At 39.1% G+C, this 138,631-nt stretch overlaps 1 protein-coding gene and 1 long non-coding RNA gene across 4 annotated transcripts; one reads left to right on the top strand and one right to left on the bottom strand.

Annotated features, from left to right (window-relative positions):
• Nucleotides 1-31,959: 31,959 nt before the first annotated feature.
• Nucleotides 31,960-121,656, bottom strand: LOC119717734 (uncharacterized). 3 transcript variants are annotated; one of them, XR_011811350.1, is made up of 5 exons: nt 121,383-121,656; nt 87,631-87,699; nt 86,842-87,090; nt 35,720-35,823; nt 31,960-34,726 (listed from the first exon to the last, which is right to left on the bottom strand). It is a non-coding gene; the product is annotated as an uncharacterized lncRNA (long non-coding RNA). The 3 variants fall into 3 exon arrangements; XR_005267864.2 differs by lacking the exons at nt 31,960-34,726; nt 35,720-35,823 and adding an exon at nt 59,310-63,384 and having other exon boundaries at nt 121,383-121,650; XR_005267863.2 differs by lacking the exons at nt 31,960-34,726; nt 35,720-35,823 and having other exon boundaries at nt 86,221-87,090; nt 121,383-121,653.
• A 3-nt stretch (nt 121,657-121,659) lies between these two features.
• SLITRK3 (SLIT and NTRK like family member 3) lies at nt 121,660-127,233 on the top strand. Its single transcript, XM_038183767.2, has 2 exons — nt 121,660-122,506; nt 122,615-127,233. Exon 2 carries the CDS (start codon nt 124,174-124,176, stop codon nt 126,967-126,969), a length of 2,796 nt encoding a protein of 931 aa, XP_038039695.1. The 5' UTR covers nt 121,660-122,506; nt 122,615-124,173; the 3' UTR covers nt 126,970-127,233.
• The last annotated feature ends 11,398 nt before the right edge of the window (nt 127,234-138,631 follow it).

Raw genomic sequence — 138,631 nt, 5'->3', positions numbered from 1 at the left:
AATGTTGGCATTAAATCAGTTGTCATTAGGTTTATAAACTAACAGCATGCTGATTAAATTACAGACATTTCACACCTATTTTGGAGATAGTTATAAGAGGGCCAAAGTCAGAAATTTCCCAGCAAAATTCTGTTTAATTTAAACCATTGACTTTTGCATTTTAAATGTTTTGTCTAAAATAATTTGGGTTAAATAAGCTTTCAGTAAAGTTAAGTGTTATTTAAATGAAATTCCATTTGTGTCCCTCCTGGAGTATCAAAAACCAAAGGAGTTGGGGTGCGCAGGATGCCTGGCCTGGGGGCTCTACAGAGCTGGTCCAGCCAAGGTTGAGGCTTCCTAGCTCAAAACAGTGGCTCACAGTCACCCGATGTTGTCTCTAGCAGAAGCAAGCCCCCTGCAAGTTTTCCAGGCTTCCTGACAAACATTTTACACTTTTAACTTGGACTTTTGGGACGGACATTCAGGTCTTGCTGTCCTAAGCCCTGGCTGTCACTAGAGGTTTATCATACTGATAAAGCCAAATTCCCTCTAACTGGAAGCCTGGCTTTTTGGCCCTCTATGGTCACTAGATGATCAGCTATTTATAGAGTAAAGATTACTGCTCTATAAATATATGGATATATGCACAGAATTTAGCTCTGCGTGTTGTGCAGACACAACTCAGATGTGTCTGCAAGGAACAGAGGCAAATCTCTAACAGCTCATAGTTGCAAATGTGTCTTTGCAACATAAGTCCATCTTTCATTTTAAGTAGAGTGCTGGAGAAAAAATTATCTCAGGTTCTGACAGAACTGTCAGAAAAATGTATATTTATTTCCTGATGTACAAGCTTAATATGACCTCTGGCCTCTCTAATGTTCCTATCAGAATGGATCATCAGGAAGCGATTCAGCCCATTGTCATATGCAGATATCACATAGATAATCTGAACATAACATTAACAGTGGGGATATATACGTATTTGTCTCTGTCAACATCATAATGCTGTCTTCTTCCCAGGCATGACTACATTTCATGCATTTCTACTGGCTCAGCACCAGTTCTGCAACATCAGCGGCAGCTATTTAGAGGGGCATAACAAACGTCACCATGCTTCAGTTACACCTGCAGTGTGTCCAGCTAGTAAAGAGCAGCCACTGCCAAATGCCAGCCTGTCCACTCAGGGTTCCTGCCCTTCTTTCTCCTGCAGTAGAAAAAACACAAGCATTTTTGCCCCAGAATGATCAATAACTGAGTGGCTTCACAACGGCCACAGTAATCCTAAGCATCCCAGTATCTCTGTCCTGATAACTTCGGCCAAAAAAAGTCTTCCACTGAATTGCAAAATGGGTTTAGGAATTTGACAGTGATTCAGAATATGGGGTGAGGAACGAGACCACTGCTTTGGCTCAGGCTTGGGGGGTTGCTGTGGAAAGTGTTTGTGCCAGCTGACTACTTTCTCACTATATTTTCTCTTCCAATCAGTGGAACCATGGGCATTTGCCAAAAACTCAGACTGCTCTTGGCTAGCCAGCAAGTCTAAACCAAGCACCTGTGTAACAGATATGTGCAGCTGTATATGTTTACCACAGCTGATCCATCTGTAGTACGCACCACATGCCAGTTGATTTACTCTGGGTGGACTGAGAGCAAGACTCCATTAGAAAAAAGTTCCTGGCTGAAGGACAAATATTTCTCATGGCTTTGTTTTTATTTCTCCCCAACTGCCTGAGGTTCTAGGTGGGTTTTCTATTGCTAGTTAATTACTGCTGTGTGAAAGTAAAGAAACTTCTTTAAAAAAAAAAAAAAAAAAAAATCTCTACCAAAATGGAAAATTTTAGGCTATTTCAATACCGTGTCTTAGGGATCTACAAGAGTTATTTGGAAATGGTGTGTGAACATGGTTAATGTTTAACTGCCTTGATTCTATTTTGTGAGCTGAGAAGACCATTCCTTTAAAATTGTGTTACAGATTTCAGATAATATGCATCCACAAATACATAACATACAACATAGGTCCAGCAGAAATTGCCTCTTAGCAGTATATTTCCAACCTTTGTAAGCAACATGGACTTGGAGATAAAGGCTTGTATGTTATGGTTTTTGATGGTTTTTATATTTTCAACATGTACCTTTTTAGCCTTTACTGAAGAATAAAGTGATCACAGGACTTTCTGCTATAAATTAGCACCTCAGCCAAATTAGTCATTCACAGTTAAAAGTTCAAAAGCTTTTATTCTGATTTCAATTGTTTTAGAACCAAATTTTATGAACAAACATAATTAGCCATTTTTAAATGCTTCATAAGACAAGATAATTCCTTCCTGACCCCTGCTGAAATCTTGAAGTATGAATACTGATTATCTTGTTTTAGCACGTAAACCTTCCAGCATTTCGTTGATAAACTAGATTAGTTGCACTCATAAAAACTTTAACTCATAGACTTAATGACTACAAAGCAGTGATGTGAATCTACAATTAGCACAGGTGTGAATTTGAGAGGCTTTTAATTGGATTGCAGGTGAGATTAAATAAGGCTTTTAGGCATGCTGCAAGCATGGGTTGGGGGGTGGGTTAGTTGTGTAATGCTTTCAGTGGGGTTGGGGGGGGGGAGAGGATTAGGAGGAAAAAGGAGGCTTAATTCTAGCATGAAGTCTGTTACATGAAAGTCAGTGATGAGATGGTTCCTTCCTGATAGCATCACAGTGGTATGAGAATGCTTACATTGGCTTTGGGGTTCTGTCTTTTGGCATTTACTGAATCAAGCCATTATATATATAGCCTTGTTTTTAAAAATACTGTCATTCTGATCAAGGATCTCGAGGTAGCCTGGAAATTACTGTTGTTTGAAAAGTATCTAGTCCCTCAAAGTTTATATACAGGCTTGGAGAATATCAGCTTCTGATCTTTTCAATTCTGCTCCATTTTAATATATGCCATGGTTGCAGGAGCTAATGTTTTAGCTACTATTATTAGAACAATGTACAAATGGTGTAGGTGGTTCTTGCAGTTTGGGAGTGCTGTGGTTAATTTCTTTAATTTATTAAGTATTTATAAGTCTTCAGTTATACTGAGTAGTGGTAAAAGTGTGTAGGCAGAAAGCAGTTATCTCCACACCTCTCAATCTTCCAAATTAAATTCACTCTTGCAGCATGTCTAATCACTTCAGGGTACCTCATCATCCTCTCTATTACAAGCTATGCAGCACCACTCCTTGCAAAATAGATACATTCCAATGGAGTTTTCAGACTGATATTATTTTATTATCTCATATGGGAGACAATTAGGGTATTAACCCAGAGAAAGAAGCAAGAGATGTGACCATTTATCAAGGACTGTTTAGAAAGTAATTCAGATGGACTTTATTGAGGACAGTGGGAACCAGCTGGAATTACACATCCAAAGTGATACTTCTGAAATATTAAACTTTTCCCACTCGCTAATTACAGATCTATAAATTTTATAGGTACTGCTAGCTGAAGTTCTATTAGCCGTTAAATAACATGCTAAATATGTGTTTTACATAAGGAAAAAATGAAATATGTTTTTTTTTTTTTTTAATTAGTAGACAGAATTACAGGAAATAAAAAAAACATTGCTTAGTTATCTTTCAGCATATTTTTTATCTGGGCATTAATCCCATTTCACATTTCATTTTCAGTGCTACAGTAATTTGGGTAGTTCGTTTTTTTTTTTTTTTTTTTCCCATTTCTGATGTCTGAAAGAGCTTGATCTTGTAGCTCTCACTGCAGTTATAATTTTGATTTCAAGACTGATTATTAGAAACCAAAACTTCAACTATATGCTTATATATACCTGGCTACCTTGGCACAGTGGTATTTTTATATTGCATTTCTCTTTGGGAATGACCTCAGTACTCACGGTATTAGACTGTTGGGTGACTTTCAGTTAATTGAAGTTTTGTCATTGCCTTCAGCAGAAGTACAAGACCTCTTTTGACCGACACCTTCAATCTTCTTTATCGCTTACTAATCTGGGAGATATTTACTATATAAGAGAAAAATTCCATACCTCAAAGTCTACATTTTTCACGGAGTTCTCTTAGTGATGAGCTAAATGGGAGAATGAAGCTGTGGACAAACTATGCTTATTTGCTCTTCTTTGCAGAGGAAGATTCATTTGATGCTAGCTGAAAAGTCCAATAATTAATTCCCTTTATATTTTACGTATTTATATTCTTTATCTCACCTGAGCATCCTCTGCTCCCCACCAGCCTACTGTAATTGTAACGCAAACCTGATCTGCTGCAGCAGTTCGTATCTTTATCCACACAGAGATACAGTGTAGGGATTATTAAAAATATTAAGATCAGTAAATCCAAGAACACCTTTCTGGAGAGGGGCACTGACAACCAGCTACTGCAGGAACTCACAAGCTGTGACAATCCCCTGTGAGTCCAAAACAGCGAAAAGTGATCGTGGTTTAAAAACTCAGCCTACAATGTGTTCTTCTTACTTCAAGAAACTCTTTGGGGTTTGAGCAATGTAATTTGATAATGCTTCAGAGCAAAGAGAGCAATAAAGGAAGGCTCTTTGTACTTTCTTCCCTGGGCACAAAAGCACTGGATTAACAGGGTTTTAGTTACCTCAAAGAGTGGTAAGATAGCAATGTGCCAGCTGTAGCAGGATATGAGGACCATAGACCAGTGGACTGATGGAAACAAGACTCAACTCCCCATTCAGGCAGAATGGTCTTTTGGCAAGACACTACTTCAGGGGACACTTGGAAGCCCCTGGATCCTTGTGAGCTTTTCACTCATTCAGTCTTGCCCTCATTACCAGTGACTCCAGTGTGCTGTAGTATGGAAATGGTCTACTGTTGGCCACCTTTTGAATCCTTTGAATAACACGGAATAAAACTTGCTCAAAGCAATGGAGAGGTTTTGGCCAGGATGTCACCAACTCCAGAATAAGCTGTATAATTTATTATGTTGATATAATAACAAGTCTTTTACAAAATCCTTGAAAACCACACTATATTTTATCTTTATATTCAAAGGAAGCTGCTTTGAGCATGTAGCCATTCACTGAAGCCTGAATTACTTTTCGTTCCCTTTTGTTTTACAGTTAGAAACTCCTAAAAACTAGAGTACTATGGCTGTATCATGATTTCATGGCATTTGATGTTCATAACTCATTTATAAAAACAGATTAGTCCATTAAAGACCTTGTTAATAGTGGTTCTAGCAAAGCATACCTTGTCTAAAACATTATAATTATTGGTCAATAATTCCTCTTTATCTGTCTGTGTTACTACTACTTTATTTCAACTCTTGGCTTCTTACCCTTTGATCTGTTAATTATCTTTTTACCCTCTGATCCTCTTTGTGATTCCTTGGCAATTTGATCCATTAATTACAGTACCCATGTTCCCTGATTTCTGTAGAATGTGCATTTCATCTGACCTTCTTCACCTGTCTTCATATAAACACTTACCATCTTTCTGTAGGGTAGATCTTCTGTAAGTATGTATTGATGGGAAATGCTATAGTTAAAAGTATCTTTACACTTTTCTTGAAATCTCTTGGACTTTGTGAAAATGTCTTAATATTTTGGTTTTGACAACTTTTGATGGAAATGGGCACTCGACTCTGGTAAATTCACTGGCACTCCGTCTTCAACAAAGACTTAGGATTTATTTTATTTTTTTCAAATATTAATAATAAAATAATAATTGTTGGTTGTATTTCAGTCCTGGAGACTATCAAAAAGTAGATTCTGCTATTTTTTGAGTATGTGATAAAAAATATATTGTCTGATATAAGGCTTTTTGAATTTTATATGAACACGCAACTTGTGAATTACTGAATTGTCTGCATTGCCAGTTTCTTAGTCCCTTCTAAGACAAATGTAGACTCAGTAAAACTTAAAGATGTTTTAGAGTGGTAGAATTTTAGCAAGTTAAATTCAAGCTCTTAACTTCTGTAGTACAGAAATGATATAACTAGGGGATGGGGAGGTTTCTGAGCCTGGGAAGTGACCATTTGTCAACTGGAATGTCACTTTTGCATTCAAAACCTATATTTCTTTTGTTTGCTGTGATCAGGTTATCTTATAAGAGTTAAAAAACAGCCAAATTTTCACAGGCATTGTCTGATGCTGCACCAAAGTCAGGGCAATGTAGCCGTGTTACAGGCAGTACTGCAGCATCTGCCTGTGGGGGGAAGCAGGACTATGTGAATAAGGGTTTTAGATTCAGTATGCTCCATTTTAAGATACAAAACTGTGCTGCTGGTCCAAATGGATGCCCTTTGAGATGGCTTCTCACCGGGGAGGTTGGGTGATTGGGTGGAGTTTGAATCTGGGAGCAATGAGGAGAAGGCTCATGTTGGGGCCTTCTTCCTGTTCCTGTCTCACCCAGCTCCACTCTTCCCATGGGGACACATGATGGGTCACTCCAGAAGCTCACTCACATATGCCTCATTCAGTGCCACGCTTTTCCTGTGAAGTTTCCTCCCCCGCTCCCCCCCCCCCCCCCCCCCAAATTATCCATTTTGTAACGCTTCCAAATAAAAGTCTGCTTCACAGAGAAAAGCAACCAAATGTAAGCAGTCTCTTTTCAAAAATCACACAAAAGAAAGACACATTTGGTTAAAACTCCCTGTGTCTCACTGTGCCCATCTGTGTTGTGGGAGTTCATCCGTTAATATTTACCTAGCTTCTTAACCTCAGACAGAGCAGATTTAGTTCAGTACTGTGGGTCTGAGAAATCTTAATCAATAAAATACAGCAAAACACAAGCTTTACAATTCTAAGTTTTATTCAGTTTTTATGCAACACTTAGCTGCAAATGCTTACTTAGTCCTTCTGCCAAAGCTACCAGCCATTTAAATGAATGATCCTGTGGTGTGTCCACTCAAATTAACTCAACATCTTATTCCAGAGAAACCTCTGCAGAGCTGCCAAGTAGCCATCATTTATGCAACACTTTTTTTTTCTCTTTGACCTCATTTCTGCTTTAAAAATGATGGATTTAATGCGTCTTGTCTTGTATAAATAATCTGTGCAATTGTTAATATGGAGGATTCATTTTAGCTTCTTCAGTGAAGAGGGAAAAAAAAATCTCATTTTCTGTGCATCCAAATCTTTTTGATCACATTACTCTTATGAACTGTAGATATTGCAGAGGAAAAATAAATGTTACAGAGTAGAGATATCTCCCTCTAAAATCCTAAGAAAAACCCCAAGAAATAATATTCTTCTCTTACAGTTGTGAGAGTAAACACACAAAAGTGTGTTTATTGAGTACAGTTCTAACTAATCCTACTGACTTATTCTTCCTTTTTCCTTTAAATTTACCTGATAGAATATAGGTTGCCATTTTTTCACATTAGTTCTCAAATAGTTCACAGTTCCTTGCATCACAAGGCATTTAACAGCTTTTCAGTAATGTGATTGTTCAATTGTCTGAATATTCCTTGACATGGAAAAGTGAAGTACAAGAGAAGCCTGAAATATCTTGAAATACAGTAGGCCATTTCACTGTAACTGAAGCAAGTAATGGAGAATTTGTTAAATAAAATGTAAAGAAATGAATTGTGGTTTGCAATAAATAAGTGTACTGCTTCAAGGGTATTTCTATTTGAATTATGGGATTTCTCATTCATTGTTTGGGAATCAGGGCTTATCTGCTTGACTTCACTTTATAGTCCCCTAGTCAGGTATCTTAGCTGCTTCTGAGACACACTATAATTCAATACTATATAGAGAAGCTCAGTTCTTTGATTGTAGATCTCAGATTTGCCAAACATAACCAGGAAGGTGGTCAGAACTGCTGACAATGCTGTTTTTCTTTACTACCACCTGTATTGAATAGGAAAACTTTTTGCTGCCTCCTTTGGTGAAACTCAGTCTCTTCAAGTATTCCAAACAGAGCAACAACATCACCAACAACCAGGTTAGTTACTGGATTTGTGTCTAACCTGAAAGTAAAATAGCAAAAAAGTTATCAATGACTCAGTTATTTTACCACTTTCCTTTCTCAATTTTCATCTTTATGTTGCCTGTGCTGTTTGTTTGGTGTTTTGGAACCTTAAGAAACCCACAGGATTTCTCTGTGTTATTTTGCTTTACCGTTAAAAAAAAAAAAAAAAAAAAGACGGGATAATTTTGCATAATGGTAGTCAGCCAGCGTGTTTCCAAACACAGAATTCATCTGCAGTCCATTTCCTAACAAATACCATTTTGCCTTTCATACCACTCCCAGTTGTTTATAACCATTAAAGTTTCAGGCAATCAGAGCTTACTCCAGCTCTCATATTCACCCTGTTAACTCTGAACAGCAATTAAAAAAACAAGATTTCAAGAAAACTTTATAATTTTATTTACAAACATCTTTGGATTTCATCTCACCTTTCAATTTCATTCTCTAAGATTATTTGCTGAAAATAGGTTCAATATTTTGCACTAGAAAGTTTATCTAAAAGTGATTGAAGTCAATGAAAGTTTTTCAGCTGATGTTTGTAGGGTTTAAACGGAACCCTCATTCAGCAGCTGGAGCAGCCCCTCATCTTTCATCAGTACTCAATGTGCAGGTTATGCCTTGATACACATGCACAAATAATAATAATAATAATAAAATATGTATTTATAACTAAGATTAATGTACAAGTAATACCATGTCAAGCATGCCCCCAAATTGCAAGGCTTTGTTGACTGTAACATTCACTGCAGGAAGATTCAGAAAAGCCCGATGCCAGGTCCAGTTTTGTAGCATGCAAAATTGGATTTCTGATCATCACTGGGCACAGACATTTGATATTGTTTATCACTGAACTGGTTAGATATCTTTCCTTGTTTTTCTTCCTATGTTTAAGCAAGAAGTTTTGCTTGAAATAAAGAAGGTCTTTAACTTTTGTACAGTAGTATTTTTCTCATTACAGCTTTCTTATTCATGAATTTAAGATCCAGTGATCTTGCTGCCTCTGCCCTGAGATCAGCTAATATATTTTTTTTTTTGCTGAAGGCAGCTAAAGAGGAAGCAGTCTTTGAATGTGCCCATTAGTTCAGTGCCTCAACATGAAGCACACCAGAACTGAACCATGACTATGCCAAGTGCCTTTGAGGTCACACTAGAGAGAGTGTCTAGCTAAGAACAATTAAAACATTGGCATAAGTCACATCAGATGGGGTTCCCCATATCCAGTGAGGGGCACAAACTGTGTAGCACCCCAAATATCATAAGGTTTTGATCAGTTTTTATAATCTCTTTGCTTTCTAGTCTAGCCTTTGGTCTCATTATTCTATTTCTACAGTAAGATGTAAACATATAATTTCTGTCAACTGAAAAATAAACCTATAACTTGGGAAATACTCAGAAATGTTTACAGATGCTTGGTAACCCCATGAAGACTCTCGTGTCCCTCTGAATTTAATGCAAGTTGACACTGAATTCAATGAAGTGTGAATTTTCCTCTCAATTCCACTAGCACTTTTCCTGGATTTAGTATGTCTGTAATTTCACACTGTCTGTAAATAGCATTATAATACAGCCACCAACTCAGCCACAGCACTTCAGCTGAGAAGGTAGAGACCAAAGTCTTTTGTCTTTATCTGCTTCCAGTTCACATTTGCAATGGATAGTGTGGATCGAATGTTCCTGAAACTTTTATTTTACTACTAATTGGTTTAATTTATTTTGATTTAATTTATTTCTTATAATCAGAAATGGTGAATCAACCCCTTCCCCCCACCCCCAAGGGAAATACTAATAATATGAGGGCCTTATAAACAGGAGAGATCTCAGCAGCTTCAGCCTGCTCCTGCAGGGATAAGGCACAGCCTCACCAAGGGGTGATATGCTTCATCTTATTTAATGAACAGAGACAAAGACACTGTGGAGTCCAGTGCATTAGCTGACAATCCTATGAAGATCGCCACCTTTGCAACAGTTTCCACATCACCACTTATGCTAAGATTGTAAATTGTAGTTGTGTAACAGTAGATTTAAGAATATGATTTTTTTTCTTCTTTCTTTTACTTTTTGTTAAGTAAATAACCATCAGCAGGATTACAGCAATCCAGGATCATACACGGGATGGACATTTTTGGACTTTAAGGCCCCCTTGTTCCTTCATAACCAACCTTGCAGATCAGGAAGGATAAGGTTTTAGCTTGTTATCCTTCTAATCCTATTGCAGTGCTGGCTGCCCTTGACAGTTTTCAGGCAAGCAGGTGCCTGGAAGGAAATGGAATCAGATATCTAATTACTGGTTCTGCTGTGCTCTGAGGAGTGATGAAAAGAGTTATGCTGGGGTAGTTGCAAGTGGGAAATGGAAGGCAATAGCAGAAATGCCATTGCACTGGGTCATGTACAAGAGTGAATCTGCTCTGGTAAAAGCGTCTCCTCCCCAGCCTAGCACAGCGACAGACTGGTCCCTTGGACAGCAAATGAGACAAGAGTTCAGAAGAACATAAAGGTGCTGTGCTGGCAGGGAGCAAAATTTCAGCAGTGCTTCAGAGTCTGAAGACAAGGGAGCTCATGTGGAACTTAATGTCTCCTGGCCTCTGTCAGGAAAACTTGATGACCCTCACTAAACTGTTTTTCTGTTTCTTAGATTCAACAAGCAACAAAGTCATATTAAAATCAGCTGACTTATGTTGGTGCTTAAAGCTACCCACAAATATAAGTGCTTTGCTGAAATAGGATGGGTTTAAGCTGAAGCACTTTGGTGCGTAAAGTTCTGAGTCAATATTAACTGGGCTGTGTAATTTCCCATCATTTAATACCAGGCACCTCCTTGTGCCTTTAGTCCAGAATAGTCTTTTACATATCATTGGGAAGACTGTGCTCATTCTATGCCTCACTACATATTATTACAAAATTATAATGCCACTCTATAACTTTGCTGCAGGGAGAGATTCAAACTAACACAAGAAAGCTGGCCTCCCATACCGATGAACAAATATTTTAAAGTATGTATCTGAATATCCATCCGGTACCATGATGCAGCAGCCCTCAGAGGATTTCTGTTGTTTATCTTAAGAGAGCTGGAGTTTTAATGTTTAACTGTTACCACCCAGTTCCAAAGGCTGCTCAGAATTTTAGAAACAGTGGCAGCTTTTATCTTACATGGCAATTGTCGTTACTGCCTGATCATGTTGTTTACACATTTCATATCTCATATTATATAAGTTTATGGACTGTAGAGCAATCTATGGGAAATATTTTGCATGTTTGTTTTTTGATAACAAAATTTGCAAAAACTTCAGACCCACTTCTCATCAAAAAGCATTACAACATAAAATTAAAGAGTCAGCGCTTTTTAAAAGCCCAGACTGCTCTGCACTCTTCAAAGCATGAGAACTTCTTCAAAAGTACAATAAACAGTCAGACTTTCCCTCTGAGCCTGATAAAACCTACTGACGTCTGCAGGGAGCTATGCTACTGTAGGAATATTGTACCTACTCCATCACTGCTAGTGTTACATATACAGTCCTAGAGCCAGCTTGAAAATGTTCAAGCAAGATAATACCAGTCTGTTTGACAATAACCACTTCTCTCATGTAAAATATCTACGTAGAGTGCACTACGTGCTCATAACAGATATATGCGCAGCAGTTTCTTTTCCTACTCTGAAACAGTCTGTGTGTCTTATTATCTGAGTGACTACCAAATATGTGGAAGGAAGGTGAGAAGAAAAAACAAGGAAAGTTGTAAAAACATTACATGCAGTCTCTGAAGAGACAGAAATAATTCTGTAAAGATTATTCTACCTTGCTTCATGCAGTCCCAAACTCTATATTTCAGTGCCAAAAACTATTTTTGAAAAGCAAACTGGCATAATTACAGTACAGGGGAATCTATATGAAATGGCAAAATGGCACTATAAAGAGAGACACTGGGAATAACACCAGCAAAGGCATAATAATAATAATAATGGTATTTTTATATTTATACAAAGAAGAATTTGTTTGTAACAAATGGAGAAAGAAAAACTCTGCTAATTAAATTCACCACAGAACTCTTCTGCTGCCCCGTGCTGTAGATTAGGAGTTTAGCTGGGACATTCACAACGTGTTCCATATTATTTGCTGTGTAACAGCTCTCTGGGTATTCAGAATTTATGCAAGACTTTAGATTTTGCTTAGAACTTCGCTAAAAAGCTCTGCATTATTTTAAAGGGAGAACACTATGGTAATATAAGGGTTTGCCTTTGCAGCGATTGTTTGAAGGACACTCTCCAGAACAAGTGAAGATAAGCAAGCAGGCTCATAAAAACACCAAAAAATCCTTGGAATTTGTAGAGCTCTTATTCTCATTCCAATAATAAGCAATAGGAAACAAAGAGGAGAAGAAGAAGACGCATTTTTCTGAGAAAAGAGTGTTGGTAATGTGTGAACTGAGAAAACAGCTCTTCTGTTTGTGTGGACTCAGAGCCAAGGTCAGGCTGGCCTCTCAGTTACCCTCCAATCCCAGTAACTCAAGAAGCTGCAGGTTTTCTTAAAGTCCTTTCAAGCAGAGATCAGCTATCTCCACAGCTCCTTTCTGGAGTGGCTTCTGCCCCCTCCACGTGCTGTGAAAGCCAGCTGCAGCATTCCTGCTTCGACACAGCCCTGTCAGGGACAACCCCGGCTGCCCTTCCTCCAGCCCTTTGGTCTTACACTGAGAACAGGAACAGCACGTCTCAACATGCACAAGGACACCTGGGGACCCTCAAGTCCCTGCTTGAGCTATCACATCATCCCCATGGGCACTACCCCTGCTTCAGTCTGATACAGCAGGAGCGGAAGAAATAAAAATAAGATTTAGTATTCCTAAGGTGCCATATGCACAGTGTGAATACCATATGAGTGTTAAAATCAGAGAGAAGAGGAAGTTGTGCAGGTCCTTTATTTAAGAAGTGGTAAGTGGACCTTTCTGTGACTCTGCCTGTCCTCCCAGCCAAGGCAGTGCTGTGGCATGGCCTGCCCTGATGGGCCTTGGCCCTCCCACTGCGGGGAAAGTCCCGGTACTGGGAGACCCGGCCTTGCCAACAGAAATGTGCTATCACTACCCCAGGAAAGGCCTGGTAGTGATTATTTTCTCTCTCTCTTTTTTATTTATTTTTATTTTTATTTTTATTTTTATTTTTATTTTTAATTTTTATTTTTATTTTTATTATTTTTTATTTATTTTTTTAATGTAGCTAAAGCAGGCAAGAAACAAACAAGCAAACAAACAAAACAAAAAATAAAACCAACTTTCTCAAAGATGAATATGGAAACAAAATTTTGCTAGCCACTAATATGTAGCATTATGTGCAGATCAGGTATATCGTTGTCAGAATTGTTAAGTTAATCATTTGTTCTGTGGTCTGTGGTCACGGTCAGCCCTGCTGTGGGCAGGAATGTTCATCTCTGCTGCCAGTTCTGACAGGGCCTCAGCCTCTCCTTGGCCTTCTGCTGTCTGCAAGGTTGTAGTAAAGGGGTAAATATTGACCGAGCTGAAAACAGAGGAAAACAGAAGCAAGGAGAACTTTGACTGTCAGAACATGCATTGAATTGAACTTATCACAAAATTTTCCAGACGGGCAGAATATTCATCATTCACAAATTGTCTGTATGCAGCCTGGGCCCAGTTCCCTTGATATTTATGTATTCCCATTTCTCTACATCTTGATAGATTCATTTCTGCCTACCTTTCATGCATTTCAATTTCCATAACATTTTTACATTATATATAAGCTATTCATAGTCTGCAGCAGGATAGCTATATCAAGAAAAGAACAAGATTATCCTTGTTACTCCTCAAAACCAACAGAAATAACATTTCTGTCTCTCTTTTTTTTTTTTTTTTTTTTTTTTTTTTCTTTATCGTGGACTGACAATGTAAGATAAAAACAGAAACACAGCAAGTATATTCATTTTTCTCTCTCTTAAAGCTAGATAGAGTTCTTATGAAAAGTCCTCAATGCCTTCTAGCTGGTGGAGCAGTTTTGTCTAAAATATATTGGAGACACTTGTTACCATTAAAGGGAAAAAGAAAAAGCAAAGGCAGCAATAAAAATGCTGACAATAACATAGTGCCTTAGTCCACTGAGATTTGGCTATAATCAATATGTGGAGCCCTCTCTAAAAACACTTTAGGTTTTGGCAGCTTTAAAAATGTTACTTCCTATAGGTTTAGATTGTCTAAGGTTTAGGCAAGTTGGAAAACTCAAAAAAAATTTTTTTTTTTTGAAAAATTACTGAAAGAACAATGAATATTTAAATCTTAGAAATTAACAGAATACCTCCAGCTGGGCATGAACAGACAATATTCTAGATCTGCAATAGCACAGAAAATCAATAGGATGGAATCCATGGTTATTCCTGCTGCAAATGTAGTATCAGTTGCTCTATCTTAAGGCAAGAAGCAAAGTTTATTGCAAACACTATCACCTTCCTTTTTCACAGCTGTATGAACAAGGGGTGTCTCCACTGAAACCTAGAAAATTATTTCACTCAGTTAGTGAAAAATCAACTCCTATTTTTACAGAAATGATATTTCTGTAATTAAAAAAGTGTTAAACTTCAGTAGGTCTGTTGAAGCACAACATTGCAACATGTTTGTTTTATTTCCTGTTTGGTACAAAGGGTCAGAGAGCATCATCATAGATGTCTAATGTCCTCGATTAAGTACAACTAACTAGTAAGCGAATCTAAACAATACTGTTTTGAATTACTTACTATAATTTAATCGTTGTTTATAAAAGTAATTTGAAACATTTAGACTAATTTATCCATTGTGGTACAAACATTTCTCTTCATCCTTTTGAGCCTCAATATAATCTTCACTTTTGGAGTACTGGAAACTTTTCTTTGCTATATTTCCCCATAGGGAATCTATGAAGATCTGCATGGGATCTTTCTTCCTCTTAAGAACACTTAATATGTATTTCTAGGATCTCCCCCTGCACCCTTACAGAGCTCCCTTATAGATATGATGAGAATGATTTTGCAGGTGAGTTGCAAAACTGTTCAAGGAGCACTTGAACAGAAAATAATTTAAAATACTACAAGCTGTTGACATCTGAATGAAAAGCTTTATACCTTTAAACCCGATTGGGAAAGGGGAAAGGAAAAACATTCCTTTTGAGTCATTGTGTGTGTGTGTGTGTGTGTTTTGTCTTGTTTGTTAGGTTGGTTTGTTTTTTAATCTTTAGTAAAATTATGTTTAATCAAGAGGAAGAAGAGATGACATATGATTTCCTCTTCTTTTGTGAAGTACCCAGAGCTAAGTTTCTTCCTACTGAATGCACTAGCTGTCTATGAAAATACTATGTATTTTCATACTTCTCTTTATAATTTTTTATAAAATTTATCTAAATTAGACTTGTTTTAAACAATGCTTGAGAATGGTGTGCTAAACCTCCTGAACAGGATTTTGGGTGAGCTCAGGATTTGCCCAAGCAGAGTTTATTGCAGGAATTGCAGGCTGAAAGTGTCTTGTCTTCATGTTCATTAGTGCAAAATACCATGTATATTCGAATGATGATGATGATAAAACTTTGATGACAAATGCAGGATAGGAAACTTAGGTGAAAGTAGCTTTAAATTACAAAAAGAGGAATGTAGGAAGAAAGACATGGTTATTTGATCCTATAAAATATGACGTTCTTTTTCATACTTATATGGAACAGCAAAAGTTTTTAATATTCAGCAATTCACTGGATGGTTGTCAAACATTCCAACATGACCAATCCAAAATCCCTAAATGAAACATCTATGTATAGTTCTTTAGTGCACGGGTAGTCACAAAGATACAAAATATGATGGGAAAACAGGAACCATTAGCCATCAGAACAATTTATTTCATGTTAATGCTTCAGTTGCATGACAGGATACTGATATATTTGCTTCAGATAATGTTGTTTTACATTTATATTAAATATTTGTTTACATCAGATTAATGTAAGTAATATAGACAGTGAAGACAATGAAGGCAACAGATCGGTACTTTCCATATTTTTTAATGCAGCTGTTTTTTACCCCGCCACCCCACATTTTTTTAGACTTTAAGGATGGAAGGTTTTCGCAAAAACATGGGGTTTTTGGGAAAACAAAGTTCCCTTTAAACTTTTTTTTTCCCACTACTTCCCATATGACATTGATCTTCTTTTGGTTGTAATGTTATTTAGTTGTAACATAACTTATTCCGGCAGTAATACCAGGTCACTTGTCTCAAGGGCCATATACTTCCTAAGATGCTGCATACAATAAATACTAAATAAATAAATAGCCTAGGTATAGGTTATACCAAGCACAGAAAAGCTGTCATATGTATACCCTACAGTTGCCTCTAGCTGGCAGAAGTCTATGAAAATAGGTCCTTTTAATGTCTTGATATCTATTTCCAAAGTCAACCTGGCAACACTGGAAAAGAATACAAAAGTTGAAAGATTAAAACTAATATGTTAAAAAATACTACTAATAAATAATTGAACTTCCATTTCAAACACATGAGTTCTGTGAAAGAATTTGTCTTCATGGCTCAATCCCAGCACATTTAGGAGAAATTCTGGATTGCAACCTCCTTTCTAGACCACCTCTCCTGAACGGCTTTGGAGATTTACAATTAAAGTGAGCATTTAAAGTGCCTGCAGCTCATTTGGGAAAGAGAATGAGAGGGGGAAGTGAAAAAGTATTACTCAGTTGGGGATTGTGTGTTCATGCATAGATAAATTCTTTTAACAAAAAATTAATTGGCGTAGAGTTACACTAAACAAAATGAATAATAACAGGGTTTATGAGGCCAACAAACACCAAGTGGCAACTACTGTTTATTGATATTTCCTAAAAACTCCTAAAATCACGTGTTTTATTGCAAGATAAAATGCAGAAGATGCCATAATTGCTACTTTTAAAAGAGATATGGGAAGCACTTTGCCGCCAATTTGTCAGAAATGTGAGCTATATAACTATATAGCTACAGTTACCATGGTTGCCATCTTTACAGTGGATGCTCTCACGCTGGCAAGCAGAAGAGGGACAAGCTGCTAAATGGTAAAAAATTCCCTCCACATCAGGGAACATAATGAGAGGCTGCTGGCTCCAAGCAGCTGTAATGGAGCAGGCACATCTTAACCTACACAGGTGCACCTGGTGGGGAAGGGGTGAAGGGTCAGTGATGGAGGATCCATGATGTCCATGGATGTTTGAGTAGCTGCAGTGTGGGTGTTGTGTGTAGACCGATTGATGAGTTGTGCGTCTCATGCAAATCCTTTGGAAAGGTTTTTTGAACTTGACTCTACTGTTTCTGCAGTCTGGATGATCTCTAGAAAAGTCTCTTTTGTGCTTTCACATATAAACTCAGTGAGTTTTCAAGTCTTGTTGCATTCTAATCGTTTTTTTTATTATTATTTGTTTTGTTTTGTTTTGTTTTTTCCTTTCATCACTTGTGAATTTGCTAAGTAAAAAAATAAGCTTATTCAACTGTACCCAAGACACTGCAAAATGTAATTGTTGTCCACTTGACATCAGAGAGACTGTTCAGTGAAAGACAGCAAATAAATAAATAAATAATGGTTTTATAAAATCCACTGAGATTAATAAGATTGATTGACTTTGTCATATACTTAGTTATACCAAAATATTTGTAAGCTTTGCAGAAGATATACTAAAACCAATTGTTATTCTAATACATTCCCGGAGGTAGGCTGTTTTCCAAAATAGAAGTACAATTAATCATTATCAGCATAAAGAAGCTACTGATATTGTACATTAAAAATATGTTAATGTTAATAAATAAACACTCTAATGTTGATCTGTTGAATGAAATGTGGTGAATAAATTGTGCCTTACCTAAGGAGCAAATTTACCAACTCATGCATACAGCACACTATTTCGGATAAAACTAACATTCTTAGTGAATAGAAAATGTTTTCCTGAGATGATATTTTCACCATCATCCTTTATCTTCTTTCAAAAAAACAAGTGAAAGGCTCTGTGTACAAGGAAGAACCAAAGATTCAGCTTTGGAAGAAATATTACTGGATGATTAGCAATGAGAAATAGCGTAACAGTATCGTGTGTCTTTACTGTACAAAAATATATTTCTCATAATAACTTTAATAAATTTACACAGGACTGTTTATAGGGATAATCCTGAGTAAAATGGTTATTTGGGATTGTTCACCTTTATCTCTGTCTTTCCCTAGCAGCTATATCATTCTGCCTGATTAATTTGAGCATGTATATACTTCTAGTCCCTGCACAATCACTCTTCTTATCTACAAAACAGGTTTCCTGAACACCGATAATTTCAGAATTGTTTCTTCACACATTTGTCTCCGTAAAACATTAGTCAGACACCAATAGCATCTATGCTAAAAAATGAGTGCTGAAGATCAAGCAGTACCAAAACAAGCTTATTTGAATACAACACTTAGCAGAACATTTGCCATTCATTTAATGGTGCTTTCAAGGGTCTTGGTTCCATGATGGCACCATGACTCATTACTACATTTGTGGTGTAATGATATTAAATGACGTTGAAATGTTCATTTAGCATGAGCCCTTAAACAAATCCACAAATTCAAGACAAGTCACAGATGGAGCTAAAAAGATAGAGGGGAGAAACCTCAGATGAAATAAAACAGATGCTGATTTTTACACTTAGCTAGTTCTAAGAGATTATTTTTTGATTTCTGAGCAGTTTCTGTAATCCTTATATTTAAAATGACTCCGTACCCTTTTCCTTCCCAGTCACTCTTGTGATTTCTTTTTAAATAGACATAGATAAACTGCATGTTCTAAAAACTCAAAGCAATGGTGAAAAAAAGCTAAGGGTGGGTTTTGTTTTAGCAGTTTATCCTTGTGTAATAAGGTTGAGAAACAGGATTTATCAGATAAGCTCTTGTCGGCTCCTATTTGATTGCTGGGTTGCATGTGACATGGAAAGATTGGACAGTTTTTTAGTAATCAGGTTTGTCACAATTTTGTGGAAGGATTTGCAGTCTCTGGCTGTGATGCTGATGAGTGCTATAGATGCCAAAGGGTTCTGGCTTTGCATCCATTATACACAGAGACAATGTTTGGTTTTGAAATAATTTCTGTGCTTTGTGCATAATCTCATGACATGGAGAAGATTGGAGGTTCAAAAGCCTCTATTTTCTTTTATTACTTTTATTTAAGGCCAGAAATTTTGTATGACCAGAAAAATTCTTAAGCCACAGTAGGGTCCATGGATAAAAGCACCATGAAAAAAAATAAAATCAATATTTTCCAAAGTTTTGTAACATACTTAAAACATAAGAAAAAATTAAGTAGGTGATGGGCAAGATCAGTAATATTACGCAAATGCATCAGTTTAAATCTCAGTAGTTGGGCAGCAGTGGTTTCTGCTGCAAAATACAATAATACGTCATTCGGTGACATTTTGAAAAGTGCTGGATGGAAAACAGTCTCTGTGCTTTTGCCAGATTTTATTTTATGTAGGCCTATTTCTGATTTTGCTGACTATATATTAAGCAGTGTTGACAGATAAATACTGATGTTTTATTTTCGTGGAGATTATAGAGTGGCATGCTCTAAGGTCTGGTGAAGTAGATTACTTAAACCACTATTACTTCTACTGGATTTTTATTATTATTTGGATTTTCCAGAATCATCATCTTGCTTCGGCTGTCCTTTCCCTTCTGTCAACCCTGGCAAAAAAAACAGATAGCCAGGTGACTTGCCTGTATAAAATAACTTTTTCACTTCCTAGGCTGTTATTTCATTCCAACGTTTTGCTTAAGAAGAACAAAGCAGTTTGGGCCACAGACACCTGTCTGTGACCACTGCACAGCAGCACAACAGAGATTGTTTCTTGATGCCTTTTCAAGAGCTGGATAAAACTCTTACCCTTCTTATCAGCTTGACTCCTACTCTTTATAGATAAAGTGAAATAATTAGTTGCTACAAACTAATGTTGTTTGCCCTTTTAGAGGAAGGCCAGTTATGATTTTTTTTTTTCCACAGATATTTTTTGAAAAACTGCATAATGAGGTGGGCATAGACCCCCTTTGAGAAACTTAGTTCTGCAAGTGGCTTTCTTACTGCCTTTTGCCTTGTTGGTCCTTTTGGATTCCACCTGAGAAGTGAAAGTATCGTGCCCAAACACTACGATAAAACTTTTCCTTGTGTTCTCCATGGTGGAAATGTTAGTATTCTGATTAAATCCTCCAGATGAAATGGCTTTGAACTAAATGGATAAACATTTGAAATGTTCTTATCTGGTTAAGGAAGCTTTGACATAAATTTCAATAAGGAAAAGATAAAGCTCTAAGGCCATGTGTGTGTCTCTGTTTTCATCACAAAAACAATTTCCCCTCCAAGTCCCTGGTAACCATGATTATGTCGTGGCCTTCTCAGCTGGGAACAGGCCCATGAGCTCCTAGGTGGCTGTGGAGTATTTGGTTAATTTAATGGCACTTTTTCTGAGTTCAGTTAAATTGATGGGGTGTGACCACGTTGTCCCTTCCATCAAAAGCTCGGTATTCAAGGACTATGATGAAGGACTTACCTCCAAACCAGAGAGTTGTATAGAGCCAAAAAAAAAAAAAAAAAAAAAAGGGTAAATGCAATAGCAGATGGTTTATATCAGCTTGACAGCATCGTTTTTGGCCAGCACCCAACACTACAAACTTCTGAGTTGGAAGTTGGAGCTGCTGTTGTTTGAAGTTAGGAGCAGAGGCTCGGGAGACTGTAGCTGATCCACACGTACGTGGCAGGGACATCTGACAGCAGGTGAGAGCCATGGTCCAGGCAGGTCAGTGTCAAAAGAAGGTGAAGAATGACTTAAGAGCAGAGTCTATATTCAACTAGGGAGGCAGGAATGGTATTTGAAATGAAAATACGAATGGACTGATCATGAAGGAGCGCCTAGAGAAGTTTCATTTACACTGACCTTTTGAGGAAAGGCTAGTTAGAGACCAGCTGCAATCATAGTCATACCAAAATCCAAAATTGTTTTAACTTACTGACCAAGCACATGCTTGTCCCAGGGTGGACAGGTTTTGAGCAGTCAAGGTCCTTGCGTTAGATACAGCTAACAACATCCTCTGAAAAGAAAGGGATCTCTGGCAGATTTGATCTTTTTAAACTCTTAGTTCATGGAGAGGAGGAATATATTTCAGTTAAGTTCTCTCACCAGAAATGGCTAGATAATAAAACCAACACAAAGGAAAATCAAGTTCAAGTGAAATATATACAAAAAGGGAAAGAGCAGTCTCAGATTTATGAGCAAAGATTTTCATTGGAAAATAAGACTTTGTCTTCAGGTGCGAGAGTCTTTTTCTGATCTGCCTCACACATATCTAATCACCAACATTGTACCAAAAACATTGTCATCACTGAAGCTTCATTGAAGTTGGAGCTGTTTGTATTTCACCTACATTAATTTTGTCAGTCTTATGGAATAATTAAGTAAGAAGCTACATGGGAATTTAAAGGTATTCCATCTTGAATTGCAGATATTGGTGTTTTGCTCCCAGAGGAAAATGTCATCTTTCCTACGAGATTTTGAGGAGTGTTCTACAGAAAACAACCAAATAAAACTCTCTCTCTCTTTTTTTTTTTATTACTTTACTACTTTTTTTTTTTTTTTTTTTTCTTTACTAGTCTCTCGTGAACAGCATTCTGAACTAGCACTGATTATCCCTGGCTTTTATTTCTGGTTCTGCCACTGAGCAGGTTCTGCCACCCCTTTGCCCACTTCCTGTTCTATTCTTTACTTTTTTTTGTTGTTGACTGCCAGCTCTCCAGGTCACCCTTGCAATTTATTTGCACAATTCCCAGTTTAACAGCACCATAATCTCAAATGAAGTTATAAGCTGTGACTGTCATGATAGCGAAGAATTGAAAATGAATTGAGCTTTCCTAAGTGATATTTCTTGGGTGAAGCAGAAGTAGCCAAATTTGTCTGCCACTGCTCCACAAAGGACACCCTAAAAATTAGACACAAGACAGTATAGGTAACATTTACAGTTCCAGAGCACAAATGTAATGTTATTGTTTTCAAATACTCATGGAAATCAAGAACGAATTAGAACATACTGCTTGAAGTAGGAATGAGCCAGGTATTGTTGCCATTACCAGAGTTTATTTTCCAGCACTATGAACTTGGATCAGTAAATGACAGTTTGTTAAGGCTATTAGAATATGTACTACACTGCTGGATTCATGAATGCATTGTGTTACTATTAATTCCATCTCTGTGAATGCTCCTTTTCTTGTTTGATTTGTTTCTTTTTTTTTTTTTTTTTTCTTAGACTTGGCCAGCAATTAATTTTTTAATCAAGATTCAGATACAGTGTCACTACTGGTTCAGGTCTAATAATGAGCACTGCATGACTACCAAGAAAAACGGCTGTTTGCTTGCCTTTTTGTTCTTCTCCATTCATATTTGCCAGGTTAATATTGTGTATGCAAATTTTCATTTGGACTGTATTAGTGTACAATCCTAAAGTTAAAACGCCAGAATGTTTTGAATTCCAGTAATCCTCAACTGTACTCAATACAATAGGCTTTCTAGTTATACATTAAGTAATTATCTCTGTGCAGCACTCTAGGTGAATTTCAACACAAGCACTCTAATAATGTAATTAAAAATGTATAAAGGAATTAAAAATGAATTAAAAGGAGATCATACAAAAACTTTCAAATTTGGACTAGATTTACGCCCCTCAGTTTTAAAGGACCTGCAGTCGGAAGATTAAGAATGTTTGGGATGCCACTAAGACTTCATGCAAAATAATGTAAGCTTCAAATCAAGCAAAAAATAGTAAAAATTCTTCAAATCTCCTGGGGTCTCATGCCCTGAAAGGCCACTTTTACTTTGCAAATAGAGATACCATGCAAACAAATTTTGCTGACCACAATGATTGACACTATTTAACAGGCAGTTGAAGGTGGTAAGAAATTTGAATATTTTGTACCTGAGCTGGATTCCTAGTGTAGGAGGGGATTCAGATGTTGATTTGCCCCAATGCAGGATAGTTTTGTGCGCAGGCAGGCAGCCAGGTTGACATAGCACCCAGCAAAGCTGGTCCTGCCCATGCTTCCCATCACTTCCAGCTCTGCAGATATTCCCCCACACCCCCACCTAAACAAGCTGGAGCCCTGACACACTCCAAGCATGCAGAAAAGCATGATGTTATGTTTCATCCTGCGTTTTACACAATCTTCTGCTCCTGTTCTGCTCTCCTCCAGGCAATTCTCAGCCACACATGGAGCAGGGACAGCCCTGGGGCACCCCACATCCTGCAGACAGCTCTGGGGAGCACAGGCATCACAGGCTCTCTTGTCCTCCTGCATATCCTTCCCAGCAGGCATGGATGGAAGCAGAGACATGGCTTTGACCTGGAAGCACATTTAGTGCCAGCAGAGACCATGAGGAGAGGGATTGCTGCTTTCCTTGGCACTGATTGCCAGTGAAGCCTATGGAAAATAAATAAATGAGGATAGGTCAACTGTGCTAAAGGATCTATTTTTAATTAGAATATTATCAAATATGTTCCTAAGTAAACACAATGACCAGCTTCCTCCCTTTGTAATCTGCAGTAGTTCAGACACTTTTGGTTTGAAGAAAACGAACAAGCTATTTTTTAGTTCTGCCAGGCTCCTGTCTCAGGGCTATATACTTCCCTTCAGTGCTGTGTGTGATGCATTGTGAATGGAGGACAGTAAAGGACCATGTAAAGGACCACGTATATAAACAGTTGGATTTACTGAGAAACTGCCAATAATATCAAACATCTGTAATGAAACACTGAAGTCAAAATGCACTCCTAACTGATGTGTTCATGGAGAACAACATGGATAGTATAGAATATTATTTACCATCCTGGACATATTAGTTTTTCTGTTGCTGCTCCCTCCCTTCCATCTCTGTGAATCCACTGGTTATTGTGTTTATTTGTTTGCTCATCCTTCTGAGATATTTTCAGGACAGTCTGCCCCTTCTCTCTGCTTTTGTTTCTACTCTGACTTTCTAAGGTACCTGGCATATTCAGGCTGAACGTCTTACTATGGTTTTGGTGCATCGGTACACCTAGTTGGATTAGGATCATTGTGATACACTTAATCAGTAATCTAATTAAGAAGAATATAGGGACACCAACTCCGAAGTACTTAGTGCAAGTCAATACTTCTCTAGCAGATCTTTTTGTGTAGAGTCACCCAGTGTGGACTCGGTGCTAGGTATCCCTCAGCAGTGTTTCTCCTGGACATTGGCAACCCACCCTTCATGCACAGTTTCTCCTGCTTGTACTCCCTTTGAACAGTCCATGACCTCTTTTATGCTTCCTTTCCTATTTAGACAGACCCCTGGGTGTATGAAATACAAGTCATTTAATAGATAGCAGATATAGGCTTCTAACCTTAGGGAATCAATCCTAGCCATGCAAGATGATCTATTCCTCATGTTAAATTCACCCTGAGGAGAAAAGCCCCACAAATCCTCCCAAATCGCTTCCTAATCTGATAAAATGTTCCTGTCACGGACTTGATTTTGTGTCTTAGCTAGTAAAGAGTGCTCCAGATGGAAAGCATTGCTAAATTGGCTTACTTAGAATAATGACAGTGATAATGAGACCTTGGCTCACCTGGAGGAGAATGCTCCAGTGCAAAGATGTGGCAGAAACAAGCAGTGAAATCTTGGAGCAATGTTATGTTATATATATACATACGATGACCTTTAAAGACTTTGACTATTAGGGAGAAGTTATGTAGCTAAGCAAGCAGGGAAAACATATGAATCTGAAGAATTTTCCTCTGGAAATAGCTAATACATTACAGGCAAAATAGGCCCACCACTTTTCAGCACGTTATTCTGACCATGTTTCCATTTTGTAGCTAGGTAAAAATCAGCCTGCCATGCATTAAAACAAAATGTGAGATAAATCTTCTTCATCAGGAAAATAGCAGTGTTATTGTGCAGGCAAAAATGAATCTGCTCTGAAGACGATAAAATTGACTGAAGCACAAAGTAGTTTGACAAGCCTTGCTGTCAAAGGGTTAGGCCTGTCCAAGTGTAAGACATAGGATAAAACTTGAAAGAATAAAAAGGGGTTATGCAAAGAGGGTTTATTGTAAAGCTGTGCAAAATATTTTGGTATCAAATAGATAACGAGATCTGTAAAAGGATGTAAGTGGTATTAGATTTATCAGTAAAATGCTGAAGTAAAAGAAGATGTGTTTGGATGTCCTGGAAAAGATGCTCGAATGAGGAAAAAATAGGTTCTGACATTGCCAGCAACCTAAATAACTCTAACCATGAAATATCAGAGAGGCAAGTGTAGATACCAGGCCATGAAGACATGAAAAGCTGATGTGGATAGAGAGAGACTTGGGGATGATCAGAAGTAGAAATGTAAGCAGAGCTCTGTTATTAATTGTGGTCAGTTTGTCTGGGCAAAGGAGTGGCAGACAAGAGGCTGCAGGAGCTGGCTCAACCAAACAAGGAAGGGAAAATAAAAACAAAACAAAAGGTAGAAGAAATTGGGCTTAAGGAAGCCTGCTGATGATGCGTTACCTTATACTTGAAGGATTTTTTACCTCAGAGATAGTTCTTCAAACTCATCTTCAGCATTTCTTCCATTCTTACATGGAAGAATGATCATTTATATTTTTACTATTTAGTATTTTTAAAAGAAAAACAGTAGTGAACTGCACATTGCTCTAGACTGACTTTCTGACCTTTTAAACACCTTTTTCGTGGTGCTTAATATCAAATTAAAAAGTGGCTCATAGTGAGTACTTTGCCAAAATCAATGGATTTCTGAGGTATTTCTTCGCACTGTTCCAAATTGTGTAATAGAAAAAAAAAAAAATTGTACACCATGCATACTGCTATGTCATTTCCAAAGTTTAATTCAGTGATAATTCAGAATTCCTGTCCAGCTGAATGGCTAGGAAAAATCATGGGAAAAAAGCTCTAATTGCAAACATTTGATTTTTTATTTTTTTTTCTGATATCTATTTTGTGTTCAAGAGTATAGTTGCTGGGTGCCTTTACAGGCTGAGCACGCTGCCCTTTCCCCAGCAGAACTCTTTGTCTCCCACTGAAGCTAGGTTATATTTATACATGAGTTTGTGCCGGACATGCTCCCAGTGCAGAGAACTTCTTCCTTTCTCTCAAGTAACAGCATTTCATGACTTCACATCCCGAGCTCGCTGCTTGCAGATAACTCAGCTAGATGAGTCACGATTATGCAAAGATATTGAACCTGCTGCCTACAACTTTTATTTGTACACCAGGCATCATTTCGACTTTATTGCTCCCATTTGCTTTCTATCTCTAATAACAGGCCTGCCTGCAAAACTGACAGAATCCGTTAAAACACACAGTTCATTAGTTCTGTTTTGAAAAGCATTGTAAACACTGAAAATACATCTCAGACATAGATGTCTGGAATTGATAATGAAATTATGGTTCATTTTAGGGCAGAGGGAATCATAAAACAGCTGTGAATGTGGAACTTCACTCCCTGGCTTCTGCGATATTAAGAAAGTTCTCGGATAGAGTGCCATTAATTAGGAGTGGCTTCCTTTTTGCTTTCTCTGTAGAAGCCTCTCAGAAGCAGGACTGTTTATCCCAGTGTTACTATCCTTTTTCCCTCTTTCTGCTTTAAAAGCAAGGCAGTTTGTATTGGATGACAGCCTGAGAACAGCGCTACAGCCTCAATGTGTTATAAGAAATTAATTGCCACAGGTTGCTGCGTAGTTTTCTGTATGTTTCTACACAATACCATGTATTTGATACTCCTGGTTTGGAATACAGGAGAGGTATACAACAAATTTAGACTCAGCTAACAAAAACCTAGAGAGAAATGAATCATTACTTAAACATATAATTTACAAAATGTTGGTATTTCACCTACTCCAAATGCAGTCTTTGTGTTTTGTCATTTTGGAGAACAAGTCTAAGATAAAATGAGCTTTACTTCATTTACTGCTAGTAAGGCTTTTTTTCTTTCTAAGATTCTTGGAGAAATAGGAAAAGATTGTTAACATGACCAAGTCAAAATTCATTTTTAGATACATATGAACTTTAGTAGAGAGAAGTTATCATATTCTATTCTCTCATCAGGAGGTTTCCTCATTAGTCGTATCAAAGAGTTTATGAAAGGGAAGATCTCTTCTGACCGCTTTCTACATCATTTTTAACCTAGATTTATAAACCTCAATAGACAAAATTAAGCTTGCATGCTCATCCCTCTGTTTATTTTCTATCTGCACTAGTGCCTTTTTAAACCATTAAACATTTATAATGAAAATTAACAAAGAGACAGGGTTCACAAAGTTATTCAGCTCCTTCAGATTTCATAAAAGCAGAAGCTGGAGCAGAGGGGAATTATTAGTGCCTGCACTGGGAATGAAGATGGCCCTTTATTAGACATCAGATAGTCCAGATGGGTGTAAAATCTCACCTTTACAAGCTCAGCTGCTCCTTGCAGACTCCTGACCAATGTCAGGAAGGATGGGCGTTGTTACAGTTCAGTTAACATTCCAGGAGGGGAACAAATCTCTGTCTGTAGCTGAGTGTACTGGTGTACCTGCAGAGCCTGCTGGGCCTTCGCCCTGAGCTGAACAGGAGCCCCCATAGGGTTGCCTTGGACTTTTCCTGAGAGACTCCCACTGAGAAGGGATGTCAAACATGACTCAGAGGCTTTTGTCTACTGAGGAATTTGGGTAAATGAAAGTATCCAAAAGCAGCCTCAAAGTACTTCTGAGACCGCGTCTTTACACTTTACCATGTTTGGCTACTTACTGCCTTCCTCCTTTTCACATGAAGACTTCCATGTGTATTCATGATACAGGGCCACCACAGGAATAAGCACTTGGTCTCTACTCATCCTATCTTATGCTTCCCAAATACCTTTTCCTAACAAGTTAAAGTGTCTTACAACAGTCTCAGAACAGCCAGACTGGAAGTGTCTGTTTTTCTGAGGATGGAAAATAAGTGTCTGTGAGTCTAGATTTATGTGAAATTGCCTGGATTGCTAAAATGTATCTGCAGGGTAACTGGTCTTTCTAAATGTGGAAACAATGATCATTGGGTTATTTTCTCACTAACTATCTGTATGGATGGAGTACTTGATTGTAAGGTACAGTACAAATAAATACACCTCATCAGGTTTTCTGGAATAATGGTATCATTAGAAAATTGAGTTGATTGCTTCAGCTCATATGTTATTGACCAACACTCTTCCTACTGAAATAAATACAACTTGATAAAAGTTGCTATCAATCTGTGCCTAGAAAAGACAAATGAATAGTCAGCAGGGAGAGCAAATTGCAAGCACATTTAAGTAATAAGACACAGCAGGACATGCTATTGTTAGGGTAGACACCCTGAAGTGTCTTAATGTGATTATAATGTGACTTCCTAGAAAAAAAAAAATATAGATATATAACTATTATAACTATCTTAGATAAAATATTATCAATATTCTACAGGGTAAAATGAAAGCCAAACAAATACATTTTTATTTTTCAACATGTATCTACAGTTTTTAGAGGCATTTTAAAAGACAGTTTTGTCTAAATAAATAAATAAATAAATTGTTCTTGGCAATAATATTCAGTGTGTTACAGGGCTATTGAAAAATATAGCTCTTATCCTTAGATTTAGCACAGACACAGAGATCACCATGACTAAGACATAATTAAAAAAAAAAATGTTGTTAAATATATATAGAGAATTATTTTTTTTCCTTGGTTATTTGGGTAACAGAATGAATGTTGCTTTATGATATAGCTGTAGTTTGAAAAGAGATTGAATGTATCATGAAAGATATTTAGAGCTTGTTTCAAGATAAAACAAAACAAAACAAAACAAAAAAACAGGGACAAGCGGCTGGTACAGCAGAAGGTCGTGCTGCCACCCAGGTATCTTTGCAGCAAAACGAACCTGGGCTGCCATTGTCAAGGGAGATGTTCCTTTCTTTCTGTTCTGCACTGGTAAGACACAATTGGAGTGCTGGGTCCCAGTGCCTGAGTCCCCGATATTTGAGAAAAAGGGACATACTGGAGCAAGTTCAGCAACGGGACACAAAGGTGATTAAAGGATTGGAAGAAGAGACTCAGTGAGTGAATTAGGGTTCTTCAAAGTTCTCCTTGGTAGTGCACAGTGAGTGGACAAGAGGCAACAAGCACAGAGTTCAAGGCCAGGATGGATGGGGCTTTGGGCAACCTGGTCTAGTGGGAGGTGTCCCTGCTCGTGGCAGGGGGATTGGACCTGGGTGATCTTTGAGGTCTCTTCCAACAAAACCATTCTATGATTCTGTGAAATACAGGTGTTTCTGTTTAAACACGACAATTTTATTTATTTATTTATTTTATTTATTTATTTATTGTGGTGAAGATGGTCATCAAAATTCCAACCTGCTCTGGCTGCCCCTGTGCAGCAGGGCTTGGACCAGACGGTCTCCAGAGGTACCTCCAACCTCAGCCACATTGTGACTCTGTGATGTGACGAAGCGAGTGAACCCCTGGAGCACCTTGATTTCCAGATGAGTGACTGAAAAAAATGTTCTGTGTGAAGTCTACCTCAGGGCACAGAGTTTCCACTTCTAACCTGCATGTCTAATGGTATTACATGGAGTCTCTGCAACGAAGAAGTTGCATTGTGACTTATTAAGTCTTCTTGATTTTCACTGGTAGTATGTGTAGCTTTGCCTTGTTCTCCCTTCCGGGTTAATTTAGCCTATTAAAGACCTTATATATTTTACAAGACTTCTCTACTGGTGCATCTCTGTTATTGAACATATCACATATTCTAAAAAGAATAACAGAGCCAAGAATTCAACATCCACAAGCTTTATTCTGGCAATTTTGCTTAAACTTTATATTAAAACCTGTCATGGAAGCTTTAAAAATACATCAGTGAATCATTTTTAGGTGAATATTTACTTTATGTGTTTACATATTTAAACATTTTTCATTAAAGAAATCCAAAATGACTAAACTTGCTGGATCATTTTTTATTAATAAATTTTTAAAGCCTACACTCCATGAAATTGCTTGGAGCCTTAACTCCTCCATTACCACCAGCAGGGACTGAGGATTCATTTTCAAAACCTTAGCAGAAAAATTAAATTCACATGTGGTATTTCAGGTATTAATCCACACAAGGATGTTCTTGAAGCTGGCAGACACACAGCAGCAAAATGAAGCTGACATGAGTTTAGAATGACCAATGATTTAAAATTTGGAGAAAATAATAAGACAACTTATTTGCAGAGACCGCCTATGCTCCTGTTTAGATTTTTCACAGTGAGTTACTTATCAACTTAATAGAAATGCTGACACACACAGCCTTAACTCCTGCTTCACCCAGTCACTGCTCTAATCTAATTGATTTGTGGTTGTTTCCTTGGATGAAGATATGAAGTGGATGTGCTTTCCAAAATAGCTGCAGTTCTTCTGCAGGACAAAGAGACTGTCCCAGAGGTACCTGTGATTACATGACTAAAACAGATTTTTATGATTTTTTTCTGTGCCTGTTAAATGACAGTGCATCATATTTTACACCAGCTGAACTGCAGCTTTATGAATAATGACAGCATTTTCAGCTGATAGTACCCTTCCCTGACCTCTGTGGCCAAGAAGCTATTTCTGCATTCACTCACTATTTTTTTTTTTTTTTTTAATACTGAAGCAGCAACAATTTCTATGAAGTATGTCAGATAATTATATTGTCTTGTGTTTAATAATTATTTAAATTAGCATATAACATATGGAGTACTCATACCGCACTAAATAAATAAAGAAATAGCAACAGCTATGAATTTTCTTCCTTTTCATCCAGCTTCGTTATGCTGAGAAAAACAATCCATTATTGTCTCCATTGCAGGGAGAAAGGAAACAAAAACAAAAGAGTAAACTTAATAATGAATAACTTTACTAAAAGATGCATGTTTATGTCATGGCTAAGATTTGCTCATCAGTTGAAATACAGTTTTGGTCCTGGTTTGCTATTCGTTCTTCTGCTGAAGCAGTATTTCACCAATACCATTTAGGGTGTGGGGAAGCAGCCTCACTTTGTCCTGGGGCAGAAGAGAGGCAGCATGGCATCTGCCTGCTGTTCCAGAGAGATTTCAGCTGTAGCATGTGTCCCTGCAGAACAATTTTAGTGGGAATTGTTAAAACACAGACTTTTGAGATGTATCTTTTCATTAGAAGCTCTTGCAGATTTGCTAACCTGGGCTGTATTAACTGGGAATGTGACTGAGCAGCTGTCCCTGTGCTGATGCACCACTGATCCTACACAAACATTTAAAATGTTCTCTTCCCAGCAAGGGCAGGTAGGGGAACCTGCAGCAAACATACAGCCTCTGCTTGTGGCAGAGGCTGGCACCCATAACGGGCTGATGTTAATGCTGTCTCCTGAGCAAAGGCTTAGTAGGATACGTAATGTCAAGGTCTGAAAAACTTGCAGAACAGCATGGATAGATTTGGCAACTGCTCTGTAAAAAGGTGGCCATGACAGTAAAGGTCATATCATGAATGCAGTTTCATATTGGGGACTTACTATCTAGGTAGTAATGTCCTCCTTACTCATTTGGTTCATTCTGTCATTTTGGTTTTCCTGAATCAAATGTGTGGTTGGATATTTTCTAGTCAGTGTTACTTTCTACAGAAAAAAAAAAAAAAAAAAAAAAAAAAAAGATATTCTACAGTCAGTGTTACTTGCTGTAGCAAACATTTATGAAAGTCTGAAACTTGATACACAAATATTTGAACATTTTCCTACATCCGTATGGTGAATCACATATATAAATATATTCTGCAGTCTTAGCAAGTAAGAATCCATTTCAGTAATTCTCCGTTTTAGAAAAACTCAGTCATTCTCTAATCAACTTTCTCTTTTAGTTTCCATCCATACGAACATTACAAAATTCAGTAAATAAAGAGTTCAGGACTATATCTAGAAAAATAGTTTCCAAAATCATTTTGAAACATTTCTAATCAAAACCAAGTGAGAATCATAATCAATTTGTCTTATGGAAATTTTCATTAAACTAATTTTTATTTGTAAAATACATTCTTGTTTGCTTCCCTTTTGAAAATGTTTGAAATGAGATGCTTAAGGGCAATCAATAATTTAAGCCACAAAAATGGTTCCACTCATCACTTTGCAAGGAATAAGGTTATTATTAATATTTTTTTTTCTCAAGTGAAAGTTGTTAAAAGTGATAGGCCCGTACTGAATTCAGCCAAGAGATGTTTCTGTTTGACGGTATCTGTACTGTCACAGGAAAGGAATCACATTTCAAATGTTTAGGGATCAAAGGGAGTGAATGCAGTCATGTACGCTCTATATTGGATTGTTATGGCTTATTTTATTTATGTAAATAGTGGTAAAGGAATCAAATCACTGACATTGAAATACCTTATTCAAAAGGCTATCTTGTGGAAATAACATCAGATTATAGGGATGGCAAAGGATAAAACTCTATACCTGCTAGTGTAGTGCTTAGTAGCAGTGAAGGAAGGAAACAAGTAATAATCTAGGCTGAAAAGAAATGCTACAAAGATAGAAGTCATCAGTCTGAAGAAATGCACCTCTCAATTATAATGATCAAGTATGATTTGCGCTGGGAGAGTACAGAGGTATAATATGATCCCCTTGTCAAAATAATCATTGTCTACTGTGGCCATTGCTCTTTCACAGTTCTTTAATGACAACGTGAAGAGATCCAGCCTCTAATTTAGACCTGTAGTACTTGTAGAAATGACAGCAAAAGACAGTAGATCTGATTAAAGAGATTGGCAGCTGAAGCCCAAGGATACTTTAAGTATTAGTCTACTTCAACTTACCAGTAACAAGATGCTCAATGGTGCCATCTCCTTTTGCAACCAGCATGTAATTTCTGTTATGTGCTTCCAGCAGTTTCACAGCAAAGCAGATGGAGTTATCATAAGCAGGTTAAAAAATACGGAGTTCAGAATTGTCTTATTTAATGCTAAATTCAAACCTGTGCAAGAGAAGATGTTTTCTCCATACCCTTGGCAGCAATTTATTCTCAGAAGTCAGTTTTTAGGTCTCTGGGAACACTGGGAACTGCAGGTAACCTGCGAGCAGATGATCTCCCTGCTGAGTGATGGGACAGACAATGCCAGCGAAGCCCCAATCTCGGGGTCATCTCAGCATTCAGGTTTAATTTTCTTTTGATTGTCTGTTTGCTGTAGCATGGTTCAACAGTATGGATATGCACCCCTAAGTATAGCAACCATCAGTGCTGTCTTCTCTACAGAGATAAAAGTAATTAATTCCAGTCTAATTGTGCTGTTATAACATGGCAATAGTACAATTTGGGTTTGCATTGATGTCAGATTTATTTTTTCACCAAATAGCTACCTCTTTCCTAGGTGTAGTCAATATTTTCACTTAGCCCATGGCTTCCCAGGTGCCTTCTTTAATATCCTCTGCTTTTTGGGTTAGGGTCTGGAAGATTTTTGGTGATGGCTAATTCATTACTTATCAGATAACTTCATTACTGTATCAGATAACTGTGCATGGACTGACAGTCTTTAAAAGAACATGTGGGAGTGGGTAAGCAGGTCTCAGCTTGGTGCCCCAGCTGTACCACAAACAGATTTCCAACAGCTTGCTCTTTTCATCTCTAAATCACAAATTATCCATTAGCATCTGTGGGGTCCTTTTGCCAGTTAAAGGTCTCCAGATTCCGTGTTTTTGCCAGTGAATGTGTTCCAGGACTGGATGTCCTCAGAGGGTTTGTTTTTCATCAAGGTAAACTTTCTGACAATTTGGGTCTTGACCAGATGAGACAGGATATCTATTTTCCTATTCATTGGTTTTGGCCTGTGATATAATGAATAGCTGGCGGGGACAGGGCAAACAACTTCATCTGTGATAGGATTCCTCTACTTCTTTTTCCCATCTACAGGAAGAGCATCAAAAAAATGTCCTGAAATGTGTGTAGGATGGAGCTGGGGCAGTATTTCAGCATTAGAACTGTCAGTGCCACCTGGGCATTGTAGACACTGTGCAGCAGCACCAGGTAGGAGGTAGCAAGACACCGTCAAACAGATTTGGCTCCGATTCTGACCCCTCTTGATAGTGCTGTAATCTGCTGAGGAGTTTTCCTCTGGAACCTAAGCACCAATTTGTTTTAAAATCTATCACTGTCACCAAGAAATTGCAAAGCGGCAGCAGCCCCATTACTGCCTGACCCCGTCGTATTTTGTTCCTGCTGCTGGTGGAGGCAGATGGCCGACCCACAAAACTCTTGGCAGCTGGCAAACAACAGCTTCATGTTCACAAATGCTTTCTTAAAATCCCTATAATATTTTCTAGCCTTTATGTTTAGTTTTATAAAATGACTTAGCATACTTATGGAGAATGAACAGGCAGTGGATTGGGCCGTCATTGGCCTTCACACTAGAAAAAAACTGTAGTAAGTTCTCAAACCTGTCCTCTACCTGACAAAAGACAGAAGAAATAGAACAACAGGTTCTTCAGATTTCTCAGAATAATTTTCAGATATTTCAGGTAAGGAACTGTATCCTTGGATACATATGCACTGCTTTTAACTCTTAAAGAATCTTTCACTTCCAAATACCGAAGCACTACACCTTCCGAGGGATGACAGACATTATTTTGAGTGCCATTTGCACTGTGTTGCTTCATTTACATTGGTATCCAAACATCTCCACAGGCTTCAGGTCTGTTTGAAGGCTCGCTATGAATGGAAAGGCAGGCATACCCATGGGTGCTTCCAGGTGCCTTCAGGAACTGAGAACCAAGGACAGGTCTGTAGAAATCCCACAGAAAAAAAATGTTGGTTTTGAGGTTTACTTGTCATAATCAAAACCAAGTACAGTAATTGTTTTCATCAATAATAAATCCTTTCTCTCTAGAGATTTCCAGACTAGTTTTTGCAGACTCAAATGTTTGATAGTTCAAATAATCTCTTGATAAACAGGGAGGCGGTTTCCAGAAGAGATGGTCAGGCTGGCTCTGCTCTACTGAAGTCAATGAGAGCATCCACTACTGACTTTCAAGACATTCCTGCCAGGCCAAAAACATGCTTTTAAAACCTCTTTCTCACTTTTCAGTTCCCTGTCAGCATCCTAGCTGCCTATTTCACGTTCCTGACATTTACTAATATCTCAATAAAAGTAGCCTCAAAAAATAATTGAAATTGTATTTGGGAGCTTTACATACAAATAAAAGGCAACTAATATTTATTACTATATAGTGAAGTATGTGCATTTCAATGGCTTGAGAACCAGCTGAAGATCTCTGATTTGTTATAGGGCTTGCTTACGAGAAAATCTAATTTTATTTCAGCTTTATCAATTACCTAATCCCCTTCACATTCAAAACAGTAATTTAACTGAAATGTTCTAGATTAACTTCATAAAAAGCTTCTGAATAAGTGCATCTTTCCTGCACTTGAAGTATTTTTATTGCCCACTGTAATGCAGCTTCAAGTATTTAACCACTTCAGGAGTAACTTTTGACAGTCAGCCACACCGGTACATTTATTAACATTAATATTTCAATAAAACTGGATACACTAATATCGCCCTTATTGAGAACAATATGGCCAAGAATAATAACATCTTTATTCCTTGCGTGTGGCTTGGGAGTGTATATATAACACTGCTTTCTTCTCTGATCTTTTTTGAAAGCCAAGCTTGCAAAATCAAATTTTTTCATAACATGGTAAAAAATATTATAACATTAATCTCACTGAAAATAATTCAATAGGAGCAATTGATTATTTCTGCTGGTATTATACCTTGCAATACCAATCTGTGGTTCAGTAGAGAGTTATATTTTTGGAGAGTAACACAGCAGACATCCACCTCATTCCAGCTATAGGTATTTACCTGTATCACAAACCTGGTGAAGAAAAAAAAATAAATAAATTAAAAAAATGATGGCTTTTTTTAGATTTCAAAGCAATAACTGCAAAATGAATTTCACAGCCTAAAATATTCTTCCTTTATGTCAATGCTATGGATATTTTATCCTAAAATAAAGGAGATCTATATAAAACTGCAGAATGACAATCATATTCAAAAACTTTGTACATGCCTATCCATCCATCCGTCCATCATCCATTAACTCATTTTCTTCTCTACTGTACATCTGTTATAACTGGCTGAAAGATATAAAACTCCCAGCCACTGCCAAGTATTTCAGGAAGGGTGGTCAGCACATCTGAAATACATTTACCATCTGGTAAATTGGTAAATGACTTTTTTCATGTTAAAAGTATAACAGAGGAAGTAATCCAGAATAATTCTATTCAATGCTTGAAATTAAGAAAAAGCTATGAAAATTATTTTTTGCCACAGGCATTGAAATATAAGCATCAACTTGGGAACAAAGCACTAGTGTGAACCTTTTTATGGGGCATTTTATAGTTTACACTGAGGGCTGATCCTGATAAGCACGGCTTTGGTGATTCATGTATACCTGCAAGGTGTAAAACAGTGAGCACAGAAAAATGATAATGAGAGCAAATGTTTTATGGTCGATCTCCTGCCAGATGCCCAAGGCTGGTATTAGAAGTGAAATGTAGCACTAGAGTTGTCTTCGAGCTCCCAGACACATCACCTACTCTTTGTTCCTCCCCAAATCTGTTGTTACTCTGCCCACCACTGCATAACCACAAAAAGAAAAAAAAAAATCCAATGTCTTGCAATGACATTCTCACTTGTTTTAAGCAAGGAAATTTCTTGTGTCTGGTGGCCTCCAGTGCCCCACCTTCAGCACCCAGAGCCTGAGAGCTGGTCTGTCTGGGAAACTGGTTCAGCTCCTTGTACTCAGTGTCCCTTCATGACCTTCTGCATTTGTGCACCTAGCTACATAACACATAAAGGAGCCCAAGTCTTTCTCATCCTTATAATGCTGTACTGCATTTCTCATTTTGAAAGATTTTCCCTTAAATCCAGGGTTTACAGGATTTTGTAAATTAGCAGGAGCACATACCCTTTTGGTATGTTTTTCTGAAACTGAATTTTTAAATAATCTTTTTTCATATGTCAAAAAGATTCCAGAAGAGCCTAACTTAATGCAAAAGATTTCTAATTAATGTGCAGTGGGTTAACTTAAAGTAATTCCAGGTCTAATAGTGCCTATGAGCACTATTGAGGCATTATGGTGGGTTATTTTTTGTCTTTTTTTTTGTTGCTGCTGTTTTCAGGAGAAAATTGAAATAATAACTTCCCTATAAAACCTTCGTATCTACAACTTCCCACCTCATTTGGTTAAAACCCAGTAGTTTTATGACCTGTCTGCATCTCTCCTGAAGTGGGACTAGTAAAAGGAAGTGATACAACTTGCCCACTGTTTCAGCATTAAAAACTATTATCTTTGCTACTACCATCTACAGTCAGCACCCGCTTTTAAGAGACACAAGAGCATATTAATCAAGAGCAAACATGAATCTCTTCTGCCTAAGGGTTCTGTGTAAAAGGGTAAATAATCAAAAGGAATGCTACAGCTGATTTATATTTCTTTATGATGATCAAAGACAAATGGACTCCGATTCAGCAAGGAATATAAATGCTGTTTGAAAACTTACTTTTTTTTCTGCTGAAGATAAAATTGAAAAGCCTTCTCCACTGAGCTATATCTAGTTTAAAATCCATTAGCTAATACTGCATGCCCTAAGGTTAAAAAAGGAGTAAAACTCCAATGGTGAACAAGACATTTCAGATAGGTTTTTACACATCTCCCAAGTTTTATGCATCCTTTTCATTCCCTAGCTGGAGATAAATAGATTTGGAGATATCTGACTTGTTTAAATAGTTCCTGGTGTTGCAAAGTACCTCATACATAATCACCTAATGAAGTACATTTCTCTTAAAAATTTAGCAACTCTCCCTCCTCCCCAAATAACTAAATAAATAAAATGGCCCACTTCCTGGAATTACTTTGTTTCCTTTTGGGTGGTAGGGAAAAGGCAGGAGCCCAGTGCCCTCAGAGGGGTCTGAGCTGAGCCCCCAGTGCAGTGGGACCAGTGGGCAGGGCGAGCAGGTTGGCCTCAGGCACCGTGCTGCGGCACACACGGGCTGCTCACTGCGGCAGGCGTTTGGCCCAGACACCAGAAAGCAAACCATCAGCCAGGAGAGCTGCAGAAAAGCCAAAATCTCTTTTTTAGAACTCAGTGATTTTTATGGTTTTTAGATTTTGGGGGTGGGAAAAGGATGCTACTAACACTGATGGTTAGAGGAAAATAAAACTGGTGGAATGGAAAGGTACATACTCCTCCAGTGCTGGATGTTAAATAGTTTTAAAACTTTTATTACCAGCAAAGCAAAGCCAAAATATTCCACAAAAACTTCTGCAAAGCATCTATTTCAAGAAGTAAAACAGTATGCCAAAGCTTGCTGTCACTATTTTACATTAGTAGGCCATGTACTGTTAAATTTATTTCTGCTTCTTGTATTTTCTGCTCTGTTTAACCTCAAGCATCCAGAACCCAAAATTTTGTAACTTTTTTTCCTAAGATCTCAAACTCCTCTCTTCCTTGCAAGTGCTACATCCTGCAGTACCCTGCAGCATCTTTCAGGGCGATGTTCTGCTCTAAAATCTTTTTCCTGATTTTGAATAACATTATTTTAAATAATGCAAAACCATTTGAAGCTGGATAGAAATCATTGGAAGAATTTATTAGATTTTAGGCCCTTTAGTGAAGGGATTGCTCTTCTCTGATTTTGTATTGCCCCTAATAAAAGGAGAATTTTGACATTAAAATAAATAAATAAATAAACAAGGACTGAGTTAAAGTTAACCAGTCTAGCTGAAATGTGATTTAAATCATGGCGGTACTCAGCTAAAGAATGGAAGACAATTCTGGGTGGAGTTTTTTTGTTTGTTTGTTGTTTGTTTGTTTGTTTGTCGTTTTGTAAGTAATAGTCATACATTCTTTTGGGAGAATGGAAAACTAGTATAATTCCAGAAAACGAGCATAATCTTTCCTTGATTTCCAAGTGGACACAGACAGAAAAGTTACTAAAAATGCATGGATGTTCACATAAAGTCAGTGGAAAGCAACAGACTTATGATGGTGATCGAGAAAAATAAAGCTGTATATCCTGTGTAAATAAATACATACATAAATAAACAAAAATACAGAATGGGAGACATGATGAGCCATGAAGCTGGGGAGTCATTTGCAAAGAAAGCTAAATTAGTTATCTGGTGACCAAAATCCCACTATGTTCACTGGTCAAGGAATCATTTTGAAAAAGACACCTTCAAAAATAGGGCTTCATATTCTAAGACATTTTTTCGAGTCATAAAGCATTCCTGGCCATAAAGCTCTGTTGCCTATCCATCCTTTCTGAAGATGGTGTCATTTTCCGGGGGTACAGTGTTGCCCTAATTCTGCTCCCATTAAAATCAACAGCTGATTGATTTGGAATGTGAGGAGACCAAAGTAAATATTGGATGCTCCAGAAAAATCTAATTCGTAATGTGTATAGGAGTTTTCAAGAAGATATCAGTGGATCAGAGACTTTGCTATAAAACGTGAAAGCAAACCGTTACTCAAGTGAAAGTTATGTGCACAAATGTATTCCATGTTTAAAATTCCTGCATGCCCAGGAAAGTATGGAAGCTGTCTGGGTTGGAATACCACAGTTTTCAGCTCTAGTGCTCAGCTGCCAATTTAACTGTGCATATTTAATCAAGTGCACAATTGTTTAAAGTGCTTCATTTAAATTCTTCAATTAATTAAAAAAATCATAAAAAACTCTTGTAGAATTATTCTGCCTTTGCCAAGAATAATTAAAACAATTTAGCAGAAAGAACCTACTAATTTTCCATACTCAGCATTCTTAATTCACCATTAAGCTGTATATTCCTATATGAAGCCAACTACTTGATTTTATTTTTCAATGGATGAAATCTAGAACACTTATTCACTGCATCTCTGATCTTTCTTTCTTTCTTTTTTTTTTTTTTTTTTTTCTCTTGCTTAATTTTAATGGAATTGCATTTCTTTGCATCTTCAGTAGAACCCTGACAAATTAAAGACCTCATTTTGCTCAATAAGTATTTTTTAACAGATCGGTTTCTCCTTTGGATGTTAATTAATTCATCTTTTCTCTTTCATTTTTGCTTCTCCATGAACAATGAAAATGGGACTAGTGCTGGATATGGAAAAGTATATTAATCAATGTTTAAGGCAAAACCTTAGCAGATACAAATATACAGCAGGTATTTCAAATTGCTGCCTCACTTAAAAAAAAAAAAAAAAAAAGTGAGATGTAACCTAATTTTCAGTGAGAACTCTGAAATGCAGATCCATATCATTCTGGGATAGACTAAGGGGCAAGGATATGTGTTTTCTCTGGTGTTCTGGTAATCCCTTCAAGGAGCAATACCTGCAGAAATTATGACCAATACACAAGGGGAGAGCACCTTTCCCGTAGAGAGGAGCAATTTCACCTTGCTTTCAGTCTGTGCCTTCTCAAGTGATTCCTGATGTGTTTGCAACTATATCTTTAAATAATACATGAACTTCCTGAAATCAATGTGAAGATGCCTATTGATTGCAAGGGTCTTATGTCTAATCTGCATCCTACTTTCTTTCAAATTAATTTCCAAAACTGTCTTCATTGACAAGAATTCTGTAACTAATACATGAAATCAAATATTGTAAAACAATAAGCATTTCAAACACATTGTAAAAGCACATAGGACCTTTTAAGTGTAAAAAATAAATCTTGTTGCTTATAGACAACTATTTATTGGATGCCTGGGATTTTATCTTCTTTACATTTCCGACGTATTATATTTATTTTAAGTCCTACATCTTAGCCTTAGCAGATGTTATCAGTCCAATCTTTCAGTGATTTACAAACAGTGCCATGGGGTCACTTAGCAAAATGGTAAGGAAAAGAAAAATCTTTTTTTTTTTTTTTTTTTTTTCCTCTGGTGCAGCTCTTTAAAATAAAAAACGAAAAAGAAAAAAATAAAAGACAGTTTTTCTTCAGTTTTCCTTTTTTATTGCCCAGCTCTTTCTGATGAGAGTGGACTTTTCTGCCTACAAACTTTTCAGTTTCCTTGAGGTAACTTGGCATCACATATCAGAGCTGGGAGATGGAAAAAAGAAAATGAGTTCAAGGGCATCATTTAAGAAAATGTCATGCAATCAAGAATCATCTAGTGCATCTCCCTTCCCTAAGGTCTGGCCAGCTAAATAGCCCTGCTTGTTTATCAAGCTTTTTCATACAATACTGAAGACCCTACAGCCTCTTCCTCCTTCAAATGAATTCTATAATGCCTGAGCAGAATCACCTTCTCTACGATTTAGGCCCACTGATTGATTGTTTTTTGTCCTACTCTCTATGGACACAGCAAACAGGATTTTTCCTTCTTAATTTCAACAGCATTAAAAAAGTAGTAATTCAGCATGGCTGTGCATTTTTTTATAAATATTTTTGCCCTCTTTATAATGGTATTGTATGTGATGAACATGGAAAGTCAGTGTTAGTCATGGTTTACACTTAATTTTTTAAATGTCCAAATCACAGCACCATATAAACATATGAAAATCTAATGGATACCATATAAACATATGAAAATCTAATGGATATGGAAGACAAAAAGATAAAAAGACAAAAATGGATATGGAAGACAGTATTGCTGCATTAAACTATGTCAAACGTCCTCCATATTCTGTACTACTTGGGAAGCATTGAAAAGAGGTTTTCTGTGCCTGTTACTTAAGACTATCTTTGTTTCAAACCCTAGATTAGGAATTAATTAATTTAGAAAAAACAAACAAACAAACAAACAAAACAAAACAAACAAAAAAAAAACCTTTCAACTTCAATCCTGTATATTTCATCTCACATTGATAAGGTCCTAATTTTAAGGAGCTTTAAGTTAATTATTTATTTTTAGTTCTAACACCCATCCTAAAGGTTAAACAAACAAATAACCTTGACCTAATCATCCCATACTAGTCTTCAGATCTGAAACAAGGATGTAAATGTGCTGCACACTCAGCAAAAGGGAGATGCCATATAGCTTCTTCTACAGAGGCTGTCTAAAAGTGTCAACCACAATGAAGTTATCTAACCCAGATTTTATGCTGGTTTGTTACGAGTGAGAAATGCCTCCAGAGACTGATCCACCACTGCCAGCAAAGAGATGACACACCGTTCACTAAAAAAGAATTACCATTGTGCTTTGTAAAATATAATGATCCCGCAGCCTATTTCCTCTTGTTGCAGTCAAACTTTAGCCCTTGTCAAAATACCCTGAGGGTTAATGCTTTAATTTATTCACTCTTAAGGTATAACTGACTCGTCCCTTCCATCTCATATTCCTCCCTGCCTCAGTATATTTTAAGATGACATGAAATTTCTCATGCTGTTTATTTTTTATTTATGTATTTTTTTGTAATATCATTTATTGCATGTTTGTGAGGAACAGCCACCTGCTCCCACTGGGGAACAGGCTGATGCATGGATGACAGATCCTAACAAAACTCTTGCAGAAGATAAAAGTAGCAGTAGTTTCCAATCTATTGCCTGCTACTTGGTGCTCATATTAAGATGCTCTACCCTGTGACTCTATGACGGGGACTCAGAAATTCAGATAGGAAATGTAATCTTTTAGCATACAAAACATTAAGTTATTAAACAGAAAAATTCTGCTTACGAATATTTACAAGTTGGGAGAGGTGAGCTTGTGGTTAACATACTGAGACCAGGAGATTGGGATTTTGTTCTCCATGACACAGACTTGTAATATAGTTTTAAGTAAATCGTTTATCTTGCTATGCATAAATTTCACACCTGAAGCACAGGTTATAGTAGCAATATAAAGTTGAAAAAAACTCTCTGTCCCTCCCTGCCCCAGTTCCTGAACATTTTAAAAATGCTCTCTTTTACTATATGTTCATATAACCCACTAGCTGCTGTTACCAGCAACTTGCAGATTTTTTTCAAGATAGCTGTTTTCAAACAAAAAGTAGCAAGGTGGAGGTCTGTTCTCATTAACACCGTTATATGCTAAGAATGAGTAGAGTCAAATAATGTTTAAAATGACCAAAATGAGGGGAAGGCGGTCGAATATATTTGCATGAATTTAAGGTTATTAGCGTAGGTGTCTCAGGAGACTGAAAGGTCACCTGGAGGCTGAAGCATGTGGAGGATTTTCGGAGCAGGGCAGTGCTTTGCTCTCGCAGTGTTTTAAATGCTGAAAGCAAGGGGGTTGCAGTTTGGACATGATTTTCTGTAGTCTACACAACAACAGAAATGATATACCAGAATAGCATTTTTTTTCCCCATCAGCATCTTCAGAAGCTGAACAGTAATATGTCTGCTGTGATTCCTCTTCAAGCCAACCAATACACGGTGCTGCCGTGTTCCTAGCCAGGTTGCTGGAGCACACTGCTCTCAGCTGTGAGCAGGCCGCTTTCAGAAGAGTGGCTTTGGATTAATTCGTTGGCTCCAGAGGTCTATCATACAGGTGACACAGCAATGTGGCCAAAGCTGACTGAAGCTCTGGTACAGCAGGGAAACATTTGCAAGGGCAGTCTGGGAGGAGGGAGAGGCAGCAGCCGGGTGCCGTCCCACAGCCCCGCAGCGCCCTGGCACCCACCCGAGCCTTGTCAAAACAACAGTGTCCAGCCGGGCGCAAGCAGGATAAAAATAGAGGGAGAAGGGGGAATGCAAAACATTTTGCCGTCACAGCCCATGAAGAAATTGCCTGTGTGTATTCACACAAGGGTGTTTCTCTGTTTCTTTCACTGCATTTTTATTTACTCATGTTCTGCATGCTGGCCATATCAGAGGAACTGCAAGCACCCATGGTTCCAGGCTATCGCAGCTCAAATTTGGGAGAATACAAGGTGTTGGCTCAATATGGGCTCCCCCAGATGCAGCCCTGCTTGGCAGATTTTCTCCAAGACCATAATCTGGATATGCTCGAGGGCTTTAACAGAAGAGATCCACCCTGGGAAGCGTTGCAGGGGGAGGATTTCATCACAGAGCCTTCAAACTGATGCTGCTTTTGTGCTGGAAGAGGGAGATGCATATCTGCGCACAGACATACCGCAGGCTGTGCAGAGAGATGTAATCATTATTCTTAACAGGAGAACTGGTAATATATCTAGCAAACCTCTTGTGTCTGTGGTTCAGTTTTACTATCAACGAGGTGTATTTTTGTTAACTGTACATGTTAACTTCCCAAAATAATTAAATTCTTTTTTTTTTTTTTTCATTTGAAAATGGGCTTCTAATATTTGCAAATTCTTAAACATTTATGGATAAACTTATGAATCTGCAAGCACTTGCAGATTTCCCATGAGAGCTTGAATCCCTATATTAAACATCATCTGGTAACTGCAAGTATCAAAATTATTCCTACTCTGCTGAATCAGCCTAAGCTTGTCATTGCATCCAAGAGAAGTGGAAAATTAAAGTGAATTTCATTGCTTCACAGTTTTCTACATGAAGAAGCATGTAGAAATGAACAGCACATGCAAAATTAAAAAAAAAAATAATTAGATTATTATGTTCTCTGGAAATGGTTTCTTGTGTCATCTTCCTCACTAACCACTATTATTTATTTATTTTTTATTTATTTTTCAAAATACTTTGGAATGAAAAGAAAACAAAACGCTTTCTTAGGTTGCGATGGCACTTCTGGACTTCAGTTGCATGTTTTTAATACCAAGAAAAAATGTTACATTCAGTGAGGATGTGGAGGCAGTGATGGCAAATCCAGTGCCACAGAAAAAAAAAAAAAAAAAAAAAAAGCTTAATCCTTGCAGGTAAGGAGAGATCTAGCAAAGAAACTCTCAACTTACCTGAATTTTTCTTAGATGAGTTAGAGCTTTTGGTAATGCACCGTTTTCTAAATGGGATCATGAGAAGCAGTGAGAGGACAGACAAAATGTGAAAGATGGGGAAGCTCCTTTTCATACTACCTTGTAATTATAGATGATTCCCTTCTTTCCAGCTGGTAAAATGCCTTAAGATCTTATGTGAGTGAAAGGAAAGATATTAATGCAAATTTAATTCTTTCATCCAAAAATACTTGCATCTAGAAGTGCTTTTGGGGAATCACAAAGCTTGAAAGAGTCAAAATATCAAATATTCAATTATTTGTGCTTCTGACATTTTGTATATATGTTAATATTTTATTCCTCATACCGTTTTCTCTCCTCCTCTTATCTCTTTTTTCCAGTCTCTCAGATGAATGTGGATGAAATAAAATGCATTTTAAAGTGCTGTTGTGAAGTTTTCACAATATGTTCTTCCTCTGACAGTCTCTTGGGAGGCTTTTTCTTGGTGTGTTCATCAGTAGGGACAGGAAAGGAAAAAAACATCTTTCAGTGTTATTTTGTAGCTTCTTTTCCTCTCCCTGATCCCTGGAGCCGGTCTGTGTTTTGCTTTCTCCCTTGCTTTTCTTTCTCACTTGGCCTGACTCTCCTACCATTTATGATGGTTTTACAACAGTGCCAGCAGGCTGATTTTGGTGTGCTTACTTTGATTTCAGGGTACTTACCTCATATAAATGGGTGTGGAAAAAGCTCTACACTTCAAATAAGGGCTTAATTAAATTTCAATAGATTATTTATGAAAGTCCATATTTTTCTGTTGTAGAAAAGATATTAGTCTCTTGTGCTGCTTTCAGGAAAAAAAAAAAAAAGAGAGAGAGAGAAAAAAAAGAAAAAAGGTCTTCACTACTCATTTTTATCCTTTATTGCCCAGATATTTCTATCAAAAATGAGCTTTGAGGAAGACGTTGCTCATTCCCTCTTTTCTCATTTTGCTTCATATAACAAATTCTGATTTTTCTGTGCTGAGCCCAGGTCTCATCCCAAATACACCCTGAAGGACTGAAGTATAGAGGGCTCCCCCAGAGCAGACCCCTTCCCCACAGCATTTCCAAAAAGGAATCTACAAGGAATATTTCTAAAAAGCAAAACAGCGCTGAAGCACTTGGATGCCTAGGGTAATCCATTCAGGACTAGCTCCTGCTAGGTATGAATTGTGATATAGGTTCTCCAAGAAAATGCTCTTATTAACTTTGACTCAATAATATGCTCTTAGAGTCCTGATAGCGTGTGAGGTTTACAAAGAGGTTTGGTGTGGTTCAGCACCAAAAGCAGTCAAAGCTTTTGAAGAAAGTTTTTGAAAATTTATTGCCTTAATGTAAGCTACACTGAGGCATCTCATTTAATGGTCTTAAGTACAAAAGAGGACATTGGTTACTCAGCATGGCATCAAATTAGACCTTTTATGAAGACGTTTGAATGAAGACACAAAGTTTTGACTTAATGAATCATTCTTGCATACCCCTGGTCTCCTTGCTCCTGGGGATGGTTTGGTTCCATCAGTTTGAAGACAGAACTCTCAGCTGCCAAGACTTAACAGTGAGAGAGATTGGGAGGAAGTTTGATTCCTGCCTTGCTTTTATTTAGGCAAGAAAAAACATTTTTCAAGTATCATGAGGAAAAATAAAATAAAATAAAATAAAAAAAAAGGACAGGAAAGTGACAACATTAACTTTTAGAAGGCCAATTCATCTTGCTTCATAACTTCTCTCTGCTCTTCTCTTTAGTGCAGGCACACAGAGACTGTATTTTTACCCATCTGGTTGATAGCTCTTTCCTTTAAATTGGGTTCTTTTTTGCTTGTCTTGTCTGGAAGTTTAGAAGAGCAGACTACATTCACTTCAAAACACCATTTAAATATGCAAGAGTTTTATCAGCAGAAAGCCTTCATTATTGGAAACACATGAATATGAGCTACTAAAGAAACTCAGAGAAAATGCAAGAGACAGAAGATGAGGATTACTGTTACACTGCCTATCAGTGATGCTTAAAGGATGGAGAGGTTAGAGGAAATTTAAATAATGTTCTGTCTTTGGCAGCATACATGCTGTGTAGGGATGGAGCAAAGGTATGCAACTTAAAAGCTCTACAAACTAGTGTAGAATTTAAAGCGCATTTTTTATTTAGTAGCTTATGGATGCTTCTTTCCACTTCATTTTATAGCCTGGCAAGGTAGACCATTCCTTACATCTTCTCTGCAATCTATTACGACCTTTTTTTTTTTTTTCTTTAACCCATACTAATATAATGCTACTTACTCCCCTTTTTGCCTTAGGGTTTTGGAGGTGTTTATCTTTTATTGTCCTTATTTTCTAACCAAAAAGTACAACCACTTCTTATATCAAGGTATGTGTTATGTTTGACACAGATGCAAACATACATGAATCAGTTTATAACATAGGAAAGACAAAAGTTGAGAATTAGGGCAAAGAAGGATAGGCAACAGGCAGAGACCTTCTGATTCCTCACTCTGTGAGAAGTAGGATCACTAACCTTAGACAATTCATTCAAACTCTACAACTCATTTTCCTTCTATGTAAAATAAGGCATGCAAAGGCAAAACATTTATGCCCACAAACTATAAAACCTCTATATATGATTATTATCAACATTATTCTGTTATTATTCTGTTGATTATTATCAACATTATTCTGACATTAACCTTACAAATATCAAATGATTTTTTTTTTCATAGCATAAAAAACTAGCATTGTTTCATCTTAAATAAGGCCTCTGTTATCTTCACTTTGCTAATATTTTTTCCCCACTTTGTATGATGTGGAGTCAAAAAAGAGAGCAATTAAATGACATAACATGCTTAACTTTGTACCCTGGGGTAATTTCATGAAAAGTAAGAAATTGAAAATTTGAATTGAAAAATTGAAGATTAAACATCAGGACAGCAGATAAAGTACCACAGAATAATCCCCAGGGGTATTTCACCACATGGGATTCTCAAACAGGTCTGGAAAATTGACTTTGGCATCTACTCTTGGAAAAAAAACATGACTAGCTCACACAGGATGGGCTGGAAAAACTTTATCATTTTGTTTCCCTGTTGTGTGTTGTATTGTTCTTAGAGACACAACCATGCAAGTTCTTTCTGTTTGCAGTTGAGGTATAAAAAAGCAACATATAAAATATATTTCTTTTATTGCAACCATTATTTCCAGTTCCCTTCACACCCTCTTACAGCCATTTTGAAGACCCTAAGACTTGAAAAAGCTCAAGGGCTGATTTAGAGCTAACAGAGAGTTGTGTGCAGAGAAATCCTACCTTGCCTTCTGACCAGGGAGAATATACTTCCTAACACTCTCACTAGAGATTGCTGACTTCCAGAATCACCAGTATCTGTCTTGAAAATATTTATTAAAAAAAAAAAAAAAAAAAAAAAAAAAAAGCTTTGTAACCACACATCTCCATCTTGGTTATATTAAATGATACAACAACAGCTGTTTCCTCCCAATTAGTTGCATCTAACTGAGCCCAGAATGGGATGTAGAGGCAGTCCTTTAAAATGAAGACTTCAAAACTAATGGAGTGAAATACTGCAAGGTGTGATTAATTCTTTGGCAAACATTTTTCTTTATTAGGGCTTTAATTAGATTACTTTCTGAATTCTCAGTTAATAAATATATTAATATTTGATATTTATCTACTGCCTGGTACCAATAGCTGGCACATTTAATAGAACTTCCCTAGAACCATATTTTATCTGTTTTTATTAGCTCTGTGCTTTCCCAAAGCTAGAGTGGGCTCAGATAGGCTTTTAGCTGATTTCAGCATTATACTGTATAGCAGTCATAACAGTACATATTAGTACACCAGGGTGCCAAGAAAATCAGAGCCCTATTATGCTAGATATGCTCTTACAAAGAAGTGTACAGCCCTATAGAGCTAATATCTAAATCGAAGCCAGACCAAAAAAAAAAAAAAAAAGAGTGAGAAAGAGAGAATGTATAAAAGTCCACACTTTGTAGAGTTAATGCAACAAAGTATGACAGCAGCAAAGACAGGAATCAAAATATGCATAGCAAGGCTTTGAGTTCATCTCAAAGTGTCCTGTGTCCTAGAACAATTCCCTGAGGAAGATTATAATAACATAACAGTTTACTCAAAGGTTGAATTCACAATGAATTTTCTAACATAATTTGATGGTGGAGAATTGCCTGGGTAAAAATAGAAACATACAGAAAAAATCCAGACAACCTGTGAGACATCAAGTGGACATTGCTGTCTCCACTCTCATGAGTCCATGGGTAGAAAAACGGACTCATTGCACTTGTTTCTTTTGTTTAAAAAATACAATTGTAAAACTCTTAAATCTTTAGAGGCTTCTAAGCTGAAAAGCTTCTGTCATTTATGCCTGAAAGCTGTAATAAAATAGTTAATTGACATCTGTCGCATCAGTTATATCAATAAAATATTTTTAAAAAAAGCTTATTCCACTGTCACATCACTTCTGAGGAACCCATGAGTTCACAGATGTGTTGGTGGAAAGTGTGTGCTTCTATTTGATTTACAGGCTTCCTATAGACTCAATACAACATTGAAAGACTCTGTTCCCTTACTTTCACAATATGTGTTTGTTTTTTTTTGTGAATGTGCCACATGCATCATATGCCTTGTAGCACTTGAATAATGTATTTAGAAGAACACTTACTACACTGGAACAGCCTGAGTTTGACATCTACACGGTAACTGTCGTAAAAGCTCACAAAGATATGATTAATTTACCTTTTTTTTTTGTTATTTTTAAGGCAAATATTTAAACTGTTAGGATTCCTGAACAAGATCATTTGCATCTGTTGCTCATGAACGGGCTGAAAAGGTTTGATTTTTCCCATCATTCCTGAGAATACCTGCTCAGAATTGTGTAGACACATATATCTGAACATCACAAATGTTCACAAATAGAGGAAAACAGGAAGACTGGAAGACCACATAAACTAAGAGTGTTTTATAAACTAACAATGGCCTATTCAGTTTTGTCTGGTGAAATTTTAACCTAAAAAAAGTTTCTCTGAACTTTCACTGTAGATTTTTTTTTGTGTGTTACAAACTTCAGAAGTAGCCATGCATTTTCCATTTTCAGCAGCTAATAAACTCCGAATTACTCTGATACTTACCTCTGCACATCATTAATGCTTCTGTTTTGAGAAATGTCTGTTTTGGATGGAAATTACTCTTCTCCTGCCTAGCACTCTCCTGGTCACCTGGATATTTTTCACAAACATTTCAATTTTTGTTTAATTCCCAGCTTGCATGTTGATGATCTGATTTAGATGCAAACTTTCAACACAACTTGTATAATTATATTTTGTTACTTACTAAGGAAATTGAAGAGATGTTAATTCATTAACAGCTATTGTTATAGTATTAATTCATTTAATGCCACCACATGTACCTGAACACATTTATTTTTATCCAAAAGAAGAGAATCTCAACGAGAATTTTCCTGTTAGAAGGAGGGAGGATATAAATACTTTCACAAGAAAACTTTTCACAAAAGTTTGCTGTGAGTTTGATCTAAAGCAATGTGCAGCAAACACAAAGAATAAGGAGGAATATTCTTAGCAAAATATAAACCAGGCTCTCCCTGTTGCCTTGCTTGGTGTCAGTGGAAGTATGCAAATACATCCCAGGCAAAGAAAGAGCTCATTATTTCTGAGAGAGAGAGAAGGAGAGGAATTTACTAATTTCAGGTCAAGACAAGCCTCTGACTGAGAATGCATGTAGGTTTTCCTAGGTCGTTTGATGGCCCTGTGGGCCATATTAAAGTGCCACTTTGTGAGAAATTGAAAAGTCATATATATATATCTTACGTTATTGATTTCCGAAATGGAGTGAGCCATTTAAAAACAGACTGCAAAGCTGCAGCGATGACAGAAAATGCTGGCTGAATCTCCCGACATGGCTGGGAGCTAAATGCCATTATTACATTGTTACTAAATGGAAGAGGGCTGAAATACAAGAAATCCAAAGTACAAGTCAGTCCAGGATAATTAGGAGGATGAAAGCTGATGCCTTGATGAAAGAAGCTCTGGTGAAACTAAAATCAGGTTTTCCTTGTCAGATGACAGACAATGAAAATAGTTCTGAGACCAATTTAATGATAAACATTCAGGCCAGCAAAAATGCAGTTGACTGATGGTTTCTAAGCCCGACTGCTCAGACACCACTGAAAACCCCAAGTAATTGCAGTGAGGTTTAAGGAGCTCCTCTGTCTCCTCTGTCAAAGAGCAGAAACTGCGGACCAGCATATGTAATGTAAATACAATCTGTTACAAGATGTATGCTACACATAAAGAGAAACATCTGTTAAATATGATATCCTTAAATGGCTACAGATAGGACTCATAAACCTCACCTCAGACTTCTTCCAAACTGTAAAAGCTGTTATTTAGATGAGCAAGCCAAGTGAGCATCACCGTGGAGGAGCAGAGGTGAGAAAGTCAGCAGCAGGCAAGCAGCTTGAGGGGTCAGGGCAGGTCCAAAACTGGAAAAAGTGCAATAGCCGAGAAAATGTTGGAAGTAATTAGCAATGAAGTGGGACAGAGGAGTGCTGAAGCAGAAATTCAGAGAAAGAGGAAAGAAAAAAACATTTGGGAGTGAAGCATGCAAAGGTGTTTCTCAGGAAAAAAACTATTCAGATCATTTATTTCTGTTCAACACAGAACATCCTCTCTGTTATAAAGCATGATGACATTTGTTCCATTGTTAAATTTACAAAAATACGCAGTTTCCATTTTTAAACATCTAGTTTTCAATACCCAGGTATATTCTGCCTGTTGTAATGAAACTGTTCAGCATTATGACAATCTGAACAAGGAAAAAATATAATGTTTCAGTGCACTAATTAGAGGAACAGCTGCATTACTATGAAATTGGTTTTCCCTGATACTGATAACAACTATTCCTGTTCAGTTCTTGCATTATGTCATAATGTGACATGTTATGTCAAGCTGTAACCGTCAGTGAGGTTTTAGCTAACACAGTTCATGTCACATTTATGGCAGATTGCTACACAGTGTCCTGTACAGTGGTTCTGGTGTTAAACATGATGACACTTGAACACTGATTTACACAACCAAGGACTTAGTCTTTTCTGTTCACACTCAATAAGGTCATTCTTATTCTCTCATATAACCCAGACAGAAAGGTATTACAAGGAACAGTTTAGCAGATATAGCAACATTATTTTGAGTTTTTACAAATAAGTTGATTTTGCATAAAGCTTTGTGTTCGTTGCTCGTATTCATACTTAATGACAGTTGATTCCTCTCTTTTATTGAGCAAGGTTATTTTGAACAGCACAACAGTTCAAAAAGTTTCAGAAGAGGACTTTATAGTAAACAGTCATGTGTCACTGATGACAAGACCACTGTATAATTCTCATACATTATCTTACAAGCTGTCCCTTGATGTCTCCACGAATGTCTAAACACTGTCGGCTTTGATTGCTTCTATTTACAAATGGTCTCTGCTGTTCCAAAGTTTAAATATCTTCTACATGCTTGGATTTAATTTACTCCAATAAATGAATCTTTTCAATAAAACTATCCCCTGACTTATAAACATACCAGGACAATCCAAAGGCAAAAGAAGTTTTATGTGTGCACTCCCAAGCACAAACCATCATCCACCAAACACTGTGAGCCTATAGGCCCAATGGGCCTGCTGTCACTGCACAAGTCCTTCCTCCCTGCTTTTGTATTTTCCTTGTTGCAAGGCCCCTAGTTCCTCAATCCAAACCCAGGTGGTATATTCTTTAACATTGCCATTTGGACATGATGCAACTTGGAATGACTGAAAAAATAATTTTTTGCCTTCTGCAAGCCCAAATTCCTAGGCCCAATTCCTAGGTCTAAGCCCAATTTCCTGCCTGGTAGAGTCGGCCTACGGGCTACAGGCCCTCCCCTCTGCCCATATGGGGACAGACCACTCCTGAGCCTTTAAGATTTCCTTCTTGAAGAGTGCCCAGCCTTCCTGGTGTGCTGGGAATTGCATCTTCTTCACTTGTTCAGTATTGCTCTGTTTTCTTCCAAGTAAAAAACTATATGAATTCATTGAAATTACTTCCTATATTAATGGCTTCCTATTTTAATGGCTTCATCTGAAGGAACAGTGCTCTCTGCCCCATACTGCACTCCTAGGAAAATAACAGGGTATATCTATATATATGTATATGTATGTATATATAGTCTTCTACAAACCTTTTTGACCAAAGAAGAAATTGCTTCTCTTCTCTTTCACAAAAATAGCTGTCATACAGATGCTTTTCACGGACAACATAACATGTCGCTTATTGTTATCTTTGGGTAAGGAAGAGGCCTAATAGCTAATAACAGAAAACAATGTGATCTTTCCCTAGTGTGCAGTGCCATTGCTTTTCTAGTCTGTCAGTCAGACTTGTGTTCAGGAAAGCATTTTGCCTGTAGCTTTTCCACCACAAATAGAGACAAGTCAATTCATATTGCTGATATAATAATATTTTCCCAATTCCATTACATTTTTAATCAGCAAAAATCCTTAAATTTTTTAGGAAAAGTCCCAAGTTAATAATTTCAAAGTTTTACAGAACAAAATGCATTCATCTACTTCTAAAATGTATTATAAAACTCCTTCAACCTTTTTAGAAATCCAAAGCAAGTGCAGGTTTTAATTTCATAGGGAAACCTTTAATTTTACTTTTTAATTCAAAAGGTTTTAAATGCTTTTGTGAAAGCCACTCCAGAATGATTTCCCCTGATTTTTGAGATCTGATAGTTAGCAAAAAATAAGTTCTTACTATTCCTAGGTTATTGGAGGATCTCTTTGTTATTACTCTTATGCTTCCAGTTTCATTCTTCTGTTTTGAGTAGCAGTTAATTATTTTATCAAAAACTGAAACAGACCTTAGCAACATGTAAGTAACAAAGAAATTCAATGGAATGCATTCACTCAACAGGACAAAATTTCTGAAGCTTGAAAAGTTCCTGTGTTGGAGAATGAAACGCCGCTAATAAACTATTGTCCTTGAGAGCAACTGGGAAAATAAAGAGAAAAAAAAAAAAAAAAAAAAAAAAAAAACACTTTGCTGTGAAGAGGTCTTTCATTTTCTTTTCAGTATATACTGCAGCAGCATATGCAAAAAAAAAAAAAAAAAAAAAAAGTGCTTTTTGACACATTAACAAGATCTTTGAAGAAGAAAGCATGCATGTTTCATTATGATCCTGTTGTGATAAACGTTTAGGTCTATTCTTCTTCAAGGACTTTCAAGTGATACTTGAAGTCTAATAAAAGTGAAGACTTGCTGATGGGGTTGGAGTTTATAAGGAAAAGAAAGCATTGGTGTCAGTTGGATCACCTCCCCATCAGGGTTTACATTCTTTTCTGTAAATATTGTAATTTTTTTTTTCTTTCCCATAAACCTAGTGAGAAAAAGATTATCTTTACTCTGTAAAATTTGTGATTCATTCTTAATGAAGGTACTGCTTTGCTTGGCACACAGCCTAGGAAAAGGACTAGGAAATGACTTTGAATGTGCATAAGTGACATTCCACATTTTGCAGACTTATTACATCCTTCTTGATCTATTGCCTTTTGTCATCCAGGGTCTCATCCTGAAGTCCTTACTAAGGGAAAATTCACTCTGACTTAAAAGCTAAGCAAAGCCCTTATGAATAAATCACTTGAGCTTTTGGTGTCACTGCTCAGTGAAACAACCTTCCTGCTCCTTTCAGATGCGTTGGTAACAGGAGCGTGTTACCAAACTTGGCTTTGCTGCCAAGGAGTGTTCCAAGCTCTGCTCCTGGTTACTGCCTTTTTGCAAATTTTCTTCATCAGTTCACTGCTTGGCTTTTCCAGATTAAGTAAATATACAGTAAATGGTTTAATCTCTATATTTAAATATTTAAACCATTTGTCCTATCCAGGATTTTCCTCTTATTAAAACAATTACTATCAAAAAGAAAAACTGATGTAAGCTAAGGAGAAAATAAAAATATTTTAAGGAGTATTTTACCCTTACTGAAGCAGATTAAACAAATGCTGCATCTTGCTACTACAGATATGAATGGGTTTTATATTGTTTAAAATATGAGAGAGATTCTTGAGGGTGTAACAGAGGGCAGGCAGCTTTCATATTCAAAGCAGCTGAGGAGGTTGTCCTTGATTTTTAAGTAATGTGAAATACTCTTACTGTCTGATGGAAATAATAGAGGGGATAAGCAGATATTAAATTGTAGATTTCAGTGAAAAAGACCAATAAGCTTTTATGAAAGCTCTACCAAGAGTTCTACAAATGTATTAACAGAAAAGACAAATCATTTTATTGTAAGTGCTATTATCACAGGAACTATTGCACATCCTTATTTAGCTGCCATGTTATGATTATTTGAAAGCAAATATGAGGACTTGCAAATTAACAAACTTTAATTATTGTTTTTTAAAGCTCAAGTATTTTTCCTTTCTTACATCTCTAAGAGATGTAGCAAATTTTAGAGAAGTTGACAGATGATTTCTTCTACACTCTAAAATCAAAGAAGATTTAATATTAAATATTTTAAAAACAGAAGTGATATACAGCAATTTTGTAATGTTACTCATATTGACAATAACTTTCAGATGTACAGTTTAACAGATTACTGTTTTCTGTCCTTGATTTCTCAGAAAGATTCACACTTGTTTCTCTGAAAATGTAAGTCTGAGGATAGATGTGAGTGCACGGGGCTGAGATGAAGAACCCACCACTGAAGTTCAGTACCAGACCATGCCACAGAATATTTTATATGAACTTGAAAAACTCTTCCTGCACCTCTGGTGTATATGTCCCTTTATGAATTACAGCACCTAGCACAGAAGAGCCAAAATTGCAGTTCACTCTTTCAGTAGCAGTAATGTAAAGAGATTCAGCATTAGATTATTAAATGTAATGTGTCTATAAATGAGTAAAATAATTTCCACAGTAAGCATCTTTATTTTCCTTGGGAAACTACAGGGACATTCAGAGTCACTGATGAGCAATGGACACAACACTAAAAGACCGATAATATACATGAACGTTACCATAGACAGATGCCAGCCAGGTCACCTTAGATGGCTTTGTTTAAATTAAAAAGAAATATGAAATAATTTAAAGCTAGCATTTCTGCTAGATAATTCTTTAGAAAATTGATTAGTAATCTCACAGGCTACCCTTTTCTTTGCCTAAATAATTTATAACTCATATCATCCATCTACAACTGAAGCATAGAAGAGCAGCAGCAACCACAAATCAGGAGCTAGATAAGATCACAGAGTACTTGCTCATTAAAAAAAAAAAAGAAAAAAAAGGCTTATTCTGGATTCTGGCATCATGCTGGGGTAAAGGAGAAGTTACACATAGACTGAGGTGTTTTTCAAAGGTGCAACTCCTTTGCACAGTGATGTCTTAGGATCTGAGAATGTCAATAGAGGCAACTTATATTTTTTAAATTTCCCAGTTGCAGTTACCAGGAAAAAAAATTTAATAGAAGCAATTTCCAGTGTGAAATGTGAAGGAGAAGGCTTAAACAGTTATAGAAGTGCATGTTTGGCATCTCCAGAATGAGATACCTAAGGGTTTGATCCTGACATTTGCTGATTAAATATATATATTACCCTGACCATCTTTATATGAATATAATTGTCATATATATTCAGACTGTTTATGTACTCAGAGAAAGATCTTCCAGTCTCACAGGCTGATCATCTGGCAATGATACTGTTCTTCTTCCTGGCCAAAACACACATTTCGGCTTTCTGAGTACAGAAACTAGCAGAGTTGCAAGAGACTAACAGCTTTTTTAAAATCTAATTTCTAATTAAAAGTTAGCTGTATCCAATTCCTGGCATATTCTTTAAATACTTTTAATTCTTGTGTATATAGATAATATTAATTGTAATATTAAGCCATGTTCTCAGCATTGTCTACCCAGAATTTGTACAAGACACAGCCGAGATGTAACTGCATGCTGACATTTTCAACTGAGCCCTAATCCTAAGTTTTGCTGAACAGCCTCCTGCAGCCTTCCATTACCACAGCAGAACTTCGAAATTGGACTAGTGATGGCTTTTCTGATGAGAACATGATGTGATTTTTATTGTGCACAGCCAGCTATAGAGTGCCATGTTACACTGTAACAGGTTTTAATACTTATTTTTAATTACAACTTTGCAATAAGGAGTAGCAATCAATAAAGTAGTCTCTTTTGTCTGAACTACATGGAGACGATGTCCCTCATTCCTCTAAGGAGTATTTCACTAAAACAAACAAACTAACTAACTAACTAATGATAAAAATATGCGGAAACCTCAGATTCCTCCTTGAAAAGAGGGTGTAATATATTTCCCCACTGCTCAGCAAATTCACCTCATTTTTAGGTAGTTTAGGTTGATTTTTCATCATTTTTATTTTCATTAATAAACAGAATGGTTTAAGCAGTCTCTTTAAAACATTCCCTTTCATGATTTCTTGCAAAGTGTCCATGGATAAGTTCTGATTTGCATATGCATTTGCCATTTGTCATGCCTATTTGATGAAAATCGTGCTACAAGTCAAGCCTTTGCAGCAATTTTCATTCCACATAATCTCCTCCAAGTTTTCTGTTTTTCCTCTGTATGGATATTTTCCATGTCGTTGTCAGCATTTTATGAACCCAGACACGGTAGAAGGTGGGCAGCAAACCCATGAAATGGTGAGGGCAATGGGAGAAGGCTCTTTCCCCACCTTTGCACCATCCTCACCTCTGCACTTTGAAATACTGGGATATAGGAGGTAAAAATGCTGCTTTGGATGTGTTGTGCAGGTGAACTTCATTAAAAACAAAGAAAGAAAGACAATCCTCTACAGTGCATTGCCATCCTACAGATTCATTTGTGCACTATGTCATTAATCATTAGCAATAGATATTAACAGGCTAAAAAAAGTGCTATAAGCCAAATGTTACATTCTCCTTTAAGGCTCTGCTTAGCCTAGCAAGTTTAGGGGATTTCTGTCAGGGGATTCCACCCAACTGGCAGTTTCTCCTCACCCTTCTACCTTCAGCCAAAACTTGGTAAGGATTTCAGCTGTCTTTTGTCTCCTCTTTGGAAAGCCATTTCTGAGCTTTAGGACTTAATGTCCTGATAACCATGACTCAATGTTTGTTTAAGAGATATTCAAGAAGAAAGATGGCTATGGTACAACTATAAAACTATCCTAAGAGAACATACTGCTACCAAACGTGAGAAGTTCTCTTTCAGACTGAATTTTAACAGATTATTTATTTTGTAGATTAACATTGTAATTTTAATATTAATTTCTTTAAGGATTCTGGAACATCTTATTCTTCTCTATATTCATTTTTCTAAATTTATAATAGTCTTTTCACTAAGAGTACACTTTTCTTCTCCATACTGAACCTGTAGAGTTCAGTGTATCAGAATTTTTGTCTGCATTTCTGGAACAGAAAGATCTGTATTTTAATCATGGCATGTCCCATGGTGACAGCCACAAGATCCAAAATGGGCAGTGATTTCTTAGTTTATGCCAGCAGCTATGTTTGCTATTGTCCCCTTCAGTGACAGTTGTTCATCATGAATTCTCTCTGTTTCACAGATTTAACTCAAAACTGTCTTTTGCCTCAGTTAAATGGATGGTTAGAAAATCAATGCTATAAAAATCCATCTCTGATAAGATTATCTCAAGAACATGCCACCCAAATGAGCAGATCCTTTGTCAGTGAACCAGCATAACTGTAGGCAATGCAGACATCTCCAGAGAAGCTGCTTCAGATTTATACTGTCATCAGTCCTGTGCAAGACTAAGGCATAATTATAGTCCTCCCCCCAAAACAAAACAAAACAAAACAAAACATGATCAGTTAAACTTTCAGATTAGTGTGCAATTAGAATAAAGATGTTGATTAAGATTGGTAAAGAAAGCAATATTTTCCAAATTAAATAGCATTCCTTTTATATTACCCCAGTTTGGGGGGGAGGAGGGAACTGGGGGGTGGTTGTTTTTATATTGAACATCTCTCATATTTAAAATACTTTCTTAGGCCAAGGTAGTACTGGAAGATGTAGCTCAACATCACAAGGATGAAAAAAAAGGTGTTTTTACTGCTGGTTTTTTTTTTTTTGTTTGTTTGTTTGTTTGTTTCCTTTCTTTTTCTAGATGAAATAGACTACAAAATTTATCCAAATGAAAGTTACATGTTTCATGGTTTCATGTAAGGCCATATCAGACATTACCTTTTCTAAAGGTTAATAAATCAAGGGTACCTAAAATAAAAGCAGGCAAACAAACAAAGGCTCTGTTGGACAAGCTTACTTCACAGAAAATATAATAAACACATGAAATCTGATATACTACAAGCAAAATAAAGATTCATGTTTTATTCATGGAATCATCAATAGTTTCAGGAGACTACCAGCACAGACAGATTTTTTATGCCACATTAATATTTTATTGTTTTTTATGGACAGGAAAAATGAAGAGCAATGATAAAATGGTACAAATAGCATTTAAAAGACAAAGGAAGAGGGATTTAGAATTAATAAGACTGAACAAAAATGAGAGGAAAATGATCAAAATGCACTGTGCAGGTTTAGGTGTCCTGTGTACCCAGGGTTTCCATCCAGAGCTCAGAAGGCTTAGCTGGCCTTGGTAGGAAGCTCATTGGACTCGGCTCTGATGGTGCGCAAACTGGTGTTCAGAGAAGTGACTTGGGAAAAATGAATGGTCAGAGAAAAAAAAAAAAAAAAGAAAGAAAAAAAACAACACACATATCCAAATCTAACTAAACTTTCTTTCAAGAGAAATATCAAGTGAGCACCCAGAGCAACATGCTGAAATCCAGGAAACTGCCTGTCCTGACTCTGCTGCTTTCCTTCTCCCTGGACCATTTCAAAATGCATTTTTACTTTAAAATGGGTCTTCTTTCTCCCTCATATGTGTTCCCACACTCAGAGCTCAGGTGCCTGTCTCTGAGCTGAGCAGGATCTTTCTTGTTCCCACCACCTTCCGGTTGCTGCAGTAGTTGCTCATCTGTCAAGAGTGATGTAGCCACAGCAGCACACAATGTTACGAACTGGAAGATGTCTTTACTTCTTGAAAGATCACAGCCTCTTCCAGCTTTGAACTAGCTTTGGTTTCTCTGTTTGGTTTTGCTTCGTTGTTTTATTGGTTGTTGATGTTTGGCAGGTATTACAGGTATTACACCTGGAAAATGATTCTAAGTCCCTACCTGCATTGCAAAATCTACAGCCAAAGCTCAATGGAGAAATAGGAAGTTTCTTCTAATCAGCCTGGCAGAAAGTGTATCAGGGAGAAAAGAAAGCAAGGAAAAATCAAGTGCTTTGTCCAAGATCATGTATCTGTATCACTGCCACAGGAGACCCAAGCTGAGATGGGAGCTGCGATGCCCACTGTGCCAAGGCACACACAGAGGCACTGACCATCCAGGAGAGACCTGGGCACCATATCCAGTTGGAAAACAGGAAGCTTCTGAGATACAAGCTAGATGCAAGAATCAGCGTTAGTTCCCAGAAGCTGCATTTGCTCCTGATTTATGCACATCTAAGGATGTCTGTATACAAGATTTTCCAGACCTCAAAAGTCTCTTCACATTATCTCCCAAGTAGCAAGCTGAGATGATTTGCATACAAAATTTATGGGGTAGGTTCTGTGGTCTCCATTCATTACATCACCAGATGATTAAGAAGGCCACAATGTAGTCTGTTATATACTCTGTCATGTTATAGCCTTTATAAATGTTATCTCTGACTATATATAACCTGTACTGTGCATAAAGAAAGCACTCCTGAGTGTGTTTGATCTATGAAATGTCACTGCATGGGTGAAGCCACACCTACAAGATATAAATGTGCTGTACTCTGCCCTTGCAGATATGTTTCTGCAGGAATATTTTGTGCAAGCACAGTCTGCTATTGTGGAGTGGGAAAATAATTTCCAGGAATTCATAGACATAGGCAAATTAAAATGATTTATTTAATTATATGAAGACAATTGATCCTTGAAGATTTATGAAATACAGTAATCAATTAGCCAAACAAGTGACTCCATAACATTTGCTTATTTTGCTTCTTTAAAAGGGTTCTGCCAAAGCTACTAGATTCACAACCTGTCCAGTGTGAACCAAACCGAGGCACAACCCAAACTTTCTGTTCCAATTTGTTTTCATTCAGCAGCCTGCTGATAAAGCTACTCCAAATTTACACTGAGGAAACTTGTGGCACAATTTCTCCCACAGCTAATTCAGTTTAAAACATTTTCCATAAAAGATTTAAATGTTTGTTTTCATCTCCATAAGCATAAATCCATCAGCAACTTCTTAAAACTTTTAATATTCTTAAGGACGTGCTTGTAACTTCATCTGAATTTATATTTAAAGAGTCAAAATTCTTAAAAACATTTGAAAATACTTGTGCTTTCTCCACAGTTTTTCAGTAGAATAACAAGATAAGCTGAAATAAATGACAATGAAGTAATAAAACTTATTATATTTTAAATAATTTAAGGTTTAGGACAGTCAGTGATAATGATTTAACTATAAAAGCACCTTGCTAATTCAATAACACGATAACTATACAGTGATCCATGCATAATATCTTTGCAAAGAAAAGACATTTTCTTCTCAGCCATCCTTGTGCACACTTTGGGCTCTACTGGGAACCACTTCAGTCCCAGAATTTTAACATCAAATGCACTTTACTCCAGCACCACTTATTACACACTGAGTGAGTATGGGTTATCCTTGCTTGCAGAAAAGATTCATCTTATATAATTGGCCTGGGAGAAAAGGCATCCAGTCTTCTGATAACGGATCAAACATGGACTAGCTCCTAGCCTGAATATGGGTCCCTGGTACACCATCCCAAGTTGTTATCTCTCAACTGCAAGGAAGAATTGAGAGCATCTTTGTGAAGAGAGGCAAGTGTGCCTCATTCCAGTAAAGATGTGATTTTCTTTCTGAAGCCTTTCATTTCTTCTATTTCTTTGACACAGTAAGGTCATATGGGATTTACCCAGGCTTAGGGAGATGTGGATAACTGCATTAATTTTGAAAAGATAAATCATGTTATCTATTTGGAGAATTTTAATGTAAGCTGCTTTGGACAGAGACCACCTTTTTCATGTGTTTGTAAAGCACTTTGAATGAGTGTCTTATCTCTGACCAAGGAGCTACAGCAACAAGATAATACAGAGAGTAATTGGTGTGTGAATTCTCCTCTTCTTCAGCCTATGGTCCTGTTGTTTCCTCTGTCACTATCTCTTACTTGAGGAAAGAATCAATGCCAGTAAGGTCAGGTCCTCCGATGTTATGACGCTACCTCTGAAATGAATCTCCAGAGCAGATGTTGCTCAAGAAATATGAATAATATCAATAAATGTAGTACCTGCCTGTGCTGCAGTTTAGAAGGTGCTTAGTAAAGTTCAACTCCTAAATGTATAGGTCCTTTTTATCCTATTAAACTTGAAGACAGACTGCCCCAGGAAGCTGTGGCTGCCTCATCCCTGGCAGCACCCAAGGCTGGATGAGATTTGGGCAGCCTGGGCTGGTAGAAGCGGGGCACTGGGTGGGCTTTAAGGTCCCTCCCAACCCAAATCAATCTATTATTGATTAAATTTCTTTGGCTTCTCTGAAATATTAGAACTGCTTCATATATTGCTGCACTACTTTACTAATTATAAAGCAGCCATATATCTCTTTCCTTTTTGGGGTGTTCCAAAACAAGTTCCCAGCCAAAGCTTTCCAGTTCAATTCTCCCTGAGCACCAGAAAAGAAAAGAAAAAAAAAAAAAAAAAAAAAGTGGCAGGAAAGTTGAAGATAATCAATCCAGTTCTTCTGTACATGTATATGAATGCAATACAGCAAGCTGAGTATGGTAAATTATGCTGTTCAAAACAAGATGAAAAATCTTATCAGGTGAAACTGTAGATTTATCTTCACAGGCAAAATATTACACTGCAGAGTATCATCAGGTTCCTGGAAGACTTTTTCAGTGTCTCACATAGTCAAAATCCAGAAAATTACACTGAATATGCTTATGGTTTAATCTGGAATATCAGTTACATTTGCAGTACAACTCTCCAGATTGCTGCAGGTTTTCCTCCTCCAAGTCCAAGCAGTAATTTAGACATAACTAAGTTTACAAGGAAGTGTTTAACTTTTAAAAAAAATCTTACCTCTTTAGTGATTCTTTGTTTTCCTTCATGTACTTTTTTTTTTTTTTTTTTTTTTAAGTATTATCTAGTTCTTGCTTACTTGAAATATATCATTGCAAGGTTTGTGCAGCTATCATCCTCTTTTCTGGTTCATCCAGCCATGTCCAAAGTGGATTTCTTAGATACATCAGTCAGTACAGGTACTTTTCTCTATCAAGCACATAGCTTAGTTCATTCCAGGCGCTGAGACAGATGATATAAATATGAGCTGAGCCAGGCAGTATAAAACTGCCTAAAATCCTTCTGAGGTTGTATAACTTCATAACTCTCCTGAGGTTCACTGAACAGTCATTTCTCTCTTTCTTTCTCCTTCTTTTAGGTGGGTTTAACTGACATGACCAAAACTCATTGCCTGGAAGTAAAAGGGAAAAAACTCTACTGTATATTTTACAGCTAGGTTGTAATTGGAGAACTGCACTTTACTAGACCTGCCATAAAACCCCTTCATTGACTTCTGAGCAGTGAAATATATACAGACTTCAGATGGAAAAAATAAATAAATAAAAAAACAGAGGAACCATTTCCACAGTTGGCATTTAGGGCTGTATTGGGTATTTAAAATGAAACCCTGAGTAGGGAATTGATTCACAACATCCCTCAAAATACCAAAGAATTATGACTCTTCAAGGTCTGGAAAAGGAAGATTTGGAGCAGTTTGTACCCTCCCTGGTATTTATAGTTTGCTGCATGATGAGACTTCTTCATAGTTGTCCAGAAACTTTTGTGGATGACAGAAATGTTTCATATTTGGTTCTGTTCAAGTTCAGGCATTATATTCAGCTATGAAAATAAATGCTTATGAAAACAGATAGACAAAACTACAACCAATACCATTTTCAAAGTTAAATTCCCTTTGTTTAAGTTTTAGGCATCTACACAGCTGTGGCTGCATTTTTCAGCCATCAGTAATAATTTCATGTTACCATACAAAGGCAGGCTATGTATTGGAGGGCAGGAAAGGCTAAGGTAAGTTCCTGGATACAAGTACTAGAGCCTGAAAAATTGTACATACATCAAGATTTGTAACTTTTTTTCACACAATGGGTGTATATTTTTAGAAATAAGGTTTGTTTGCAAGTTTCTGATAAGCTTTTTCAAAGAGAAAAACAAATGAGTAGATTGTTCAGCCTGACCATTTATTTTCAAGTGAGCACATAAGGTCACGGGGTTAGAGCAGGCAAGGGAAAATTGTATAAAAATAGTGTGGCCTACTTGCCACTGTACAGAACACCTGAAAAGGAAAGGAGCATTGCTTGGCCTGGGTTACACTAACACACCTGAGCAGGATGACTGTAATGTGTGTTTGCATCTGAATCAAGGAGTGAAGCCTGTGTAACAATGTTGTGCTCTCTAATTAGAGAATTGTGAATAATAGTGGTAATAAAAATGGTGTCATAAAAGGGTAAGAAAATCACTTCCTTATCATAAAATATATCTCCATTGGGGTCAGGTTTAGCTTTTGTGGACTGACAAAGAAATCAGTCTCAGTAATTTATTGTTAACTGCCTGTTCTTCTGATCCTGAAATGTCTTCCCCGCTCACATACATATTTCTAGCTTGTTAGGATAGCAGCATGACAGTACAAAGGACTGCGATGTATGTCTGTGCATTGTAAGCATAACTTTTAGATGCTCTGAGTCAGGTTTTTATAATCAGATAGCCAAGCTAAGTAGATGGTTATGTTCTCTATCTTCCCCAAAAATAATAAAAGGAAAATAATAAAAGGAACGTCTGCAGCAACTCTGGATGCAGGGAGACTCTGCAAAGCTCTTTAGAATTCTTAAAGTGTATGATTGGAAATATCTGCTGCTTTTTTGTCTCATGTTCCTCAAAATCTGATCAAATGTTAAAGATGATCTGAATTTACATTGGGGAAAAAAGCACATACTTCCGCCATTATCTCCTTTTCTGCTTCCTTATAAATCCAAACTGGATAGCATCCAATTTCTCATCGCAACTGCCTCTGGAAATGAAAGAGAGCCTGAATAGAGAAGGAGATGAGCTGCTTTAAATGCTTTTTTCATAGTTCTTCTCACTGCTATGAAAGCTTCATTAAAAGCTGCAGCTTGCTTGTTTTCTAACTCTTCCAAAGTAATAAGCATATAATTGTCCTGAAAACTTGGGAGGAGTGTATCACTGCAAGCCATTATGGCATCATTTTATTTCAAGGTCCTTTTGCATTTTCTTGGGAATCAGAGACCTCTGTCATTCACAAATGAAGGCAATTCAGAAAAGTGTCTTTTTAAAGAGGACATTGAAAATTTGCAATGTCGATATGTCTACATAAATTACTTCTTCATGGACTATTGACTGTGAGTTCGTGTTTTGTAGCACAACAATTATTTTGCCTTTTTTGTCTTCTAAACCTACATTCAGAACATGTCAGATACAGTGCTCACTACTAACATACTAGGAGCCCTTTTGTATTTATTTTGATTTGCTGAGATGGAGAAACATGAGTAATGATGAAAAAAATGTGTGATGCCCAGAATATATTGCGGCCTACTTTGAAAAATCAGCTACAATTCTAAGATCCACACATGCTATAAATTATTACACAGGGGTCCTTCTAATATTTGCTGTGGTGCAAAACAATCTTGCCTGCAGATGATAATAGCTGCCCTTTTGAAACAGCTGGGAGGGATCTCAGACAGCACGGACAGAGGCATGCATTTGAAAACATTGAGGGCAATATATTCAAAGCTCATAAATCACCCTCCAAAATGACAGTCCTTCAGTAAAGTAACCCGACTTCATGGATTGACCAAATTCAATCCAATCTCGTATTTACTTATAAACTTCCATTTCTGAAGTGCTGGGATGTATTCTGTATGCATTATGGAAGACAACACTAGACTTCTGCACTGCTCAAGGCTGAAGTTTAGTGTTATTTCTGCCTTTCCCCACCTATGTGGGGAACACTATGGGGAACATATTTCTGCCTTTCCCCACATAGGTGGGGAAAGGCAGAAATATACATATACATCCCCAAGTATCCCCATGTGCAATGTGATGTAGAAGAAAAGTAGTATTCACAAGATTTTAGATGTGTAGATAGTTCCCACCTAAAATGTGAGGGAAATTCTCAGGGTAAACTAATTAGCTAAGTAAGCCTTGTGGGAAAGCTGAGAAAATATTTAGAAAGTCAAATATGAGTTCTGTTAAAGTGCAGGTATATTTCTGTAGAATACATTTCCTGCATTTTTCTTACTTGTATTTCCTTGTCTACTTTATGTCTGCAGCATTAATTATACTACACAAAATCACAGCTCCCAAGCAGTTATTCTGGATCGCTGTTGCATCTTCTTGTTTCCTGTTTACTTCTGGGATTACAGTGAAAAAAATCCCTTCTAGTTTATAATGAAATAGAATGGACTCATCTTTCATAAACACAGGAACTATGAATTTTAAATGCTTGTTTGTTTGTTTGTTTGTTTTCCACAGATTCTTGATAGCATCTGTTTTAAAGCCTTCCCCAAGCTAACTCCACACTGGAGTTCAGAAATGGGAACATATATTTTCATTTGTTAATTTTCTTCTACCAGTTGATAAAAATAAATGGGTATTCCAGAAAAAGGAAATTAAAACCCATAGTGAGGCCTAACGCAACTCTTGTTCCAACTGAAGCAGTGGAAATTTTCTGGTGTATTAAATAAAGATGGATAAAGGCCTGTGGCACGAAAGTCATTGCTTTATTTTATTCTTCTTTCTTATCAGTAAAGACCTTGCAACTCAAGAAATGTCTTTAGGATTTTTTTTTTTCTGATTGAAGAGCTTCTTGACAGGAAGAAAAGAATATTTACAGCAAGTGATACAATGACTTTTACACCCCATACTTCATCCTAACTCAGATAAAATATCCACAGAATCCAAAGACGAATCTCACTCTGGAAATGAGGATGGAGAATGTTTCTAGAAGAAAATATGGAGCCACTTCTTCCCCATTGCACCTCCCTTTCCTCCTTTCCTTCCTTTTTTTTTTTTTTTTTTTTTCCCTGAATTGCTAATTTATGAACAAGAAATTCCCCAATAGAGCTAAGCATTTGAGATTCTACATGTAGGTGAAAGAAATCCCAAATTTCTGACTTTACTGAATGTGAAGGATGTCCACACAGATAAGCCAACACAGCTGGGTAGGGAGTTTAAAAATGAACTCCTGAAATCATATGTAGTTGTGGTTTTTTTTTGGATACTGGCTGAATTTTACTTCCCTTTGTGATTAATTTCAAAATCCAGAGAGGAAATGAATGAAATGTTTGCCTTGCTGTCTGTGTGCCACAATATATGAGGTTTCATCAAAAAAATCAAATATTTTCAGGTAAAGTAATCTCTAGACACTTCTGGAAGCAATTAACATTGTCTGGTTTTCTAAATGCATTCTGCCCATGCCTGTTTGTCGTGTGAACTATACAAATATTATTTTCAGGGTTTCTGGTAAAGCTGTGATTGCTTGTTCCAGAGTCACTGAACTGATTGGATAAGGAAAGCTTATAAAATATCTTGGCATTGCTGTTTGGATCTAGGACATTTTGCTAGTGGGCATCACTGGGGTCTGAGCTGGGTAAGTCTCTCTTGACACCAAATGGGGGAAGAGAGGAGAAAGACAATCCATCCCGGAAAGGCTGGCAGACTTGGGCTTTGTCAAGAAAAGAATCTTGAATTGTGGCATATGGCCTGTTTTTTTTTTTTGTTTGTTTGTTTGTTTGTTTTTTTTCCATTCCCTCATTGTTGACCTATAAATGCAGGGACAAAAGAAAAAAAAATACATGACAAGTTTCTGGAATTTTAATAAGAAACAAAGGAATATTAAAAGATATGACTCATTAGCACAAGCTTATCAACATCCTTTTTTATTTTTCTTTTTGGAAATAAATTTGCAAGTTGTTTTTTGCCAGTTGCAGGAGAAGGATCTGATGCTGAAGAAGAAGTACTTAGGTTGTATACTTGAATATTTATTAGTACAAGACGCAACCTACTGCAATGTTCTGGCTTCGTGTCACATTGGATTCGCTTATGTAGGTACAACCTGTAGGCAGCTGTTACACCTAAGAAACAAATCAGTCAAAGAACTGAAAGGCACTAATGCAAACCAGCCCTCACCAATGATATGCACAGCTTTTTAAAGAGGCTGCTTTGTTTTTCCTTTGTGCTCTGCATTTTTACTACATTTTGGAGCTTTAGCAGCTTACAGTGCATTAATTGAATGTGGCTACATATCACTTTAGGTGCATGAGAGGCATGTCTGATGTGCGTATATTTTTATATAATTTAAGTGTTTCTGAGGCATGTGAGCAAAAGCTTTCTAATTCCATTTATTGCCTTGCAAATTTATAGGAATGAGGCAATTATATAAGTTAGCATTTTAATGAGACAAATAAAAATGAGAAAGAAATACGGTATGATAGAGCAGTACAAAAGAGCAGGGCTTCTAATTGTTCTCAGGCCTAGCTAAGTTCCTAACCCTTATAATGTTCTCATAATGTTTCCTGCAACAAAAGTAGCATCCACTGCTTCAGTATAAGATAACTAAAAAAAAAAAAAAAAAAAAAAAAGGCAAAAAATTTAGGAGCTTCAAATCTCTCTGCCTCAGAATTGTCAGTTCTGGCCTATTTTCAGAATCACTGAAAGTAAAAGGAAATTATTATGTCCAGTATTTTTCTTATAAAGCTTCTGCATTCTGGGAGTTGTAGGAGCCCATACTCACCAGTACAGAAAGAAGTGCCAAAATCTGACATGAAGGCTAATAAGGAAAGCCATGTGATACCTCCATCACCGAGGTTTTCATATGAGGTGACTTAAGATCCTTAAATAAACGGAATTGATTAAAGTGAGACAGAGGCAATTGAGCCATCAGCTCCTCCAGAGCAAGGAGAGGAAATAGGTCAGCAAAAGGAGGGCAACACTTCTTCGCTAGCTGTGAACCTCTCCAAGGTCAGAAACAGCTGCCACGATGATAATGAAGAGGTCCATAACTGCACAGCACTTATTGAGCAGCCACCTCGTCCACAGGTCCAGCTTCCAGATGGTGTGTCTCAGCCCCAGGACCTGAAAGCACACACTGGAGATGACTGGAAGTCAGATGGTCCTACTAGCTGTCAAGTAGAGAAAGTGTCCCCAGGAGATGAGTGGCAGTTTAACAGAGCAGACTAGACAGAATAAATGCCAAAAAAAAAAAAGAAGATAAACAGAGCAGATGTGGAGCAGCCAGCTCATCATTTTTCTCTTGTGAAATTTCTATGCTGTAGATCCAATTAGCCGGGAAAGGAGCAAATTGCCATTCCCATTCAGACTTCCAGGTCTGGGGAAAGAATTGTGCAAAAGATGAAGGAAGATATGTTACAAAGAATGTGAAAAAGAAAAAGACACACCTGCAGGTGTGTCTTTACGGCACACCTGCAGGTGATGCATATTATCATCTTAATGACTACAAAAACTTTAATTCAGAGATAACAAATTATGGGATGTATTTGCTTAGGCTCCACAGTTCTGGATCAGTCTCTTGATCCAGGGCCCTGCCTCCCTGTGAGCTGCCTGAGCACCAGCATCAGGCAGGTCAGGAGACCTGTATGCTTTGCACACACCCGGCTCTCTTGCCCAGATCTGGGGAGGTTTTGGCCTGTGGTATGATTTTTACAGGTTACCTACTTTGTAGTACCACCTGTAACCCTTACACAACACCTAGCGAATACCTGCTAATATGTTCACAGATATTGAAGAAACGTCTATGCACTGAGAAATGCCCAAAGCCATTCTTAATGACTTAGCTCTAAATTACTCCTTTTATTTACAAACACACAGTTCTTGGTCAAGATCTTTGAATGTATCTAACTAACAAAGCATCACTGTCAGGCTGCCTCTTCACTAATCCTTCATGTCTCACACCAATATAATCCAATTTTATGGCTTCTTTTCTGGACACATTTAGGCCTTCTAATCTGTAGTGAGCTTCACATTACCAGATAATATTAGCCAAGCACCTCTTTTCTTACCATATTCTACTGTTTGTCGCTAACTGTAAGGTTTTGATTCCAGTGTGTGACTCCCAGTCTTCATTGTGTGCACTGTCTGGGACAGCTTCCAAAGAGCAGCAGTTCCAGGATTTACCATGTGTGATGGCAAAAGAAATCTGGAGGCAAAAAACAGGCACTTCCAGGACCTCTCCACTGCAACCAGCATGAACAACTTGGCCAAAAATCCTGTATTCCTCTTGGAGTGACACTAGAAAAAGTAGTGATCACAGTGCACCCTCTCAGAACAATCCCTTTCTGGTTAAAGGTTAAAGGTTAAAGGATTTTAATTGCTACAGAAGATGGAGACCAAACTGATATAAAGAACAGAAATGGAACCATAAAATTATGAGACAAAATATACTGGCCAGCATCAGTTTCTAAAGGGTTAAAAAAAACACATCCAGAATTAGTTTGTTGTCTTCACTGAAAACAACCCAGAAGGTAAGTGAGGATGTCAGCAATATTCCTTGCCCTCTACCACACACAAGTGATCTTGGCCAGGCCACTCAGGCACACACCTCTCAGTGCTTCACAGTACACGAGGGCAAGGCTGAATAGGTCCAAACAGCTATCTGAGAGACCTTTTTTTAAGGTTTTGCATTTTGATATTGAGTTTTGCTACACTGATTTCCTACAGCTGTGTTACTTCTAGCTGTCTTCTTATATCATATTTCAGCTTAGCTAGGAAACATGTTCTGTTAATTGGTTCATTTAATAGATTTCTGTCAAAAGCAATTCTTTAAAAGACAGAATTCCTTTGTACATTTGAACCTCTTCTCCAGGAAGAACACAAAAATATAATAAGCTCAGAGCAGTTCTGGTTACAATGTTCCCCAAGAAAATCAAGATATAAGCAACAGAAATTACCATAGCAGAGTTTGTGAAAAGAGTATAAATTCAGTAACATAGGATATTTTTAGTATCACATATATTGGCTATCATGTTCAATCTATGATTTTAGACTGGATCAACAGATCCATTTTAAATGAATTGTGCCTATTTTTATATGTTTTAGAGAATTGCTCTACCAGTTTATGTATTATTTTAAAATAAAAGACTTATGCCTAATGAGTTCACATGTTCATTATCTCCATACATTCAATTATAATGCCTTCTGTGACTTCTGCTTAATAATTTTGCTAATACATCAGAATTGTTTTATATCCTCTAGCTATCAATAGTAATTTTGAAGCAAAACTTGAGCATTTACTGGATTATTGCAAAAATCAGAACACCTAAACCCCTCAGTATATGTAGTAATTTTACACCTCTGTGAAGATTTTAGCCCTTTGTAGAAAGTCTGTATTTATTCTTTAGCATTCAATGCTTTTAAAATAAAAGATTGATGAAAAATTGTGTCACTAAAGACTGCATTATCCAATGCATATATCTGGTAAAAAACCTCTGTGCACATTTTTCTACAAGAAAATAGATTTTTTGTTTGTTTATTTTTCCCCCTACTTTCTAATTATTGGGTTAAGTCTGTACAGGGGATTGAGAGAAGGAGGCTCATGTGGTTGGGATTTAGAAGATGTCATAAATTGGAAATCAGCTTTTTGATGATGAAGAATACAGAATGAAAGGCAAGTTTGTAGGGGGAAGAAGAAGCCCTTGAAAATTGCGGCAGCTGATTAAGCTGGGTAGAAATGTTGCTAGGAACTTTTCTTTACTGCTAGGTCACCTTTTTTTTTTTTCTTTTTTTTTTTTTCTTGGACAGTAAAGGATATAGGAAATAATTTGTCCCAACTGAGAATATTTCACAATAGTTACTAGTGTAACAATGAGTAGAAGTATAGACTGATCAGGGAACAAGGGATATATAATTATCAAAAATTGCTCTTTGGCAAAACAGCTGTGGCAACTTCTAGCTTTAGGTAGCTGATCTTCAAGACTTTTGCAGTTCTATAACTATTTGCATATCAAAAGCTGTAATTTTCCTTGCAAATGAATGGAAATTTCTCTGGCTGAGCCCACCTGATTTTTATTTTCTCTGGTAAGACTCTTCAACTATTGGTCTCTTGTATTAACTCTGTTTTTCCTTTGATGTAGGCTTTTTACCCTAAATTAGAGCCATTTTTTTTTTTTTGAAATAAATGCAAGTCCCTTCCTCCATTTCTCCACGTCACCCTTAAAACTTTGGCTGCTCATTATCATATTGACCCTTGACTTATAAAATATGTTTTGTTGCGTGCTGACAATTCAGTAAGCATTGCTGAGCATGTTGGGGAATAGGTAATTATACTCAGTAACACTTTTTCTCATTCTAGAGTAAGAGTTCTAGTAGCAGAGTTTTTCTGAAGGAGAGGCTCTAATAAGATTTTTTTTTCTTTTTTTTTCTTTCTTTTTTTTTTTTTTGTCAAACAAGACTTATTCTTCTTTATCCATCCCCTTTTAGAAAGGGGAAGGCATGAACAATATGCCTTGTTTGAAGATTTCTTGATTATTTTAAATATAGCTTAAATCTTTGTGGATGCCATGAAATGGTCCACATCCAACTAAGTGTTACCTCAGAGAGCAACCAGAACGTTTTTGTTCCTAGGACGGTATGTGCAGATGAAGGAAGCCTGGGAAAACTGAACACTTTGAAACAGTATGTCTTATTATTCAGTAGTTACAGATTTTAAGGGAGAGAATAAATGCAGAATTATTTTATTTTAATTCACCAACTTCCTGTGCAGAAATTTAGAGGATGGCTCACGTTTTAAATGTATATATATATAACTATATCCAAATTCCATTAGTTGAGACTATGAGTATGCTCTTTTGTGGCTAACTGTCTTTCTACCCCTGCAAGATTTATCTCTCATGAAAGTGGAGAAAGAAGCCGTATAACTTTTCAGATGCTGATGATCTATTTATTTATTTATCACCTTGATGAAGCAATTAGGATACTGGAGCCTCTGATAAATTTCTTGGTAATGTTACAGTGCTTTGAAGTTGTTTTTTTCCTCAGCTGCACACATGCTGCATACCCTTTCTGGCTGCTCTTGTGAGGCTATTAAATGATTTCTCAAGAAAATGCCATATTCTTTACGGTTGTCATGTTCATACATATTGATAAGCTGACTAGCTAATCCCCCCTTTGTCAATTAAATTGAGTGCAAGGGGCGGGGATGAGAAGAGCACCGTCAGTAACCTGAAATGAGAAATGAAATAAGAGCATGTCATTTCTGGTAGAGCATCATTCATGGGAGCTTCGTTACGCAAGAATTTTCCTACACTGAGCCGCATTTGAAGTGAATGACTCCTCACTCTGGTCTGTGAATGACCATGAATTATCTACTAAGCAATGGGAGGACTCGGTTCCCTGAGTGCTTGATTACATATTTCAGGTGATGTATGCATGTATACCAGCAGTTGGTGGCCTTAATCTTATAGAACATAATAATTAGATATTCCTTTTCCTGTTGTGTTTGGCAAATAAATTGCTATCATCATTACCACAGATTATGGAAAAAGCCCTGCAAATAGAACATCTGCTTTTAATTAAATACATGCAGAGATATTTCAACACATACCCATTAATCAAGCTTAAACTTTGCTTTTCACTTCTTTTAGTTAGTCAAACAATTGTTATAAAAAGATGTACTTTTTCTTCTCTGCAGCAGTGGTTATAAATTTACAAAACAAAAAAGAATTACTATCCTGGAAGCATTAAAGACTTCTTTTTCTTATATATTCCCTCACTTGTGCGATTCATTTTGGTCCAATTTTCAAAATGGGTGACCAGATATTTAAGATAACGCAGTTTGGGCTGAATGTCTCTAAATCCAACACTTTTAGAGGTTCATCACTGCAAGCATCACTAAGCTCATTGCAGAGGAACGAACAATTTGCCACTGCCAGAGGCAAGTGCAAAGCTGATTTAGGAACCTTGCAAGGAGTCAGAAGAGGGGAGAACTGAAAATATTTTCTGTCTCCAGCTATTCTGAGTTTCATCACGGTTAGCTGAATAGTCAAAGTTGAAAATGCTTTAAACACCAAAGGGGTTGAATATCTTAAAATTTAGGGTCAAGTTGTGCTAATTAGGTAACAATTAATTTTGAGTGACCTCTAGTGGTGTTTTCCCACAGTTTGCCTTCAAACAGATAACTGGGATCCCTATTCGTAATGGAATTTCAGGCTCTATATTTAATAGCGCTTTCCCAGCAACAGAGCAAATGGAATATAGCTAGATGGGTATGCCACATCATAGGTTTGCTTTTCTGAAAATGATCTGATAACCCGATGGAGAAAATCAAAGTGTTCTTTACGTATAATTTTTGTTCATTGATTATTCCGTCTAGTACAGCCGTACATTGCAAGGCACTGCACAATGCATGAGTTCATTGCACAAGTAAGGACAAGTGTGCCTGTGCAGCAGTATGACTGATATTACCCAGAAAATTATATCATTTTCACCAGATGTAGGCACAGTGTTATTAGCTTTAATCAAGCCTATATGGGCAATAACAGCTGTGATGATGGCTAGATCCATCTTCCATGGTATTCCTATGTGAAGCAGCTATAGCAAAGCCACAGTAGGACTGCAGTCACAGCTGCAGGTCATGGTCTGTGGGCATGCACTGTTTGGAGCTGTTCAGGCTGCAAACTGAAGACCAGAAGAACAGAACTGTGATAGAAAAAAAAGTGAGGGATTTGCCATCTCTGAATGAGGCTTTACTGCTCTAACAGCCATTAGGGCTTTCAGGCGAGGTAAACCATGTTTTATGACCCTGACATTTGAGAGTGCACTGTTTATCAGTGGGTCAGCTGCATTCATTGGGTCGGCTGTCAATGAGCACTTTACTGTGATTGCTTTTACCACATTCTGATGGGAAGGCGAGACAGTTATTAGCTAATTGGCCATCTTGTGCACAGAGATCTGTACAAATGTCAGTGGCTCCATTTCTTTTCTGAGCCTTTGTCTCAGCTCTCCCTCACACCTGGGATTCTTCCTTTGGTATGTGAGCAATCCAGATCTCTCATGCCAACAACATAGCTGGTACCCAAAGCAGTGGCAAAGCATCACTGGAAGGTGAGTCACATCCTCTGATAAGACACAAGACTATCTAGTAATGACTGAAAAAATCCCATGAGATGGTTTATAAATGTGGGAGAACAAGCCCAGCTGTCCAGTCTCAAAGGGTCAAGGCTCACTCTCCAAGAGAGATGTGGATATGCATATTAATGCCTAAGTATTTTAAAGTGGTTTAGTGAGAGGCTGCAGAGACAGCCTGGGTTTGCCTGGGATGGTGTCCCACACAAACAAAGAAAAGATAAATAGATATTAAATCACAAGAAGGTCAAATTATTTTTTCAAGATAATACCATGCAAAGATGGAGACTGTGGGAGTGATCTGACATTCAGGCTCCCTGCATGGCTGTACCTAATTGCATGAGGTGGGGCTTTATGTTAGCTAAGTGCAAGTTTCGGTTAAATGAGGCAAATCTTATCTTTTCAAATGCTCCATAACACCAGCCAGGCAATAAATTGTTCCCTTCCACTTGTGCTAAGTTCTTGTCTTGGGGTGAATGTTGAAGCACATCCTAAGCAGAAATGCTCAGTGTTTGTTCTATAAGCATCAGGGACAGTAAAGCATCTCATGTATGCCAAAGACTTCAAAATCAACAACCAAGTAATCATGGACTGTAAAGATTTACTGTGTTCACAATTATAGTCCCATAGCCCCCTGAAAATTCACAGTAAAATGTATGAGTTAGTTCTGATGTACAGATTTGAAGACTAAATTTGCACAGGTACTGATGCAGGGTTTATCAAACATAAATAAATATTCAAATATCTTCCTCAAAATGCACCAGATCTGTAGAACCAAATGTGACCTGTCATGTCAATATTAATTTTCATGAATGGTCTTGAATTAATGTGAGACACAGAGAAGTCACGTTTTATCTGCTTGCCCTATGTGGAATGCTTTCTGATCAAGATTCCTGATCAAATTGTAACTGACTGACAGTTTCCTTCACCAAAAAGATTTAAGTCCAAAGCCACTGTTAGAATATATGACATAATTATTCTGCCTAATGGAAAAACATTCATTTTGATAGCAGTCTTAAATTATTGCTGCCTTAAAGGCAAATGCTTTAGTATATTAAGGATTTGGAAATTGGCTGATTAGTGGTGTAAATCTTGAGCAGGGAGGGCAAGGAAAGCTTGTATTTGAGCCTTTATTTAATTCATCATTGAACAATTTGTAAGTATTTAATCTTCTCTTTTTTTATTTTTTAATTTTATGTGTACATATCCTGCTTGTCTTATGGTCTGAATTTACATGTTTCTCATTTAATTAAAAATATTTTAGCCCTTTTTTTCAGAGATATAAAGAGATATAAAATAGGACTTTATGAACAATGCAACTGGTTCTAATAAATACAAAAAAAAAAAAAAAAGATATTTTTAATCTTCTTAAGGTGGAAGAATTCCTGTAATCAAATTTGGCCCTGTGAGGTAAAAGGTTAGTTATTTTAAAAATACTTTTATTAATTGATAGTTATTTCCTAATAATTATCCTGTTTGTTTTTAAAATCAGTGGGAGAGTGTCTGTAAATAACTGTCTAGGTGCTAGGACAAAGATGAGATCCTTTCAAAACACACAAGAGGAAAAAAAAAAATGTCTCTGTATCTTTTGGGCAATACAAAAGTAATTTGAGCTCTCCCTAGAGAGCTCAAAAGACTTTTACTTACAGCCGATGGTTAACTTTGGTGTGACATGTGAGTGCACACATAGTTCTGTGGTTATCTGCTCCTTGTGCCACAAAGGGAGAATCACAGTTAAGTACAGGAGCAGGAGCTCTTGAAGTGCAATTACAAAAAAAAAAAAAAAAAAAAAAAAAAAAAAAAAAAAAGTGTTCTCTCTCATGTTTTCCACTTCTCTTAGGTTGGACACTTCTCAGGAAGCACATAATCTGAACCTCTTGTTTTCAGTTCAGTTATGATCTAAGTATGATGGGCTCAGTTGAATCTCTGGGCTTTCTTAGGATCCAAGATGATAACTTTCCAGTAAATAAAGTGGATTTTGGAGCTGCTTCTTCACAAAGATTTCTACTGTCTTCTCTCTCTGTTTTCTGTGAATTTTTTATTTTTATTTTTTATATTCTTGTTCATCAGAAAAATAGCAATGAAAGAAAGATTTTAAAAAGCATTCTTAGATAAAATAGCTGTATATCACAGACTTTCCAGTTAAATGAAAACAGAGAAATATTTTGAAACCTTCTTGTTCTTGAATAGTATATTATGCAAATGCTGTAGAAAATACAAATATGTAAAGGAATTTTTGCTTATCAATAAACTTACAGTTTAATTATTTATATTGTAGTTGCAATGCTCAGTCTTTCTGCAAGGCGGTGAGATGGATTCTTAAGTCCCTATAAAGCTGCTGCAAAACATTATGTGTCTACCACAAATTCGTGAATAGAACAATTTAAGTCACATCTCAGAAACCCACTGGAAACTCTGAATTTCTGGCACACTTTAAATGACTGTGCTTGTTGTTATGGTAATTCTATGAAAAAGACTCTCAGAAATCAATTTGTTGTTTGCATGTAATTCCCCAAACTGAGAGAGAAGATGTTGGGTGGGTGAAGGAACTGCCACTAGAGAAGCTGTTGAGCTCAATTTAAACCCACAAAATGTACCAGCATTTAAAAATCAATGGGCTTGATTGCACCATGCCCAGAGGCTGGGAAGAAGTGAAGATGCTAATGACACAGCTTGGACTACCTCAAAGCTTATCACACAGTTTCTTTTAGAAACTGTATACCAAGCCTGCTAAGGGAAGGAGCACAGCCTGCATTTACTGTAGGACATATAGAGGAGACTGTTGGTACCCTCAGATGTGAGCTGCTAAAGTCTAAAAATTAGACAAAACTTGTAGCTAGGTTAGAAAGCAACACCAATGGAAAAGAAAGAGTTAAAGTCAAATTTAGCAACCCAAAAGCTATGCTGAAGAAAAAGTGCTCAGAACATTTAATAACTGTACTGAACATGGGAAAATAAACCATGGAAAAGCAATAGTGGGGACTGGAAGAGTGGGTATGATTTTACGTATGGAAGTTCGTGTGTGAGCTGCACTCAGTGTACCCACAAAAAATCCCCAAGCCATTAGATTCTCTTATAAAACTGGCAGAGGGAATAGAGTTTTCCAAACTGCACTTGTCCAAAGCCTGGCAGCAACACAGAAATAAGAATGTTAAAAAATAATAATAATAATACCAATTCTGACTGAATTCACACATACATACGTGCCTATTGAAGTATGAAAGATTACCCTGGGGGGGAGCCAGTTACCTGCAGGATTTCAAAGAAGAACGGATTGAGTCCTGCAGAGAATAAATAGTATTTTCTGGTTTTTGGATGACATACTAATACCTGGGGGGAATTCAGAAGAATGTTTACAAAACCTTGAGGAAATTCCAACAGGTTACAAAGCTATGCTTTAAAATGGACAAAAATAAGCTTGTGGGTGTGGGATTTTTTTTTCCTCCTCCCTAAAATCAGGTTCCTTACCTAAGCTTCTAGAATAAAACATTAAAAAAAAATAAAAACTATGGAGTATGCATATGTACCTCAATGTTGCACAGTTTATATTGCTTTTCAGCAGCACTGGGGAAGAGTAAAGATAAAAAATGATAGTAAAAAGTTGCTCTTGGTGCCAAGATGGGACTAAGGTGGCATTTGAGCACCCTGTAGCATGTGAGACCAAGGGGAGGAAAAACTTCTGTCAGTGCCTTCACACTGTACATCTCCTGCACACTTGGCTGGACTCCCAACCGATTCCTCTGGTGGTAGCGTTTGTTAGAGGCGAGTTTCCTGAAAATATCTGCATAGCTCTCCTGGGGGATGTGGTGGCCCCAGGGACACTTGTGTGCACTTCTTCCTTGGCCCCATCCAAAGCCCTCTGCAGAGACCCTGGGGGCCACTAGAGGCCTTTGGCTGAGGTTCTTCATGCCTCAGGCCCACAGGGGTCTGAGAGGCCTGCATGGCACAACTGCCAGCACAGCCTTGTGCTCCCCGCCTTCAGCTTAGCAACTGGGAGGAAAAGAAAACATTATTGTCCTCGGTTAATTGCTTCTTTGTGCCAGGATACTCTTCAAAGACACTTTAGTCTCAAGTGCATCTTAGCAAAGAAAAACCCATATTACTGATTTTAAAACCCCCTATTTCCAACAACCCAGATGAATGAGTTCAGTATAATAGAATATTCTCCACCAAGCGTCTCACAAGCAAAAGTGGGATGTAGAATTAGTTTGGGGTTTGGGTGGGATTTTTTTTTTGTGTGTGTTGTGTTTTAAAGTGCTGTTTTAATGAGGTGTTTAGTTTAGCACATTTGGCTCCTCCAAATTACCTCAAGGGGATTCATATGTTAACGAACTACACAGCTGTTGTTTGTGAAACCAGCCTAGCACAAGCAGAGCGTGTTGTGCAAAGATTTAAATGCTCTGTTGGAGAGGTCACTGCACTCCTTTGTCTGCTATCAGCTATTAATAATGATGCTACTACTTAATTGTAAACACTAAGTGTTTGTTTGTTTGTTTTGTTTTGTTTTGTTTTGTTTTGTTTTGTTTTGTTTTGTTTTGTTTTTCATCACTAAATACATTCCAGATAGGTTGGGATGGTTTTGAATGCTTGGGTGGAGATAGGCAAGTTGAAATCAAAGGATGACCTGATTTTATGCAACTGCTGACATATTTTGGGGTGGGGAAGATTGGCAATGAGGTTACAGGCTTTAATGGTGGTGGCCTGAAGAGGCTGTGGTGAGCAGAGCTAACGTTTGCAAAGATAATTGTTGTATAAACATTCCCTGATATGCTTCAAAAGCTTTAATTCTGGATTTCTTAAATTAGGCAGGCTTTGCTCCTGGCAAGCAATAAACTGTTTTCATTTTAGAGATGTCACTTTACATTTAAGGAAATTAATAACTGGGAAAGAAAAAAAAATACCCTGTTTGGTAAATAAGTGCAACGAATCTATTTCTCTTATTTTTAATTCAAGTATCCAATTAAAATCAACAGGACTCCTCATTGAACACCCCCCCGGATTTTTAAGGGCCAGCATGACAGAATTTATATGCTGGAGGAGGAATCCCAGTCTCCACCATCATACGGGAGCTGTGCTGGCCAAGGGATGTGCTGGCAACGCTTGGCTGCCCCTGGAGCCTGTTTGGCTGCCGCAGACGCGATTCGGCATCAGAAGCCCCCTGGGCAGCAGGTTGTCCTCAGGCCTTGGACTAGAGACTGCTGCTTTCCAGGCTACTCACACATAACACATCTCTCACAATTCTGGCTCACAGATCATTTAATCATTTAAATATTTGGGTTTGATTTCCTTCATGTGCTTTATCACTGAAAATAAGTTCCATGATTAAGCGTTAACATCAGAGCAACCTCTGCCGGCTGGTGGAGACAAAGCTCTTCTCTTAGCAGCATAACACACTAAAAGAAGATTTGATTTTGATATGTCTGCTGTTCAATCTAGGCTTTTATTCTCCCTCAAAACCATTAGTATTTAAGTGCAAGAAATGATATTTTGCCTAGAACTTAGGTAGAATATAAAATAAATGTACAACGGGAGCTTTGCCAAATTTTAAGAACTCCATATTGGCGCTGCAGTGCTGACAGCAGCAGCTTCTGGCAAAGTGAATGCAAACACAGAGAGACTTCCTTGAAAACAAAGCAAGTATCTTCATCACGGCCTCCATGACACAGTTCTGACAATATAATTAAGTTCAAAGAACAAAGCCTTTGCCTGGCTGAAGACAGAGGCTACCAACTATCATTTAGTTTTCTTTGGAAATTATTTCAGAATGATCTGGTCTTCCTCAAAGAGCCCTTCTAAAAAGAAAACAATCCGTTTTAGGGTAAAAACTAATAAAGTTTTATAAATATCCTATTTTTACAGATGGGAAACTGAGGCACAGACTGTCCCTGAGACCCAGATCTCACAGATTATTTGGCTTGGAAATAACATTGAGGATCAGGGCAAGTTCACAGCCATTTGGAGGCACCATCCATTTTTAAGATTTTAGGTAACTTTCCATCCTGTGCCAGTGCAACTACCTGACAATGACGACAGGGATGACAGTTAATGTCACCTACAGTATTTGCATATCTAATGGTCATCTGTCCCCAAGGAAGAGGTTTAGAGTCTTCAGTTCATTTAACACAAGCTATTGAAAATTATCCATGCACAAGCTTTTTACTTAAGCACATAAGCTGTATGTGAACTAATAAACTCGATTGCTAAAGTTATATTCACAATTTCCAGTTTGCAAGCCCCTCTTCTGAGCACTTGTTGAAAGGGGATATACTGAAAGTGTGGGATTTTACTTTATTTTTTGAGGCTAGCTCTATATAATGGAAATGTGCTGACAGACTGTTATTAGGACTTTATGATTACTCAATGCAAAGACACTTGTGCTGTAGCGAATAAGAGGCTGTTTCCTTGCACAGCATGGAACTAGAATGACTGCCAAATGGGAATGAAGTCACCTTCCATTTCAGGCTCATTTATCTAAAAAAGATGAGTTTTCCTGTGGATTTGGATTTGCCACACGTGTTGGCTAGGAAACGGTTGAGAAACCCAACATTTCTGGAAGGTGGGGAACTTGGAAATACATTTAGACCCTTTTGCCAATTGTTTAACCCAGCCAGTCATATTTAGCTGATGAGAAATCCTCTCCTCCAGAAGATAAGCCTTGTGCCCACTGTAGCTTTGCAGCTCAGGTAGTGTTACGGTATCTCCTAGGACATGACAGGACTTTCATTAGGAGCTAGGAAGAGCCAGGTTGGTAATGGGCCAGAAGAAACCACTGATGATTCCAGGACTTCCAGATACTTCATCTTGTACATTTATGGATTTCCCAAAATATATATTATCAGAGATTAAAGGTTCAGGAGGTCATGGATGGATGGAGGTGTGTGTGTTCAGTTAGATCACCAACTTTCCTCAAAGTAGAAACCCCTAGCCAAGATAAAAGGATAAAAATATTTAAGACAAAAAAATAAACGGTTTATTTTTTCTTTAAGTAATTAGAAATTGTATTGATACTTCTATTGATAAAGCAAGCTAAAAGCTAATGACATAAGAAGACTTACAAACCCTATAGAACTTTGTAGATCTTTAATGTTCTTTGAAGTTCTTCAGATGAGAACCTTTATAGTGAAAAAGGTGCAAAGTCATCTCATGGTCATTTTACCTATACAAACATCTTTTCATTTACAAGAGCAAACATTGACATCTAAGACAGCTGTTAGACCCTTGTACTTAAATACTACTAGCTCACTGATGCATCACCACTGAGGTAGGGTGTCATTTTTGATGTAAACAAACAAACAAACAAACAAAAAACTCTTTTCTGTACCAAAATGGAATTATTGTGCAGCAATGTAATGACATAGTTCTTCCTCTTTATGAGCTCTGAAAATATCTCATTAAGAGTTTCACGAATTACGACAATGACTTATGCTAACATACTTATTTATTCTCATCTCTGAATAAATCTGCTTGACAGCATTAATAGAACAAAGAAGGGGTTTCCCAGAGTGTGATTCAGCACAAGCTTCACTCCAACACCTCGACATTATCTCCAGCCCCAATGTTTGATTAGGCCAAGGTATGAGATGTACTTCAGACAAGCTCAGCTGAGAGCTGTGCACGCCACGCGGTGCTAGCATGAGAAAGCTGTTGAAATGCTTTTCCTTCTCTCTCAGATCTACTATTTCAGCACTCTTCACCATCTGGTGAAACACTTCAAAGAAGAAAACTGTCTTGCAATGTCTAATTTTGTCATGTCTTTGGAACATTATTTTAATGATCTTTGTGTCATTTAAGTATGATTACTTGTCCTCCAAGGCTTTTCCTGTTTATACTTAAATAGTGTTGGAGCATATCCAGAAACACTTTAAATGAAATGGTAGAAAATACTACATTTTTGTTATAATAGCTTAAAAGCATCGTTTACAGTTTGGGAACGTAGCTGGCACTTTGCATTCTGGTAGGTTTTTTTTTATTTTGTTTTGTTTTGTTTTGATCTTATTGTAGTAGTAGATAAATAAAATGAATTAAACAAGCATAATTACCAGTTAAGTTTTACAAAATACCAAAGAAATAGCGGGCCTAATTCAAAAGGGTGGTAATGGTGTAAATAATTAAGTCAAATTGTTTTCATTTTCATGCCGCATATTGTTTCTTTCAGCCTGTAATGGTACAAGGCAAAGTATACGCAGTGCTAGAGCTAGACAAATAATAGATAAATTTATTCATAAACACTTTGTGGATTTGTAATTAGAAGTTCACTGCAGCAGCTTTCACTAGTCTTTATTTTTTTGATCCAATTTCTGTAAATATTTGCATGATTAAATTTCTGCTTAGAGAATGCCGACCGGCGCAGAACACACCACAGAAGAGCTATGAAACCATCTTCTCATCTTGGCTGAAACTGCAGCCACGTCCCCAGCAGTGCCATTGCCCAGGTCTTCATCCCCAGTACAGACTGGGCCAGCACAGTCATCAGCCACCCTGTGCCTGGTGGAGAATGTGAGGTGGTGGGATGGTGTGAAATGGGCTTCCCTCTTTTCATTGCTAAAAACCCCAGCCAGAGCTTTTCCAACCAGCTAATGACCTGGCAGATGTTACCATCAAACCCACTGAACCTCGGGGCTCCCACAGTGATTCCTGCCAGCCAGTGGAGACTGGCAAATGAAGTGATTGTGCAGGGTGAGGGCAGCACCTCATACATGATGTGAGTATGATCAGTGCCCACAGAGCAGGGGGTTGACATGTGGCATCGCTTCAGCTCAGTGCTGGTCTATCCTCAATGATCACATTTCAGTGCAGAGCTGTGATAACCTGGGGAGGCCCAAGAGATCAGTTGGGGGTCATTGCATACCACGGCAAGCCTTCAGTCACTGAATAATGATACTGAGAAGAGCATTTAGAGCAAGCACCACGTCGGCAGGTCCTAGGCTTGAATCTGTTTTTGGAGCTAACTCTTGGTTTATTTTGAGTATAATATAAATATATTAAAATAAAAGTTTTGAAAGTGTGAAGAGACAAAAAGGTTAAACCTATTGGGTACATTTGCCATTCAGCATGCTCTAAATGCAATCGCTTTCAATGAAATTAGAGAAAACACTAGAATTACCTGTATTTCCTCAGGTTAGGGGTCCTTATTCTTCCCCGACGCATCCTCGTAGATCCTATTATTGCTACTAAGCTATAATGTGAGCAGCAGAAAAGATAACAGTACCATCTACATCTCTTGCTCACAGGTAGCCCATGCACATTGGTACCTTGATAATCGCATGAGCACGGCATGCAGCACCGAGCTGATGGTCTTGTGCCTGTGCCCAGGCCCAGGGAAGGATTTGTCATTGACTGATAGATTAAAACGAGTAGGACTGGGGTTCGAACAAGAGGGGCGTTTGAGGAGGTCTGCTAATTCACTGCTTGTTCCTTCGGCAGCCCAAGGGAGCTGCAAAATACGTGGTGCTTTCCTTCACCTCTCGCTGCAGTGGAGCACAGCTTCTGCATAGCACTACTGGCCTCTGCTGCCAGCACAGGAGAGGAGGCGAGGAGAGAAATTGTATGGGGATTTCCCACCTCTCTGCTTCCCCACAGGGCCTCCTGATCCCTGCATATGAGCTGGAGGAAAAGCAATCTTTCATCTTTACCTTATTTCCATGCTTACAAATAAAGGTCAAGGCTCCTGTGCTGTAGTCAGTGCTGTACCAGCTTTAAACAACCACCCTGAAATGTGATTGTAATTAGTTTCCTTTCAATCTTGATGTGAAGAGTGATCTTAAAATGCCAGGGCTGTAGCAGTGCATATGATTAACAAGCACAGAGAAAGGCAGTCTATGGAAAAATATGGATAGAAATGAACGAAATGCAAATGTTGCACTGCTTTAAATTTTATTATCCTCTCAGCTCTTCATAAAATACTGTAGACATCGTTTGATTATATTTTTAGTCTAGGGAATTAATTTTTAACTAGGGAACTCATTTCTGCCTTATGATTACTCTTCTCTGCAATGGCCTGTAGGTCTGAACTAAAAAATCACAGTTTTAATTGAGCTAATGATGCCCAGAACTCATATTAATCTCACTTATGTGTGTGTCATGCCATGCAATATGTGCTATAGCTGCCGGCAACATGTGCATCTTTTCATACCGATGATTTCTCCAGGAGACCAAGGGTGTAAATCCCAGCTGGGTGTGGGACTGCATCCTGCTATTGTCACCACCCAGCACACTCCTTGGAGGTGGCTGATGCCTGGGCAGCAAGTGGAGGGGAAGAAAAAATGGCAGAATCAGTGACATTTCATAATCACCTTTCTGATTCCACCCCAGCTCTTTCAAGAGCTTTTAATATGTGCATTGTTTTGCTTGCGAAACAATCAGGCCGTATCTTTTATCTAAGAAAACAGAGCTCTTTTTTTTTTTTTTTTTTTTTTTTTTTTTTTTTTTTTTTTTTTTTTTTTTCCCAATGGCTAAGAAAATGTACTTTATCAAGATATAGGTCAGCAAGGAATTTTAAAGGACAATAAAGAACAGAAACTTGAAGGTCATGTTAGAGACCCAGAGGATTTGTTTCTATCCTGAGCTAAAACTAAGAGTACTTGAAGGAGAAGCACTGCCCAACACTCTCTGGGTGTCTGTTGCTCTCATAGTCCATAGACCAGCTCTTTCTGCAGTGTCACAGCCCAGACCATTAGCATCTGAGTCAGAAATGCACACCTGTACCTACCCAAGCACCACCTGGATTGGCCTCTCCTCCAAATCCTCCAAATAATTTGACCACTTGGCGGGCTAGGTTGATAGTCAGACTTGACCTTAGAGATCTTTTCGAACCTAAATGATTCTGGGACTTGAAGAACCTGATGCTAGTGAGGCAGTCTCCATACACACAGTATGGAGCAGTGAACATTTGGAGAGCACAGCTCTACATGTTCACCAAATCCCACACCACCCTTCCCACCGCCTGGGGCTATAACTCTCTGTGCTAGAATCCACATTAAACAGAATGGTGAAATTCCAATTGTTTGTTGTCAAAAAGTTTCTGTTTTGTGATGGAAGATGTGACCTTTCTTGCCGGCAAGAGGCTTTTCTGATTGATTAGTAAACATGAGGTAAAATGCGGGAGCACGCCAGCGTTAACTCGATACTGCCACAGGCTCTGTGCATCAAATATTTTTGCTTTATTTTGAACATCCTGTTAATGAGAAAAATATTTTAATCAAAGAAATGTGTTTCCTTCAATTCTCTCCAAAGTGTTATTTGCTGCTTCAGAATGACATGCTCAATTATGTGTTATTCCTAATTTAGAAAAAAAAAAAAAGCTTCAAAAATTATTAAGTAAGCCTCTTAACAACTGTTAAGCAATATCTAGTATTAATTATTTAATCTTTTCTTATTTTTTTTCATCAGGTAAGAAGAGAACAGCACACTTGCTCCATGTGTGTATGCTTTTTCACAAAACACTGTTGCACACAGGACCATGCTCTCAAAGCAAGCACAAGATATGGTGCTTCTACAGATGCAGATAGGCAGAAACCTTTTCTTAAAAGCCACTGGATAGGTGGTGTGGCTTCACCACGTTATGGCACATCAGTAAATGACTGGTGAAGGATCAAACCCAGGGTGAGCACACAAGGAACGTGCAAACACTGTAGAGCACAGCCCAAATGCACGCTCTGTAGGGTTGTGTTCTGGATGGAGGACACCCAGGCTCAGGTAACCTCCTGAGATCTCATGTCCCAGTACAAGCTTTTATTTTGTTTTACCCAGAACAGTTACCTACCCTTTGAATGAGGCTTCATTCATCTCAGTTCTCCTGTGCTGCTGGGAGAAGGCTCCTGTTCCTTGCATTTTGGGGAGCCCAGGGGTGTGACATTTTCCCCCCGGTGTCTCTGTGCTGCTCCCGGTGCAGGCACCAGCCCCTGTGCAGCATGGGTCTGAGGCAACACGAACTGCTGGTCACTGATGCACAGTCCAAGACCATCACACATCTTCAGGAGACTGCCCAAGGCAGAACGGCTCCCGAGGTTTCCTGAGGAGAGGGAACAACGTCAGCAAACAGTACAGCAGGACCGGCTGCTCATGCAGCCAGCGTTCACAGGGCAGGCACCGAATGGTTTGGGGGCTTGTGCAAAACAGCTCTGCTTCCCAGATTTCCTGTGAGTTACACCAAACAAATCCCTCAAATACAACACATCCTAACAGTATTAGCTAAGATGGCACAGACCAGAATAAACATACTGTCAGTCACTGTTCCATTTTACTTTTTCTTTTGCATTTTTTTTCTTAGCTTCTATTGGGCTCTGCTGATAGCTGTGTGAACATGCAGGGGGTAAGCACTCTTCAGCTATGGATGGGCACACATATTTCTTTGGTGCACCATCTAATCACCAGCACTATTGCTAGAGGTATTAATTCTGTCTGCAAAAGGTGGGGAAAACACAAAACCATGGATCCTGTGCATTACTGCTATGATACAAGCTTAGATTTTGGCAAATATACCTTTCTTTCTGGAATACTGCAAAGCATTGGTATCTTGTTCTTTTCTTTTGAATTGTATCTGTGCACTTACCACTGCAGGTCCATATTGGTGAGATGCAGAAAACACTTGGCAGCTTGGCCTATCTCCTTGGCTCCACCTCTAGGAAAAGGAAAGTCTTCAAGTTCACATGCAAATTTTTTCACACTTCAACTGTCTGGCATTATGCCATAGAGCTACCTTCACTAGCACTGCTGAAGCCCTCTTTGATACTTGGCACGAGGTTCTCTCATCCTAATTCCTGCTAGGACAGATTGTACCAGAACACGTCATGGTTCTGTAGCAGTCCAAGAGGTGCCCTGTGGGTTGGAAGTCGTCATCTAGGTCGGGATCAACGCTTATAAAAATCCTTGTATGGCATGGCCTGCACCAGAGCTGCCTGGGTTATACTCGATTATTTGATTTACTTACATGAACATGCACTTCTTTGTTAAATCTTTTTTAGAAGTACTGCCATGAAATAGTTCCTCCAAGAGTAATAAAGGAGTCTCAATATTTTTAAGTCTGTCAAAAAGACTTTGCCACACTATAAAATACAGGTGCCTTCAGGAATAAGCTTCTTGTTACCTGAAATAGTCCCTCAGTATACATAAATACGCAGTGCCCAGGCACTCTTTTTTGTGTAGTTCAAAATTTCACTCGTATAAAAACTACTATTTATGGCAATTCCATCAACTGTCATTTAACAGGGCTTGTTAAGTATACCAGGACATGATTAGTCCCTCATGGGGAAGTCATGAGTTATGTCAAAATAAACAGCAACCAGCCAGTCAAACTACTTGGAGCAGGGAAGGAAATGCTGTGAAAGAGGAGCTGAGGATAGCAGGACCCATCAGCAGGACGAGCACCAGGTAGACGACAAGAAACTTTACACCAGATGAGTTCCTTGGTGAGTTCACCTCCATCTGTCAGCTTCATTTGGGACCATGCTCCCTGATTCAAACTGATAGCAAGTATCTGAGTCAAATAAGTGAATATTTTTGCTAAATGCTGTCTGTCACATCATGTTACTCCACTTTGGCTTTTCCCCTGTATGTACTAACATGATGTGGTGTAACATAACATGATGCAGTCTGAGTGATTTAATGCAACATGACAGAAAAACATTGCTGCAGCTTTTGGAATAAACACCTGCTTTTAGCAGTTATTTTGTCTGCTGGAAGCAGTTTCTTAAAATATGTAACCTAAAGTACATTGCCCTTTTCTGGTCATATAACTCCAGTACTTTCCATAATATGCACTTTCTTCATTTTCTTTTATTCCAGAGGCCATGTTCCCATATAGGGTACATTTATGGCTTTATTTTACTTTTTTTTTTTTTTTCATTAGAAAGAAAAAAAAAATGTCTTGCAAAAATTGGGGAAAAGAAACTAATCAAAGCATGAATGTAGAGATATATGGAAAAGAGTTCTTACTACAGAATGAAAACACTGGTTATATTAACAGCAAATAGTATATTTAGCCACAGGTAGTAATAATAATACAAGTAACAAAGTTTAGAAGACATTATTTTCCTTCCAAAACTTCAGCAGAATATTATAAGTGAAAACTGGATAAAGATCATCTCTCTCTCCTTGGAGAGATAGAGACATAGATAAGGCAAACATTTAACTGTTGATTTTGCATTTGCAAATGTAGGTTTTATGAATGGGAACATTTTTAATAAGAAAAGTCAAGGTTTGGGTGAGCCTTCCTTGAATTTTGGTTCATTATCCTTGACCTGACTGACAGGAATATTAACAGTGGGAAATGAAACTGCTGGTTTAGTTATTTAAAAAATAAAGTAGTTTATTCACATTGATTAATATTTTTTCTTTCCAAAAATCTATCCATCTGGGTGTGAATGCATGAAAGATAATTAAATTGCAAGCCATAGCTCTGTAATTCTCATCTGGAGGACCTTTGTCTCACGCTAGAAGAGCTTTATCCTCGAAGGTCTCAGTACAGAAGTCTTTTCCCAAGCAGAGGGAAGCAGAAGGAAATTCCAGTGACTTTCAGCTCATTAGATGACAAAGTTCAAAACAGATGCTTTTCAAAACAACAACAACAACAACAAACTGGATCACCATTCAAAAGGAATAAAAGCTTTCCCATGAAGTCAGAGAAGTGGTTTCTGTAGTCTGGAGCTCACAGATGCATTTGCCATGTTCTTTGTATACCTAGCACCTGTAGAAGAAAAGCCTACAACTACCACCACATACCTGGAAGGTTGCTACCAACTGTCCTTGTTCCTTGCTCAGAAAAAGACACCACCTTGAAATATTGATTGCAGCTCTAATGTTAAATTTCCCAGAGATATTAACAATGCAAGGTTGTGGTTGTGGCTTGAGAAGAGGAAAGGGTCTTTGGCATTTCAGGGAAGGGAATGATTTCCCCAAATTTGTCCTTCCAGCCAGCTTTGGCAGCCAGCCCCAGCTGCACAGCAAGAGCACAGTGCTCTGGTCAGAATGTGGATTTACACAGGGATACAGGGTTGGAGATGCAAATCCTGCAACTTCCCCACATGTAAAGCACCTTTTGACCTTCAATAAAAATTAAACATTCAGAGGAATAGAGGAAAGCAGATTTTAATTTATAATAAAAAGGATTACACTGTTGCCTATATTTTTACAAAGGCCCTGAAGGGCTCCTTTACTATGTGATCCCAGCAAGTTGGCAATGTATTTTAATGTATTTATTTGATTATGTATTCATTCTTTCATTCATTCATCTATTCAGTCATTCATTCAGACACTTGTTCATTCATCCCTGTCCTTTTGCAGGAAGAGAACATAAGCCAGCAGTGGCATACTTCTTCACTGTCCTGATTTACAGCCATGTCTCTGAGTTTGTATCAATAAATCTCTTTGGCCCTCTTCAATCCAACATTATCCCTCATTAATGACAGGGATTTAAAAAAAGGATTAAAAATTATATCAGATTATAGATAGATAGATAGATAGATAGATAGATATGCATATTGGTTGCAGTGCTGTGATTAAAGTGCTGGATTGTTGGATTTTTATTTTTTATTTAAAACCTTTCATATTCGTGAATCTCTAGGTCTTGCTATTACTTTCACACACAATCCCTGACTTGTCATTAACTAGCCCAACGATTTCACTGTTGTGCTCTCCTGGTGCTTGTGGGTGCAAGGGGGAGCTCTGGTGAGCCTAGCGCTCACATTTGCTTTTACTGTCTCTGCTTTCTGACCTGTTGCTGTTTTCTGGCCCTGAGAAATATTTATTTAATAATCACCTTTCTGGAGGGGATGCCCGTGCACTGTCTGCCAGTAGGCAGCTGCTGCATGGACTGCACCTAGGATTGCCTCACCACTGCTGTGCCTGAGCATTTTATCTGCTCCTGAGTATGTTTTAAACACAGGAACATTTTCTCTGAAGGGGACAGAAATGAAGGGGAACTACTCTTTCAGTCGGGATTACTCACACTGTAATAGCTGCTGGAACAATTTTTCTCCTGTATCTCTGAAATACCCTTAATTAATCTTCCCGACAACTTGCAACATAATTGTGTCCCTAAACTGTTAACCTTGAAAAATATTTGACAGTGTACTAACATCTCAGAAACTTGTTGTCCCAAGGAATATAATAAATCCATAAATATCCTAGCTTCTCTCAAAAGTCCCAGAATAATTCTTTGTTGTTAGTCTTTTTTTTTTTTTCCCTTAATTTTCTTTTTGACCTGGTGACAGGGAATGCAGGAGAGAAAGAGGACATGTTAAAAAATAATAATTATAAAAGCCATTTGGGAAAAAAAAAAAAAAGAGGTAGTTATATAACACATAGAGCTTACTATTTCTTATAAGAAAGAGGTGTCCCTTTGTCCACTAAGGGTGTGTATTTCTCACCATTTCCATGCCTCAGAGGCACTGGAGGATGGAGCCACTCAATGGCAGGACCTGCTATTTGCAGTCAGATCAGAACTGGCCCCTGGTAAACAAAAGCAACAACACTGCCATTCAAGTGGTGCAGAGCCATGTGAGGCTTGCCTGTAGTTGCAATTACTTCTTCATAAATAAACACCTCCTATTCAAAAAGGATTACAATGCCATATAGGCTGACAGCGTGTTTAAATGACATGTTCACTTTGGCTGTGAAAAATGAGAAATTTAAAATACATGCATTCTTCTGACATCAATGACCTTATTAAAGTCACAGAAATCCTGGATAACTGAATAACTTTAATTAAAGTTATTAAAATTTCTTCTATGATTTAGAAGCTCTGTTATTTTCAACAGTCTGGCATAGAGGGCTGTTGGTAACAGAGATGCTCCTCTTCCAAGCCTGTCTGCTGTTCTTACTGTGCTGCCATTTGAAATCATCAGGAAAAAATAATCATAAGCTTAAAAAAGCTAAGGCAGACAGACTGTTTCAGATTATTTCAGTGTGTGTCTTTGCTACAACAGCTGAATTTTCCTGTTAAAATCAGAGGCTGATTTTCCTCCTGAAAATCAGGTTAAAAACAAAAGGATTAGACAGAGACAAACCCAGAGAGAGAGAGTTTAGAGCTGGGTTCAAATGTGCATGGGAAATTGTGGAAACTCTTTGGTCTGAGGCCTCTTTATTTTAATAATAATTGTTTTCCTAAATGTATATGTTCTATATATATTTCTGTATCAGGGATTAACTATGTAGCTTAGTAGAAACCAGAAAAGGAGATCATTATTTTACAATTTAATTTAGAGGAATTTGAAGGCTGAGGAGCAGCAGTGAAAGCAAGCACAGCTGTATTTCTTATAATTTTCCCATTAGAATATTCCAATTTCCACACTGCTGCTCCCTTATTTTCAGTGTGTTTGTAGGTATTCTTCTCATATTGGGATCCAGCAGCCCAGAAAGCTTGAAAACTGAGTCTGTTTTTTGCTAAAGGAACATTTTCTCACTTAGTTTGGATGTGCCTTCAGTTTTTGTTTGCTAATTTTCACATAAAATGGTAAAACCATACTGCTAAAATGACATTATTATACACTAGGGAACTTGCAGTGCATATACCAAAACCAAATCCTGATATATCATGGGTACTTGTTAAACCTGGCCATCCTAGATGTGTTTCACAGTCTGGGCTGCATTTTGCCTTAGAACAAATCTTCAAGAAAAGAGCTTTCATCTCCACTGGACAAAGGGCTGAAGCTCAGAGGGGCTGAGTGTGCTCAAGGTCGTTCTGGAAATGCGTGGCACAACAGGGAGATGGACCAGCATCTTCAAAGCCCAGGAAGCCCCAGCAGCCTCAGCCACATCCTTTGTGTGCTTTTCCTCCCAGACGCAATCGCCTTCTCTTCAATCCCTCTTAATGCCAGTTTTTAAGCCAGCCAAGAGCTGAAACTTTTAAATGGTTTAAACTTTTAAACTATCCAACATGTTAAAACATTTACCAGGAAAATAGGAGAGCTGTTGTGTCTAGTCTAAGCGTTTCCTCACCCGTGGTATTACATTTTGAAATGCTGGATTTCCTCTTTGAGGAAAAGATTTGTTCGACTCGCCTTTTATCGCATACCAAAACTCTTATAGGAGCTTTTCTACCTCTCCCTAAACACAGCAGAAGACTGAAGAGCTAAAAAAAAAAAGCTTTTCAAATATTTGAATTAGCATTGGCAGAATGTATTTCATCTGGACATACTTCTGGAATCATAATATGAACTGTCACTGAATACCAGAAAGCTTGTGGGGTATTTATGAAATCCTTTTAGAACATCAGCCATTTTCACAATAAGTGTAATTACCATTTGGTACCCTACTGTTCAATATTTTCACTTGGACAGTGACAACTCTGGTATCCAGTTGAGATATCCAGAAATATCTTCTCCAGATATTATCACTTTGACCAAAAATAAAATCATCTGACTTGAACGCATCTATTCCACGCTTGACTGCCAGTTATCTAATATAAGCTCAGAGGTCGCTAGTTGCTCATTCAGGCTTTTGCTAGATATTTTCAAATATATTTTTAAAGCATCAGATTTGTTTCCAAAAGATTAGCAACTTCTCTACAACCTCTTATTTGCTTATTTTATTTTTTTTACCGATTAAGTCAGCAATTTCATCATCAGTGCAAAACCAGTCGTATCATTATGTTTACACCAGGACTACTGTTGTCTCAGTGAGATGTTGGTCTGCATCGCTAGCTCCTTTCCTAGAGATTTGGGTTTTTACACAGCATTCTGTTTGTCCTATGTGTTCCACAGCTGCATATTGAAGTAGCACAGCAAAGGCTTTGGGGATTTCCCAACAATAAAGTTAAAATCTCTTTCCTGGTTAGTATTCAGCAGCACTATAACATTTAGCAGACATTTTCCCTTCTCCCGGCTTTCAATAGAATGCATTTATCAGCATGGAGTAGCAATCAACATGTATTTGCTTGTGTATTTATATAAGTCAGCTGTATACTTCCTCATTATTTGCAATTCTTCCTCTAAAAAACTTTGCTTTCTGTGTCTCCTTCATGGAAACTGTGGGTATATATAATGTGTGTATGGATGTTTGTGGAAGGTACATTCTGGTGTGTGTTGTGGTTTAACCTGGCAGGCAGCTAAGCACCACACAGCTGTTCATTCACTCCTTCCCAGTGGGATGGGGGAGAGAATGGCGGAAAAAAAGTAAAACTCATTAAAGACAGTCAAATAGGAAAGAAAAGGGAAGAAAACAAACAAACAAAACATTTATTTCATCCCTAAATGTATTTAAAGTTGGCATTATAGCATTAGATTTTATTTTATTTTATTTGAGATTGCTTTAAGAGAGTTGTTGATTGAAAAGAATGGCGGGTCCTTGCAAATTCCTTGCAAAATGGTCATGAAAAGGAATTAGAAGACACAAGGCACTTAAAAACTTATTACAACCTAAAATAAAATATCAAGTCTAAATCCTACTCCCTCATTCGACTTATACTATAATCCCCCAAGGTCACACCCGCAACCTTCTGAAACACACACAACTGCATTATAGACTTTAGAATTACAGTCACAGATTGGAGGGTTTTAATTTCACTGTAAAGGGAAGGGTGTCTCAGAAATGTCCATCTGACTGAAAAGTGAAAATATTGAAATAGTTTTTCCCTAAATGTGCAATTTTTGCATTATTTTTTCTTCCTATCTTATTTTATTGGCTCTTCTCACTGAAAAGTTAAATGTAATGCTTCCATACTTATTATATCAAACAATAAAATTATTTTTTAAATAATATCTAATTCAGGAATGGCGCCTGCATAGCCACCAATGTCTCCATTTTAATGGGCATTAACTGCCCCAGCTGATTTTCTAAAAAAAAATCCATTGGCCTGTGTCAGAATTTTGAAAACTGGATACCTGAGGTTTAAGAACGCAGCTTATGTTTTCCTTAAAATCAGCTAGGAACCTTAATTGGTCTTTGGTTCATGCCCTGACAAGCCTAACTCCAGCTAAATTTGCCCAAGTAAACCTCAAAATAAAAACAAATTATTTTTCTTAGGTTAAAATAATTAAATTATGTTATATCATATTATGGTTGTTATCATCATGTAATGATGATGTACTATCATCATCATTAGTGTCATTATTATTATTATTATTATTATTATTATTATTATTATTATTATTATTATTATTATTATTATTATTATTATTATTATTATTATTATTATTATTATTATTATTAAGCTGCAGGAATAACCCCTTCTTTATATTCAATGGGATACCCCTCCTGGAGCTGCAGTTTGGGATTTCTGTTTAGCAAACCAAATAGAGTGAAACAGTGATGAGCTGGTGAAAGCTCTGTAAAATGATCTAAAATTGAATGGAATCATTCATGGTGCTTTCCTTGTTTGCTCATACATGTACGTGTAGCTCAGCTAAGCTAAAATTTTAAGATGACATCAAGAGTACTTGAGGCAAATGCTCTGAGGAAGGGAAGGACCACTTGGGGTCGTATGCAGGGCTCCAACCACGGTGAAGGGAAATGGAGTTGAATATTAAGAATAAATTATTCCCAGAAGCAAGATGAGCTAGGCTGAAATAGTCTCCCAAAAGACGTAATAGAAGTGGTGCTATTTAACATATTTGATGCTAGATTTGGCAAACCACTGGAAACATACCAAGGAGAACAATTTTACATCTGCTGAGAGGTGGAGAGAACATCCCAAAAAACTGTACGCAACTCCTAACCTTTCTATAACTGCATGTGCACATTTGCAGGTAGGGCAGTCAAGGTCCCCACAATATAGCATTGCGTTCTCTACATATACACACAGTAGATCATAATGGGTACATAGATTTAATGAAATACTATAATTAAATTTATATTCTCATTTTTTTTAGATGTGGAAAATTTCCCTCCACCAAGTGATGTTAAGAAATAAAAATAAAAAAATAAATAAAAAGAGAGAAATAGAGTATATTTGTTTAAAATTTCTCAAGAAATGCTTTTCCACAGAGGCCAACATTATAATTAAAACTACTTAATCTGATCCCTTGAGATATTTCCATACATATTTCCTATCCCAAGGCAATCTGAAATATAAATTCATTCAAAGCGAATCTGTCAGGAGGAATAGTGTTCCCGATCAGAGCCCAGCAGGACAGACTGGGTCAGCTCCAGCGGTGCCAGCTCGGTGGTATTGGTGGAAATGGGCTGCAAAACAGGCAGTGTAGCATTGCGGGGGTCAGCAGCCTGGGGGGAAGTGTCTCAGGCTCTGCCAAGATGTTCGGAGACTAAAGAATAGTGGAATTAAGTTTGGCCTTTATTAAATCTCCAGAACTGGCCTTTTAATGTGATCAACCTGTTTCCTCAATTATCTAAATCTTGGTTAGTCTAGTTGCATTGTATTTCTGTGCTAATATAAAAATTGCAACACACAGCTGAAGCTGTGCAGTCTTGTTTCTCCTGGCATTGCAAACCACTTGGAAAATGTTTCTTAGTGGTTCTAACAATGCAAGAGAATTCTCTTATTCACTCATTTTAGGCTGACTTCATTAGTGACTTTCCACTGCAACATCTTTCTTAGTGAAGTCAATGATTATATTTCCACCCTAATAGCTAGCTATTGCAAGTCTCTATATGGTTCTATGGCCAGAAAAAGTTTTCTTAGGGCAAGGAGGGTGGCAGTCTCAACCCCAAATTCTTTGTCCAGAAGGCAGGAGCAAAATACCTCCAATACTTCTTTGTGAACAATGCACCAAAACCTCTAACAGCCTGGTTGCCTCACCAGCATCTGGTGCCCTGAGGAGATAAGTTTAGCTTGGTCATCTGCCAGAGAAGATGCCTTTCTAACTCTCCAGACAGGCCAAGTACATAGAATCCTCAGGGATGGAAACACACAGCTGGAGGGAAGAGGGCGATGCTTTGGCCTATAGGCAGACTCATTGTGAATAGTCCAAAATTCAGTTAAGGTTAAAAGAAATTAAAGGCAGTAGAGAAGTGCAAAACAAACTACTAAGTGACAGTATTATTCCCAAAACGGAGGTGCAGAAACCTTGAAGCTTTTCCTTTTCAAATCAAAACTCACACAGTCTTCAAGTGAGACCAGGGGCAATCCTTCAGTCCCAGTAAATTACATTACTCCTATTAATATTAACTCATGAACTTTGGAATGCCTGAAGACCCAATCTACATAGACGTTTGTGTTTGGTTTTGAATAATAAATATAAATGCTGTGTATATCATAAATCTTTCCCAGACAAAATGAATTATTGCAACTTGGTACCAGCAAGTATCAGACTTGCTTATGTCAACCTTGGCAGAGTTCTGTCCTTGCACTGGAGGACATTCCATAAGAACAGAGCTCCTGAGCTGCTCCAAAAGGATTAGGGGAGCTGATGGAGTAATAAGAAATTTCCCAAAAGCTGAAAATGTCCAGAGATTTACTGCCATGCTGTATACAAAGGAAAGTAAACAAACATGGCTTCATTACACAGCTCACTACACTCAGCAACTGATATGCAGTCCCTATTCCCTGGCCACATACAGTATCTCATCAGTGAGTTCTGTCCAGGAACACCAATAAAATAAGACTGTATGTTGCCAAAGTGAAGTTTTAAGAGTTACAACTTTAAATTTCCTATTAGGGATAAGGCAAGATTTATGGATGATATACTGATTTATAGATATGTTTAGACAGTAAGTATTTTTGGCTTTAGGCTGGAATCAGAAAGCTTGGTGTAAAGAAAGATTTTTAAAGGTTTTGTGGAACGTAAAATAAATCCAACTTATACTTTCAAAGAGCCCTCTGGCTGTATAAAAGATGATGACAGTGACAGTGAAAAAAAAAAATTTGCTTATATCTACAATGCTCCATTATTTTCTCATTAACTTGAGTTTTAAAGGGAATCATATTAGTGCCTCCAGAGGATAAGCTATATAAACAAGAGCTACAAATTTATCTGTGCATTAAAATGAATGCTATGGTAACAGGTTTGATTGCTTTGGAGGCGATTTAAAAACCTAAAGGGTGTATTATCCTGACATAATCTCACCCTTGGGTCCCTATATATATTATATCTCATACCTCTAATCCTGTGGGATGGTGCCTAGCTAATAATATCCCCTCTGCCTTTGTCTGGTTTGTTCTACTGCAACTGAAATGTGCCTCATTCTACTTGAAACAACGTGTTGGTTAAATAATCTTACTGCCATCACTCTGAAACATTAGTTTATTCCTGGCGAAGGTGTAAAGATTTATTTCCTTGGGCATTAGGTACAATTTCCTCAGCAACAGCATAGTGCAGTGCGCAGGACTCAGTGGAGCAGGGAAACCTCCTTCCTTTGAGGTGTTCAGGACCTGGTGAGGCAAAGCAGAGCCATCTGCTGTGGGCAGTGGTCCCCCTCGGTGCTGCAAGACTGGGTGATCTTGGAGGCCACTTTTGTACCTGTTGTAGGCACTCAGTGCCTCAACTTCACAGCCTGCTTTCTCCAGTCTTAACAAACGAAATGTAAATAGTTGCAAAGCATCCTGACATGGTTTCTCCTTTGGCCACATCTCAGTGTTGTGTGTCTTGCCCAGGTCTTTCCTAGCCCATCAGGGCATGGGCACAGCTCCAGGCTACTCAGCTCTATACTGCCTTTCCGAGAGCCTGGGAGCGACTGAAGAGAGGATTGTTTTCCATCAGGGCTTGGAGTTGTTGTTTTTGGAAATCCTTCTTTTCAAGTCCTACGGATGAGAATTTACTGGAAAGATTAGGATAGCTTTAGACTACATCAAGAACTTTCAGGTCCTCACAGCAGATGAAATTTCTGTGTCTGCTGAGGGATCCTCTGTGCATTGACCTGTAGATGGCTGTGGTGGATCAGTGCATGGATATGGCCACTGCACACCAAAAGAGCATGCAGATGCAGAGACAGGATCCAATTCCTTGCATTGTGGATGATACACTGGCTGAAAGGCACACATCCAGTTATCCTTAAAAACAATGATCTCGGAAGCTGAAGGTATTTTCCGTTCTTCAGGCCTGAACCTTTCAGGGACCAATCACCTCTTAGAAGACTCTCATATCTTACAAAAGTTGAAGGAAATCAACATGTCAGTACATTCACTTCATGCCTTGAATTAATCAAGAAAGTTGCAACAGCTGTTTTTCCAGTGTGTTTTTTTTTTTTTTTTTTTTTTTCCACTCGCTCACAGCTCTCCTTACACTGTTTATTGCAACGCTATTATTCCCTATTAGTCATTTTGCTATATAAACTGCAACATGCTGACACTGTAGAGTGATTTACGGATGGAGACAGTGATACCTTATTAAGAGAAAATGACCTTGCTTTCGAATGCCGAAGTCAGCTCCTAAGGGCTAGCAAAGACTCTTCAATGTCCCAGTCAGCTACTGCATGGTATTTATATACTGTTCCTGGTATAAATTGCCTCTGAACATGCCTTCACCTGTCAGTTCTGTTGAGATATTTTTGAATGTCATAAACTCCTACATCTTTAAGCCAGGTGTTGAAAGAATCCCTATTATTATCACTACATTGTCAGTGACAACAACAACAGTTAATAAGTGATGATAGGGATATAAATGCCTTGTTCCTGTGTACAGCTTGTCATTTGCAGTCAAATCTAACAATGCTAGAGGAGGCTTCGGGAGTCAATTCTGGAAAAAAATGTGCCTTCTGAGGAATGGCTCTGTAAAAAGGCATCCATGTTTAATTCTGCTTAATCTCTTCTAACTTAAATGTTCTCTGCTCTTTGAAAAATAAGTGTGAGCTCATGAACACATCCACGTGTGTACTAAGGGCAGTTTAAGTGGAGAGAGGATGGGGCTTGCGTGGTGCTAGCCATGTCCTGCTTCTGTGAGTCTTTGACTTTGAATCACAGACCAGAGGCCAAACCAAAATAGATATTAAAAAATATAAAATAAAATAAAATAAAATAAAATAAAATAAAATAAAATAAAATAATAAAATAAATAAAATAAAATAAAATAAAATAAAATAAAATAAAATAAAATAAAATAAAATAAAATAAAATAAAATAAAATAAAATAAAATAAAATAAAGGTTCTCTGTATACATGCAGCCAGATCTCTAAACACATTATCACATTATTCCAGTGCTATGTTGCATTGTGATTTATTTCTTCTCTATTATGTATAGGTTAAATTTGGGAAGACTTTGATATTTCTCTCAGTAGATTGTTCGTAGCAGTAGTTTTTGCACCACTCATGTAAAAAATAAATAAATAAACAAAGACATGAAAGCGAATTGCCTATCATGCCAGTGTAGTACGTGTCCTTGTGTTTTGCCTTATGCTTCTGGCTAGGTTTCATAGGTCTGTTAAATAGCTTTGGCAGGAAATCTCTTTCCCTTATATATACTGTGTATATTTTGCCTCTTACAACATATTAAATAGCCCATGTAAGAAAAGTACATGAAATATTGATACTGTACCAGGAATGAAAGTGTAAGGGGAACAGACAGAATATTGCATGACATGGTAAAGCAACCACACAGTTCAGTTAGATGCATGGATAAATAGCTCTGTAAGAAATCCTGTGGTTTGCTGCTTGCTGCATATAAAGTCAGTCTCAGGTGCCTTCTTGCTCACTGTGGTTATCTTTTCCAGTTTTCAGTTTTTGAGGATAAGCTGATAGCAAAGCTTCTACAAATTATTTAAGTGAGAAGTTCAGCTCTGTCTTTAAATGGGAAATGTAATTTCTTGCCTGTTGTAAATCCAAGGGACAGGGAGAGCCAGCCTTCCCTGCTTCATTTTGATCTCTCTTTGCAAGATGCACTGGCTGAGTTTTCAGCATTTTTTTGTTTTCAATCAATCATCCCTTTCAGCAGGAGGGTTGCCTTTGTTTTCCACATCACTCTGAATTTTGCACCATCAGCTGATTTCATTGTCTTGCATAAAATTAACTTATTCCTGACTTTTTTTCAGGGCTTTGTAACTCGACATTGCCTCCATCTGACCATCAGTGAATTACCAAGCAAAGCCCAAAGCTGGAGAAGGCACTAATCTAGCACACCACGAAAACCCAGAAACAGTTATGTACTGGTGTCCCACTTCCAAAATTTAGCTTTTTTTCTACCTCTTTGGTGTTTCTTATTTTGTAAACAAGGGACAGAGCCTACTGTACCCTGCAGCCCAGGCTTTGTGCTTTGTTTTGTGTCAACTTCATGTTATCGTCTCTTTTCCTTTGACTGAAATCAAATATCAAACTGAAAATCACTACTTCATCTATCATAGCGTGAGTCAGTGGAAAAAAAAAAAAAAAAAAAAAAAAAAAAGAAAGAAAGAAAGAAAAAAAAAACATCACCACACTTTACAGTTCTTAGGAAATAATTGGGTAATGCTATAGCAGGACCTCCTAAGAAAATCATGGTAACAGGCTGTCATAGGCTTTCAAAGCAGAAACGGAAAATTGTTTCACTAGAGCCTTTAAACTGTTGTATCTGCAGACTTCAGGTGAACAAATTGCATGTGGGCAGCAAGGAATAAATCAAGTACTTATATAATTTTTTTTCCTCTGTATTGTTCCTGTCCCAAGCTCTACAATTTTTGCATATAATTTTGAGCATTTCAAAATTTGAAGTTATTTTTATCCTCTAAGAAGTAGCTTCTACATAAAGAGTGGTTGCTAATGTATTATAAACTAGGATTAGCTTAATTAGGGACTTCACAAGAAAGTAATGACTATTTAAGCCCTGAAAACAAGCTAATTATTTTGTATCACATTGTTGCTAACACCGTCCTTAGCTCTCTTTAGGTGAATGTTCAAAAAGATGTGTGGCAGACATGCTAATTACCAGATTTCTTGCAATCACTTTACCAATTTTTTATAACATATTTAAATTCCCTTTTTATGCAACACTTCCTATATATATACATTGCTACTCAGGTTAATTGACAGCATGATTCAGTGCTTTCTGTAAGATTACATCACCATCAAACTTGCTGGTAGAGTAGCACAAGATCCAACAGTGATTTTTCCTTAGCACTCTGCTGAATATCTCATTATTTGTGCCACATATTTTCATATATTCCTTTTATTTATATTACTTTCAAACAATCCAATTAATAAGGTGAAATAAATCCAAATGGATAAGTACAATCTGAAGGTCTGAAGCAGCACCTGAACCCCCTTCTGAAGCACCTCTTTTTCATAGTCCTTATCCTGCAATTCCACTACCACAGCACTGTGGTTGAAGCTCACGTTACACACTGTTGGAAAAACACATTGTGTTACACACAGTGGAAAGTCTATACAATCTGTGTGTTTAATATGATGCAACGTAAGGTGATCTGATGGCTGCTTTCTTTAACTAGTGTGTTTAAAAGCATAAGGAATACCTAGCATTTAGTTCTTAACCATACTTTCCCTTTTTCTGGATATATGATAGCTGCCTTTTCTTTAAAATCACCACTCTCTTTTTTTTTTTTTAAATCTTCCTCTGTGCTTACTTTTCATATTCAATGTTTCATCACAGTTACAGGCCCTCACATGATCTTCTTCCTTCAGTATTTTTCACTTGCATATATATGCATCGCATACATATTCCAAGATCCCACTGGTGTATTTGCAATTAATGACACAATTTATCCTGACACACAAACTCTTACAAACTAGCTATAAATGATTCCTGATGAGATAGCTGGTTTTCATAAAAGAGCATTGGAACTGAAGCAGATGAATTCTCAGCTCTACGTTGAACTGGCACATTGGCTCTGCTTCATCTGAAATTTCCCATTGTGTTAGTCAATCTAAATCCCCACAAACTTGCCTTCTAAACAAGGAATATTATGATAAAGGTAGAGATATATGATGTAAAAGTATGTAATTTCAATAAATGTAAATAATCTATCTTAAATGGAATAATGCAGGCATCTGTATTCTGCTGCGAACCAAATGGCTGGCAGAAAATGATTACACTATTATTAAGTATCTACACAGTTTCTGCTGCTAGGTATTGTCAATACAAAATTATTAAGCTTCATTAGAGAGCTGCTGCCTTTAAAAGAGTCCATCTGAATGTTCTAGATGAAGGCCCCTTCAATAAGGACTGATAGCATTGCAGTTTTGCAGCGTACCCATTCTGGCTTTTTTTCCATCTTGAATTTCCCATGGTGTCATCTTATCTAATCACCGCTTGGCAATGCTGGCTCCATAAGAAATCTTCCATAGAAAATGAAAGTTCATACATCTGTCTCCTGCTGAAAATGCTCATGAATAATGGCATGTCGCAGCACTAGTCAGTAAGAAGCAAAGAGCAATTCCAACTTGCTCTGAAAGGCAGAAGGCTCTGAAGGAACAGAAATCTGATTCTTATTTTAATTTTGTGTCAGGGGCTTCCTCAGGTCTAGATTGTCCTGAGCACTTGAAGGAATATTAAGGAGGAAGTCAAAAAGAAATCTTTTTTTTTTTTCTCCCCAGAGCAGCAGCCAGACAACAATTTTACCTTCTGTGGCTGGTTAAGTGCAGGGACAGCCCCTCTTTTATATCCCCAAAGCAAAACTCAAAGGTGAGAGCCTCTGAGTGCTCCCCGGTGAAATTCAAACCTGCCTGCAAGGGCTGAGCTGGGGCAAGGAAGCTGTGTGTGTACATGTGTTTGTGTGTGTCTGTGTGTGTGTATGCATGTGTGTGTGCATACAAATGCCAGTGTTTAAGCAGCAACTCCACACACATGCCTGACAGTCATATTTTCTTCTTCTGACATTCCCATCAACTGTGCACCATCATTTATTACTGTCATAACTGGATGCTTATTAATTTTATGTTCAATACTTTGATCATAAAATGAATCCCAGCCTCCATTTATAATAGCTCTAATCATCACCTTCTCGTAAACCCAGCTCCACACACTGGGCATCCCTGGCAGCCCACCTTGGCTACAGACTCTTATACGCTCCAGGCTGATGAAACAATTAATTTTTTTTAAGTCTCTTATTGACATTGTGATCCCAAGAGCTCAGTATGAGTTAAATATTTACTTATTTTAATTGCACGTTTCACTTGCTAGAAGCAATTTCAGTATTATATTACTGGTACAATATTCTGCAGTGTGGAACTCTCTCTAATAAGGAATCAAATTCAATCAGACGTCAGAACTATTCACGTGAATGACTACCATTATTTGATATCATCTGTAATGCAATAAACTGAGTGTTTGATATAATACGGTGATATTAGGAATAAGCATAACCTATTTGTTATCCATCATTTGAATCACACAAATGTGGTGATCAAAATTAATTACACTTTAGGGTATGTCTGAATTACAGCTAAACAAAACAAACAACAACAAGAATCAGTTTAAATGTGTTTTTGAGAGAAAGAATGGATGCAATGTTGTGCTCTTATTTGCAAAATAGATTTTTTTTAATTTTTTTACAAAGCTGTGCTTGTCATCAAGAGTGTTTGTTCACTGCTTAAATGTCTTGCATTACAAGTTGCAGCAGTGGCTGGCTACATAATATGACCTTTCAAAGAAATATTATGTGTTATGAAAAATATTGCATCAGTTCTCAAAATAGAAAACTGAAAAGAATTTATGAAAATAAAAGCATTTTGAAGTAAAATATTTTATATGAAGTGTTACCCACAGGAGCTTTTTCATAAATATCTAAATACAGCTTTTGGAGAATGCTCATAATTACTGTATTACATATTCTTAAACTTGGCAAACTTATTCCTGAAACTGAAAATAAAACTATTTGGGCTTTTTTGAGTAATACATAAATAATAATACATGTAATAAAACATGTTCACATTTGATGACAGTAAAAACTTTTGCACATAAGTAACTTCTACATCTTTAAAAAGTTCATTGGGAATGGCTCTTATCGTAAAGCTCAGTTGCACCCCTGAAGGGTGCATCCCCTGCAAGGGGTCAATTGTACCACACAAAGAAGGCAATCCTGCAGGGCTATGGAGATATATATCTATGAAATATAGCTGGAGTTTATCTAAGGGATGCTGTCTGAAGTATCAGAATGTGAGCCAGGGAATGGGATGTTCAGCCTTGGAGGCAACTTGTGAGCACATTGAGTGAGCACACTGCAGTCTTATGGGAGTGGAAGAAAAAATAAGAAAGGAGAAAGCAGAAACAGAGGTCAAGACTTCTGGCCGCAGAGGAGGACTAGGTATAGCCTGGGCAGTACTGAAAGAACACCTGAAGAAAAGAAAGGGAACTCGTTGTGCACAGAACAAGAGTAACTTTAAAAGGAAATCCTCTCTTCTCATCAATAAAAGAGTTTTGTGTGTGCAGACAGCCCAGATGTCCACGGGGAAGCTGTGGGAGCTGATGGACGGGAACATGAGGTGGCTTCCAGGAGCAGCCTCCAGCACTGGGTGAGCTGCCCAGGGCATGGCTCCCATGCCATGGCTCCCACAACATGCCTTTGCTCTGGCCCATCCTCTCCTGCTGTGCTCCTCTGCAGTGTGGGCATGGAAGAAGGGTCTGTGCTCTGTGCCCACACCTCACCAGGCTTGCTCAGGGTAATGCTCTAATTCAGCATCATAAATATTTCTCCAGTAATAACAGGCACCACAGTAGTACTGATGCTGACACTACATTGATCTAAAAGCTATAAATAATATTGGTTGTATATGGGAAATATTTGGGGATTTATGAGCTAATCCCACTATCTCTGAAATAACCATAGGATTTTCCAAATGGTTTCTAACCTGTTTTGTGAAAGGCTCTTTGACTACTTAGTGTTTTCTTCTGTTATAGCTTCACATCTAAGACCTGTGGCTCTTTTAAAACTTGTTTTCAGACAAAATTTATTGATCCTACTTCTATTTCTTTATTGAGTTATCTTAGGTACATTCAAAACAGGGGAAGGAAGTCTCCTCTTTCTATTGACAGCTTATAAGTTCAAAATCCAGTTAGGTAGCTTTGTTGGATTGTGTCCTGCTAGACTTTGTAATAACCCTGGCCTCCCTCTTTCAAATCTCCACAGTTTAGCTATTACTTTCCAGGTCAGTGTGGATAATCCTACTGCAGATGCTGGGATTCTCTGATCATATGTTAAGGTTTCTTATTAAATATATATATATATATGTATATAACCAGGGTCATACATTAGGAAGAACTCCAGAAATTTTAAGAAACTTTAAAAGCTATTGAAAAACAAACAAAATAGCTCTTGGCAACTAGCAAGATTCATGCTATGTTTTCTTACAATTCTGTTTTATACATATATGGACTTTAAAACCCATTTATTCACTTTAGTGACATGAATAACCCAGGGCATGATTTATAATGATTTGTCATCTAGGATTAGATTTTAAAAAGTTTAATTAATTTTTCATTAACCACAGTTAATGATGGGCTTGTTAACCATCCTGAGGTGAAGCCAAGAGCTATTAGCTATATTAAGGGCCAGTTTCAAGAAAATTACTGCTTTTATAATCCCCGAGATGAGTTATAATGTTTTTTCCCCCTTTCAGAAAACAATATTAAAGTATACAGATATATTAAAGTCTGTCCAGAAGATTAGCTTTGAGGAAAAATAGATCACGTAATAAAATTTATTCACCAATTTTTGCACTAATCACAATCAGATCTAACTCATTGAAGATTACTCTGAAGAAATTAGCCTCATGAAAGGAGTGATCTAGAGAGGGTAACTATTTGAAGGAACCTATTTGCTGCCACTAGACTTCTGCCAGTTATCACAACCGAATATCTTTCTGAAACAGAAGTTAGGGTTTAAACTGGAAATTGAAATTGAAAACATAATCTAATTGAAAAATTACTTTGTCTTGCTCTATGCCCCTTGCTGTGTGGGAAGGCTGATCAACACTGGTCATTGCACTGTGATCTATGATTCAGAGAGTGTACAAAAGAATGAGAAATATGTATGAACAATTAATAGGTAATAATTTGAAAGAAAGAAAGAAAGAAAGAAAGAAAGAAAGAAAGAAAGAAAGAAAGAAAGAAAGAAAGAAAGAAAGAAAGAAAAGAAAGAAAGAAAGAAAGAAAGAAAGAAAGAAAGAAAGAAAGAAAGAAAGAAAGAAAGAAAGAAAGAAAGAAAGAAAGAAAGAAAGAAAGAAAGAAAGAAAGAAAGAAAGAAAGAAAGAAAGAAAGAAAGAAAGAAAGAAAGAAAGAAAGAAAGAAAGAAAGAAAGAAAGAAAGAAAGAAAGAAAGAAAGAAAAGAAAGAAAGAAAGAAAGAAAGAGAGAGAGAGAGAGAGGAAGGAAGGAAGGAAGGAAGGAAGGAAGGAAGGAAGGAAGGAAGGAAGGAAGGAAGGAAGGAAGGAAGGAAGGAAGGAAGGAAGGAAGGAAGGAAGGGAAAAAAAAAAAAGATTTTTCTAGAAAATACCCTTCTAGTTTTCAGAAAGAAGGATTACATTAAAAATAAAATCTTCAAAAGTAACTGTCTATACATAGACTGCCACAAGCTGAATAGTCCTGAAGCTTATTTTTAATGGGTGGGAGGGACAGGCCTATCGAAATTGATGAGAAATGTGACTGCTCAGTACCCTAAGCCTTCAAGCTTTAAAAATCTTTTATCCTCGATTTTGTAAATTTTGACCAGAATCTAAATTCATTGGAAATGAACATAACTTAAAAAAAAAAAAAAAGTTTCATTCTAAACTGCAATAAAATTTCAACTTCCCTCATAAGCACATATGGGTTAAGTTGGAAAAGCCATTTTCTGTGGCTTAAAATGTTTTAATTAGCCCTTCTTTCATTTTTAATGTCATCATAACATGCATAACACAACCTCAAAATGTTAGCAGGTCAAATTGAAAGTTCTTTAAAAATTTAAATGTTTATATATGTATATATATATATATATATTCATATTCTGAGACCCTTTTCCCCTTTTTTTCCTAAAAGAAATTTCAGAGAACTTGGCATGAACTTAATGCAGTACCAAGCTCTTCCATCTGAATTTTGGAGGAAATTCAGACCAAAGCAAGGCAGAGGGCCCACACACCAACCCCATGTTAAAGCCAAACTCCAGACATGGCCAGATGGGCTAACTCACAGCTGGGGCTTGGATTTGCAGCTCCGCACTGGTTCTCCGCAAGTAATTCAGGCATTGCTGAGTAGGCAGCACCGATCAAAAAGAGGCATCATCCAACCTTGGGAAATGCAGCTGTGAGTACAGGGAATCTTTAATCTGCCCCAGAAAGGAATTGGGAAAGAAGAAAAAAAAAAAAAAAAAAAGCAGCAAAATCTGGATGCACGGTGGCCTTACCATTGTTAGGAATTTCTCTGCATGAGGATGACCTAAAGACACATTTACAGCTCAGTCCACATGCCATCTCCCTGTCCAACTCCATTTTGGAAGGGGAATATTTCCCTGTGAGCAAGAACAAATACTTTAGAAGTGTAAAGAGAAGCATAAGGCCCTCTAAATGTCTAGCCTAAGGCAATCTGTTTCCCTTCACAGGACTGCTCTTGAAGCAGGCCCACAAGGACTGCTCCTCAACACTTCCCATTGGCGCCACAGTGACAGGGGCACAGTTCTCACCCCAGCTCCATGCAGAGATCCCAGAAATGCTGACAGCCACCACGGCCCTGTCCCAGACGCACTCCTGCACATCTCAGCAAGCTGCCCAGCCTCTCCTCCTGCACACATGGGAACCTGCAGCCACACACCCATCCTGCACAGGAGGCTCCTGGGAACCCAACTGCAAAAATTGCATTTGTTTTCTTGGGACAAACTCATTTAAGCCAATTTAACTTAATTGATGCTTAGATTTTCTCCTGAAACATCCCGGTAGGTACTTTCCAATTCTACCACAATGAATAAATGTACCACCAACTTCACTTTGATTTTTAACCTGATAAAATCAATATATGTGTTAGGTTATTATAAATAATAATATTTGAACATAGAAATTACATGGTTTGTACTTCAATGCATGGTCCCTTTTACACATATGTGACTGTGTGGCTAAGGATGATGCATGGAAGAAGCAGAAGCAAAGCTGTAGAAGTTACCACAACCCTGGCCTGTCTTGCCATTCCTGTGCTTGACATTACAGCCTTAATCACACTCTTTTAAGGCACTACTTTGGCAGAGTAGAGGTATTGATAAGACTATGCAACGTTAGAACAGTCTCAGTGATCTGTCTTACGAAAATTATAGGCTTTTATCCCGCCTGTTAGCAATAGTAGGTGTCTGTCTATCATTCGTTAATCAGTCTTTGCTGGATACTAGAGTGGAAAGAAAGAAATTGCAGATTTCACAGCTAAGCAGAAATGTGGGGAAGCAAGTGTAGATGAAGCCTCCTGGGAACACAGTGTGCTCTCACAGACCTGGGAGGGAAATGTAGGGCACATTGTCTGCAAGAGCCACGGATCTTAGACCTGCATGTAGCCTCTCAGGTCACTTTCTCCAAATTTCCCGTTATCTCTGCAAACCACAGCTTACATAACCCAGCATGAGGTTTTTCCAGTGCAGACTAGTGAAGTCCCACACCTCTGAAAAATCAGGGATTTGGCTTCTTAAAAAAAGAAATTGCTCAAATTCTGTTGAAAATAAATTCCAGCTGGTTCTAATGAAGTAGGGTTCCATCCAAAATGGGCTGGGCAGAAGCCTCGCTTCTATTCTAGTTCAGGGAAGATAAGGATACCACACGAAGCCTTAGCAATTACTAGGGTGCACAGACGTCGGACAGAAACTAGTACAATATCCTTAGGGGGAAAAATCATTTTATGACCTATAAACCACATAAAGGAGCAAAATCAGAGACTGTCTTAGATGAAGATGCTGGAGAAAATGTGCACTGTTAAACCCCAGCTCAATGTGTGTAGAACTAGAGGATTAATTTTAGCATTCCTGCTAAAATTACAGCAAAGAGACTGGGAATATGTCCCCCAGTGATGGTGCCATCACGTTTGACACTATCATGCCCAGGGCGCGTGCTGAAGACAGGGCACGGTGCACCACGTCCAGCACCTCCCAGAACACGTCAGGCTGTGAAGGATGGGAGGAAAAACCCCAGCAGCAACACTAACACTGCCATGGGAATTTGTCATGGTGACATTGATGGTACTGAGAGTCCTACATTGTAATGATTGGTTTACAGTAAAAATTACTCCAAATGCTGGATCAGAAAAAGTATGGTTCAGTCCATCAAGTCACTGTCAGCTACAAATTAGGCTGCCCATCCCTAGGCAATGGGGAACATAATTGGCTTTCTCCATTACTAGTTTTATTTTTCTCTCTTCTGTTAAATTCATACCCATTCCTTGCTTGTACTGGTGCAAATACAGAACAAGTCATTGGTGCAGAAAGGCTCTTTCACTCTTTACACCCAGAATAAGTGAGGCAAGTTAGCCCTGAATTATCCTGGGCTAAAATTAGCCAAGGATTCTTTGGGAGACAGCTTTCTGTTAGAGCCAGATTACTTTAGTGGAAGAAGAAAAGAAAGAATACATGTAAATGTATTTTTAGCAAAGGGACTTCTAAGAGAAGCCTTCCACTAAAACAACCCTTAAACCACAAGCAGCCAGTGCTCTGGTTCGGTCCCTAGAGTTACATGAGAGGGGCTGGGGAGGCCGGAAATCTTTTATTTTCTATTCCTGCATGTATCACAGTAACTTTAAATCCTGCTATAATTTGCTGAAGACAGGATTAAAATATACATATCTAATGCCTTTGACAGGATGGAAATATACATATCTAATGCCTTCCTTCCATCATCAGGACAATCATTTTGACACTGTTGGTTACAAGGCAAATTTTTTGCAATGTGATGTCTTAGCGCTTCTACAAAATGTGGTAACACAAGATGAAGCTATGAAGTTGTGTTGGACTGAAATAACTACAAACAGTCTTTCCTGGAAACATATGAGCAACCAGAAACCATTACTACCCCCAAAGTGTCAGGATGTGTTGCTCTTGCTGCCAGGAACATCGGTGCTGCAAATGTGAAGTGGGACCAGTCTCCTGGCATGACATACAGCTGTCAGACATTCGAGTGTCTCTAACCTTCCTTCAAATCCATTTATGTTAGTATTCAGCTGCCTGTAAACTCCAGATATTCCTATCTGTCTTCCTCCTTGTGCACAAGGACTATGCCCTTCCCTGGATAGCAGAGCTTGCTTAACACATTTCCCTGACATCGCAGGATACAGCGAGGCTCTGAAGAGGAGAAAATTCACTGGAAAAATAAATATAGCTGACTAAGTAGGAGTAGGGAACAATGTCTGTCATCTTAACCTGTCTGTCATCCTAACCTGGAGAAATGGCTGCTCTCCTCACTCGACTCTCCCTTTCTCTCCCTCTAACTTTAGGGCAATTTAGCAGTCACCTGAGTACCTGGGAAATCCGCTTGGTGCTGAAGGCTTGTCTGAGCCCTGGTTCTGCAGGGACAAATGGGGACATGTGCCAGGCGAGGGGAGCAGGGAGGCAATCAGAGTGTTGTTTAGCTGACCTTCATGTTACACACAGGACGGAAGAAATGCGTCTGTGAAGGACTACTCATACGGCTGTGTTCATCAGTGAAGGCCAGTAATTGCGAGGACAAATTGGAGCCCTCTGTAAGGTACAAGTGGCTGTAAAGAAGTAGGAATTATTTATCATGCCCCTTCTCATCAGTTCATGTTGTTTGCATCACCCTTGCCTCGCTGCTTATGTGCACGGGGGGGGGAAGGAATGATGCCGTGGCACTGCCTCGACGTGGAACAGCCAGGAGGTGCTCAAAGCACGGGATAATTAAAAAAAAAAAAAAATGTTGGGAAAGACGCATGCAATAACGATCGGGGCTTATGAAGAACTACTGGAAGCCGCTGCTGCTGTTATTGCACTGCTGCTGCTATTCCGGTCAGTCCTCGCTCCGGTGGGAAAGCTCCCGGCCCCCGCCCCGGCTGCGCGGTCGGAGCGCGCCCCCTGGGGGAGCTGCGGCACCTACCGGGAAGCTCCCGCACCCCCGGGGGCCACGGGGGGGGCCGGCTGCTCCCCTCGGGTGGGACCCCCCCACCGTCAGCGGTCTGGGTTCCAGGCAGCACGGGATTATGCTCCTGGGAATAATGGAAATCTGAGTGAAATAAGCCCGGCGTGCACAAACCCTGGCACCCAACCCCGATAAATCAGAGAATTATAGAATCAGGGAATCAAATAAATGGTATCATGCATTGGGACATCAAACATCTTACAGCACCCCGCTGCTGCTGCAGATGGGCTTGGGTTGGGTTTGCTGTGATGAGGCTTTCACGTGACACTGTGTTTGGGTTGTCGGCAAAGTCCAGAGGATTAGTATCCCCTGAAATCTCACTAAGCAGCTTGCCCTAAAATATGCTTTATGTGGATCATTCGTGAGAGTGCATGAGACAAAATGTTAATTATTGCTATAAGAATAAACATGTGTATTTTTTATAATTCTGTTTGACACACACGTCTGCGCTTGGGCTTCATTGTGCAGAACTTCGCTCATTTTTAAAAACTCCATAAAGAGATTCAAAATGTCAGCCTGCTCTAAATTGTAAAATGAAATTCAAAGCAAAAGCCTTTCACCTTTCTCTTTAATTGAATCCAGCTGGCCTCCTTCTACACTGCCTTGCAGTCATTTACAGATATGCAAATAGTTGGAAAAAAATGTTGCCGTTTTCATCTGCATTGCACACCAGAAAATCAGACAATGCATGTGTTTTCATAGGTTTTCGGTAGTTTTGCCATTCTGCTGCTTTCATGTTTTAATCCAGTTTAACAGCACAATATCTTTTAGTCAAGTATTTTAAAAAAATAAGATGTCAGTCTCTACCTGGACAACTCTGATGATGTCCATTTGATGAGCTGAAAACTTTGGCATCCCCAGGGGAGATTTCAGCATCAACTGTCAGCATGAGGGGGAGACCTGTGGCTGTGGGGAGAAGCAGTGAGACTTACCACAGGTTGGAAGTATTGGAAAGGATGTGGATCTGCTACCTACCATGGCTCCTGCTGCTGCGGGTGGATGAGATGCACCCACGGCATCTCTCCTTGTCTCTGCACTCACTGCTTTCTTGGGTTTGCTACACCCATGGTGTTTTGCTGCATTGGGCCACCACTAGCTTCCTTGTGTCTGACGTGGGCTGTGTGTGCTACAGGTCAGGGCTAACCCTGAGGTGCCTGTGATGCAGCTCAGCAGTAAAACGGCTCTGGCAGGGAGTCACTAAAGGCTTTCTCATTGTTCTGTGTCAAATATGGGAAAGCCTCAAAGTCTGAGAGCCTCTCTCCTAGCACCTCTGTAAAGTTTGACCCATGTGGCTTCAGGATGAATGGATTCGCCCCAAATGACTGCTGCTTAAATGGCCAAAAGTAACATCACATTTTAAGCAATGTAATTCAACAACCTAATAACACCATGTTCAAAGGTTCAGCCAGCAAGAAACCAAAGGGAAGGTTTTGCACTGGAAGCAAACAAAATCCCTGAGCTGTTGGGCTCCCCTAGGTGGCTGCAGAAAGCTGTGCCTGGTTTAGCAGGATGGGATGTACCCTTGCAACTAATTAGGTGATTATCTGGGGCCTTCTGTAGCAAAATCCCAAATGTTGGATCTTCGTTGATAGCTTATTTAGAAAACTCATGAAAACCACCTGCTAAAATGAGTAATCTTTGGAAGAAGTACAGCAAGGATGTGGCTGAATGTATTATGCACCAAGAAAGAGTTTTAGGTACAAAGAACAATCATGAGCACATTCACACACAGTGGTCACTGGCCTGAAACTTTTCTGTGTATAATTTTCTGTTCGTACAGTACCTTGCATGCATGGAGGGAAACCTTGGCACTCCCATGGTGTAAATTATTATTATTAATCCTTATGTTAGACTACTTTCACATCCACAGTAACCTCTGTGGGAAAGTGCAGAAGCTTGCTGCGTGGAGAAAACAGTTGCTGTGAACCTGTTTTCAGTGATTTTTTTCCTAAGAAGGTTAGCACAGTAAAACATAATTAGCCTTGAATTTTCATGGGTCCGTTGTATATTTATCTTGATATATTAATGTCACCTTGGTTGCAGCCTTTGCAATGGCACCACATCACTCAGGTCTTTCACTTTATTCCTTGATACCACTCAGCAAGGAAGGGAGGACAAATCAGACAGCATCAGCGTGAAAATATGTTCAGAATATAACAGCTTGATTGCTGCTGACCACCCAGAGGACAGGTGTGACACGTATTTATGGGCTTGATTTTAAACCAATATGCGTTCATTTCATTTATGATTCCCTTACATGTTTTATTTTGACAGTCCCACAGAGGTGTTCCTGCAGTCTTCTGGCCATAAACCTTTCACAGTGGGATGTGTAGCTTATTATTTGGTGTTCAGGCACTGTGCACCCCACAAGCTGATGAACTATGTACAATTTATTCATTGGATTTTAAGCCTAGTTAAATCAACAGCTAAAAGGAAAGTTCCTTGCGCTCTTTGAAACTGATAATATTTAATACTAGAAAAGTGGTTAGGAAAATCTGAGTATTTTTCTGGATTTTACATTACACAGTGGTACAGTCCTTCTTACACTATGAGCTAAGATTTCTATCTATATTCAGGAATAACATTCTTGGAACTCATTGTACATTTTCTTGTACTGAGATTTTTTCCTAAAATTCCACCTTCTGGGAGGTGATTACCTGAGAAACTGTTTTTTATCTAGCTAGCCAACTGGAGATAGATGGGTGGTGCATAAAGATAGAAAATGAATGGAAAATAAAAACTCTAAGCACAGAAACCTTGAAAAGATAAAGATAAATAAAACCAACCAAGGATGTAGATATGCATGCACATATGTGTGTTTGCATATACATACATATGCATATAAATATATAAATATATATACTTCCCAGATTACAATTTTAGCCAATTGCATGAGTTCAGAATTTGGATATATGATGCTTCATTTATGGCTTAACTATGCATATACTGATGATATGAAACCCTCAGTCCTTTCATGTTATTTTTTTATGTCATTGTTTCTAGTGGGACCTAGTCCCCAAACTATTTTTATTACATTTTCTTACTGTATTTAATGAGGATATAAATATTTTTTTTTAATTTTTTTTTTCAGGAGTATAGCAGTATAATATAGTATCACAAAAAATTTGTCCCTCAACATGAATGATCACAGAATTGGGGGGTTTGAGGGATACTCAAGGGATCACCTAATCCATATTTGTGCTATAAGAACTGCTCTCTGATGCTCCTGGCTCAGGACCTCACCTGCATTTTTCTGGGTCTCTTATGCTTTGCCACCCCAAAGTCAGTTTTTGCCATCCTAACCATCAGAAACTTTTTTCCTAATATCTGATAAGAAGCTTTCTGGCTACAAATTAAGACCAATTTCTTGTACTCTCTATGATGCTATTCACAGAGAACAAAGTATTCCCTTTATTTTTCATATATAATTCAAAAGTATCATCATGTTCCTCCTACTCTTCTGTTTAGAACATTCCTAATTTACTCTTTCCTCACAGGTTGTGCTTTCTAGACCTCTGATCCTTCTCATACGTGTGCATTTAATGACTATCTGGAAGTAGTGATCAAAAATGGTGGCTCCCGCTGCTCCTTGTAAAAGAAACTCAGTGTTACATAAAACAGGCAAAGACTAAATGGAGAAAACCTATCATGGTATTGAAAACATGAAAAGCACCTATTTGCCTCAGCTTTTCTCTTCTGTACAACATAATGCTACTTTAATTAAGACAAGGAAACAGGGAACTACTGCATATAAGGGATGGCCACACGATTCAGTTTGCAATAGTAATTTCCATTGCCTGAGTCAGAAGGGCAGCAGCCTCCTCCCCTAGCCATGGGTCAGCTCCTCCAGAAGCCTGGGTGAGGTGCTCTCAGGACTACTTTGGCTGCTTCTGTCTCTCTCCATTTAATAATTTCAGCATAATAATATCTTAAAAGCATGCTAATGTGTTAATGTGCCATGCACTGGAAACCCAAGTATTATGGCTCATGGTTTTACATATTAGAAAAGATCCAAGAGTTTAAGACCAGCCTCTCTTCTGACATTTCTGCAGACTTACATTAGTCCGCGGCTTCTATTACACATAACTGAAATCAGAGTGAGTCAGCTCGTCTTGAACTTCATAGCTGAGCCCATTGAGGATGAAAGATCACCTCTTATTCCTAACCAGGGGCTACTATAAGACTTGTGTCATCAGCAACAAAAAGAAAGGAGCGCAAGCCTTGCAGGAGCAGAGAAGACATCATTCTCACTGTCTCTTCCATGATCATTGAACTAATTTTGCTAAGAGATTAAAATGACTATCCATATTGGTGCCCCTGAGCTGAAAGATAAGGGCTTTCTCTATGCCCTAATTGTACTTGAAGAGGACCAGCAAGGAACGGTGCTGACGGATGTGTAGGAATGTGGGGAGAGAAGTAGTTAACAGTAAATGGAAAATTCTGGCACCATGGGGCTGGACCAAAGTGTCACCATTGACATCACTAAAAGTAGGATCAAGACTGATCTAAAAGCAATTTTGAATATGAGCTTTTCTGTCCAAATGATCAGTAAGTGCCTTCCTTCACACGGAATCCAGCACAGTAATCGTGGCTTCTATTACACTTTAAATTGATTGGCTTTATGGCCCAGGACTGGGGAATTGCCCTGGCATGATCTCCTCGGGCTCATGTTTCTAATTCTGGCAACTGTAAATCCAGATGCCCTGAAAATCCGTGCTGTTGCTTACAGTGTGTGCTGTCAGGTTAACTCTGTTTTCATGGGTCCAGACCAAATAAAGCAACCAGGATGTACACAAGAGTGGCCCACAAGACGGAAGAAAACCAAGCAAAGTTAGCAACTGCAAAAGGAAACGTTTATGTGTAGAGTGCATAAGAGTAGAAATTATCCCACATGATTATTTTGGAATAAATCACAGAGTCACAGAATCATAGAATTGTATGTTCCCGCTAATAGAACTCGGACACTATTTTCCGCATTATCTAAGATTTTTTGTGTGCATGCAAGGTATCAGCTATCTTCTAAGGCTCTGTGTCCTGCCATTGGGGTCTTAGAGAAATGGACAGAGAAATTTAGAGAGTAGCCTTCTAAATCCATGTTCTTCCTTTGCGTTGGTCTATAATCAGTCACATTTAGGACACCAGAGCCTGTATTCATGCTACCAGGTAAAAATTACTTTCTCCACTGGAGGAAAAAAAAATATAAAAAGCTTAAAAAATACACAGCACATTGGCACAAAGGTGGATGTGGGCTGCAGAATGACCTGTCTGAAGCATGGAAGAGCTGAAGAAGCTCCCACCCCGCACTGGAGCAGAGCTCATAACTCTGTAGTTCGGACGGGAAGAGATCGCCCTTGGGGAATTATTCTACCTTTGATCCACACACGAAATCCTGGCTGCTGTCAAAAGAAGTTGTGCATGCCTAACCACGGCTGTAGATCATTCTAATAAAGGCCAAAGAGAAGCTCATATATAAATGGAGTGCGAAGTTTTTTGACACTGGCTATAATAAATATCAGCACATTTAGAAAAAAATGTGAGCTTACGTGTCTGAGGTGGGAAAATAGCTATAGCTGTGCCTGATTTAGTGGAAAGAAATATTTAAGGCCATTGAATCATTAGATAAAAACTGATCTTGAAATGTCAGGATTTGGTGAGGATAACAGAACTGTCAATTTTGTCCATGAAAATCTCCCTTTTATTTTGCCTACTTTTCTCTTTTATTTTTAATAACAATCCATTAAAAATACTGCACTCATGATTTGCTGGTATTTGCTGTTCTATTTTAATGCTATCCATTAGTTCTTTCATCCTTTCTTTTTAATATTTACTCATATCATCAAACACTGGGCAAAATTTTTCCGCTGAAAAAAATCCCAAGAGTAAAAACCAATTACATATAACTTGTTACTGAGGGCATGGCTGGGGTTTCTGTACAACTTCAGTGTCCTTCTCTTGAGTTTAAAGTAGCTGAGGAGTTTCACATCAGAAGTACAATGTGATGATTTAATCTGGTGCGTTATTTCTTAACTTCATATATAAAAATACTATGATGTATTCATCACTTAGAGTGGTTGTGGCCTGGGAAAAATTACATAGGATAATATATAGATGATAATGGGGTGACTAATTGTAAAAAATGTGGCTAGGAGCATCAGTTCAACATAAGAAGCTCTCCAGCCTGAAGGATTCCAGCTGGAAAAGCCCAGTTTAAAATTCTTACATCTCCTCCATTTCATGTGCATTCACAAATGCTTATGCAGCTCAAATAATCTGTCCTGGTAATTTATGTCTGGCATGTCAAATACCAGGACTGCACACCGAAAAGAAAGCCAGCCTTCAGCTGAGCAGCCAGTCCCAGGCTGGAGGTGACTCAGGGTCCTCAGCAGCTCCCCTTGGAGCTGAGAGGACTGAGCCTTGGCCAAATGTGCTCCTTAACAGGCAGCAGCCCCTTCATGCTGACTGGAGGGCACAGGACCAAGCTCTGTGTCAAACTCAGGTCCTCTGGGCATGAGCCTCTATTGTTGCTTTGGTAGGATGAGAGGTTGTAATTCTCTCCAAAAAAAATGGGATTCTATCATGCAGATTTCAACAGAAATGTTCTCATCCAAGCCAGGACTGTAGGTAAATTCCAACGGTAATTTTGTTTCCCTTTCGGTTTGATAAATGAACTAAGTAGTAGAGAGGGAAAAGAAGAAGCTAAGCCTCATGAACTGTTTCACTGACTGGTATGCAGAGAAGATCTTCTGTTTGGATTTTCCTCTATCACCTTTTTGAAAGACACTAAAGTTGCTCGGTTTAAGCAATATATAATATAGAAAAACAAGAACTTTTGCAAGGTTCTTTAAAAAAAAAAAAAAGAAAGAAAAAAGAAAGAGAAAAAGAAAGAAAGAAAGAAAGAAAGAAAGAAAGAAAGAAAGAAAGAAAGAAAGAAAGAAAGAAAGAAAGAAAGAAAGAAAGAAAGAAAGAAAGAAAAAAGAAAGAAAGAAGGAAAAGAGGGAAGATCTCAATTTTAAATACATTTATCTTGACACACCAGACAAATGGAGTCTCATGAGGACACAAGGGGGATCTCCAGACCAGGGAAGGAATTTTAAGGCTTTGCCAGGCTTGAACATCAGGCAGATGAGTGGTGTTATCTGAAGTCTGTCCCTTCAGCCTCTGCAGCCACGAATATTTCCACCCAGGACCACTCTCTGCACCACATTTTCCCCAACCCATCTGACTTTCCGGCCTTCCCTCCTGGCTCAAGTATGCAATGTAGGTCCCCAGAGGCAGGGGCTGGCTCTGCCCCATGGGAAGCTCCCTGCAGCCAAGGGTCAGCCCTCCCAGAACACCCTACTTGCTGAAACAAGTGCATGAGGCTTAGATTAAGCAGCACAGCAGCCTGCTGGTGTCTCACAGCTCTGCTCCTGGGCCCAGGCTCCAACACATCCCCCTGCCCAGGGGATTTGAAGCCCAGTCATGGCTATGCAGGCTTCTCTGAGCCCCTAGGCAGAACCACAGCCAGAGCCCAGGCACTGCCTGTCCCTAAATCCTCACAGCACTCAGATCCAGAACCTCTAAACTGCTCCCGGGCTTTAGCAAAATATAGAGAGCCAGAAAGCAGCTCCCATCTATAATAATTACAATAGAGTTTCCCTCGTCCTTGCACTATTTATTGCTTTCACCCTTACCATAGATTGCTCGAGACAGAAGAGGCTATTAAAGATCAGAATATTTCTTTCTGGACGGGCTGAGCTTTGGTAGAAAACTCCCTCCTTCTCTCAAACATTGCCACTTCTATTAGAAAAGGAATGAGTTGGTTTACACTGCGGATTGAATGAAGCATTAAATGACTGCGTTACAATGACTGCAGTGGGGGGAATGGTCGCCTCCAGTGGAAATGTAATGCTGTAATGATACGTTCGTAAAGGCACAATAATTGTTCAAGTATCCTTGTCTAATTTGTCACAAAAAGTTGTCCGGGGTTTTTCTCTCCCTTATTTTATTTATTTATTTATTTTGCAAGCCGTCAGGAGGAAAAGGTACATTCAGTAATCACAACGAAGGCTGGGAAGAGGCAAACGGGAGGGCACCTGCCAGCCCTTCACCTGGCTGACACTCATCTCCCCTGACTCCACGGCTCCAGGATGGGTTTTGGCAAGGAAATAGCTCGCTTGCCAATACTAATTATTATTATTAATAACCGAGTGACGTCCCAGTCTCGGTTGCATCAGCCCGCCGTACCCTGAGCCGGAGCTGCTGCCAATCTGCCGAGCCTGCTCCCAGCAGCTGGTGGCAGCAAAAAGAGCCGAGGCTGCGAGCTGCTTTGGGGCGGGGGGCGGCCAGGGCGATTGCTGACGATGGGATGGGGGGGGGACACACCAGGAGACACGGGATTTTCAGGCCGAGCAACGCCGGGAAGGGCCAGCACCTCTGGGCGAGCTCCCAGATCCCAGCTCCTGCTCCTCCCTCCACACACCCGCAGGGAGCATCGCAGTGCCGGGAGGGGGGGGGATGCCCCTCCTGCGGCCCCGAGGGTGTCCCGGGGGGGTTAGGGGGAGCTGCTCACATGCGGGGACAGCCGGGCACAAGGCAGGGGTACATCCCCTCAGCACCCTCTGGTTTGCATGCACGGGGCCAGCCCTCGCAGCCCCCCCGGCGCCCCCCCCCCGTCCTCCCATCGCCGGCCCAGCGGCGAAACTTGCAGGCAGCATCCCCGACGTGGGGGGAGGACGAGCCCCTTTCGGTGGCATTTTGGGAAAGTTGCGGGGTAGCGGCAGCGCAAGGTCCCCAAACACGGCGAGGAGCAAAGGGGCGTGCTGGAGGGGGGGGGGGGACACAGGTCGTCTCTCACGGCTCTGAGTTGCTGCTGGAGGCCCTCTGCGAGCTCGGCACAAGCCCAAGCCGCTACGATTTGCCCTTTCTCCCTTCCCGCCTCCCCCCCCAACCATTTTATTCCAAAGGGGGTGCCAGGTGCGTGCCGCCCGCCTCGGCGGGGGGATGATGCTGCGCTTTAATTAGGAGGGTGCGGAGCGCCCATGTTGCACCGCTGAAGGAGAGCTCGGGAGCCTGCGGAGCATGGGGCCCGGCCGCGGAGGTAGCGCCCCTGCCCGCGGAGAGAGCCAGGAGGAGGCGGCGGCCCCCCCGGGCGCTTCCCCGGGCCCCGGCAGCTTCGCCCGTCAACTTTGTGCTGCCGAGCAGCGGTTGCAGTTAAGTCTCCTCCCGGCCGAGCTACCCCGGGGAAAAGGGGATTTGGGGTTGGGGGGAACCGGAGCCTGCCCGAGGATGGGGATGCGCGGCTGCGGACGGCCGCGGAGGCAACGCGGGGCTGGGACCCTGCCCTGCCCGCAGGTGGGATGCGCCCCTGGGAGGGGGGGTCCTCGCTTTCCAACTTTCAGCCGCGGGGAAACCCGCGCAAGCTGCGCGCCCCTCCGCGCATTCTCCGCGGACCGCTCCCCCCCAACCTCCCCGCAGCCCCGTTACCTTCCTGCGGCTCCCTCCTCCGCGGGCGCGGCCGCCCTCCGCCTCCGCGCAAACTCCGCGGCGGCGGAGGGAGGATGCGAAAGGCTCCGGGTGTCCTCCCCGAGGCTTTGGGGCTTTGCCTCCTGGCCGGGAGGGAGGAGGAGGCTGCTTGATCCCGGAGAGGTTGCGAGGCTCGGGCGAGGCTCGGCACCGGCACGGCCCGGAGGGGGCGCGGTGCGGGGAGCCGGGAACCCGGGACGCGGGGACCCCGGGACACCCGGACCCGCTGCTGCAAGGCTGCAAGGCTGGAGCTTGCAGTCAGGGCATCTCTGATTCCCTCCAGAGTTGGATTTTTTTTTGTTAGAAGAGGTGGTGGGGGAGGGATGCGAATTGTGACCCATCCCGGCGGCTTTTTCCTCTCTGCTTCTTCTTGCCTTTTTTTTTTTTTTTTTTTTCCTCCCCCATCTGCTCGTTTCCCACTTCCCTTCCTCTCCGCCAACCAGCCCCCTCCTTCCCTCTCTAAAAAAAAAAAAAAAAAAAAAATTAAATAAAAAAGGCAGGGAAAAAAAAAATGTATAGTCAGGGCTTCCCAAATGCGCGCCCCCGACCTGGTGCCAAGCGCGCCCCCTTCATTTGTTCCCCTTCTTGAAGCTCATTTTCATGACGTGGAAAAGCCTGATCCAGGGCAACAACAGCACCACACACACACACACACACAGGGAGCAGGAGAGAAGCCCGAGATCCTCCGCCGCGCCCCAGCCCTCCCGCTCCGCGCTGCCGGTGCCCGGAGAAGGCGGCGGCGGCGGCGCTGGAGCCTGCAGCAGCCCCTCTCCTCCCTCCTCCATTGAGTGTGCCAAACAGCAGCTCTGCATCCTAAAGAAGATCATTGAGGGGCTCATTGCATTCCCAGCACGTCTCAGCCTTGCTTCTTTTTTTTTTTTTTTTTTTTTTTTTTTTTTTCCCTTTTGCCTCAGCTTCAGCAGGAGTAGAGAGAGAGGGAGAGAGACAGAGAGGGAGAGACAGAGAAACCAGCAATCTTTAAACTCGAGCTTTTTTTCCCCCTTCCCCCTTTCTTTTTTTTTTCCTTTTTTTTTTTTTTTTTTTTTTTTTTTGGAACGATGTGCTAAAATCTCTCCTGCAAACCGGTAAGTACAAGCTTTCTGGATCCTTTTGTTTCCACGTAGGGTCAAAGACACCCCCTCTCCCCAAAAGAAGATATAATAACCCTCTTTATTTATTTTTTTTTATTACAGCCCTTGCAGAAGAGAAAGAACTTAAGTGGCTAATATTTTGCAAAGGAGACAGAGAGACTGATACTGCAATATAGCTCTCATCTCTCTCCCTTCTTCCCAATTAGATGCTGGCTTTAATTGCAGGGGGTATTTCTCTTTTCATGCTTTCAACCATCTCTTTCCCACAGGGGAGGGTTTCATTCGCAAGTTGATCATAAGGATTTCTTTTCGTTTCGCATTTCTCTCCCCTAAATGCATCTTTCTGCTCTTAAGTTTGTGGATGGGGGTCAAAATTTTCCAGTTCTTACGCGTGGAAGGGAAAAAGGACCTTTTCTATTGAGAGATTAAGACCGAAAGCAATGATCGCTCCGAATAATTCTAATGGGCTTTTCAGTGATTCAAGGAAGGCTGCATCACCACCGTTATTATTACCATCCTTAGCATTTCTCTATGCCCATACATTTGAAATATCTGGTGAAAGGAAGGGTGAAACCATATGTTGAAGGAGCTGCATCTCATTAGTACAGTATTATTTTCATCTGATAGGAGAAGAACCGTGTCTTCATTCGGAAACGTATATAGTAGGATAGATAATTTATCGGCTGGTAAGTGTCAAGGCATTTTTTCTTCCACTTTCAGCTTTTTAACTGGGTCTCCTGCTTGGTCCTGGGGGCGCAGAATACCCTAATCCAAGGCAGGCTGAGCGTTTCAATCCTAGGTGCCTCTTTAGCTGTCACTTCCCTTTAGATCTGCTGATCGCATGGGCATGTGCTTTAGAAAGATTAATCATCTCTAAATGCTTTAATCAGCTAAAATGACTAATATGTGGTATGTATTTATCTGATAATATACCCATTGCATTAATTCATCTGTGTGTTTGAAAGGGGAATGTTTTCTTTTAAATTAGGATTGTTAACCATTTACTGTTTTAAAGACGTTGTGGTGGCTTCTGAAGGGAACTGTTTTCTCAGGGACATTAGCAAACCTTGCACATTCCTTTGAACTTACATATGGAATAATATTGAGCTGGCAGGGAGAGAGATTCAAGGACTGAAATTCAATAACTTTGGGAGTTTGCATGTATAAAAGATGTAGTGTGACACTGGAGAAATCTGCCCACTGCTACGAGATTTTCCCCTTGTAGTTGACATAGGCTACGATGGCAATAAAGCCAAAACTGCAAACAAGTATGAAATACACGCAGTTCTGAATGCTGGTCCTATGGCGGAAAACACGCAAAGACGCAACACGTTCTGCCTGTGTGCTCCTATCGTTGTATGGTCTGCATGTGCTGTCCTCTTTATAGGTGGCATTTACCAAAAGGGGGGGCGGAGGGAGATGAGGGAGGCTGATATCGCGTGATTAAACCTTTTAACATCTCTTAAGTATAAATCAGGGCAAGGCTCACACACCCAACAGCTCTAGAGTTTGTTGTGAACGTCTACCCAACAATTGCTGAACTTTCCAGGAGTCTAACACAAGTCTAGCAGGTAGGGGCTTGGTAAAAGGAGTGGGGCAGGAGAGAAATACTGAAAATCTGCATTTTTTTTTTCCCATTGCAGTTTTGTAAACGTCAACAAATGATGAAACCTTCCTCGGCAGAGACGCTTCATAAAGGAAGGATGTTGTGGATAATTCTTCTAAGCACAATTGCTCTAGCATGGACTACACCAATTCCCTTGATAGAGGACTCGGAGGAACTTGATGAGCCCTGCTTTGATCCATGTTACTGTGAAGTGAAGGAGAGCATTTTCCATATACATTGCGACAACAAAGGATTTATAAATATTAGTCAGATAACAGAGTCATGGTCGAGACCTTTTAAACTTTATCTGCAGCGGAATTCCATGAGGAAATTGTACACCAACAGTTTTCTTCATTTGAACAATGCTGTGTCTATTAACCTTGGAAACAATGCACTGCAGGACATTCAGACGGGGGCTTTTAATGGGCTCCGAGTTCTAAAGAGGTTGTATTTGCACGAAAACAAATTGGACATTTTCAGAAACGACACTTTCCTGGGTTTGGAAAGTCTGGAATATCTGCAGGCAGATTACAATGTCATTAAGCGGATTGAAAGTGGGGCATTTCGAAACCTAAGTAAATTGAGGGTCCTTATCCTAAATGACAATCTGATCCCCATGCTTCCCACCAACCTATTTAAGTCTGTGTCCTTAACCCACTTGGACTTGCGTGGGAACAGGTTAAAAGTCCTTTCATACCGCGGGATGTTGGACCATATTGGCAGGAGCCTGATGGAGATTCAGCTGGAGGAGAACCCGTGGAACTGTACGTGTGAGATCGTGCAGCTGAAGAGCTGGCTGGAGCGCATTCCCTACACTGCCCTGGTGGGGGACATCACCTGCGAGACCCCCTTCCACTTCCATGGGAAGGACCTGAGGGAAATCAAAAGAAGTAAGCTCTGCCCCATGCTGTCCGACTCCGAGGTGGAAGCCAGCCTGGGCATCCCTCAGCTGTCGTCCAGCAAGGAGAACGCGTGGCCTACGAAGCCGTCCTCCATGCTGTCCTCCTTCCATTTCACCGCTTCCTCAGTTGAGTACAAAACATCCAACAAACAGCCCAAGCCCACCAAGCAGCCCAGGGCACCCCGGCCTCCCCCAACCCCCCGCGGCCTGTACCCCGGGCCTAACCAGCCACCCGTGGCTGCCTACCAGACCAGGCCCCCGATCCCTATCATCTGCCCCACCGGCTGCTCCTGCAGTTTGCACATCAATGACCTGGGCCTGACGGTCAACTGCAAGGAGCGAGGGTTTCACAACATCTCTGAGCTCCTGCCCAGGCCCCTGAATGCCAAGAAGCTGTACCTGAGCGGGAATTTGATCCAGAAAATCTACCGCTCCGATTTCTGGAATTTTTCCTCTTTGGATCTCTTGCACTTGGGGAACAACCGCATCTCCTACGTGCAGGATGGGGCCTTTATCAACCTGCCCAATCTCAAGAGCCTCTACCTGAACGGCAATGACATCGAGCGGCTCACCCCGGGCATGTTCCGGGGCCTGCAGAGTTTGCATTACCTGTACTTCGAGTACAACCTGATCAGGGAAATCCAGCCGGCGGCCTTCAGCCTCATGCCCAACCTGAAGCTGCTCTTCCTCAACGACAACCTGCTCCGCACCTTGCCCACCGACGCCTTCGCCGGCACTTCGCTGGCCCGCCTCAACCTGCGCAACAACCACTTCTTGGCGCTGCCGGTGGCCGGGGTGCTGGAGCACCTGCACGCCATCGTGCAGATCGACCTGAAGCTCAACCCCTGGGACTGCACCTGCGACCTGGTGCCCCTCAAGCAGTGGCTGGAGGCGCTCAGCTCGGTCAGCGTGGTGGGCGACGTGCTGTGCGCCAGCCCCGAGCGCTTGGCTCGCCGCGACCTGCGCTCCCTGGAGCTGGGGGCGCTCTGCCCCGCCGCTCTGCGCCCCCCCGCCGCTGCCGCCGCTGCCGCCGCCTCGCCCCCGGCCGCCGCCGCCCCCCCGCCGCCCTCCGCCACCGGCGCGGCCGCCTATGAGCTGCCGCCGCCCGCCGCCGCCGTGCCGCTCTCCGTGCTCATCCTCAGCCTGCTGGTCCTCTTCTTCTCGGCCGTGCTGCTGGCCGCCGGGCTCTTCGCTTTCGTGCTGAGGAGGCGCCGGAGGAAGCGGCCGTTCCGCGGGCCCCGGGCGGAGGCGGCGGAGCTGGGCGGCCCGGGGGGCTTCCAGGAGGGCGGCGGCGGGGAGCGCTCCCCGGAGAAGGCGCCCCCGGCGGGTCACGTCTACGACTACATCCCGCACCCGGTGACCCAGATGTGCAACAACCCCATCTACAAGCCGCGGGAGGAGGACGAGGAGGACGAGGCGGCGGCGGGGGGCGGCGGGGGGGAGGCGGCCGAGCTGCTGCGGGGCGCCGGAGAGCGCTTCGCCGCCGCGCCCCCCGGCCCGGAGCCGAGCACCAACTACCGCACCTTGCTGGAGAAGGAGCAGGAGTGGAGCCTGGCCGTGTCCAGCTCGCAGCTGAACACCATCGTGGCCGCCCACCCGCAGCATCCCGCGGGCGGAGGGCTGGCGGCGGGCGCCGGGGGGTCGGGGGCGGCGGCGGCGGCGGGAGGAGCCCCCCGGGACCGCGACCGCCCGCCCCCCTGCGCCGTGGGCTTCGTGGACTGCCTGTACGGCACCGTGCCCAAGCTGAAGGAACTGCACGTGCACCCCCCTGGCATGCAATACCCGGACCTCCAGCAGGACGCCAGGCTCAAAGAAACCCTTCTCTTCGCGGCCGGCAAGGGCTTCTCAGAGCACCAAACCCCCACAAGCGAATACCTCGAGTTAAGGGCCAAACTCCAAACCAAGCCGGATTACCTCGAAGTCCTGGAGAAGACCACGTACCGGTTCTGACCGCCGCCCCGCCGCCCGCCCGGCACCACCGCATGCGAGGAGAGGCTCCAGCTGTGCGCTCTGCCCGCCAGCTGTGCGCGCTGCGGGCAGGGCCGGCCTCAGAGCAGTAATCGACGAAGTGCCTTCGCAGACTTTTGCCAGCAGATGTTAATCAATCATTATTTTTTATACTGAAACTGAGACTTTGACTGTGCCATGTCTAAGGTATATTATTATTATTATTATTATTATCGGGGATCTTTGTATTGATCCTGATTAAGTAAATTCCATGTGTGTCTTTCTTTTTTTTTTATTCATTTTTATTTTATTTTTTATTTTTATTTTTTATTTTTTTCCGTTGCAGTAAACTTCCTCTATATTTTCCCTTGGAGGGGAGGGGAGGGAAGATGGCATTTTGTGGCTTGCTTTCTTCTTGCCCATCATGGCACAGATTCTGTACATTTATTTAAAAAAAAAAAAAATGCAAAGAAGCAAACGAGAGAGGTTTGCTGCATGCCTGGAAACTGCAAGAGGGAAGGGAGGGGAGGGTCTTGCTCGAATGTCTCACTCTTGTCTCTCTCCCTCCCTCGCACGCACATGCACCCACCCGCACCCCCGCCACCCCGCGGCAGCCCGGCCCCTCCGCGCAGTGCCCGCTGCTGCGCAGGGAATCCCAGGCGCCGGGGGAAGCCACCCGGAGCCGAGCAGCCCAAAGGATGTAACCACGTGGCGCACACACCTAGGGGATGCTCAGTGACACTTCATCATGACGCCATGGTTTTTTGGAGGACATCCGCACTTTCCTAAATAAAAGCAACATGCAAATATACAGGAAAAAAAAAAAAGGATAAAAAAAAAAGCTACTGGGCACCCGTCACTAACAGCTTTGTAGGAAGCACTTTTAATGTTTTCTCGCATACACACATACATGCACACACACACGCACACACACGAGAGGTACAACAATGTGCATATATTTATTCTGTAATTTCAAGTGAATATAAATTGTAAAGGTAATGTTTAATCATTGTACAGTGATGCGTCTGGTATAGCTTTCCTAATAAAAAGTTTTGAAAAAACATGCATATATATATATATATATCCACATATATATATATATAGGAATACAAAGCTTGAACCTTAAACGTCAGCTTCCCCCTACTGAGATTTCCTTCTCCCACCTTAACCTTGAAAGCTATTTTATTAATAACAGTTCGATGCACTGTGATGTTAACAGAAAAAAAAACGAACAACCTGTACAGCTTCTCTTGCCAAGATACCACCTGAGACTTTTACAAATCCGATTTGCAATCCGTATTCCCACGCCGCACTGTATTTTCGGCAGTTCCCTTGCATCTCAAAATAGTGCCCTCTCGCAGGGGCACTGCTGGGGCTCCTTCTAAATGTGAAGCGAGCAGTCAAAGGAGGATGGGAGCGGGCATTAAAGCGCTTTTGAATTTTGGAAAAAATAGCTGAAGGTCTCTGGGAAAGGATGCCTAAAGCTCCATCACCTCCCCGCGGCCGGGGGTCTGTCTGCCCCGGCGCAGCCGTTTGTTTGCTCCGCGCTGGAACCGGAGTGTGACCAAAAGAAAGGGAGAGAAGGTCCCGGTGGTATCTTGGCCTCGGTCCCCGGGGCCGGTCAGGCGGCAGCGGCGGCTCCGCTCCTCATCCTCCGCCAGGTGGCGCCGCAGCCCCAGCGCTGCCCGCCCGGCCCCGGCCCCGCCGAGCGCAGCCCCCGGGGCCCTAAACCGGAGCCCCCGGGGGTCTTACACCGGGGCCGGGGGGACTGCGGGGGGGGGGGGGGGGGACGACAGCCCACTGCCGGCATCCTCCGTCTCTGAGAACTGTCCTGAAGGTCTTCAGATATAGAGTTTTATAGCGAAATATCGAATATATATCTATAGGTATCGTTTGTCTTAATGGAGCAGCAGGAATGATAATTTATCCATAATAATAAATAATTTATATTTGTAATTTTTTTCACCCCCATCTGCGTTAAAAAGCTTTCCCCCTTAGGACATTTTTTCTGGTTGCTGTTGAGGGGACTAGGTTTTGCCACCTGCCTGGTGCGGGGCAGAAGTGAGTAGTGTCACATCACACCCAGCTGTCCCTCCGGCCTGGTGGGAACAGCTTTGTTCCACCCAGCACAACGCATTTACTGGAGATAAAACCATGAATGCTTGTTTTCACCCCAGTTGTCCCCTTTATAGATTCATCAAGTATGCTTATTGCAGGCTTTTTGGTCTATCTGTCTTGGAGAGGCAGCTGGGTGTGACAGCAGTGTCCCAAGCCCTGGGAGTAGCTGTATGCGCTTTGGAGAGGCAGCTCCAAATGTCTGTAAATCTATCATTGGCTCCATGGCTTTGCTAAAGAAATGTTATACATTTGAAGTTCTCAAATTCCTCTACTGAGCTGATAGTGTTTTATTATTGCTGCAATTCAGCTCTAGTCTGTTGGGCATGGGGTTCTCTTTTCTTTCTCTTTTTTTTTTTTTAATTTATTTTTATTTGTTTTTATTTCTTTGTTGTTGTTGTTGTTGTTGCCATTGTTTTGGTTTTGTGTGTATGTGGTTGTTTTTTCTTTTTTTTTCTTTTTTTTTTTCTTTTTTATTTTTTTTAAGGGACAGTGGGAGAGCATGGTCCTATTAAAAATAAACATCAAAGTGCAAAGGCCAGATCTTTCTTATGATAATCATTATAATATGATAATCAGAATTGCATTGATAAGCGTACATGCAAGTAACACGTGGAGCTATACAAACCAGGTTAAAGTACAACCCCTAGTGAGAGTGGTGCTGTGTACATTTGGCAATGTCATCAAACCCTAAGTGTTCATACTTGTATCCAAATATAGTAAAGCCAGTTGAAAATAATGTTTATATTTTAATTAAACTGCAGAAAGGCAAGAGAATTTCAACATAACTATAGGTAGCAATCTCACCTGTGAATGGTGAGAAATCTATTTATTCAGTGGAAATAAATTTGTTCTATGAGAATGGAATTTTGTATTAAAAGAGATAATTTTTGGCTTACACTGAGTTATTTTTCTTTCCTTGTGTAGGAAACTTCCTTTTCCTTGTGTACTGGGAATTCACTGGAATCATTTGGGGATAGTTGCCTCTGGAAATATTGACAATACTTAACTGTGATAGTTAATGTATATTATGATGACTTCTATTTTGCTATTTCATTGTGTTGAGATGAGGCTGAGTGGGTGGTAGCATTACTTTCCACTGCAGGAAACAAAAGTGGATCCATCATCTCTGATCTGTGATGGGTGACTATTTACATGCTGTGACCTGGGTCGCTCCTAATTAATAGGGATTATTCTCTTAATCAGCAGTATTCTTGATAGCATTAATAATATTGGGAAGGAACCAAATAAAGTCAATGATCCACATTCATATTGGAGCTGTTTGATGGGATAATATTTCAAATAAATAAATACATTTTTTTAGCTTATTTCATTATTGTATAAGTAGCTGGCATCAGCTTCAGCAGTTCAGCATGAGGCAGTGCTCAGAACCTTTGTGTAAATCTTTCACCATGTGCTTGGTTTATCCATTCATTGTTTATACTGAAATTCTTCCTACAGGTAGAAAAGAAACAAGTCCAGGTAAGTCCCAGTCCTAGCTGATAATGACTGCATACATGAGAATAGATACTGATGGTGCTTGGTACTCTTTTGTACTTCCCTGATATTGTCATAGATGCAAAAATAATATTTTACCTGGGTTAAACGATTTGCTTGAGGCTTGGACAATGCTTTATGGATCTCTGGGTTACATCAATAGTGATGTTAATTTTTATGGTATAAATAATAATCTGACTTCCAGAACACTTGTCATCTCTGAAAGTCTCACAGCACACCAGGAACTGGACTGCTGTAGTTGGGTGAATACTACAGAGAGGTTGTTTATTGTTAGATTCAGTGGATGCGAGTTAAGCTGTGGTAACTCAAGATGCTGTCAGAGACCTTTCCAGAAAAACAAAACAAAACAACAAAAAATAACGCTTTTGTGCATATCATCATGCTGATTTGGTTTTAAGCAAGAAATGTGCACTTATGGCCAACTTGTTTTCTCTGTTATAAACATTTAGAGCAACATGACATACAGGTCTCTACAAAATATCAGTATGCAATGTTCTACATTTCTGAAACACAAGTATGCGAGCAGCAACTCATGAGTGCTATGCTACTTCTACTTTAGTCATATTTCAAATGAAGTTGAACTGTTCACATGAACGACGTGTGATGAACTGGCTTTATGTATTACAGAAATGTTCACGTGAATAAGGTGTGCAGAATCTGGCCCTAAGTTTGGAAGTTCACTGGTTATCTATATTACTCAGCCCTAGAATATGACTTCTGGCAATGGTTCAGCCACTTAGATGCGAACTTGTTCCAGAACTGCACTTCTTCCAAAGGCATTTCCTTTTACAACATGGATTTACATACATTCAGAAATCAGACTGCTGCACATTGCATATTCCTGTTTTATGAGTTTTCTTAGACTTGGTTCTAAATCTGACTTCCTCATATCTGAGTTTCACAATGAATTTATTCATGGATTATACAATACAAAACAATTGTTTCCATGGGAGAAATAGGGAATAAATTTACCCAATATGTAGTTTCATAATTTCTTCATACTAACAACATCTCTTTGTACAAAATATGCTATTTTTAATACTTTATAAAGCTGATATGAGTGGGAATACATTTTTTTTCCCACCTCTTGAAAAAAGATTCTGTTTTAATCTGGCAAACACAGCTAAATCCCAATTCAAAGCCTGTTCCTCTTAGTGGAAGAAGTGGAATGTGCTTGGAACAAACTCTTGTGTGAGCACGGACTAAAGGCCAAATCCTGCTCTTGTTGAAGCCAGTTATGAAATATCACATTACCGCTCAGTTTTAGTCAACAGACTCGAATGAAGAGCAAAGCCACATCTCAGAAAATTGCAACCTATATTATGTGGATTCAAGTATATCAAGACAAGCTCTCCATGTTACTAGAAAAAGAATTTGTTACCATTCTAGTAAATTTCTTGATTGACCTCATTCACAAATTAACCAATCCGTAGCACTTTTTTATTCTAAAATAAGAGGATTTGCATGCACACAAATATCAGTGTGTCTCAGTAGATTCAAGAAATGTGGAAATTGGTAGAGTTTAGATCTAATGTCATAGGTAGCTATGTATTATAGTAACATACACCACGATTATTTATATAACAGTTGCAAATTATTTGGAAATATCTCATCAGTATTACCTTCTTTAAAAACAAGAATATTTACAGACACCAACGATTGTGTTTCATATTGTTTTTTTAAATGTCTTTTGTTTGATCCTTGTAGCTTCCCACTTCTTTTAAAATTCCATACTTCTATTTTTGTTTAGGATTTTTGGAGGAGGTTGGGGTTTACTGACAAACCCATTAGCTTCGGGTGCATCTGGTGATACATGATGCTCACCAGAGAGGTGCTGGGGTGAAACATTGTAGGTTATCTTTGATCACTGTGAAAGTATTTGGAAAGAGTCCCCTGTGGTGGGATTTTCTCTTTTAAAACTTTCAATATTGTGGTGGTTTTCAGAACACTGTCAGGTTGTTCATTTTTGTGGAAAAATGATGGGAGAAGACTCAAAGGAACCAAGCCACTTGCATTGCTATAGAAACTCCCTGTCTGGCAGTTGTACTGGGTAGTCTCTGCAGAGTGGATGCTGCATCAGTCTTTATATTTTGAATGTTAAGGATGTTAATTGTAAGTATGGTATTGGGAAGATGGATGCATATGCAATACTAAGACGTTTGGTGCCTTAAAAAGAATAGATAATAATAGAGAGTATAGCACAATGTAAAATATGAATATCTCGGTCATATGCCATGTACTGAACACATCATGGATTGAATGCCCATTTACTTTTTCTAACATCTTTATTTTTTGTACTAGAATTTTCTAAATTTCTCAAGAATATCCTATATATTCTATGAATTCTGAAGAAATGTTTTAGGTTAGCTAAGGGTCAAATCTCTCAGAAGCTGGAAATTCAAACAGATGCCACCAGCAGTGGAGGAGAATTCCTGTCCATGACAAGTGGCATGGAAGCTGGGGATGTTGTTGCAGCACTGTGCCAGGAAGGGCAGCTCTCTGCAGCGATGCAGATTATGCAGTAGGACTTGAATAAGTATTCATCCAGGGGGTGTTGAGTTGTGATGAGTCACTATTGAACTGGCATAGACCTGGAAAATGCTGCTGGTTGTGGTGGCACGGATAATCCTTCTGCTGATGGTGGCACCATTGCCAGTGGGGACTCCTGTAAGAGCAATTACCCACAAAAAAAGGATTGTAGTCTTTGTCCCACAGTGATCATCTTATCTAATGCTAATGACTTTGCCCCAAGTATTAAAGTGATATCAGTACACTGATTATGGGAAAATGTTTTTTTCTTGCTTTGTCCACTTTACTATGCTTTTCTTGAGACAAGAGCTGTTTTGTATGTTGAGGAATTTAGGAAGGCATTTGTTGCTATTTTTTTCAGAACATACTTGTTTAAAATGAAATCAGTCTCTCATGGTTGTAACTGTCCTAAACTGAGATGAGTTTTCTAGAAAGCTATGTAAAACTTTGGTTTTGTTCTTGCTCTCTTAGTTACTACATGCATAAATATTTATATATTTTATATTTTATATATAATGACCTTTATCTGAATAATCCTTGAACTGAAGTCTGTCATTGAACTTCGGAGGCTTTGGCTTTGGAAATCAAGGTTAATTACAGTTTTGTTGCTGTTGTTTCAACATTGTTTGGTTTCGTTTTATTCAGAGTATCACTAAAGAGCGGAAAACATTGCAGTGGGAAAGTTGTCACCACAGAACACTTTTTAATAGGACTTTCAAGTCCAATTCTTTCTTTTCATCTCCTTTTCTTTGGAGAATGAAGGAGCTGTGCTCCAAAGAGCGCAGGAGTTGCCACTTAGGCTGAGTTGAAATGTGCTCATGCTGCTGTGTCCTCTCATTCCTGAGAATGCCCAGAATGATCAGGCTCAAAGGAAGGTGTAAGAAACTCCCATTAGTAAGATTACAGGGTCAGATGTGGCCATCTAATCTTCTCCACCATTAACTCTCACCCTGCACAATCAGGTACCTGGAGGTCTCTCGCAACTGCAGGCACCGCTCCTGTGTTGCACAGAGAGCAGGGCAGTGATGAGCACTTAGAAAAATCGTGGTGTAGTGTTTCTGTGAAAAATGAACGTTAAAAAAATGAGCATTGGTAATGGACATTGGCCGTTTAAAAGTTTGTGTTCTTCAGAAGATTCATCCAGGATTTCTCTGGTGCAGTTAAAATGCCATGCAAGAGCACAGCTGATCACTTTTTGTAACAGCACTGCTGAAAAAATATCTATAACTAATGCATTCTTCTTCATTAGCAAACATCATTTCTTGTGGCATCACTTCTGTTATGTTTTCTTGCAGTGACCCAAAAACCTGGCTGCTTTGGAAACTGGATAGTATTGGCAATCAAAGAAATATGGCAAGTAAAGATATTTTTCAGATCCAGTTTATATCAGTATTTTCTTCAAAGAAAGGGCAAGTTGTAGCTACTGGGTCCTTGTTCTGCAGCCTTCATTGATTAAGGCAAAGAGTCAGTCATTATTCAATGTGTTTAATTATCCCCTTCAGTTTTAAGCCAACAAAGCAAGAAAGGTGGATGTACCTAATTTATGTATGTATGTATTCCTCCTGTGAGCAATGAGGGGGCACAGTGCTAGAGCCAGCAATGCCGATGGAAGGAATGGCATTATTAACTATGGCTGGGTTAAGCTGTGACAAGTGGGACCTGTGCCAAGGCTAATGATGCAAATGGCACTGCAAAGTCAAGCATCTTGCTGTGTTAGAAACAGTCAATAACAACATACAATTCCTGTTGAAACGTCTCTGTTAGAACAGGTAAACAAATATCCCATAAAATCCATTTTTATTTTATTTTTTTCCCCCCACATTTGGCCCAAGTTCTCGAGCAGCATCCAGATTTGTTGGCATTCTCAACATTGCTTTTACCTATCTGCATGCACAGATAATCATTTGGCTGATGATAAGTTTTAACGCCTCACTTTGCACATTGAACATGTGCACAAAATGGAGTCCAGTTGAAAATATGGTTATCTTTGTTGGGTTTTTCTGTAGAGTGATGTTTTGCACCTCAAGACTTCATTCTGTAAGATGTATCGACCGGATTGCCTACCTGTAACTCAGCTTTGTAAGCAGCCTCCCGAGGTTAGCCACGGTGGTATTACATGCCTTGTGCTTTGCCAGCCCCTACAAGCCAGCCAAAGTCTGTTAAAGCCTTCAGAGCACAAAACACTGATAAGATGGATCACTAACAGGTATGCATCAGGGATAATGCAAAGGTGTTCCATGTACAACAACCTAAAATTAGCTGCTTTTGACTCAAAGCAGTAGTAACTGCCTCCTATGTTACCTCTGCTGGAACAGAGTGGCTAATGTATGTAAGGGAAATAATGATACTGAGTATGTACATTATATACATATATACCATATATATGTATGTATATGTGTATATGCTAGCATGTAAAAGTCATTTTTTGAAAAGTTCTGGGAAATTCAGGCATATGGCTTGTTTTGGACTGTTATAAAAAAATGAACATTCTGGTGATAAAGCTAAAAATGTATACATTAGGACCTACATTCTTAATGTAGGTCAGTGGAGGCACTTCTCAGACATATTAGTGTTTTGGACACTTAATCTTAGCAGCATATTGCATCTCCTGGAATAGGTTAGCAGAGGCAATGCAGGAGAAATTGCTGCATCTGAAGTCATTCAGAAATATTGCCAAGTTTCTCAGGAACCAGAATTGCAGGATAATGAGTATTATATTTAATTTGTGATGGAAAGGCAACCGTGGGGAGTTCAGCGGAGGCAACTCAGATCATCTCGGCTCTGTGGGGGAGGGAGAATTTATAACTATAGCTAGCTAAAAAGAAGAAAGCTGTCTGTGTATTTGTGTGTATATATATATTTATATATATGTATATACAAATCTGTGTATGTGTAGATAACACTGCGTGTATATATGTATGTATGTATATGCCCATAATGTATAATATGTGTATCTATATATATGTATACATTTATATAAATTTATATTTCTCTATATAAATAGTCATGCAATTATGGAAAATAACATTTCACCGGTGTGTCCTTTTCTTTAAAACCCAACAAGAAGCTTATCCCATTAACATCATATTGCACAAAGTTCTTGTTATCATTTACACATAGATAGGAGTGTTGCTCTATGGCTGAGCACCAGCCTGGAAGGTTTTTACTGCTCCAGAGGACTCCAAGCAAGTCATTAGCTATTCCACAGCTGTTCTTCATATGTGAAATAAAGCAGTGGCCAAAGAGACTCAGGGGCTGCTTTTAAAAGTGAAGGAAGATGGGGTGTTTGACTGTTTATGCTTTGGAAATCCCTGTCATGCTTTGTGGAGTTTTGATGGTGAAATACCCTCAGTAGTGATTACTTTGGTTGCTGTTAATGTTCCAGCTAATGGTAACGGCTTCTGAACAGAGGGAAAAAGATGAATTTCCTGCTCTAAAGTAAGTGATCTGGAGTCTGATTACTTTGACTAGATGATGTATGGATTTCCATTTAGGGTTAGGATGTTAGGCGGTAAATCAAGAATCTTAGCTCAGTGAGCTTCTAGTTCAGGATATCTCTTTTATGTTATAATTGATTTTAAATAATTTCACTTCATCATCAGAGTAAGCTATACCTTAATTCATTATAAGCTCAAAGAATTTCTCAACTGGAAAGCCATTTATATCAGGGTGAATCTTGCACTTGGCTTCAGTGGGGCTGAATCAGCTCAGAGTGTTTCATTAAGCACAGCACTAACATTAAAACAGTCTTGTAGTTGTCAAACTATTAACCAAAAGTGTAATTTTGTAATAAAAGTGAGCCTAAAAATGATTTGCTAGTTATGTATTCTATGATTATAGCATCTTTCCATCAAAGAGACCTTTAGGCAGTTACAGGGGTTCTGGTTCTGTGCAGCTGACTGCTGCTCCCTGATTTGAGCTGCACGTATTGCCCTCCCCCAGCATCCCCTCAGCCCAAACGGTGGCTAGTCACAGAACTGCCACGTGCCTTGTGCTGGTGTGAATGTAGGTCATGGGGAAGCAGCGCTGTCCTCACGGTGGGGGCTCTAGCACAACACAGCCTATTCATGTCCCACTGGGACTGTGCACGGGGCTGGGGCCATGGCAGGGCACAAGCTTTCTGCCTCATGCACCAAATACTCTCATGGTTCTGAGAGTGGCATGAGTCTGTCGTGCTGCCAATCTGCCATCGTCTGCAGACTGCAATGTGATTAGAAAAAAGAAAGGGGAGAATGGATTATTTCTTCTTAAATCATTTGCTTCCTCTAAGGCAGAAGGCAAACAAACAAGAAATAATCACAGAACTGAAAACAAATACCTGGTGGTTTAAAATATATGATATGGAATGAAATGTTTCTTTTAAGCTTCTTGATTATACTGTGCCTTCTTATTTACACTAGAGGAAATAAGCACCTTTACAGGAAAGTGCTTCCCAATCTCTTTTGCATAAATGCTGTAGTGGAACTTTATGTAATATATAGCTGCCTCTTCAAAAAAAAAAGTCATTTCCATATAAATGTTATTTTTTTAATGCAGAAAATATGCTGAATCCATATGCTATCATCTGGTTAAAGCAATCCTTTTGCTACTTTTGTGATTTCAGCATATTTTCCTGAATGAAGAAAACTAGAAGGGGAGCAGAAAAATTGATCACATTTTAATTAACTCATGGAGGCCTTATGGCAGGCTAACCATTTGAATACGGTGTCTCTTGGACACCCACAGGCACATCATCTTCAAATGGCTTTTTTTTTTTTTTTTGAAACCTGCTCCTGCCCTTCTGTCTTGAAAGAAAAAGAAAAAAGATCAGAGAAACACAAATTCCTTGTGATTTTCCTTTGCCAAATCTTGTTTAAACCATTCCTTGAAGTAATTAGGTAACAAGGGCAGTGGCACTCTACTAGAATACATGATGGGGGGGATTAGGCTCCTGCAATTTGTGTCTCAAAGGCACGTACCAAAGGATAACTACCTGTTGTAAAACACTTAATGGCTGAGCAGCTCTGGTGTTGAGTACCAATGTTAACAAAAAAGAACTGCAGTGGGGGGGAAATGGACAATATAATGTTAGATGTGCCTCTTTGGATACAGCAGCTGATCTGGTGAAGCTACAGTTGTGATGGTTATAAAGGTAGGCAATGAGCACAGACAGCAGCTGTCAAGGAAACTACAGCAGTTTTATGGCCAGGACAGAACTCAGAGATACTCTCATTATGACTATTGCCGGTGTTTAGACAAGGATGTGATGCTTATTTTTCACAATGTCTCTCCTGAGCCATGAGGAACTCCATTCTTTTTCCACTGAAAAGTATCTGGTTTTAAGTGGAAGGAAAATCTTCAAACTAATTTTTTTAATGATTATTCGATATGTGGAAAAAAATTAAAAGCATTTACTTGAATATTGATACCAACCAAAATCTTTTAAACATTGTTTTCATCTTAAAACAATTTTTATTTTTATTTTTTTTAGCTTAGGAAAACCCCTTTTTGAAGCATTGAGAAG

Source organism: Anas platyrhynchos, chromosome 9 (assembly GCF_047663525.1).
Source record: "Anas platyrhynchos isolate ZD024472 breed Pekin duck chromosome 9, IASCAAS_PekinDuck_T2T, whole genome shotgun sequence".
In the NCBI taxonomy this organism is placed as follows: Eukaryota; Metazoa; Chordata; class Aves; order Anseriformes; family Anatidae; genus Anas; species Anas platyrhynchos.
This window is presented reverse-complemented; position numbering and strand designations above follow the sequence as displayed.

Bases quoted from the DNA above. Each gene is read 5' to 3' on its own strand.
- SLITRK3 (XM_038183767.2), top strand. From the start codon at position 124,174: ATGATGAAACCTTCCTCGGCAGAGACGCTTCATAAAGGAAGGATGTTG.